The sequence below is a fragment of the Oncorhynchus mykiss genome, chromosome 1 (genome assembly GCF_057628025.1).
Source record: "Oncorhynchus mykiss isolate SJ-2025 chromosome 1, ASM5762802v1, whole genome shotgun sequence".
In the NCBI taxonomy this organism is placed as follows: Eukaryota; Metazoa; Chordata; class Actinopteri; order Salmoniformes; family Salmonidae; genus Oncorhynchus; species Oncorhynchus mykiss.
In genome coordinates this window covers 80,267,509-80,388,050 of record NC_143022.1, presented here as the reverse complement: position 1 = coordinate 80,388,050, position 120,542 = coordinate 80,267,509, and the positions used below count along the sequence as shown (strand labels likewise).

The window sequence follows — 120,542 nt, the reverse complement described above, 5'->3', positions numbered from 1 at the left end:
AACCATCTCCTTATTTTCAGCCATTTTTTTTACCGATTCAAGCTCACCCTCTGCCCCTCTCTCTTAGACCCTATGCCTCTCTTCTCCCCTCCATTCCTCCTCCCTACTCGAAGTATAACTCTTCTCATGATAATACTGCACTTCTCCTGACATACATCTTCTTCTTGCCTTGTCAAGGGACGCAATTTAACCAGCTGTCACAATCTCCGTTACAATCAACATGAACCCCTCGGGATGAAGCGCTTGGATCCCACCTGTAAAAAGCAGCTACTTTGTCTTGATGTTTTTCTTTATCAAAATCTACCACAACGCTTTTTCATTTCAAACAAGCGCGTTTTTTTCCCCACAGAGCTATCTCCACATGGTGACGCTATTTTAACACGCGTTTGGTTGAAACCCAGAGTAAGGTCACACCAAAGATATAACTAACCAGATAGTTAATCCGTGTCGTTTTCAATGGGAGCAAATTACGCATAGCACAGTAAGTTAGTTAGTAAGTTAGCGAAATCCTATTGGTGCGTTCTAGCATGTATTTGCATATTTCCGTCAGCGAACGACTTTCTCTTTGAAGTGCGCGTGTGCAGTAACTAAATTCGCCCTTGCACTCCTTGCAATTTAAAAAAAAAATGTCAAGGGATCACGTCTACAAAACGTAGTGTACATATTTTAGTTTTTCGAACAGAAACTGTATTGAAATCGGGCTTTTGTTCGATGAGAAAATCAGCAGCCACTCAGTCCAGTTCCATCTCGCTCACTGCCGGCTACTGGGCTTCATCTCCTCGCCATATTTGGTGGGGAGTGGAAATACCATACGGATGCTTCAGATTTATACATCCGGTAAAACATCTTGCTCCATGTTCAGTCTTTGGTCACACCACACCGAATGTTCGTAGGCTGATGCACTACAAACACTGCAGCTCCCGTCTCCTCCACACTGTCGCACACAGCCATGGCGGACAGTGCAAGCGAGAGCGACACCGACGGAGCAGGGAGTAGCTCGGTTACCCTGATGTCATCCTCAGCCTCAAATTCTAGCAAGCCGGGAGTAGTCATTTCACAGTTTCGATTAGAGGAGTTAACGAACAGACTAGCTTCACTACAACAAGAGAACAAAGTTCTTAAAATTGAGCTAGAGACGTTCAAACTCAAGTGCAAGGCGCTACAGGAGGAGAATAGGGACCTGCGTAAAGCCAGCGTCACCATTGTGAGTAACTTGTTTTTTTTTGTTGTTGATTAGCCTAGCTAGCTAACTGACATTAGCTACATTAAAAAAATGCATCTAGACATGTACGTTAAACGTACGAAATTGCAACTAGGTTAACAAACTAATGTTAACTAACTAGTAGCGAAATATAGGCAACGGACGTAGCTAGCCATGTTAAGAAGTTAGCATTAGTTAGCTTAGCGAGCTAGCGTAGCTAGATGGTTAACTAGCTAACCTAAATGTTAGCTAGCCCGTTATGTTTTGGTGTTGCTAGCTAGTTCGCCAATGCCAGGTTCATTTGCTAACACCAATTGATCCATTTGAACAGTTAGTGGTGACCAAGAAGTTGACGTTTGTATCAAACGTTAGTTAACCATTTATTTTTTATTCCCTGAATCCTCTGCTGAGGCTTGGCGTTTCCGTTGTTTTTGTGCTTAACTTTACAGCTAACCCTTGACACAACTGTTGAATTTATAATAAATTATGTCATACAGTAGCTACGTAGCCTAGTTCAACAACACCTACTCTGTCTGTCCAATGCATCGGTATGACTAGCATGGTTTTGATTTTCTTTCTCCTTGTTCCCCTGTTTTGCGACCCCCACCACCCCCTTTTCTGTCTCTTATTTCGTCGCTATGACTATTGACAGTAAAACAAAAAATAGCTCGTTCCTCACTCCTTCAGTTACTGCAATGGGCTACTGCTTGAGTCATTGGGGTGGGGGGGGGCGGACTGACTAACTGCTTCCTCTCCAGCTGACACAGACCTTCAATGCAGCAAACCTGCACCGTGTTATTCCTTGTTTTTGCACAGATGCTACTGCAGTCAATTAAAAGTCTTTAACAATAGGAATACCATATTTTAGCACAGACAGCTGTGAGCTCTGCCTAACAGTGTGGTAAAGGTTGACATTAGATTGGCAATGACAAATAACTTCATATGGTGCCATTGTTACCCATTCCAAAAATCTCTTAACACAATTAAGACATGTTTTATTCTGTGAGCCATCTTGCTGTGAATGCTGCACTCGTCTTTTCTGTAAATGTTACCTTTCTCTGTGACTGCAGCAAGCCAGGGCTGAGCAGGAGGAGGAGTTCATCAGCAACACCCTGTTCAAGAAGATCCAGGCCCTGCAGAAGGAGAAGGAGACCCTCGCTGTCAACTATGAGAAAGAGGAGGAATTTCTCACAAATGAACTGTCAAGAAAACTCATGCAAGTAAGTGACAGCTGAAAGAGAGCTGGCTCTGAGGCACGTATGCCAAGTATTTGTCGCAGAGTGAGAATGTAAGGATTTGTGTTTGGGGTGGAGCGCATTACAGCAGTAATGGTTCTTGCCTTAAGTATTTTATTAACCGACTTCATTGCGACTCTAAATTACTCTTGACTGACTCCTCCTATTCCTTGGTTAGGCTATTTGGTCTCTCTTGCAACTGACTCACATGTGGCCCTGTGGCAAATATGAGCTGTTGACCTTTTGTAGTACTGACTAATGGTTTGATGTGAGAAGAAGAATGAATCTCACTGGACCACTCATGTGTTTTACCAGACCCTTGTTAAAGGTCAAACAGTCTGGAGGCTATTGTTATTGGTCCTGTTCCCTAACATGAAACAGACCTACTTCTGCTCCTATTCTTTAGTGTCGACAGACGCTCCTTTGCCCCCCCCCCCCCCAAGTGTCGCTATAAAATGGTAGTTGTGGTAGTCATGTCTGTGGTAAGGAGCCACTTCTGTAAACATGGAGACATGTCTGACGTACTTTTTCTTGTAAAATGTATTCTAAGGCACCAGGCTAGAACAACGCTAATGTGAATTTGTACTGGAAACCCTGTTCCACCACACCCCAGGCTTCAACAGTAAATGGTTAATAGTATTAGTATTTTCAGTGGTATAGGCTACTACTACTATAAGGAGTGGGCCACCTATACCCTAGATGTCCTGTATCCACCTTCAGGCACAGGTCTCTGTGGGGCTGCCCATTTCTAAACTGTTGAGGCTTCATAAACCTAATTTATCTTCAAACAAAACTCTTAGCTCTTGTCAGTAAGATGGTATGCATAGCAGTTAAATACCAGAGCATCTTTAGGCTAATTTAAGAGAATGTTAACACTTGATGTGGCCTGAAGCTGTTGATCATCTCTGAGAATGTTGGCTGCACAACTCCAGTCTGTTGTGGTGTTTCTATAACCGTCTGTGCCCCGAGAACAGAGGAACGTGAGGTTAGACTGTCAAAATGAACTCTAGCATGCAACTAAAATTGCTCAACCCCCTCTTTCTCAATTGTCCTATGTTTTATTTTGATCTGATGATTAGTCAGTGCTAGGTATTTGTCACAATCGTCTAATTTTTAACAAGCTATGAGCCACACCCTTTTTATTGGTAGATGGCCAAATGTGGTTACTTTGGTTGTTTTTGGCAATATCTAGCTGCACTGCCGCCATTTCACAACACATTCTTCTCCAGATCTCAATCATTTTAGAGACAAGCAGCACCAACCTATTACCCTCTCTATAAAAAAGATCTATCAACATCTAACCACAGTGCTTTAATGCAAATCTTTTCATTAGTTTCTATTAGTCACATTGATTTCTGCTCCCACAGTTACAACATGAGAAGGCTGAGTTGGAACAGCACTTGGAGCAGGAGCAGGAGTTCCAGGTCAACAAACTGATGAAGAAGATAAAAAAAATGGAGAATGACACTATATCAAAGCAGCTCACCTTGGAGCAGGTACAGTGACATAATGACACTATGTGAAGTTACATTGACAGTGTCTGAATACCCATACTTGCATTCTAAATAGTCGGCTTGGGCGGTTTCCAGATTGTCATACCTTCATACCGGCCTTGTGCCAATACTGGCACTGAACACAAGGGGTGCTATTTTCAAACCCAACTGAGCCCTCGTAATCCAAAGGTTAGCAATGGTAACAAGTACATGTAAAATCCCATAGAGAATGCGAACTGAATGTTAACGGTCTCGTTGCAAACATTTTTGCAAACATATAGTCTCTGACCTAAACTATTGCAGGACAGACATCCCAGCTCAGAAAGTTATGCAAGTAACTCAAAATTGCTACAGTTTTCTGTACACACAAAACAAATATTAAACACGCAAATCAAGCAGAGCTTGATTTTGGAAGAAGCTAAATGTGAATATTTGTTGCTACTTTTTGAGTAAATACCTTTAATTAACTTGTGCAATACATTAGGAGATAAAGAACATCACGTTCTACATTTCACCCATCACATAATTTTTCATTTTGAAGTTTACCGGTAGTCCCGTCAGGTGTTTAGCAAGCACAAAACTACGAGACCCAGTCACTCACATGTGATCTAGTTACAGTATGGAATTCACAACTAAATGTTTGCCAGCTAGACGCCTTATCACTATTAAGTTAACTGTCTAAAATGTGCTAAATGGTGCATTTGGTTCGCTAATTTAGTAGGTAGCTAGCTAAGTTAACCTCTACAGGTTCGGTCGTCGTCTTATTTGTCATCCTGAGGGTCCCAGAGATAAAAATTTACCATAGTTTTGTTTGATAAAATCAATTTTTATACTCAAATGTAAGAACTGTTCTACAGCTTGAACCCCTGCTGTCTCTCTAACCCCTGCTGTCTTCTCTATATATGTTCTATATAGTTATGTACTTGAAAATGTATCCTTTCGGCACATTTGGGCAGACTTGATGCATCATTTTGAACAGTATGTGTTATTCTCCTACATTAATTTCACATTTCCACAAACTTCAGTGTTTCCTTTCAAATGGTATCAAGAATATGCATATCCTTGCTTCAGGTCCTGAGCTACATGTTTGGGTTTGACATTTTAGGTGAAAATTTAAGGGGGAAAAGGGTCAGATCTTTGAGAGAGAACTTCAAAGAAATGTAAATAGACCAATAATGTTGAAACTATGCTAAACAAAAATATAAACCCAACGTGCAACAATTTCACAAATTCCACAAAGTTACAGTTCAGATAAAGAAATCAGTCAGTTGAAATAAATGTATTTGTCCATAAGCTATTGATTTCACGTGGCTGGGCAGGGTCACAGCCAAGGGTAGGCCTTGGGAGCTGGGCCCACCCACTGGGGAGCCAGGCCAGGCAATCAGAATACGTTTTCCTCACAAAGGGGCTTTATTACAGACAGAAATACTCCTCAGTTTCATTAGCTGTCTGGGTGGCTGGTCTCAGATGATTCTGCAGGTGAAGAAGCCGGATGTGGCGGTCCTGTGCTGGCGTAGTTACACTTCCACAGTCTGCGGTTGTGGACATACTGCTAAATTCTCTAAAATAAAGTTAGTTGGCTTTTGGTAGAGAAATTAACATTAAGTTCTGGCAACAGCTCTGGTGGACATTCCTGCAGCCAGCATGCAAGTTGCACGCTCCCTCAGCTTGAGACATCTGTGGCCTTTTATTGTCCCCAGTACAAGGTGTACCTGTGTAATGATCATGCTGTTTAATCTGCTTCTTGATATGGCAAACCTGTCAGGTGGGTGGATTACCCTGGCAAAGGAAAAATGCTCACCAACAGAGTTGTAAACAACATTTGAGAGAGATCAAATGTTTGTGCCCATGGAACATTATCTCAGCTCATGAAATATGGGACCAACACTACTTGTTGCGTTTATATTTTTGTTCAGTATAGTAGATTCAGATTTTTTTTCGCTGTATTTAACAACAGTTGTTAATCAGATATGGTGACGCGCTGTACCAAAATGAACAAATGGTGTGAATCAACGTAATTGCACATTAGATGACATGTTCTCAGTATGGATGAGCTTAGTATGTTAATACTTTTTGCTTACTGCGTTCAATTTGACTTATCAGTACGTTCTAAATAGTATGTAGTACCATTAGTACACAGTGTACAGTTTTAGTAAGTGGTAGTCAAGACAGATTTCAGAGACAGCCATTGTCTTGGTGCAGCTGAGTCTCTCCTGAGGACATAATGTCGGCACTCCCACTTAAGGGCATGTGCATTATCATGATGTAGAATGTAGAATTTTGTGTGTGGTTGCGCATTTCTTTGTGGAAGGTAAGATGTTTTCAAGCTGAATATCTCTTTGCTGTGTTCCCTTTGTTTCCAGCTAAGGCGTGAGAAGATTGACCTCGAAAACACATTAGAGCAAGAACAAGAGGCTCTTGTCAATAGACTGTGGAAGCGCATGGACAAATTGGAGGCAGAGAAAAGGTAGACTTGTTCTGTAGCAACCATGTATTCTTTAGGAGTAGTATGTTTAGATCTAGAAAAACCTAGGTGCTGGAGTCTGGGAATGGTTGAAAGTAAACAAAATGAACCTTCACACTGTTGTATGCTCTCTATTGATTCTCTTTTATTAGGACTGTAGCAATAACCCATACAATGGTAAAAGGTTGACTTTTCCCTGTGTTGATTCATTGGAGCTCACTTGTCTTTGACAGAATCCTCCAGGAGAAGTTGGACCAGCCTGTGTCTGCTCCTCCCTCCCCCAGGGATGTTTCCATGGAGATTGACTCTCCGGAGAACATGATGCGGCATATCCGCTTCCTGAAGGACGAAGTGGAGAGGCTGAAGAAGAACCTCCGTACCACCGAGCTGCAACGTGAGTTTCAAAGGCCAATGGTCAACAGTGAATGTATCATGACGTGACCTGGTTACGTAGAACCCATAAAACTAGATGCAGTAGTCTTTGCCACAATTCAGAAAAATGTTGGTGCTCAAGGAGGCTTTCATATGGCTTTGCTGTAGATTTACTGTCAGTTATTTTAACTCATGTGTTTTGTTCAGATTCTGAGTGTTTAATAGTCACATGGACATGGTTGCAGGTGTGATTGCAGGGTACAGTAAAAATCTTAAGCGCCAACATGCAGGTCTAAGTTAAATAAAATTATGAAAATGGTCATAAAAAAACAACAATAGAAATAGCACTATATACATAACTGTAACCATGATGAATAAATATATATCCATTGGGATGGGGGCAGAGTAGACTTGAGGGGGTGGGGGGAATGACCGTGGGGGAGCAGCATGACCATTGAGGGGGTGTGGGGACCAAGTGAAATAAAACATTATTAACAACTGAACCGGTGATGAATGTCGTTGGGGTGGGGGCAGAGTAAAAGTCTGTTGGGTGGGGGGAACATGTCCATAAGGGGAGTAGCGGGTGGAGCAGCTACTGGTGACTATTCAGCAGCCTGATGGTAGAAACTATTGGCCAGTCTTCCAGTTTGACATGATGCTCCTGTACTGCCCGCGTCTTAGTGATGGAGTTGGCGGTGGAGTTGTTTTACCATGTGATCTTAGAACAACAGCGGTAGTGGGTCACGGTAGAGTGCTCCTCTTTACAGGTGCATGTTCAATTTGGGAACAATGGTAATATTATCACTCAAACAAATGTGGACACTCAGTTTCACCCTCAGACCGAACACACACTCGCATTTCCAACGGCAGGTTCCAAGTAGACCATAATCAAGCTCTTTTTCAATCCCCCAATATTATCTCTGCGCAGATCTGTAATTTCTTCTCAAATATCCTTAACTTTCTCAGTGAAACCTAACTCTGTTTTAGTAGTTGACCGGTCCAGTTCAGCCAGAGTCTCGGAAATCCTAGACCTAGGCCAACGGCATGGAACATTGTTTACATTGTGGGAGGCAACCTGTTTGCTTAGGACAGGGGTCAGCAACAGGCCAAAGCTGGCCAGCGAGTGATCTTGTCGCAATGTAATCAATGTATGAAATACAATCTATTTTTGGGCTTAGTTGTGGTAAAGTTTCCATGTACAGATTATTATAATTGTGTTCTGGCCCCCCGACCATTCGCTCTGACAAATATTGGCCCGTGGCTGAAACTATTTGCATACCCCTGGCTTAGGGCAGTGTTTTCCCAACTCCAGTCCATGTGTATCCTCAACAGTACACATTTTGTTTTAGCCCTAGGCAAGCACACCTGATTCAACTTGTCAACTAATCATCAGGCAGCAACAACATGTGTGCTGTTGGGGAACACTGGCCTAGGGAGACGAGTTCAGCAAAAGGATGCTCTGTTTAAATATTTGGCCACCAGAGGGAGCTGTCATATCAATCTATTCTGTCTAAAGCTCTTGGACCAAAATACTAACAAGCTGATGAAATCATGGACTTAAATACCAGAAACCTCTTTTATTAGAGACCAGACTTGACCTATTATATTTAGGTGCAATATCTGCTGTACTACAGCAATAACGAGCATAGACGAGCACTTTTGGAAAATACTGTTGCATCTTTGCTCTCTCACAAAAATACATTGTTGTGTAATGACTCGTTGTTGTGTAATGGTGTTGCATTGGTTTTTGATGAAACTTTATTTGTCCGTCCCCTCCCAGACACAGAGAAGCGGGCCCAGTACATTGAGGAGGAGCGGCACATGCGTGAGGAGAACATCCGTCTGCAGAGGAAGCTGCAGAGAGAGATGGAGCGCCGCGAAGCCCTGTGTAGACAGCTGTCTGAGAGCGAGTCCAGTCTGGAGATGGACGACGAGAGGTAGACATGAAACGAAAACCCACAACTCTCTGGTCCAGCTTCACCATCTCCAACCAATGTTTAGTCTTTGCTCCACTGTCAGCCATGCATAACCAACCATCCAATAAGCAACCCCACCCCACACTCTCACTTCCTTTCTGTTTCAGACAGCAAATCATTGCTCAGGGATTTGGGAGTGATATTTAGAGACAGAAGTGAATTGTCTAAACTATGGTCTTTTTACCCTTCAGGTACTTCAATGAGATGTCAGCACAAGGCCTGCGAGCACGGACAGTGTCCAGTCCCATCCCATACACTCCTTCCCCCAGCTCCAGCCGACCTATATCACCTGGTAGGGTATAGTTACAGGAAGTCCATGGCCCATGTCCAACACCTCATAACCACTAAACTCTGTTTTACGAGTATCTATTATGTCACTGGATGAAAAGAGAAAGGTCCACATACAAAAAGAGCACCTTTGTATATTGAATTGTAATATGACTAGATGTATTCCGTTAATGATTAAGTAACATTGTATCTAGCTGTGTCTCTGGAACGCTCTGTTACAGGTTGGGGGAAAGTTAATATCAATTGAAGGAGACATTAGTCTGTTTCGGTGACATCCTTTGCCAGCAGCAAGTTCCTTTGAGTGATCCTGCAACTAGGGCTGGGTGATATAGCCAAAATATCATGTCAAAATATTTTTAAATGTTTATGCTATTTTATGTTTCTGAATAATACAAGTTCTAAATATGTTTTATGATTAGTGCTTGACCCTAGAATGGAAACAAGTGATTTTAATTGCCTTTTTTTTTTTTCTTCTGATGGTTGTCTACTCAACCAAACTGGGACAACTGACAGTGAAGTAGTCCAATTTGTATAACTTTTCATTTAATTTAGCACTGTATCAAAACATTGTTGTAGATGGTATTGTAAACATCCATACCGGTATTCACAATATATCGCCCAGCCCTACCTGCAACACACAGGCTCCGTATTCATCACACCTAAGCAACTGGGGTTTATGTTATCAGATGGAGTTGAAGGAAATCATGTGTAGCTAAGGCTGTAACTTAACAAAATGTTGAAAAAGTCAAGGGGCCTGAATACTTTCCGAATGCCCTGTAAAACACATTGCAAACTCAATAACGTTTTCTCTCCTCCAGGTCTGTCGTACGGCAGTCACACAGTTGGGTTCACTCCCCCGGCCACCCTGTCCAGAGCTGCCATTGCTCACTTCAACGCCCCCGCCCTGCACGTCCATGGAAGTGCCTCCCACGCCGTAGCGGTAAGTCTGCTCCGCACCTATCAAGACCAGCAATGGACATCTGAACCAGTTTGGTTTAATTTACAGTGCACTTAATAGTGCTATTTAAGTGTCTTATGAGATGTTAATCGAACTCCTAACAGGCACAACACAGGGGCATTGCTAAAGCAGGAGCTAAATTATGATTATTTTTAAATGTAAGTGTTACTTATGGGCAGCGCAAGCAGAGGATGAGCCACTTTATCCTATTGTTCCCGGTTGTGAGCTGCTCGTTGACTTCTTGAAAATGGAACCAGATTGTAATTTTACGCTTATGCCTTAGGTTGGTAAGTTACGATAAAATTAAATTGTGTTCGCAGCATACGCCTGCCCATACCATAACCCCACAGTTTAGCAAACTGCTCGTCCACACAACGCCATAAAAGTGGTCTGCGGTTGTGAGCCCGGTTGGAAGTACCGCCAAATTCTCTGAAAGTATGGAGGTGGCTTATGGTAGAGAAATTAACATTATGTTCTCTGGCAACAGTTCTGGTGGACGTTCCTGTAGTCAGCATGCCAATTGCACACGCCCTCAATTTGAGGCATTGTGTTGTGTGACGAAACTACACATTTTAGAGTGGCCTTTTCTTGTCCCCAGCACAAGGTGCACCTGTGTAATGATCATGCTGTTTTAATCAGCTTCTTGAAATGACACACCTGTCAGGTGGATGGATTATATTGGTAAAGGAAAAATTGCTCACTAATCAGGATGTAAGCACATTTGTGCACAAAATGTAAGACACGCTTTTTGTGAGTATGGAACATTTCTACTATTTTATTTCAGCTCATGAAAAATGGGACCAACACTTTGCATGTTGCGTTTTTATATTTCTGTTCAGTGTAGTATATTTCAGTTCCATAGCCTATATGCCCATACCATTGGTAACAATCTTGTGGGACCTCCCTGCCTGTCTTTAAGTGTCCTTCCAGTGCCTGTGTTAAACTCAGCAGGTCCTCTCCCAGTGCTAGAAGGACCTGTGTGTGTCTGCTCTTCCATCTCTCTCATTACCACAGGCTTTAGGATGTTCCGTTCCCTCGCACTTCCCTTCCCTATGCAGGTCACTATGTCATTTGTTCCATTGCTGCACAGACAGACCTGGGAGCAGTCTAGAGCAATATGGATAATTCATTGCAAATGGACACTAAAATATACAAACGTTCTGAGTAGGAGACTGAGTAGAACATCTTGTGATTACATCAGTGACTTTCTGCTGCTGACTCCTCCCGGCTCAATGTCAACATTGTCTCTGTAGAGTGAAGCCATTCCCTGTGGTTATGGAGACAGGTTAACCAACGTTGTTTCCATGTGTCTGACTGGCTGCTGGAAGGAGACACAGGAGTTTACCCTCCTCTCATCAGGTACCAGGAACACCCTGAGGTTGAAACTGGTTTCAGCTCAGTCAGGGCTCAGAGAGATTACTCTGAACTGAAGATGTCTTTTCTCCAACTGAAATTAGTTTTCGGTTTCCTTGCGATCTCCCATAGGAAAAGGAACAAGCGCTCTTATTTTTTCCCTGGGTGTTTCCATGGTAACACTGAGTACTCATCCATGGAGCACTATGTCAGCGTGTGCCTCTGAAGTGTGTTAGTTTCTGGGTGGCAGCCGTCATTACGAAGACCCTAGAGCTCATTAGCACTAAGTGGTGGTGACTGGGAGCTTCAGGCCAGCCACCCGGACACTCATCAAAGCCAGTCTGTTCACCAGCTATTCGCCAGCACTTTGAATTTGTTTGACTCGCCAATGCTCACACACGAGGGTTACTGTTTACAGGAAAAGTATTTGATGGTGTTCGATTTCAAATACTGTAAATCTTCAATTAATAGCCCGGGAGTTTATTTGCTTTAAATCACTGAACACAACAGGCGCTTATTAGAGACTGGCTGCTATTTCCTTAACACACAGCTTTTGCTCATTTGCATAGTTAATTGTTTAATTCCAGCATTCACGTCTAGCATTTTAATAACACAGTGAAGGAAATTTTAAAAAATGTATCAGTTGATACACTGTCACGTTTCTTTTGTCTTAGTATGCGTTTTTATTTTTTTTATTAATTAGAAAACTTTCCCTTGACAGAATAATTATTAGATTGAGGGGTTGGGTTAAATGCGGAAGACACATTTCAGTTGAAGGCATTTAGTTGTACAACTGACTAAGTATCCCCCTTTCCCTTATTCTCTTGACTGTACATTTCAGCAATTTTTACTTTAGCCACTAAAGGGCGATCAACCCATTTCTGGGGGTCTGTACTCCTGAAGTTAACTCTTTTTGTCCTTATAAGTTAGCTAGCAATTCTCTAGCGGTTTCTTACTGGTGATTTTAAAAATAGATGTTTTTTGAGTCATTACTAAATTATTTAATGTAACAAATTAATCATTGAACCTCGTATACATGTCATGGTAATTCATGGTAACTTGTTGACAATTAATTTAGACCCATCGTATATTTTAAACAGGTTTTGATGTTTGATATGGGTTCCGTTGCCCAGCTTTTAAAAGGGATAGGCGGCTATTTTAAGTTTTTTGGTACAAGCTTTTGAGAAGGGGATATTTTGAAAGAGAATTGACTTAACTGAGAATGTTTCTCATCCATCTGTCTTCCCTCTTTTCTTCAAAACAGAGGCCCTCCCCGAGAAGAAGCAACAGCCCCGACAAGTTCAAACGTCCGACACCACCGCCCTCCCCTAATACACACTCAGGGGCGCAGCCTCTGCACCCACTCCCCCCGCCGGCCCAGCCGATGGTCCAGTCCATGTCCTCTCCGGCAGCTATGTCGCAGCATGCAGCGCATCCCCCCTCCCAGCCTTAAAATGTGTGCTATTTCATGCTACGCTACTTCGACAACCTGGGAGTTGAAACCCCACAGAGCAAGTTTCTATGAGCTGGCAGAAGACCTGAAGCAACACAGGACGTTCTATGAGGAATTGATTGACTTTAACAGCGCTTCTGGGATTTGTAGGCCCATATCTATTCACCTTGTCTTGTACATTTGTTTTTTGCTTAGAACTGTCCCCGATTGGAATTGTTATTGTGGCGCTGACAACCAACACGTATGGTAACAACGTCTGTAGTGGTGTTTGTGGGCAGGGTGTGTTGGATCCCTTCCATGTCTACATTACCGCAACATTTCAACTGCATTAATGTGCCCCCCCCCCCCTTGTTTAAAAGCAACTTGAGCAGTTGCATCCCAGTAAGAATCGCTTAAGTCAGATGTATTGTATCCCAGATGATCAGCGGGAGCTAGCGCAAATGTTTTTTTTGTTTTTTTTCCCCTGAAAGAATTTTAATGCCACACTGCTCGTCAAAAAAAAGAACTACAACAAGGAAGATGGACACTGGTACATAAACCACAGATAAATGTTGCCTATTTGAGGTGTTAAAATGTAGTCTGAGGTGTTACAATGTATGTAGTCATGTACTCGTTTCTGTCTCTCTCGCTCTCATGTAGTTCTAGAAGCTTCTATCATCTCTGTGGATATTCCTCGTCAGAAAACAACATAATGCTCTTTACACTAAGTATACTGCTATAACATTCTAAATGAATGGTACTGTTGAACTACATTTCTATGTATGATTAAAAGCTCTTGAAGATTTATTCTGATTTGATTGTTTGTTTTGCATAATATGTGGCATCTCTTGACTGTTCATGTTTTACTGGAGGTTGTTGTGTGAAAGTGTATACAGGTAACTGCCAAAATAATGGAAGCGCTTGAGTAAATTAGGAATACAAAGTATATTGAAAGAAGGTGCTTCCGCATAGGTTTGGTTTCCTGAATTTAATTAAGCAATTAACATCCTGTCATGTATAAAAATGCTGGGTAGGCCATCATTTTGACTACCGTGGCTATGCCCCCATAGGATGACAATGCCTCCACCCACAGGGCATGAGTGGTCACTAAATGGTTTGATGAGAATGAAAACTGTAAACTTTATGCCATGGCCGTCTCAGTCACCAGGTCTCAACCCAGTTGAACACTTATGGGAGATTATGGAGCGGCACTTGAGACAGTGTTTTCTACCACCATCAACAAAATGCCAAACAATGGGATTTATTTTGGAAGAATGGTGTCGCATCCCTCCAGTAGAGTTCCAGACCCATTGAAGCTGTTCTGCTCGTGGTTGTCCAATGCCCTATTAACACAAATTATCTTGATGTTTCCTTCTCACGCCTCCCTTTTGCTCACGATTGTATAAAGTTGACTAGATGTCCCTTGGATGGTGAACCATCCTTGATACACATGGGAAACTTGTGTGGAAAACCCAGCAGCTTTGCAGTTCTTGACACATACCGGTGCCCCTGGCACCTACTACCATACCCCTTTCAAAGGCACAAATATTTTGTCTTCCCCTTTCACCCTTTGAATGGCACACATACACAATCCATGTCTCCTTCCCTTCGTCTACACTGATTGAAGTGGATTTAAAAAGTATCATCCATAAGGGATCGTATCTTTCACCTGGTCAGTATACAGTGCCTTGCGAAAGTATTCGGCCCCCTTGAACTTTGCGACCTTTTGCCACATTTCAGGCTTCAAACATAAAGATATAAAACTGTATTTTTTTGTGAAGAATCAACAAGTGGGACACAATCATGAAGTGGAACAACATTTATTGGATATTTCAAACTTTTTTAACAAATCAAAAACTGAAAAATTGGGTGTGCAAAATTATTCAGCCCCTTTACTTTCAGTGCAGAACTTTAACTTCTCCAGAAGTTCAGTGAGGATCTCTGAATGATCCAATGTTGACCTAAATGACTAATGATGATAAATACAATCCACCTGTGTGTAATCAAGTCTCCGTATAAATGCACCTGCACTGTGATAGTCTCAGAGGTTCGTTAAAAGCGCAGAGAGCATCATGAAGAACAAGGAACACACCAGGCAGGTCCGAGATACTGTTGTGAAGAAGTTTAAAGCCGGATTTGGATACAAAAAGATTTCCCAAGCTTTAAACATCCCAAGGAGCACTGTGCAAGCGATAATATTGAAATGGAAGGAGTATCAGACCACTGCAAATCTACCAAGACCTGGCCGTCCCTCTAAACTTTCAGCTCATACAAGGAGATGACTGATCAGAGATGCAGCCAAGAGGCCCATGATCACTCTGGATGAAATGCAGAGATCTACAGCTGAGGTGGGAGACTCTGTCCATAGGACAACAATCAGTCGTATATTGCACAAATCTGGCCTTTATGGAAGAGTGGCAAGAAGAAAGCCATTTCTTAAAGATATCCATAAAAAGTGTTGTTTAAAGTTTGCCACAAGCCACCTGGGAGACACACCAAACATGTGGAAGAAGGTGCTCTGGTCAGATGAAACCAAAATTGAACTTTTTGGCAACAATGCAAAACGTTATGTTTGGCGTAAAAGCAACACAGCTGAACACACCATCCCCACTGTCAAGCATGGTGGTGGCAGCATCATGGTTTGGGCCTGCTTTTCTTCAGCTGGGACAGGGAAGATGGTTAAAATTGATGGGAAGATGGATGGAGCCAAATACAGGACCATTCTGGAAGAAAACCTGATGGAGTCTGCAAAAGACCTGAGACTGGGACGGAGATTTGTCTTCCAACAAGACAATGATCCAAAACATAAAGCAAAATCTACAATGGAATGGTTCAAAAATAAAAATTTCCAGGTGTTAGAATGGCCAAGTCAAAGTCCAGACCTGAATCCAATCGAGAATCTGTGGAAAGAACTGAAAACTGCTGTTCACAAATGCTCTCCATCCAACCTCACTGAGTTCGAGCTGTTTTGCAAGGAGGAATGGGGAAAAAAATTCAGTCTCTCGATGTGCAAAACTGATAGAGACATACCCCAAGCGACTTACAGCTGTAATCGCAGCAAAAGGTGGCGCTACAAAGTATTAACTTAAGGGGGCTGAATAATTTTGCACGGCCAATTTTTCAGTTTTTGATTTGTTAAAAAAGTTTGAAATATCCAATAAATGTCGTTCCACTTCATGATTGTGTCCCACTTGTTGTTGATTCTTCACAAAAAAATACAGTTTTATATCTTCATGTTTGAAGCCTGAAATGTGGCAAAAGGTCGCAAAGTTCAAGGGGGCCGAATACTTTCGCAAGGCACTGTATGTCATGGAGAGAGCAAGTGTAACTAATGTTTTCTACACGCAGTGCATATCCCTCATTCTGACAGATTTTAGATTTTAATACCAGCATTGAATACACAGAACTGGCTTATCTGAAGTATGCACTCTTCTGTAAAATGTATTTCAGTCCCTCTTGTTTTAGGCATAACCCTGAGCTGAACTTCTATTACATGAAATGAACCTCTGGCACTAATAAAGTAATTGACTGGAAATTATATTTCCAAAGGTGTGAATGTGCTGTCAGTGTTAATTTGAGGAGAATTATGTGTAATGTCCTGAATGTCTCAGCCTTTGAGTCCTGAAAACAGACCCTCACTTCCAACATTCAAGTGTTTTCTTGGTGGCACAGCAAAAGCAGAGGACAATGGGCAATTAAATCGTCAACTGGCTTCAGTCAAACGCTATCCCACTCTGGCGAGGAACTATGTTATTCCCAATACCAGAACCACTCAGACTGTTGAGTAATCCCCTCTACCTTTGAGCCGCTGTGTGTGTGATACTAGATAAATAGCCCAGCTTTCTCCTGTTACCCCTTAGCACCCTAAACTAGATGTTCATCTAGCTTCAAAAATATTTAATTTCAAGCAGCTCTCTCAATAGCTCGCCTCTCGCCCCCTGGCTATGCACCCACACCCAAACGTCAAGTCTGCCTGGTTTGGACTGGTTCAAGCCAGTGGGGAAAGCAGCTTTTCATGACTCCACTTTCCAGGGAGATTAAATATGATTGCAATAACCCCAAGGACTGGGCGGGAACTTGATCCTACAGATTTCGGCCTCAGGTCAGGTGGACAGGAGATGACTGATTCACATTCACACATTTGGACCAAAAAAAAACATTAAAACAATGTATGCGATAGCCATGTTGAAAGAGCTTTTTACATTTTTTTTTATTTTATTTATTTATTATTTTTTTTACATGTTATATGATAGACACCTCTGCGTGTAATTTTTTAATCATGCAAAGCTAAGTAACTCAAACTAATCCAAGCAGGAATCCAGATTGGACTCTGAAAGGAGCCATACTGTGAGAGCTTCATGCCCTTTAATCCGGGCTCTCGGAACCTGGTGGCAGAGCATACACTGGCGTTTATTCACCCTGCGGGGAATTTCTGTTTTTTCAACAACAGACCCGCTCACCATGATGGGTTTCATGGAACTGAACAGCTGGTTCCTGCTCTTGAGGTCTCCATTAGTGTGAATGTGGACAGATGCTGCTGCGAGAAAGGGATAACATTTAGCCTCTCTAAAGGTGTCAGTCTTGGTCATCTTCCCAGAGCTGCTGGGAAAAGTGTGTAAGTATGTTTTCCAACTAAAGTTATAAGAGGCCTACATTTGCTGAAGTGTCAATCACCACTCCCCCATGACCTTTGGAGGGTCATATCAGCAGCATAATGGAGATCTCCATAGCTGGTTTGGACTGGTTTTCAGACCAAACTAACATTGTTACCTCATGTCCAGAACATACTGTAATATCAAAATGACACAAATCAAGTCCTTAAATATACTACCAGTCAATTTCTGGTAACATTCCACTCCTTGTACTCTGTGTCATCTGCCAAACATGCATATGACACAGAGAACAAGGTGGGGAATATCTAAACCGACTGGTACCCAGGCTGCGTTTGTATGATATTGGTTGTGTAAGCGTCATTATTTCTCCATACAGTGCATTCAGAAATTATTCAGATCGCTTGACTTTTTCCACATTTTGTTACGTTACAGCCTTATTCTAAAATGTATTAAATTGTTTTTTCCCCCCCTCATTAACCTACACACAATACCACAAAGCAAAAAAATGGAAATATCACATTTACGTAAGTATTCAGACCCTTTACTCAGTACTATGTTGAAGCACCTTTGGCAGCGATAACAGCCTAGAGTCTTCTTGGGTATGACGCTACAAGCTTGGCACACCTGTATTTGGAGAGTTTCTCCCATTCTTCTCTGCAGATCCTCTCAAGCTCTGTCAGATTGGATGGGAAGCGTTGCTGCACAGCCATTTTCAGGTCTCTCCAGAGATGTTCGATTGGGTTCAAGTCCAGGCTCTGGCTGGGCCACTCAATGACATTCAGAGACTTGTCCCAAAGCCACTCCTGTGTTGTCTTGGCTGTGTGCTTAGGGTTGTTGTCCTGTTGGAAGGTGAACCTTCACCCCAGTCTGAGGTCCTGAGCACCCTGGAGCAGGTTTTCATCAAGGATCTCTCTGTACTTTGCTCCATTCATCTTTCTCTCGATCCTGACTAGTCTCCCAGTCCCTGCCTCTGAAAAACATCCCCACAGCATGATTCTGCCACCACCATGCTTCATGGCAGTGATGGTGCCAGGTTTCCTCCAGACGTGACGCTTGGCATTGAGGCCAAATAGTTCAATCTTGGTTTCATCAGACCAGAGAATCTTGTTTCTCATGATCTGAGAGTCGTTTAGGTGCCTTTTGGAAAACTCCAAGCAGGCTGTCGTGTGTCTTTTACTGAGGAGTGGCTTCTGTCTGGCCTGAATGGTGGAGTGCTGCTGAGATGGTTGTCCTTCTGGAAGGTTCTCCCAACTCCACAGAGGAACTCTGGAGCTCTGTCAGAGTGACCATCGGGTTCTTGGTCACCTCCCTAACCAGGACCTTCTCCCCCGATTGCTCAGTTTGCCCGGGCGGCCAGCTCTAGGAAGAGTCTTCGTGGCTACAAACTTCTTCCATTTAAGAGTGATGGAGTTCACTGTGTTCTTGGGGACCTTCAATGCTGCAGAAATGTTTTGGTACCCTTCCCCAGATCTGTGCCTCAACACAATTCTTTCTTGGAGCTCTAAGGGTAATTCCATTGACCTCATGGCTTGGTTTTTGCTCTGACATGCACTGTCAACTGTGGGACCTTATATAGACAGGTATGTGTCTTTCCAAATTATGTCCAAACAATTGAATTTACCACAGGTGGACTCCAATCAAGATGCAGAAACATCTCAAGGAGACATGAGCTCAATTTCGAGTCTCGTAGCAAAGGATCTGAATACTTATTTAAATAAGGTGTTTTTATTTATTTTTTAATACATTTGCAAAAAAAATCTAAAAACCTGTTTTTGCTTTGTCATTATGGGGTATTGTGTGTAGATTGATGAGGACATTTTTTTATTTAATTAATTTTAGAATAACGTTGTAACATAACAAAATGTGGAAAAAGTGAAGGGGTCTGAATACTTTCCGAATGCACTGCAGGCTAGTCAGAGATCAATATTGAGTGTAACATGATTTGATTTTATCATTGCTGAATATAAAATTAAAATAATAATAATGTATTTTAAAGCTTTATTGAACTTTCTTTAATATAGTTTATTAAGTCACCTGGTCAGAAGTAACATGTTATTGCAATGCCAGAGAAAAATGCAATTAACTGTATTCCACTCTCAGTACTTCCCCCTCTTTTCGAGGAGAAGGGGATTACGAATTCTATGTCGTCCCGTAAGAGCCCTCTGAGTTTGACTGTGGGAAACTGCATTCCTTTGGAACATTAGGTTCTACCGTGTAAAAAACCTGGGCCGGAACGTGTTCCTTAGGAACATTAGGTTCTATAGTGTAAAAAAACGTGCCTATATCTCCACTCTTCCCAAATCCCTCAAGAGTCGGGACTATAACCCAGAATGGAGCTGTATGCCTTCTACTGGCCTTCTCTGGTGTGGTACAATTGTTGCAATACTGTGCATTCAATTTGTGGTGAGCTGAGGAAAGAATTGACTCTTGAAGGACACAATTAAAAGTCCTTATCATCAATCAAATGTAACGTAGTTGCTGGAAACTAACTTTCTGCAAAACCAATGACAGATCTGGCTGATTTGTGATTATCCAACGTGTGCATAAGGAATAAATCACATTATTGGTTATGGGTGTAACTTGAGGCATTATCACTAAATTACCCTCATTATGTTGAACCAGGATTTTGCTGACTCAGTATAGCACTATTAGGTTTAATGTCTTGAAAACTTGCTTGAATATATTGTGTGTTGCTAATTGCCAACATTCCTTTCTAGACGCCCCTCAAGCATTTCAAGTTACCTGTGGGTCAATTTTGAAGTGCACTGCCTGTCAATCTAAGGCTGTGTTTACATAGCCACCCTAAGAACCCCAAACTGATTTTCTTTCTATATCTAATCTTTTTTTCTGGTTGTCCACAGTCCACACCCAGTTTTACTTGTTACCCATATCAGATTTGCACATTCACACTGATGTAGCTTCTGAAGTAGCACACAGATGCAATGCTCATTTCCTGTCACTGTTCCTTTAATTTTTGGGGTGGTTGTCATGGTAACATCAGGTCATATGCGAAGGAATATTGACTTAACTTGAAACAACATTAGAAGCTACATTTGTTTTTCATAAAAAATATATATTATTGTTAGCTATGACATGACGTAATAAAGGAATTTGAATACGTCGCAAATGAAAGATCCTTTGCCTTTATAAAATTCGCCAGATAATTTTCCATCAATGGATGTCGATTTAACTTGTTTGACTGCTATGATTAAGTAATAAGGCACGAGGGGCTAAGGGCTGTTCTTATGTACGACGCAACGCAGTGTGCCTGGATACAGCCATTAGCCATGATACATTGGCCATATAGCACAAACCCTAGAGGGGACTTATTGCTATTATAAACTGGTTACCACTTGTTTATTATCTTTGCATAGTCACTTTACCCCTACCTACATGTACAAATTACCTCGACTAACCTGTACCCCTGCACACTGACTCGGTACCGGTACCCCATGTATATAATGTCATTTTTGTTATTTTATTGTGCTACTTCATTATTTATTTTTTACTTTAGTTTATTTAGTAAATATTTTCATAACACTATTTTCTTAAAACTGCATTGCTGGTTAAGGGCTTGTAAGTAAGCATTTCCCGGTAAGGTCTTCACAGGTTGTGTTCAGCACACGTGACAAATAAAATTTGATTTGATTATCATGGGTTGCTAATATGACTAGGATAATGCCTTTGGCTGCTAGACAATGAAAGAAAACCAATAGAACAGGAGAACGCATATGAGTAAATCTTTATAAAAATAATTGCCTCCACGTTCATAAAGAAGCCTATAGCCAAATGTGAAATAATATTGAATAAAATCTCCAGGTGTCAAACAATTAAGGAATAGTAAAAATATATTAATGCTAATGATAGGTAGATGGAAAGGCTTTCCCCAAAACCTTCTTACTAAATGTTAAATAGCTACAAATCATATGCCTACCTGTCAGAATGATACCATGATTATTTGCTTTAATCCAGTGTCCATCTCCTTTGCCTACTCCATCTCATGTGCAACAGACACACATCTAACCAAATAACAGTGCAATGTACCTGCACACTTGAATTAAAGGGTAACTACACTTAAAAATCTCTTTGATTTTTCGCAGACCTCAAAAGTGGTCTCCTGATGTAGTTTGAGCATTGCCATGGACTTAGAACATATGATTTAGTTGTTTTTCTGTTAAAAAAGTGTGAATTTGAGAGCCCCCCCCCCAAAAAAAAAATTGGGGGGGGGGGAAATCTGAAACCTGTGAATTTCAAGCTCAGTTGACAGTCTCATTTATCTGTTTCAATAGTAGGCCTACTATTAGCCCACTTGCAGCTTGGGTTGGCCTGACAGTGAAAGACCAGTATGGGATTCATCATTTTAGGTCATTAAGAGTGTATGTCACTGTTTCTCATGGAATTTTTTACACAGGGCGCCCTTCCTTTGCAGGGTGGGCCATTCAAATTTTGGGGGCAAATTTGGAGTATACCTACTTCTCCAGTCACCACTACACCACTGGCAGCAGGTCACAGGGAAATAGTTTTGTATTTTTTAAGAACAATGCCATGGCAGTCACGGTGCAACTTAGAACTAAGCAGCTCAAAAACCAACACATTTTCACCCGGGACATCATTTTGTAAGTAGCCAAATTACAGGGAAACTAGAAAAATGGCCACCCTGGCTACGACCCTAAGTGACCAGGGGAATCCTAAGGTGGGCGGGGCATGTACGTTGCTAATGAGGGGATTTGATTATCTGGCCCGGGTTACCCCAGTGGGAGGAGTTTACATGGTTGAAAAGTGATTGCATTCGTTTTGGAACCGGGCTGGATCCCGGGCGTGAGCCAGGCTAGATTAAGCAGCCTAATGAGTAGGATTCTGCCCAAACAGTTTTGGATGGAGACTCTTTATCTGCCGTCCCAATGAAAACTAGTTTGAACATATATATTTTATGGGAAATAGATTTTGGATGATACACCATGCTGCCTTGTTGACAACATTAATTAACTCTTTTGCCCGTTCATGTCAAGGGCCATAGGCCGGTGCACTGCTCAGGTTAATAGAACTCCATCATTGTTAGGCTATTTTTGCCATCAAATAACCAGTTCTGACGGGACCATATGGAATATAACAATGTTCCCGGCAATTATTGCTCAGACTTCACATGCCAAGCATCACCGGCAAAATAACTCTTTACTAAACTCCAGAGGATCCCAGTACTTTTCGTTTAGATTAGAGTACTAGGGGGTAACTAGCCCCTACTAAGAACAATGTTTAATTGCTGTCACAAAAAAGCAACGTTTGGAAAAAAATTGGTATGTGGATGAATGTCATGCTTAGGCGAATAAACTAGAAAGGGAAATAAATGACTACAGTTTACACTTTTTTTTGTTATTGTTCATCCATCACTCCTAGCAGCTTATGGTAACTAGCTAGCTGGCTAGCATTTACTGCTAGTGAAGTTGCTAACTAGCAAGTTAGCATAAACTAGCGCTAACTGGACTAGTCATTTTAAATGACAGGTAGAAACACATTCATAACCATAAAGGGTTTATAACCATAAAGGGGCCCCAGGGGCCAGTTTTGCCCCCAACACACTCATCCAACATATTACTTACTACTTTTCTCGAAAATGATGTAAATTTCTCTCTAATCAAGTGCATTATTTATCTTTAGGCTTTCGTACTTGTATATTTAAAAAAAAATTATAGATCTAAATTCATTGGAAAATATGTTAAACTTTTTTTTTTATGGATAGTAAGAGAAGAGGCAGCCAGGGAAAGTATTTGGAAAATAATTTGGTGAAATCGTGTGGTCTTAATGTGAATTACATGTAAAGAGAAAAGAAACAGCTATTTTTCATTAAGATAACAAATAATTACTCAATTTAGTTATTACAAATTCAAAGACGGTGATTTTACAGTAGACTATTTGAAACGCACATTCAATCTGATTTGACTTTAAATACTTTGAAGTGCTATCTGATCATCAGGTAGGCCAATTACTAATTCTAAATTTTGGAATTGATTGGCAAGTCGAGTCTTTGTATGCAGTCGAAGAAAAGTTTACATGGTTCCCACCCCACCTATGGCCAGTTTTATCATGAATTGATAGGGCTTATCAGTTGTGTGTACTCTGTGGCAGTGGGGAGCAGTGCGCATTGTTCTTTATAGCTTCACACTGTCGCGCATGATGAAGAGGCAGCAGAGTTCCTCAACGTAGGTAGCGGGCGTATAAACCCCGACCAGCAAAAACAGCTTTAAACCGGTTTGTTCTCCGGCAAATAAACCGTATAAAACGGATACTATGCGCGTAGAGCTTCTGGCACCCGGGTCTGCTCACATCTCAGATATAGCCTTGCGGAAGCTCGGCATCTGCATGTGATGTCTGTTAATTAAAAAATATATATATTTAGATTCTATACAAATAGTTATTATAGGGAGACCATCCTTCATGGCAACTCCCTGTAGGCGAACGCGCACTTATCCTGCAGTTGCCTGTTGTTGTGCATGTGGCTGTTGTTGATGTTAAGGTAAGTCGCATGTATTTCCTCTTGTTAATAAAATAACAATAGGCTACTATATCACAACATTATAGCATAGCAGGCCTGTGGCTATATACAGCGTTATATATTTTGTTGGCTATGTGTAATGGGTGACGAATATCAGTGTAGTTCCTTTGTTGCAGATGCTGATAAAACCCATATTGTTTCATAAAGAAAAATAGGTAGCTACACTACATGTGTATATATGGACACCTGATCATCGAATGTCTCATTCCAAAATCATGGGCATTAAAATTGACTTTGTCCCCGCTTTGCTGTAATAACAGCCTCCACTCTTCTGGGAAGGCATTCCACTAAATGTTGGAAAATTGCTGTGAGGACTTGCTTCCATTCAGCCACAAGAGCATTAGAGGTCGGGCACTGATGTTGGGCGATTATGCCTGGCTGGCAGTCGGCATTCCAATTCATCCCAAAGGTGTTCGAGGGAGTTGAGGTCAGGGTCTGTGCAGTCAAGTTCTTCCACACTGATCTCAATAAACCATTTCTGTATGCATTATGTGTGCACCTCATTGTGCACGCGGGCATTGTCATGCTGAAACAGGAAAGGGCCTTCCCCAAACTTTGCCACAAAGTTGGAGGCACATAATTGTCTAGCATGTCATTGTATGCTGTCGGTTAAGATTTCCCTTCACTGGAACTAAGGGGCCTAGCCCGAACTATGAAAAACAGCCCCAGACCATTTTTCCTCCTCCACCAAACTTTACAGTTGGCACTATGCATTGGGGCTTGTGGTGTTCTCCAGGCATCCGCCAAAAGCCAGATTCGTCGGTCAGACAGATGGTGAGCTTTACACCACTCCTGCCGACACTTGGCATTGCACATGGTGATCTTTTCACATCCGTTACAGTTGCATCCAGAGGCTGTTTGGAACTTGGTAGTGAGTGTTGCAACCAAGGACAGACCATTTTTTTGCGTGCTATTCACTTCAGCACTAGGCTGTCCCGTTCTGTGAGCTTGTGTGGCCTACCACTTCGCGAATGAGTCATTGTTACTTCTAGACGTTTCCACTTCACCATAACAGCACTTACAGTTGACCGGGGCAGCTCTAGCAGGGTAGAAATTTGACGAACTGACTTGTTGGAAAGGTGGCATCCTATGATGGTGCCACGTTGAAAGTCACTGACCTCTTCAGTAAGGCCATTCTACTTCCAATGTTTGGTGATTGCATGGCTGTGTACTCAATTTTATACACCTGTAAGCAACAGGCGTGGCTGAAATAGCCAAATCAACTAATTTGAAGGGGTGTCCACATACATTTGTATATAGTCTATGTGTAGATGGCACGGTGTTCCTCAATATAATGGTGTTTAGGCTACCCGCAAATTGATAGATGCACAACTTTTGCTTTTAAAAACTAATAGGTAGAAGAGAGGATGCTGCAGTAGTGCTCATATGAATGGTGATTTTTATTTCTTATTCTTGTTAGCACTGGAAAGCGTGGGCCTCTAAAAGTTCAGTGTTTTGTGCCAGAACTGAGGGGAGATAGACAAAAGGCAGTTTCAAGTAGAAGGTAGGCAGTCCAGATGCCAAACTCCCCGCCTTCAAGGTGTGGTCTTTGTGATGGCACAACATGGTCAGAGCAGGATGAGAAGGTTGCACTCTGTTTTAAACAGATGACCTGCCTGGTAGACCAGACAAGAGCAGCATCAACATCAAGACGTGAGTGTTTATTTGGCATTTATCTACGACTTTAGAAAGTAGCTTAGGACATTTATCATTTGTCTCCAAACTTGCTTGTGATTTATTTTGTCTGTAGTCTCATGCATTTGGTAAATTGCAATGTTTCATTGCTCGTCCATTCCACCTGTGCTTTTAACACTTTTTTTTCCCCTTTTTCCCCCAGGAACCCTCCCTGTTGACAGCATGAGTCTTCAGAGCTCAAATAATGTGCTGGATGGAGGTTGGGGATGGGTCATTGTTGTGGCCTGCTTCGTGGCCCAGTTCCTGGCCTACGGCTCCCCTCAGTCCGTGGGCGTCCTGTACCCGGAGTGGCTCCACGCCTTCCAGGAGGGGAAAGGCATGACAGCCTGGGTTGGCTCCCTGGTCTCTGGAGTGGGACTCATAGCCAGTAAGTATTCTTCAAACACCTTTGTTTATTTATTTAGACACTGTATGGGTATAGGCTAATGCTCTCATCCAAAGACAGGGAATACCTTCAGAGCTCACTGTTCTGGGACTTTACCCATAATGCCACCATCGTTGTATGAGTTAGTTGATTTTTATTGCATTTTTTAATTTTTAATTGTAGCATGTATTCAACTCAGCATCAGAACATCTCTTCAAGCTTTCCATGTTGATTTTCTTGGCGTGGCTTTGAATTGATATGCTAAACATCATGTCAGTAGTTAGACCTGAATTGACTTATCAATGCACTTTACAGTTGCAGCTACATTGTCTTGAAATTAGTCTCACCTGGTATGCATGTCTGACATCTGTTGTATAATTAAAAAGCAACTGAAGGCAATAAACAACTCTCCTGGTAGTTAACTGACTATAAACACATACAACGATGGTAGCATTATAGGTAAAGTCACAGACCAGTTATCTTGCCAAGTAATCTTGTTTGGAGGTCAGAGACTGGGAAAATACATATTTTGCCTGGGACATATCAACAGATGTGAAAGTGCAGTGCTGACTTTGTCTGACTTGTCCTAAGTAGATGAAGGGAACCGTGCAATATGGATGCACTTTGTGGTGCTCTTAACACTAAGTTGTGCTTATTGATTTCATCATCTACAAGTCAGCACGGTCATACCTGCAGGAGGAGCACTTAGGGGAGAGGGAGGGAGAGATTCACTGATTCAAGTTGGTTTGATTTATTTTGTCAAAACAGGATCAGAGATGGGATATTATGGTCTTGGTTCACCGCCAGGCTAAGCCTCCCTTCATGTTGTCACTTTTTCAAAGAGGTCAGGTAAAAGTCATGACTATACTGATGGCTCCCAGTACACGTGTGGGGCTTGACAGCTGAGCTATGCAGCCTTAAACCATGGGCTGTTTTAATTGGTGGTGAAATGGAAAGGCGGGGGAGAGAGGGTTCAATAGGACACCCTCGTGTTTTCAGTGGTCTGACTAGGAATTCAATATGTCTCCGCACAACAAATAGTTTGACTCTGCTGAATGAAGTTGTCAATTTTAATGTGCATAGAACACAAGGACCTATACAAACAGTGCAGTGTATAGCTTTGGAAGCTAATCGGATTGGGCTGTATTTGACTTGGCATGATGCTAGGGAAACATAGCAGTCTTTAATAAATTGGCAGCAGATTATAACATCTTCCAAAGCTTGGCCCAGGTCCTCGCTTCTGTCCACTGAAGGATCGAATTTGTCCTAACCAGACCTCTATTTCCCTTGTTTGAAATACACAGCCAGACCTTTTTACTGTCCCCCCTAAAAGGTCCATCAATCAGGATAGAAGTGGTCCCATTTGCCATAAATAGATATATTTCTGTAACTCTGTGTGCTTTTAAATTTGTTATGCTGTGATGATGAATGAGCATCAAACGCTGTCCTTTTCCCTGACCCGTAACCTCTGCTCAGGTGTCTAATAACTAGCTAGTGCTGCATTTAGGCTTCAGAGGAAATGTGAGGAGAACAAGTGGAGTCACAAACCTAGCCAACCACACGCCTATGGCAGAGGCTAAAGAGCACAGATTAACACTCTGTCCTAAATAGGGAACCATAAAAAAGTGACAATTATAAGGTCAAAATAATATCAGGGCAGAAAAGGGGACCATGTCACAAGGTTAGTGTTGATACAGTACATCATGCTTTCCTGCCACATGTACAGTTTACCTTTACTGGGATCACTTTCCTTTTGGTTAGTTTATTATTGTTTAGGAACTTCATCTTGCTTACACCACATGGATCCTGAAAGCACCATATTATTTCCATCTTATGTCTTTGTTTGTGTCATCACATTTTTGCTCCTCCCTAAGTCTCTGAGCTTATTCAGCAACGTTCACTCAACTCTTCCACACACACACAATTAATTCACACTTCCTCTCTGTCCTGTGTTCTTCACCAGGTCCGGTCTGCAGTGCCTGTGTGGATAACTTTGGGGCGCGCCCTGTGACCATCTTCAGTGGGGTCATGGTGGCAGGGGGCCTGATGCTCAGTGCCTTCGCCCCTAATGTCCAGTTCCTCATCTTCTCTTACGGGATCATCGTCGGTAAGTGAGAACCTTATGGTGATCTTTTACTGCTGAAGCAGATCTGCGGTTTGTATGGCCCACTATTAGATATAGCTAGGTATTAGCTAGGTAGGCACTTGTTGTTCGCCTATTAAAATTGAACTTCAGTTCATGAAAAGAAATAGCTAGCCAGCTACTAAACCCTGTTGCCCAAAGCTAAAGTTATAAGCAGCCAGCTAGCTTCATGAGGCTCAACCAGACCGGGTTGGGTTGTGAAGCAAGCCACAATAAGAATTAGCCACAAGTGGTTTGCCTTCAAAATAAAAGTATGTCATCGACAGTGACTCAGATGAATACAAATAGAATAATTTTGAATAATTGAATAGATCATGCTAAACGAGGTTGGAATGTTATATAAAATCAACAAAAGACAATAATTTGTTAATTTGACAAAAATCTGTTGAAATCACAATGGATGTACTAGACTTTAGAATTGCATTGGGGGCATACTTATTTCATTTTACAGCCTTAACTATGGATTGTGGATCAATGACATGGGGTATCAGTCTACTCAGTGACACCCAGAGAACATTAGCGTCGTAGCTCTTATTGTGGGACTGAAACAACTGTGAATTGCGCCACATTTATTGTCAACCTATGTGTATTGAACACCATTCCAGAGGAAAAACAATTCTGCGTGGATGTTTTGGTGTATGATAACTCTATGGAGGACGTTGTGAAAAAATATCTTGGGTATTGAGTAGACTGATACCCCGTTTCATTGTTCCCCAATCCTTAGGTAAAGCTGTACAGTGCAATATGAATGTCAATACATACAATAGGCTGACTGGAGGTGATTTCACACATTCACAGTCCCGTGATAAGAGCTACAATGCTAATAATTACCTAAACTCTAAACAGTTGTGTTCTGTGGGTGTCACTGAGTAGACTGATACCCCATTTCATTGCTTCACATTCCAACCTTGTTTACCATGATCTAGTCTAAATATGGCATGATATTTTTATTTTGAAGGCAAATTCCACTATTGTGCCTAATCCTTATTGTGGCTAGCTTCACAACCCGGTCCAGTCAAGCCTCATGAAGCTAGCTGGCTGCTTATAACTTTAGCTTTGGGCAACAGGGTTTAGTAGCTGGCTAGCTATTTCTTTTCATGAACTGAAGTTCAATTTCAATAGGCAAACAACAAGTGGCTACCTAGCTAATAGTCACAAGGATTCCTAAATCATTGCTAAGAATAATGACAAATGACTGCAGTTTCTACTGTTCATTATTTTCAGGCTGGTTGTATTGGTGCTAGCTAGGTACCAAGCTAAAGCTAGCTAGCTACCCCAGAAGTTGCGGTCCAGCACAACATTCTACAGTAGAACTGTGTTATTTGACATGTCAAATAGTGTTATTTGACATGTATCTTTTTTGACACGCAAAGACCCAAACTGTGTTCCATAGGAGTGAACTGTTTTTAACTCACCATTACATATAAATATTACACAATAAGATGATAGATAAGACAACTTCCTCAAAGATAAGAATTGACACATAAAGAAGAATTAAGTTGGAGCTGTAAGTGAATAGGTTCATGCCTATGCTCAAGCACACATGCACTGAAGGTATGTGTAGAACAGAGGGGGCTGGTGGGGGAGGACGGGCTCATTGTAATGTCTGGAATGGCATACATGGAACTGAGTGGTTTCCATATGTTTGATTTGTTTGCTACTGTTCCATTAATCCCATTCCAGCCATTACAATGAGCCTGCCCTACTATTGTTCCTCCCACCAGCCTCCTCTGGTGTTGAATGAGGGTATATGTAGGATGTATTCAGAGATATAAAACAAGGCAGAGTCAGATTCCCAGATGCCTCTGGTGCACCCCAAATAGTTTGACGGACCCATTACAGCCCCTTATCTAACACCCAGTGACAACTGTTCCATGCTGATGGGATAGAGCCCAATAGACTGCCACTGTCAACAATGCCTGTGGCATTGACCTGAGAGCGAGGCCATGCATATTTGAAGAAAGGCGTCTATTTTCAGACCGTAAGGCTCAGTCCCCACCCCCCACCCTCATCATCCTTTGTGGATCAAATTACCAGAGTCTCTTGAGGTGATTTTACACTAGACAAAAATTCTTTGTGTTGTGAATAATATGTAACGACATTATCAGAGAGCAACAGATTTTCAACATGGTGAATTTATTACAGTACATGACCAAGATGGCCTTAGTCAGAGTTTTACATTTTAAGGTACACAGTTTACTGTGCAAGGCTTTGTTCAGAACATTAAATATATTCTTCATTGTGGTTAAGGTACTGTATCTAAATGCTCCTCTACAATGTGCTAATAAAATTACCTCTGCTGTTTTTGTTGTCCGCAGGTCTTGGCTGCGGTCTTGTCTATGCTGCCACATTGACCATCACCTGTCAGTACTTTGACAAGAGACGTGGCCTCGCCCTCGGCATAGTCACCACAGGTACCTCAGCCCCCCTCTGCGCTTACTGGGTTCACAGCAAGTCTCCATGCTCAGTTCTTTCTTGTTTCAGAAGATGGAAGTCTTGGAATGCCAAGGTAAACATTCTAGTCTAAAAACAGTGCAGCCTTGTGGTTAGGGAAGTGGACTGGTGACAAGGAGAACACTGGTAATACAATGCAGTTCTGGGGAATTCTGTTTTTGTCCCTTTGAGGAACACACATTCACATCTGAAGTGAAATTGCCTTAGGGAATATCCAGCAGTATCAATGGAGAACAGGGAGGGTAGCTTTAGTCAAAGATGTGCCACTAAGCAAAGCTTTTATTGAATTAATATAAATGTATTTCTAATGGATTATTCTGGAATGCCAACACTAAATCATTCCTTTCTTTCATTTAGGCACAAGTGTGGGAGGGTTCCTCTATGCCACAGCTCAGAATGAACTGATTCTTCTCTTTGATCTGGATGGCTGCCTGCTGATCATCGGGGCCTTGGCCCTCAACCTCATGGCCTGTGCCGGCTTCATGAGGCCTCTGAACATGCCTGCCTACTACCTCAAACAAAAGGCTGCTCTGGAGCGCACAGAGGAGCAGCTCTTTGAGAACCCGCCTGCTGACGACTTCAAGACTACACCAGGCACCGGCGAGAGAACCTTGACGGTCAAGGATCTCCTGATCATCATTGACGCCAAAGACATCACCATCACCACAACTAGCAAAAAAGGGGGCTTCATGGCAGGTTCAGCCATTGTGAAAATTATCAAGGAGAAGCGTCAGGCCTACTCAAAGTACATGCACTCCACAGCTGACTTCCTGCACGACAGAAACTTCATGGCCCTCTGCATCGCCATCTTCCTGTTTAGCCTGGGAGCCTTCCCTCCAGTCCTCTTCATGGAGGACGTGGCCATGAGTGAGGGCCTCATCGACGAGGTCAGCATCATCCCCCTGGTCTCCATTGTAGCAGTCACTGCCGGCATGGGCAAGCTGACCCTGGGCATACTAGCAGACGTGAGGTGGATCAACAGTCTGTTCCTGTACGCCTTCACCCTGCTGGGGACTGGGGCGGGCCTTCTCCTCATCCCTATCTCCAAGAGCTATGTAGGCCTGCAGATCCTCTCAGCTGTGGTGGGCTTCTTCTCTGGGAACTGGTCCCTAACATCATACATCACCACCAAGATCGTGGGGCTGGACAAACTGACCCAAGCCCATGGGATCCTCATGTTCTTCGGTGGATTCGGGATCGTGCTCGGGCCCCCTGTTGTTGGTAAGAAAGATCCCACTTCTGACACCTTTGGTCAACATCATTGCGGAGTGTGTGTGGTCCTGATTTAGTTTTTAGTTTAGAGATGGTACAGGTTCATATTCATGCTTTTACAGAGATTCACTCTGCCATATGTCAAAACATTTTACAGATTGTCATCTTAATGTGTGAGTGAGAATGTTGAACTCAAGATGTTTGCCTTTAGCTAGTCTTTAGCTGACTCATGCTTTGTCGAGATATTTTGTTTCTAATTCAATTTTCTTTTCTTTTTTTTCACTTTTTCCTGTTCAAGGGTGTTTTTTTGACTGGACCCAGTCCTATGACCTGGCCTTTTACTTCAGTGGAGGCTCTGTGCTCCTGGGTGGGGTCACACTCTTTCTCTGTGCTCTGCCCCGGTGGGACAAAAAGAAGGCTGATATCGACAGGTTCGACATTCAGTACACCAGCAACTGTGACAAAGTTGCCTCTGTAGCCTGAACACCAACTTTCACATCAACCTTGCTCTCCAGTGTTCCCAGGAATCTTTGCTGATAAATGTTATACCCTTCAAGAGGTTGTTGAGAAGTATTCCTAGTGCCAGATTTCACATACCTGAGAAGAGTATTGAAGAAGATTAGGCCTTTTCTATACATCTTTAGTGTTTTTAAGACTTCTTGCATTATACTACAGAATTTTGAAAGATCCCTATGTTGAACATTTTCATTACGGTCTCATTTTAAGAGGCCTATTCAACAAAATGTTTTTTAAACAAATGAATACAATAGATTATGTTTACTTAGAATGAATGCTGTTTTTTTACATTTCCGGATCTTCACTGGGCTCAAATGGAAAATACTTGTGTACTTTGCCTGTGAGAATTTACCAGGTATTTCCTCTAGGGAAAAATACAGGGTTTGGGGGAAAAAACAGGGGAATGTACTCTTTTTTTAAATTCTAGCCGAACAAACTGTTTGTTCCTATCTTACCAAAGCACCAGGATGGTGGATGCCTGTCAACATGTTATGCCTGATGAATACAAGCCTTGCTTTTAAAGGATAGATAGATCTTGATTTTAAATTCATTGGCATTGTGCTGTATTTTACTTGTACTGTCCAAACGTGTTTGTTTGAGTTCGGGAGGTACTGAACACCTCATTTTGTCTTGACCTGACTAAGAACTTGCTGAAGAATATGCTGTGCAGATACCAGAATCTGTACTGGAATAAAGCCCAGTTCCTCTAATGCATGCTGGTTCTGTGTGGCATGACCGGTTTCCTGCATTTTTTCAGCAGATTGGTTAAAATCTTGTTTTTCTGTCTTTGGTTTTTGTTTTTTAACAGCACTATATTTTGTAGTTATGATTTTATATTTTTAAAGAATTGAATGATTGTGATTCCTGCTTTGTTAGTCACTTGAACATCTGATTTTTGTATGTAAACTGTACCACAATATATAATAATATTGTTTTATTCTCAGTCAAGCGTCTTTGTAGAAGTATTTACAGGGTATAAAATACGAAATATCTGTGATCCAAAAAGGCTAGAAACAGTAGAGCTGTCACTTTTTTATATGATGTTGGACCACATTCTTATTATTTTTTTAATGTCAGTGTTACAGATTTATGTTTGCAATATTTCTCTTCTATTTTGTTATTTTCAACAAAAGTGCCAATAAAATGAAATTCAATATTGTGATTCTGGATTGGTTTTAAATGCTGTCTGACTAACATAAAATTGGATTCACTGAAGACCTCTCTTGACTTCAACACATGTGGTGAACATTTTGGCGAGGGAGCACTACTTGGAAAGTTTGACATAATTCAGTCATTTGGCAGTACACCATCCTCCCACTAAAAAACTTTGCATCATCTCAGTGGAACTGAAAAAATATATAAATGCAACAATTTTAAAGATTTTACTTAGTTCCAGTTCATATAAGGAAATCAGTCAATTGAAATAAATTCATTAGGCCCTAATCTACATGACTGGGAATACAGATATGCATCTGTTGGTCACATTCATACAAAAAAAAAAGGTAGGGGAGTGGATAAAAAAAACAGCCAGTATCTGGTGTGACCACCATTTGCCTCATGTGGCACAATATCTACTTCGCATAGAGTTGATCAGGCTGTTGATTGTGGAATGTTGTCCCACTCCTTTTCAATGGCTGTGCGAATTTGCTGGATATTGGCAGGAACTGGAGAGCTGTTGTACACTTCGATCCAGAGCATCCCAAACATGCTCAATGGGTGACATGTCTGTGAGTATGCAGGCCTCCCTTAAAACTTGAGACATCTGTGACATTGTGCTGTGACAACACTGCACATTTTAGAGTGGCCTTTAATTGTCACCAGCACAAGGTGAACCAGTGTAATGATCATGCTGTTTAATCAGCTTCTTCATATGCTACATTTGTCAGGTGAATTATCTTGGCAAAGGAAAAATGCTCACTAATCGGGATGTGAACAAATTTGTGCACAAAATGTAAGAGAAATAAGCTTTTTGTGTGTATGGACATTTTCTGGAATCTTTCCTTTCAGCTCATGAAACATGGGACCAACACTTTACATATTGCATTAATATTTTTTCTCATTGTATATTTGGCCACATGGTAGCAGAAAGAAAAAAACAGGTAGTATGCACATGCAGGCCGCCCATAATGCCACTACCATGTTACAGTTCTGAGGAAATTACCCGCATTCTGACTGGGGCGGGAAATTGAATGCACCCTATGCGGAATCTCCATAGTTACAATATTTGTCACATGACACAAACATGTAAACAGAGAATACTAGCCAAGGCCTACAGTAAAATATTTCTTATTTATTTTGCTGTCAGTGTAAAGCTAGGTATAGTTCTTCATATCTGTAAATATACACACGTGTGTGGGCGATGGATTTTTTTTTATTTGCCTCAAATATCAAACTTTCCCGATAGATGTCGGGAGGAAGAACATTACAATTAATAAAATCGACTTGAGATGGGAGCAAGCGCCTCGATATCTCTCTGTGTAAGTTTGAGTAATTTCTTATTTTACAAGTACTACAGTGCTATTCAGTATTGGATATTGCTTGTTAGTGAATAAAAGACAGGCAAGCGAAAACTGAATTGTCAGTGAATGCACCAGCCAAATTGGGAATTCTCAGTCAGCTAACGTATATCATCTGTTTTACAGGAAATACATTAAACGTTACGTAACGTCAGACAATTTTCCCATTTGAGCAGACACTTTGTTCCTCAATTTGTCTCTTAATTGTGGAAATCCTCACTAAAAGTCCTAATTGTGTAGGCTTAATATTAATTAAGGGCAAGTTAAGCAGTAACCCAGAGAGATTACACTTTAGCATGGTTTCAATGGCTTGAATAAAGGGTAAAACCATTTTTAATTCAATCACTTTTTGACAGCACCCCTTTTGTTTGAAATAAAACTTTCCATACACGTTTGCCTACGGAAAAAAAGTGGTCAGAAAGGGATTTTTTGGGCCTGAATGCCAAACATTCAGGAGATAAAGGTGCTCAAAGTTGAACCATTTTACATACAAACATACCATGAGACATCCATGTCTTCCTCGCTGGAAAAGATAAACAGTTGAGTTTGAAATAATGTAAAAGTTTACGAACAAGGTTGTCACACTATTTCATCATTTATTCAATTATTATAATTTTTAAATAAAAGTATGACTTTTTTTAACCATAAAGCTGCAATATGTCACTTTTGGGGCTACCCGATCAAATTCACATAGACATTTCAGTTCTAGATATGTCATTCTCGTTGAAGTCTAAGAAGCGTTTGATCTGTTTTATGTGCGCTGTTTGTATGCCGTTCTTACGTTTTGTTTTTGCATCTTCTACTTTTGGTTTTGTACAACAACTTCAAACAACTGAATATGCAATATTTTTGGTTATTGAAAATATATTTCTCAGCGGTTTAGATGGTACAATGATTATCTACACTATACTTGCTTGTTTTGTCACATGAAATAGGCAAACTATTATAATTTTTGCAACCAGGAAATGGCGGAGCGATTTCTGCATAGTGCATCTTTAACATCAATTATCTAAAAACGGGTTAACTTTCATATTCACATATGTTGTAACTTAGACCCTACTTTACATCATATGAGGTGTTCGTGTTGTGCCCGACATTGGTTGACACAACATGCTCTTGAATAAGGGTGGGTGTCATTTCAATCACAGAAATAAAATTCATAGAATGGACCTATCCCTTCAGACCCATACAATTTAACTGGTCCACCATTGGATCTCCAACCATCTTTGTGGTACCATTTGAAAGTAGACATTTTTATTTCATTCCCATTTTAGTAAATGTGTCAGCCAAAACTTGACACCCACCCTATATTCAAGAGCATGTTGTGTCTCAACGATTGCCTTGCACAAAACAAAAACCTCAGATGATGTAGAATAGAGTCTAAGCTACAACATATGTAAATATGAAAAAAAAACATCTGAGTTTATGCGTTTTCAAGTAATTAACATTTAAGGTAAACATTTTTATCTGAATTTGATTTATAATTTTTTTTATTCAAGAAATTATACAAATAGTTTGACAACCCTGTTTGTAAGATTTTAAATTATATAAATCTCAACCTTATATCTTTTCCAGTGAGGAAGACATGGATGTCTCATGGTATGGTAGGGGTTATGTCAAAAAGTGATTGAATTCAAATGGATTTACCCAAAATTAAAAATTAGGAGTTACAATTGTGGATAGGCCTGTGGGATACCTGACTCTTGTTGACGACTCTATCCAGTTGCCTCTTATCCTAAGCCTTAGGAAATAATGATAAGAAGGACAAAAATGCCTACAGCTTAAAGTTTTGGTGTCTTTTCTATGCAGAGCGACTCATCTGCTGTGAGAATTCGGAAGCACAATGCGAAGATCAGCCCTGAGCCGACTGTTCCAGGCCCTGACACCAGTCCTGTCTTTGGGGTAACCCTTGAGAGGCTGAGGGAAGATGGACAGCTTGTTTGTGGATTGCCCCACATGCTGCGACACATGGTGGATTGCCTGGACAGAAATGGTAAGGCATCGCGTGCGTGCGCACACACACACACACACACACGCACACGCACACACATTACTTTGTTCACAGTCCATCCCCTGCCCTTACTCCAGGTGTGCAGCAGAGGGGTCTGTTCCGTCTGTCTGGCTCTGTGGTAAGGACCAGGCAGCTGAGGCTGATGTGGGACAGGGGAGAGAGAATGGATCTGGTGGAGGAGGATGTCTCAAATGTGGCCTCCCTGCTCAAGCTCTTCTTCAGGGAGCTGCCCAGTCCCATCATACCAGAGCCTCAGCGCAAGGACCTGGTTCTCAGCCTCACAGGTATGGCGATTGACCCTTCGCTAGGGCCCGCCCCAGAATTTGGGGCAACCAATCGCAGCGATCCAATAGAGCTCGCCAGCTTGTAGTCCTAAAAAATTGATATGTAATTAGCATTTTCTACTTCTGGTTCTTTCAGCCATTCATATGGATGAATTGAATGGGCAAAGAATGGGGTTTTGGGATAAACACTGAAAATAAGGTTAACACAACCTTTTATACGTTTTGTTCTCTGAGATACGATCAAACAGTTAACGTAAACTTTATGAATTATGAAGCCTTTTTGTGCTCTATGTGCTTGTTTTGATTACATAAATGCTTCAAAATTCACAAAAAGTGATGTTAGCTGATAAAAATGATCTCATAAAACAAAACGTATGTTTACCACATACCTTATTTTCAGGATTTATCCAAAAACCCTCCAAAAACCACACCTCTATGGATAGTAACTGTTGTCGAGTCCGACATCTCGGACAAGCTCACTTTTTAAAAGCATGGAAGCAAATAGAGCCCCAGAGTGGGGGTGTCATAATACCCATAAAACCTAGCAGTCAAACAGGGAAATGGTTCCAATCGTTTTTTCCACCACTAATTAGCTGTAGCTGACATAAGTAGTGAGACCAGGACACACATGGGGAAAATCGCAGATTGTTAATATATCACAGTCTGACTTTTAGTCCCCACAAACATGCTTCCCACCGTTCTCTGCAAATTTTGCTTTATGATGTGGGTAAAAGATCTCAACAAAGTGCACCACTTGTTTACCTGCGGTTCAAACACTACTCTGAAAATAAGTAAATTGGTATTTCCAAAGATTAAGCCTAGATTTTCTACAGAATGATGCTATTGATGTTGGTGCTATCAAATCAAATCAAATTGTATTTGTCATATGTGCCGAATAGAAGACTGTAACGCTTACTTACAAGCCCTTAACCAACAATGCAGTTTAAAGAACATAAAAAATTAAAATGAAGGAAAAAGTAAGATAAGAAAAACAAATAATTAATAACAATAGCGGGGCTATATACAGGGAGTACCGGTACAGAGTCAGTGTGTCAATGTGCGGGGGCGCCGGTGTTGAGGTAATTGAGATAATTATGTACATGCAGGTAGGGTTGTTAAAGTGGCTATGCATAGATAATAACTAGAAGCTGTTTAGAAGCCTCTTGGACCTAGACTTGGCGCTCTGGTACCGCTTTCTGTGCGGTAGCAGAGAGAACAGTCTATGACTAGGGTGGCTGGAGTCTTTGATGATTTTTAGGGCCTTCCTCTGACACCGCCTGGTATAGAGGTCCTGGATGGCAGGAAGCTTAGGCCCGGTGATGTACTGGGCCATACGCACTACCCTCTGTAGTGCCTTGCGGTCAGAGGCCGAGCAGTTGCCATACCAGGCAGTTATGCAACCCGTCAGGATGCTCTCGATGGTGCAGCTGTAAAATCCTTTGAGGATCTGAGGACCCATGCCAAATCTTTTCAGTCTCCTGAGGGGGAATAGGTTTTGTCATGCCCTCTTCACAACTGTCTTGGTGTGCTTGGACCATGTTAGTTTGTTGTTGATGTGGACGCCAAGGAACTTGAAGCTCTCAACCTGCTCCACTACAGCCCCGTCGATGAGAAGGTATTGAATTTTTATATGAATTGTTGCTAATGTTCATGTCAAGATTTTATTTTATTTTCTCTAGAATGTAAGAATGAGGCAGAGTTGAACGCGGCTCTGAAAGAGAAACTCAGCAGCCTACCTGTCGACAACCACAGCATCCTGTCTTACCTCCTCCACTTCCTGTCAAGGGTGGCCTCTCACAGCCAATCAAATCACATGCCCGTGGAGAACCTGGCCACAGTCTTTGGACCCTGTATATTCCAGTGAGTCATTGCCAATAGCAACCCTATTCATCTCATCACAGATCACCCCAGAGACATTTTCAGGGCATAGAATTTAGGCAAACATTACAAGGGGGAAATGATCAGTCATAATTGCTAGTTGTCTTAATAAAAGAGACTAAAACATTATTCCACTGTATTCAATTGGTTAGTAACCTACACAACTGTAGTCCTAGTTCAGGTTAACATTAGTTTATAACAATTAAACATGACTTGCAGTTCCAATCCTCACAGATTAAATCAAAGTTTATTGTGCTTAAACAGTTTTGCAAATGTTTATTGCAGGTGCAGCAAAATGCTTATGGTTCTAGCGCCAACAATGCAACAATATCTAGCACTACAATTACAATACACACATAATCCAATAGTAAAAAAATAACAAGAAATTAAGACATATCAGAACAGTTGCACAATTAGGAGCTGGAAAGGGTGGAGGGGAGTTGACACAATTGAGGAAATGGGTGTGGAGTGGGGCAATAGAGCAGGACAAGCAGTGGCCGACAGAAGTTCTTGTACAGCTGTAGTTAACCAGTTTACAGAGCTCTGTAAATAATCTAATGGACAAAAATATTGGTCCCTGAGTGAATACTCTTTTAACAAAGATAACAGCAAAAAAAGTTTATTGTAGCTATGCGTTTGCTGCATCTTTCTAATGGCAATTTGTCCCACTCTTCAGCTGCAAACTGCTCAAATTCTTCAATGTTTGAGTGGTGCCTTCCACCAACTGCTGTTTTCAGATCTTTCCATAGGTTTGTGATGGTATTCAAGTCTGGACTCATCGCTGGCCACTCCAGAACAGTCCAGTGTTTATTCTTGTACCATTCTTGGGTACTTTTTATGTGTGTTTGGGTTGTTGTCCTGCTGAAAGACTAACAACCTTCAACAGAGACCCAGTTTTTGGACACTGAGTTGAAAACTGCACTCCAAAACACCTGCTACCGTAATTTTATGATGTCTTGCACATTCAAGGCCCCCAGTGCCAGACGGAGCAAAGCAACCCCACAGCATTATCAAACTTCCCCCATGTTTGATTGTTCGTTTCTTTGAATGCTTAATTTGGTCATTGGTAAACATCTGACAACCCCACTGCTGAGACACAAGAAGCCCTATTGAACTTTGCAAAAACCCACCTAAACAAGCATTAAATCCTAGGGAAATGTTCTGTGGACCAATTAAACAAAATTAGCTCTTTTTGGCAGTACAGATCAGTGATATGTTTACAGATTACCAAATTAAACATTCAATCAAAATAACACCCTCCCTACAATCAAACATAGGAGAGGTTCAATAACAGAGTGATGAGTCCAGATCCCATCAAAAAACTATGACGAAATCTGGAAACAGTAGTTGGTGGAAGGCACCACACAACATTGAAGAATTTAAGAAGAGTTGGCCAAACTGCCAGTAGAAAGGTGCAGCAGGCACATTTTTTTACATGTATTTTTTATCATTGCCAAAGGCTGTTTAACTAAGTATTAGCTCCAGGGTGGCAATAATTTTGTCATTGCCATTTGTTAGAATTTTCTTCATTAACATTGTAAACTTAAGCCCCTCCCACCCCCCCCCCGGAAAAAAAATAGGTTCTGCAATGTTGATAATCCAATAACAACGTGTTCAATTTCCAATTATTTTAGAAGAAACAGAATTGTTTAAGACAAGTGCAATGGTGCCAATATACAGTATTTGGCTGCAACTGTTATGGCCTTCAGCACCCCCTATCCCCCCACTCTCCTCTCACTCCTCTCCTTCCTCTGTCTGAGTACTGGAAATAAGAGTGAAGTGTCTGACCTGCAGAGTTTGTTGTACATTTTGGGATGCAAGAGAAAATGACAACAGATTGAAGTAGGGAGGGGATAGGAGGAGTATGAAGTCCTGGTCCTGATGTCCTGCGCTTTCAGCCCGCCAGGGCAAGACTGGTAAGAAAAGGCAGAAGAGAGAGAGAGGAGAAAGATAGAAAGAAAAGCAGCAGCAGCTGTCACAAGGGTATTCCCATTTAGCATCCCACCACTTCACCCCCCCATACTTTCACATTTTCCAGTCACACACTCAGGGTTTAAAAACCCTCTTGTCCCCCATACTTGGCACATGTGCTTGTACCTCATGTTCTTGGCTTACCTCCTCTTTAACTGTCACGCTGTAATCTGGCCCTTTCAAAAGGGCTGGTACCATCCCCTTTGCGCTCACACAACATGCGTCTCTTGTTGCTTATACATCTGTTATGTAACTGGCATGACATTATAGTCATGACGTGCACCTGCTTCGGTTCCGCACAAACAAACTCTATAAACCTGTTGTATTAGTTAATGTGGCAACTGTTGCTCATCGAATGATTGATTATACGTTTCTAATTACGTGATTAACTGAATCAAGCAATTATTAACTCATTAACCTGGGGCACCATGGGAAAACTATTTTTTATTGAGTTTCTATTTCCCAAATTAACTCAAAGAATATCAGAATATTGATTTTACAACAGCCGCTAATTAACCAGTTGCCTCTATCAGTCTCATAATCTGATCGTCGTATATAGCCCTTGAATCTGCACGGACCCGGGTCCCTCTAATGAATTCGTACCACACCAATCTTAATTGAATATTTATTTACTAAAAACTAAAATGATGATAAAAGATACACAGACAAAACACATTATAGGCTATTGATTAGAATTTAATATAACGGGCCAACACACTATGCCGCGTGGTACCCACAATGGGAATTTCAGAAGAGAGAGAAAAAGTACACAAGAGAAATATACATTTGAGTGAATTTGTCAGCTATGCTATTCTAACCCTAGCCTTGCCTCAAACTGCCGCCCTCATGGGTCAGAATATATAATGATGTAATTACGTGGGAGGTGATCTCCGGGGATTCTCTGGGTGGACCGTTCCGTTGTTCGATGACGCACTTCTCCTGCGCAACTCATTGCTCGTCCTCCCGGCATCCGTGTCCTTTGTGGCTTAGGAGTCTGTTACCTCACCCCTTTCTCTGGAAGGGGTCTTCTGAGGACAGACAGCTCTGTAGCTCAGAGCTCACAACATAGGAATGAAACCCTTTAGATACCACAATTCGATGGGAGATGGAGGCTAGGTGGTTCGACTTGAATTCACCCGCTTAGACACAGCTACTCATCCGTAGCTTGGGTAGAAAAGGATTTCTTTGTCCTCAAACTTGCGTTGCGTTCTGGGTTGTTTGACTTTTCAGACCCTGCTGCAGCTGGGGTCACGTAGTCTTCTCGTAAATTCTATACTCACAGGTTTTATACCCTTGGGTCAGAAGTGGGCGTAACCGCCTTTAGGGCAATTCTCTACCAAGTTAATGAGGCAAGGCTAGATTTGGTCCATTTCATTGAGGTGATGTGACCAAGTCTCACTTCTCATGAGAACGTCGTCCACGTAGATTATCGTCCCCCTAGAGGCTGCGTCTGGCATTGCCTTGTGCAGGAAGATGTTGAACTCTGAGGGGGAGTTCGCATACCCGAATGGGCAACAATTGAACGTGAAGAGCTTGTTCGAGAAAACCAACTTGTGTTGGTCACGAGGGTCGACTGTCATGGTCCAAAAACCATTAGCCACGTCGACGGTGGAGAAGTACTTGGCGTTTGCCACCTTTGGCAACTCTTGGTCTAGCTGTGTCATTGGCCAACGAGACAACGGAACCAGTTGGTTGAGTTCTCTATAGTCAACTGTAAGACGCCATTTACCCGTTGATTTTTAGAACGGGCCACACGGGAGCGCTGTACGTACTGTTACATTCCCTGATTATCCATTTAGCTAATAAGGAATCGATAATCTCTTGTACCGCTGCGTATGCTGCGAGCGGGATTTTGTATTGTCTAACAAACGTAGGAGTTGCTCCGGGTGGCATAGGAATACGCACCACATGGATACCCGTAACCCCACAATCCAGTGAGTCTGTTGACCAGATCTCACTGTGTTTGTTGAACAATTCTCTCAACTGATGGCGTTCAGTGTCATTGACAAGAGCATCAGCCTCCGACAGTAGTTGTATTACCTGTGCATGAAAACCAGGATATGGTTCGGTGACATTGTACAGGTCTTCATCGGGTGGTGATTGCATGTCACCTTTGGGAGAGTCATCGGTTGTTACCTCACAAGAGTGTACTTCGCATGCAGGAGGAGACGCGATATCATCCTCCGTGACAATGGAGTATATTAACAGGTTGCTGTCAGAATCGACATCTAGCTTGAACGTAGATGTGTCGTCGAGTGGCAATACGGGAGTTAGTGCGATTGCTTTTGACTGACAAGTAAACAGCGTGCCTCCCTCTCCATCTAGGTCAATGGAGGACGGAATAGCCCCAATCACGGGAACAACCAGTTCAAAATCATGGAAGGAGTAATCGATCAATGTTCCTAGCTGAGTGTGCCGAGAAATGGAAATATCCGCTTGAGTCAGATTTTGTACCAGGAGGTAAGTGGATCTAGCGGTTAGTTCCAACAGCGGGTTGCCATTGATAGTTAGCCCCAAGTCGAATAGTTGCGGAGAGGGTTGGAAGAACGCAGTGGTGCCTTCCATCTGGTATCCGGGCACCAGGTTCAGTCTTACAGAAACCTCTGTGGTTCTTGCCGGAATCAACATAGCGGACTCCGTTATCACCTTGCAAGCTTCAGGAATAGTCTGCCCGGATGCCATTCGCATTGGGTCGAAAGACAAGGCATGTTGGTTTGGCTGCGCCAAAGACCAAAGAACTTGGTGTATGGTATCGAGTTTCACACCCAATCTTACTAAAAATGTCCGCTCCCACATAGACTGTATGTGGGAGGTCCACGACAACCAGTAGGTAGTGAGATACTTCCTTGGTTCCAATGCGGATCGAATAGCGCACACACCCCTATTGCGGTGAGCGTCGTCTGGGGAGTCGTTCCCAGTGGAAATCTTAACGTTTTCGGCACAAGGGGATGGCAGTTAGCTGTTTTCGAAAGTTCGTTGAACATTTCCAAACTGATTGCGGATTTTTCTGACCAGGTTGCCAGTCTGGCATCCTCAACCATAGTACCGTTTAGGCACACGCCCCTATCAGAGGAGGGCGGTAAGTGTCGGCTGGTGAGTCACCCAAGCCACACAGGAAAACCTCATGTTCAGTTAAGTTCTGAGTTGAACTCACCTTGTCGTTTGCCACCAATGGCGGGCCCATGGAGAAGTTCACCGGTTTTGCGTCAGATGCTGACGTTGAACCCACGTCGTTGCACAATGTATGGCAGGTAGCCTTGGAAGAGTGCGGTGAAGTCAACGGAGATGGCATAGGTATTTGTGACCAGATTTGATTGGTTTTCCAATCCATTAGTGGTACCAAACGGTCAATCAAATTGATCCCAATCAGCATCTGTTCAATTTCGATGCTAGTCACTTACACGGGGTGGATCAGTGACACGCTTTCGAAGTTGAGTTTAAGTAGGAGACGTTTGGTTAGGGGCGAGGTAGCTTGAGTGAAACCTCGAAGATTTGTATCGCAATGTTCTCTTTTCAACCAACGTTTTACAGAGTCCACTGCCCTTTTTAGTTCATCCAGCAAGGTTTCAGATATGAGGGAAATTGTCAAACCCGAATCTATCAGAGCGTGACAGGTCAAACAGTCCTCCAGGACTGTTCTGAGGTATGGCCTGTTCGAGTTGGTTTTTCTCGTCATATCCCCAACAAAATGGAGTGGGTTGGGAGAACGGAGCGGGTTGTAATCTGTGTCGATTTTCAAGACAGATAAGTTACCTACGTGACCCAGTGGGTCCTCTATCGGAATGGGAGAGGAATCATCTGTTGCAAAGCTGCTCATCATGTGCATCTCCACATCCGTATCCAAGTCTGTAGACAAAACCTGCGGGCTTGTGTCTAGAGCGAGCGGTTTCGGGACAGGGATTTGAGTGGGGGCGAGGGTAATGGAAATGTTTGCGTCCTCTCGAATTTGATGAATTTCGGCGGACTTGGTTTCCAATGATTTTACGCCTAGTCATGCTGACTTATCCTTGTCATCCTTGTCAGATTTGCTTCTAGATCATTTCTGTTACCGTTTAGATCATTGAACACTTTGTTGCCCCTGTTATCCTTAGGTCCTGACCCTTTGTGAGAGTTAGGCGCAGGGGCATTTCGGCTAGGTTGATCTCTACGGGACCTGTTAGATTGGGGACGTTCCTCGTAGCTATTGTTACGGCGGTGGTTGTCGGGGTGGTGGTTACGTGGTAGCCACCCCCTTTGATTGTCATCTTTTACCCCACATGTCCAAATATGCAGCACCTTCTAATTCGAGTGATCGTTTACGCCTAACCTCGAAATTCGAGGGGTTCGGGCTCTTAGCCCAGCTTGCTTCAAAAGCGGTGCTTGCAAGTTCTCGGAGCGTAGAGATTGGCAACCCAACGTGAGCAGTAGGGCCCAAGTAGTTAATGAAGTTGGGAGACATGTTTGACAGGAACAGTTGTTTAAATGGCAATAGATCTTCCATTCCGGTTTCAGTGAGCATGCCAAAGTAAGCTGAACAAAGCCGGTGATAGTAGGCTTGTGGATGTTCATTTCGAGCTTGTCTGCTATTGTTATCCAACGAGCTATCGTGTTTGCGAGTCGCGGAACCACTGAATTCTATTTTCAAAACCGTGGCAAGCATAGTCGTTTTGCACGTGTTTCTCTTGTAGACGGATGAACCATGTCACGTGTCTGTTGGACGTTCGCTTCAAAAGGTAGAGCCTGTCTGCATTCGTAGCATTTGGGTAGCTATCCAAGGCGTCCTCCATGTCTGCTAAGAATGTCTCAGTGTCGTTTGGCTTTCCCGGAACGGGGTCAAAGAGGCGTACGTTTTTGACGATTTTGTCAAAGCGATCATCTGTCGCAATGTCTGCGTTTTTCTCGCTTATGGCATCGAAATCTAACATTTCCAGCCCCTTGGTATAGTTAGGATTTGCATCGTTGCTGAGGTCAGCGATCAATCTTTCCATGGGTGAAGGTCCACTGATTGGAGGGGAAATGGGTGGAAACCCATTTGATGGATTGCTCATTGTTATGATTATCAGTTATTTCAATTGACGTAATGTTTGGGTTTTTGAGTTGGAGGCTGCAAACACAATTTAACTCAGTTTGTAAACATCAATGAATCATCAAGACTGGGTCAGTAATGTGATTTGCTTATTACTGAACTTGCCAAGCAGATTTAATTGATTAAATCGATTTTAATGATAAATCTAACCTGTATAGGCTATTTGGGAATTTTTACTTTAATTCACCTGAAAGAGTTGCTATCTCTAAGTTAACATTGAAAAGTTGAACTATGTCTCATTGGTGTCTCATATGTCATCCATAGTGACAGGACAAAGGAATTTGTCTGTGGCCTGAGATTTACAAGGGGCGTGGGGGCAATAAAACCCCCCACGTCTTCAGACCCACAGATCTCTCCTCCTCTGTTGTGGTTGAGAGTGATAATCTGTAGGGTTGTGGTCTCCTGTAACCTGACCTGATCAAGACAGTCATGACACATCCCAATGTTTCACATTCTCTTTCCTCTGTTTACTCTAAAGTTGTGCCATACACTTGGGAGAGTGGGGTAAGTTTAGCATTTTTTTTTACATTCAGCATCACCACGTCAAGGGAAGTATAGTATTCTTATAACATAGACATCTGGATATATTTCAAGATGTTGAGGTAATCAGAATTCAAGTAAACATAAAGGTTTAGAAAACATAGCTTGTCTAAAAAAAGTGGTCTCTTGGAACAATTTACCCGGGTATGAGGTAAGTTGAGCATAGGGGCAGGATAAGTTGAGCCACCTTTGGGTAAGTGGGTGATGGTGTCCTGTGACAGTGGGTGATGGTGCTTGTAGGTTAATGTTTAATTAATGGAATGTGGTATCTTGCATGTGTGGTATCTTGTATCTCTTAAATGTTTGCCTACATTCAGATATAGATCTCTCTGTTCAATATCACTTACCCTTTCTTTCTTTCTTGACCAGTTGTCAGGGACAGGGATGTTGTTTTGATGTGCTAATTTGTCGGAAAGTTCTCTGCATTTGAGGGTACTAAGCCCATGAAACTGGTCCTTGAAATTGTTTAATGTTTAGCAAGCTCAGACTCCATGTCTTCAGATAAGACCTTGTGTTCCTCTGCTACTCTGTCATAGCCTCTCTTTCACACAGGTACATGTTGGTTTTCTTTTTGTCAATGTACACTGCGACCTTTTGCCACATTTCAGGCTTCAAACATAAAGATATAAAACTGTATTTTTTTGTGAAGAATCAACAACAAGTGGGACACAATCATGAAGTGGAACGACATTTATTGGATATTTCAAACTTTTTTAACAAATCAAAAACTGAAAAATTGGCCGTGCAAAATTATTCAGCCCCCTTAAGTTAATACTTTGTAGCGCCACCTTTTGCTGCGATTACAGCTGTAAGTCGCTTGGGGTATGTCTCTATCAGTTTTGCACATCGAGAGACTGACATTTTTTCCCATTCCTCCTTGCAAAACAGCTCGAGCTCAGTGAGGTTGGATGGAGAGCATTTGTGAACAGCAGTTTTCAGTTCTTTCCACAGATTCTCGATTGGATTCAGGTCTGGACTTTGACTTGGCCATTCTAACACCTGGAAATGTTTATTTTTGAACCATTCCATTGTAGATTTTGCTTTATGTTTTGGATCATTGTCTTGTTGGAAGACAAATCTCCGTCCCAGTCTCAGGTCTTTTGCAGACTCCATCAGGTTTTCTTCCAGAATGGTCCTGTATTTGGCTCCATCCATCTTCCCATCAATTTTAACCATCTTCCCTGTCCCTGCTGAATAAAAGCAGGCCCAAACCATGATGCTGCCACCACCATGTTTGACAGTGGGGATGGTGTGTTCAGGGTGATGAGCTGTGTTGCTTTTACGCCAAACATAGCGTTTTGCATTGTTGCCAAAAAGTTCAATTTTGGTTTCATCTGACCAGAGCACCTTCTTCCACATGTTTGGTGTGTCTCCCAGGTGGCTTGTGGCAAACTTTAAACAACACTTTTTATGGATATCTTTAAGAAATGGCTTTCTTCTTGCCACTCTTCCATAAAGGCCAGATTTGTGCTATATACGACTGATTGTTGTCCTATGGACAGAGTCTCCCACCTCAGCTGTAGATCTCTGCAGTTCATCCAGAGTGATCATGGGCCTCTTGGCTGCATCTCTGATCAGTCTTCTCCTTGTATGAGCTGAAAGTTTAGAGGGACGGCCAGGTCTTGGTAGATTTGCAGTGGTCTGATACTCCTTCCATTTCAATATTATCGCTTGCACAGTGCTCCTTGGGATGTTTAAAGCTTGGGAAATATTTTTGTATCCAAATCCGGCTTTAAACTTCTTCACAACAGTATCTCGGACCTGCCTGGTGTGTTCCTTGTTCTTCATGATGCTCTCTGCGCTTTTAACGGACCTCTGAAACTATCACAGTGCAGGTGCATTTATACGGAGACTTGATTACACACAGGTGGATTGTATTTATCATCATTAGACATTTAGGTCAACATTGGATCATTCAGAGATCCTCACTGAACTTCTGGAGAGAGTTTGCTGCACTGAAAGTAAAGGGGTGAATAATTTTGCACGCACAATTTTTCAGTTTTTGATTTGTTAAAAAAGTTTGAAATATCCAATAAATGTCGTTCCACTTCATGATTGTGTCCCACTTGTTGTTGATTCTTCACAAAAAAATACAGTTTTATATCTTTATGTTTGAAGCCTGAAATGTGGCAAAAGGTCGCAAAGTTCAAGGGGGCCGAATACTTTCGCACAGCACTGTACAATTATCTGTAAGGTCCCTCAGTTGAGCAATGAATTTCGAACACAGATTCAACCACAAAGACCAGGGAGGTTTTCCAATGCCTCGCGAAGAAGGGCACCTATTGGTAGATGGGTAAAAAATAAAAAAGCAGACATTTAAGGTCCCTTTGAGCATGGTGAAGTTATTAATTACACTTTGGATGGAGTATCAATACACCCAGTCACTGCAAAGATACAGGCGTCCTTCCTAACTCAGTTGCTGGAGAGGAAGGAAACTGCTTAAATATTTCACCATGAGGCCATTGGTGACTTTAAAAAAGTTACAGAGTTTATTGGCTGTCATAGGAGAAAACTGGGATGGATATACATCATTGTAATTACTACACAATACTAACCTAATTGACAGAGTGAAAAAAGGAAGCTAGAACAGAATAAAAATATTCTAAAACATGCACCTAAAGTAATACTGCAAAAAATGTGGCAAAGAAACTACATTTTTGTTCTGAGTGTTATGTTAGGGGGCAAATCCATTATAACACATTACTGAGTACCACTCTCCATTTTTTCAGGATAAAAAATAAACGTAATGGCAAAATCCTAGAGGAAAACCTGGTGCCGTCTGTTTGCCACCAGACACTGGGAGATTAATTCACCTTTCAGCAGGACAATAACCTAAAACACAAGGACAAATCTACACTGCAGTTGCTTACCAAGAAGACCCTGAATATTCCTGAGTGGCCGAGTTACTGTTTTGACTTAAATCTACTTGAAAATCTATGGCAAGACCTGACAAATTGTTGTCTAGCAATGATCAACAACCAATTTGACAAAGCTTGAATAATTTTTAAAATAATAATGTGAAATATTGTACAATCCAGGTGTGCAAAGCTCTTAGAGACTTACCCAGAAAGACTCACATCTGTAACCAATTCCAAAAGTGCTTCTACAAGGTATTACATTCTTATATAATGAGATATTTCTCTATTTAATTTTCTATACATTTGCTAAAAAAATCTAGAAACATGTTTTCCCTTTGTCATTATGGGTTTTTGTGTGTAGAAAAAAAAAAATTTAATCCATGTTGAATTCAGGTTGTAACACAACATGGAATAAGTCAAGGGGTATGAATACTTTCTGAAAGTACTGTTCTAGACACCCAAAGCACTTTAATAGTATGGGGAAGCTTACCTCATACAACAGCAATGTGTAGCACCCACTTGGGTTACGCATAGCAACCAATTTGCACTAGAACACTCACCACACCACACACGCTGGAGAGTTAGGAATTAGATTATGTCTCCATCACTGCCCTTGGGCATTTATCTTAAGACTAGAGGGAAGAGAGCTCCATACTGGCCATCTAACACCACTTTCCAGCAACATCTGTTCTCCCATCCAAGGACTGATCAGGACTGACCCTGCTTAGCTTCAGAGGCAAGCCAGCAGTGGAATGCAGGGTGTTATGCTGCTGGAATGTTCCTGCCCAGCATTCAAGTTCCTTCCTTCTGGAAAGGTTGGATGAGCTAATCATTTTCTCTGAAATGTAGGACAAGAGGAGACTGTTGAAAGGATTCGTTTTTTGGAGTTGAAAGCTCACGGTGAAAACTTTGGAACCGGGTCAAGTGTTCAGAAATCCTTGTAAAAAGATATTTGGCTTTACAAGATAATCCACATTGCTTTTAGAATGTCTTAGTCTGAACTGTGTTGATTTTAATTTTCCACTTAGTGTTACCCAACAAGTCCTCAACACTATTTTACGTTCCATGGCAAACTGCACTACATGTTGAATTTCACTAGGGGGAACCATTAAGTAGATTCACATGACGCTTACCTATGTGCTGTTTCCAGGTATAAAGTTTTCAGCAGGGCCGGCTCCAGGCATAAGCCACATAAGTGGAGGTGATAGCAGCAGATGAATGGCACAACAATAGGCCTTGGGATCTCATCACGGTGTCTCTGCATTAAAATTGCCATCGATAAAATGCAGTTGTGTTCGTTGTCCGTAGCTTATGCCTGCCTATTCCGTAACCCCAACGCCACAAAATTTGAGAGAAATGCTGTTTTTGTGCATATGGAACATTTCTGGGATCTTTCAGCTCATGAAACATGGGACCAACACTTTACATGTTGAGTTTATATTTTTGTTCTGTGTAGTAATCATGGCAGAATACCAGCCGGGCATGCAGGGGGCCCCATTGATTTTTTTAGTCACTCTCACTCAGATATCATTAACATGGCATACATCTTTGCAAATGTGTAGAATTACAGGGAATGAGCTTTAAAACTGCACACATTTCCCTCCACCACACTGCAAAATTGGTAGAATTGCAGAAACTTTGCTTTAAAGCTGCAACATTTTCTCTACTCCCCATGGTAAAATTAGTAGAATTGCAAGAAATGTACTTTAAAACATATTTTTTTAAATCTCCACTGTCAAGAGGGTGGCCAATCAAATGTTTTCCCTGTGAGGTGGGGGGGGGGGGGGGGGGGGCCCAACCAAATATGGCCGGCTCTTACTCTAGACATTGAATACATGCAGATTCAAATCTCATTTTACAGTAATGGTGTGAATTAAATAGTTGTAAATGGCATACAATTGCTGAGTCTTCATTTCCTCTGATAAGCACAGCATTTTACTGAACGTTTGGTCTCCATCTCTCTGTACAGTGTTCCATCAGGGCCTGGGATGCTGGAAGAGCAGAGTGTGTGTAATGCCCTGTTACTCCACCTCCTGAGACATCAATCTGTTGTCTTTATCTGTCCCCCGGACCTTCCACACCCACCTCCTAGCCAGGACACCCCATCACCACCCCCACCCCTCGCAGCCCTGTCCCATTTTGAGGTGAGACATGATAATGAATTTGTACTGTACATCTCTCCTTGGCGTCTGAGGATAGGCTTACAGAGGTTCATAATGTTTTCACTAAATTAACAATAGCCCTGACTCTGACCTTAAACCTTCAAATGCTGTTATCTTTAAGAAATTACAGGATATCCTGCTTCCCCTGACCCCTGTGAAGACAGGTGATGGGTTTCATTATGCATCATCCCACACCAGTGAACTCTTTACTTTGCAACAATAGATAATATCATACAGTATTATGGCATATTTCCACCTGAAACTTACCCCATTGTTTTACCATAAAGGCTCAACCTTTTGTGTTTCCACCTCCACGGCCCAGCTCCAGTGTCTCACAGGGTCATGGCCTCAGTGGACCTGCTCTGACTTAGGGCCAAGGCCAGGCCACTGGTACTTTTCAGCTGGCATTTACATAACAATGGCTAAGAAACTCACAAAGGGGTGGCAGGTAGCCCAGTGGTTAGAGTGTTGGACTAGTAACCGAAAGGTTACAAGATTGAATCCCTGAGCTGATAAGGTAAAAATCTGTCGTTCTACCCCTGAACGAGGCAGTTAACCCACTGTTCCTAGGCTGTCATTGAAAATAAAAATGTATTCCTAACTGACTTGCCTAGTTAAATAAAGGTAAAAAAGCAACTGTCTTGATAATGCAGAGGTTGTTTATTCTGCTCGCCCCAAGTCTTTAGTGTCACACTCCTGATGGAAACAAAACCATTAGAGCTGACATTAACATAAACACTGGTGTGGGGTAAGTATTGGTTGGAAATTCCCCATGTAAGTCACATGCCATTGGTGCTTATACAGAACAAACCAAACATCTCCAATAGTATGTTTACATAGTAATCAAGCATCGTATAGTGCTGTGTCATGTACGGTAAGAGGACATTTCAGGGAGTAATGTGTCATTATAGTCCCGGCTGCAGGAGAGACTGGGGGGTCTTACCAGCACCTCTCGGTCAGAGGAGAGTAACAGTGTGGGAAGGTTTGACGGAGACAGCACCACGTCAGAGACAGGAAGTCTTACTACCAACACACCCAGAAAGGCATGGACGCCATCTAACCTGAACAGGTACAGTCCCCTGCATAGTATCACCTGGACGTCTCTGAAAGAGCCCATATGAGAGCCATTCGAGAGTTGGAATAATATGAAAGTGTAGAGCAAGAACAAAAGTGGTTTTATATTGAGAATGTCTACACAAAGTAAACATACAGTGTACCCGGGATGTACAACATTCCTTTCTAAATGGCCATGCCAGGTATGTGCACTTATGCAGTAATATATGGAACAATCATGCCACATTCTCTGTTCATTGTTCTGGATAATTCAGTCACACATCTTTACAAGCTGTGTCACACCTCTTAGAACATATAATTTCTCTGCTTACATCATGTACTTGTCACTTGTCAGCTGAATGTAAAACATTGTTATTAGCAATAACTGTGAACAAGCATTTCTGAACTTTGACCTTACCTCAATGCACACTACGAAGCATTTATACATTTTTATAATCCTTTTATGAACTTTGGTAATTGGTATTGCAAAAGCTTCAGCTACTCTTCCTGGAGTCCACACAAAACATGAAACATGACATAATACAGAACATTAATAGACAAAAACAGCTCAAAGACAGAATTACATCAATAAAATAAAATAAATTAAAAGGCACATGTAGCCTACATATCAATACATACACACAAACTATCTAGGTCAAATAGGGGAGAGGCGTTGTGCCGCGAGGTGTTTCTTTATCTGTTTTTGAAACCAGGTTTTCTGTTCATTTGAGCATCTCTTTATTATGGACAGACCTCTCCCCGTCTTTACAACCATTGAATATATACATTTTTGACCATGACAGTTTACAATCAAGGTAATGCCAAGTCATTTATTATCCTCAATTTGTTCAACAGCCACACCATACATTACTAGAATCAGCTGAGGTCTAGAAGTGAAATCAAATCAAATCACAAATATTTGTCACATGCGCCGAATATAACAGGTGTAGACTATACCGTGAAATGCTTGCTTACGAGCCGTTCCCAACGATAGAGTAAAAAAATATATATATAAATAATAATACAAATAATAATTTATGATTCCATTTGAGGACTTCAGTTATGTACATTATATAATTTTATGATTGTTTTGATAACTTTATTAGTGCAGTGTCTGCAGAAACCGAGGCCACTCCTGTGCGTGCCTGTGGATGTTAGGCTTTGGTTCCCTGGATGTTGTCACCAAGCATGTTATGATGTCTGATCAGCACTCTGGCTTTGTGGCCACAAAAACTCAGGGAAACATTTGTATGGTGTCAGTTGATTTGCTCTGACATTGGTCACAGGAAGTGTTAGAAATCCCTCAACTGACACACCAGGGCTCTACACTGACCTTTTTTACAAGGAGCACGTGTGCGCCCAAGGGGAAAAATGTAGGCAAACACAAATATTTTAGGTAATAAAGCTAGAATCCTAATTTTTCTGGGTGCACGGGTGCTACTAAATTAAAATTCCAGGTCTCACAAATATATATTTAGGCACATATACGAATAAAATGGTCATATTGGGGGCCTCCTGAGTGGCGCCGTGGTCTAAGGCACTGCATCACAGTGCTAGGAGTGTCACTACGGACCTGGGTTCAAACCGGCTGTGATCTGGAGTCCCATAGGGCGGTGCACAATTGGCCTAGCATCGTCTGGGTTAGGGGAGGGTTTGGCTGGATGGGCTTTACTTGGCTGATCATGCTCTACTGATTCCTTATGGCAGGCCGGGCGCCTGCAGGCTGACCTCGGTCATCAGTTGAACAGTGTTTCCCCCTGCCTTCCGGGTTAAGTGGGTGGGTGTTAAGAAGTGCGGTTAGGCGGGTCATGTTTCGGAGGATGTATGATTCGACCTTCGCCTCCCGAGCCCGTTGGGGAGTTGCAGTGATGAGACAAGATTGAAAAAGGGGGTAAAATACAAAAAATGGTTGGACTATAGAGCCCTGACTTTGTGCAGTTCCAAAACTGTAAGTAGATCCACATACCATGCTGCACTACTGTATGGGACCCGGGTTGACATTTATTATCATGAGTCTTGTTCTGGAGGCAGAACTGAGCGGTTTCTTCTTAGATAGGCCAGCTGCAAAGGTTACAGTTGTGGCCAAAAGTTTTGAGAATGACACAAATATACATTTTCACAAAATCTGCTGCCTCAGTTTGTATGATGACAATTTGCATATACTCCAGAATGTTATGTAGAGTGATCTGATGAATTGCAATTAATTGCGAAGTCCCTCTTTGCCATACAAATGAACTGAATCCCCCAAAAACATTTCTATTGCATTTCAGCCCTGCCACAAAAGGACCAGCTGACATCATGTCAGTGATTCTCTCGTTAACACAGGTGTGAGTGTTGATGAGGACAAGGCTGGAGATCACTCTGCCATGCGTCATCACTCTGTCACGTGTCCTGTGTCGTGCCAACAGTAAAGCATCCTGAGGCCATTCATGTCACTCACTCACAATTTTGCCTAAGAACACAGCCATGAATAAATAATGGTACCAACACATCCTCCGAGAGCAACTTATCCCAACCATCCAGGAACAGTTTGGTGACGAACAATGCCTTTTTCCGGCATGATGGAGCACCTTTCCATAAGGCAAAAGTGATAACTAAGTGGGTCGGGGAACAAAACATCGATATTTTGGGTCCATGGCCAGCAAACTCCCCAGACCTTAATCCCATTGAGAACTTGTGGTCAATCCTCAAGAGGCGGGTGGACAAACAAAAACCCACAAATTCCAAGCATTGATTATGCAAGAATGGGCTGCCATCAGTCAGGATGTGGCCCAGAAGTTAATTGACAGCATGCCAAGGCGGATTGCAGAGGTCTTGAAAAAGAAGGGTCAATAAAAGCCTTTGACACTTATGAAATGCTTGTAATTATACTTCAGTATTCCATAGTAACATCTGACAAAAATATCTAAAGACACTGAAGCAGCAAACTTTGTGGAAATTAATATTTGTGTCATTCTCAAAACTTTTGGCCACGACTGTATATTGTCAACATTCATGAAAACAAACAACACATTCATTTGACATTTGTCCTGGTTAACCTGGTCTCTTCGAAAGACCTCTTCGCCACACAGGGGAGATGACAAGTAGCTGAAAACGTGTTCACACTTACAGGTGGAGGACACATGCAGAGCCATGGAGAAATAAATCAAATATATAGTCAATGAACCTTTCTCAATACATCCAGTGAGAAAGATAATGGACCTATTGGCATCTGTAGCAGACTGTAGTTTCGGAATTCCCCTCCTACATTAATAGGACAGCAAAAGGCGTAACGCTCGGGCTTCAATGACCTTCAGATTCTTTTAAACTTGTCTAATAAAAGTAGGAATTTTTATTCGGTGAGCGAGCGTTGCGCCTTTTCCTGTCCAAAGATGTCTACACATTTGTAAGTTGCACCTCTACTCACGTTGGTTGAGCACCTACTTCTTTCCTCCTACGTTAATAAAAATTGTCTCTGCCTCACTATTGGAAAGTGTAGAAAAGTGGAAAATGACTAATTAGTTCCTAAGAAAAATATACATAATACAGCCATCTGTTTCAACGTAAGGTTTCCTCACCGAACTGAAGAGGCCTTGCCCCTTAGCAAGTGGAAACATCTATTTTGGAGACTTGGATATGGGTGCGAAGTATTTTGGATGCAGTGAGAAAGGTTCATTGACTATATTTTTTATTTCTTTCCCCATGGCTCTGCATGTGACTCCTAGGTTATTATTAGCTATGAGCGATTTTGTGCATCTGTGTGAGAGTGGTGTAAGAGCTAGTAGGAAAGAGAGTGATACCTTGCTGTGTGTTTCTGCATGTATGAGAGAGAAACTGAGGTAGTCTTTCAGTTTCTCTCTCACACTCCCTCTCTCTCTCTCTCACCCCCCCCCCCCCCCTCTCTCTCTCTCTAACTCTCCTCTCGGCTTTCTCTCTCAATCCCCCTGTCTCGCTCTCTCTCACTTCTTCGCTCTCTCCCCTCTCTATCTTGCTCTCTCTCTCTCTCTCTCTCTCTCTCTCATTCACTCCCCACCCGTCTCTCTCTCTCACTCCAACTCTCTTGTTGACATACATTGTGAATGGATACAGAGAAGGACCACGGTTCAGTGCCCTCTCACTGAGGTCTTATAATGGTACGATCTGATGGAAGCTTTACTCTTCACATAGCTCCTTGTAATGCTCTATATTCCTGTTGTAAATCAAAGAAAGCTTTATTTAGACAACCGGTATGTACAATTCAATGTACTACACCAGCGAAGGTTCACTGATGGTTCACCTCTCAACTTGTGCCAATGTCTGAAAGTATTTACTGAAATCATGTTAGTCTCACAGTTCTGATTTGAAAAGTACTATTCATATATTTTATTTATTCCCAGTCATCAAGGATATTTGATATATTCCTTAAATCAAATCAAATGTATTTGTCACATTCTTCATAACTACAGGTGTAGAATAACAGTGAAATGCTCACTTACGGGTTATTCCCAACAATGCAGAGAGAGAAAAACAGAAATAATAGAAAAATAATAACACAAGGAATAAATACACAATGAGTAATGATAACCTGGCTATATGCAGGGGTACTAGGTAATTGAGGTACTGTACATAACAATCTAAGTAGTGAAACAATAAAAAAGCTATAATTTATACTGTAGATAAAACTATACTAAATATATTCACATCACCAAATAATTTATTAAAACACACTGTTTTGCAGTGAAGGTCTACAGTAGCCTCAACAACACTCTCTGGGGTAGCATGACAACTTCTGGAGGATGTCCTCCAACCTATCAGAGCTCTTGCAGCATGCATTTACATGTTATCCAACCAATCAAAGGATGAGAGAATGAATCTAGTACTGAAAGCATAGGCTACAGCTAACTAGCACTGCAGTGCATAAAATGTGGTGAGTAGTTGACTCAAAGAGAGAGCTGACATCTTCTCTGAGGAAGACGTCAGCTTGATGTTGAAATGTCAGTCACCTGTTTGCATTCTGTACAATGGATTACAGTGAGCATAAAGGAATCAATCTTTACCTTTTTTTGTTGAGTGCTCCAACTCCTTTTTACCTCAAATTAGTAATTTTGGAAAATGTTCTTGGCAAGCCATTCTCACAATAGTTGAACAGTTTTTAACAAATGAAAAAATACTGAAAAATGAGAGACAGAGAGAGATTGTGTTTAATTTTTTCACTTTTATGTAACGTTACTGAGGTTGTGGATGCAGCTAGCTAGTTGAGCCTACTCAAACACCCGGCTCGAAGAGAGAGGGATGCTATGTTAGCTAGCTAGGTCTGGATATCCAACACTGGAACTCTTCCAAGTCAAAGTAAGCTTTTGGTTTTATTAATTTGTTGCCACTGGGGCCTGCCAGTGTAACTGCTAAACTGCTTGCTGTACACTGTACCGCATGATTGTAGCGGGTTTACTAATGCATTACAATCTAGTAGCTATGTTAGCTAACATGGTGACAATGATGTAGGTTGTGTGTTGCGGTTAGCGGTTATGGTACGAAGGTTTGGCTTGGAAAGGTTTTTTAGCCTGGTCACAGCTGTTGTGTTGTGCACTGAAGTTCACAAGCAAAGGGAAATGGTGAGAGGAGAATAGCGCGTAGATGCGAGAAGGAATTGTACAACGAGCAAAGTGATCATGCTGTTTGTATGTGGCTGCTTTGAAAGTGAACTGTGTTTGTTACGACTTTTACTTCCTCTAGATAGTCAAGTTTGATCGTCTTCTCTTCACCCCTGATCATTCAGCTAATTCCATTGAAAAACTTTTCTTAGACGGAAGCAAACAGAACAAAAACGGGGATAAACAAACCTGAATTTGTCCAATAGACACTTTCATTTGCAACTTTTTGGACAAATGATTACACCCTAGATCAGCTAGATGCAGGCAAGAGTGTGCAAGGCGGTATTGAATGTGTCACTGTCTGTCACCTTGATTACTCAAGTTTTTCTCTCTGAAAGTATTCAGACCCCTTACAGCCTTATTCTAAAATAGATAAAATAAAACATTTTCCTCATCAATCTACACACAATACCCCATAATGACAAAGCAAAAAGAGGTTTTTAGATTGTTTTTGCAAAAAAACAACATAAATACCTTATTTACATAATTATTCAGAAACTTTGCTATGAAATTCAATTGATTGAACTATATAAGGTCCCACAGTTGACAGTGTATGTCAGAGCAAAAACCAAGCCACAAGGTCGAAGGAATTGTCTGTTGAGCTCCGAGATAGGATTGTGACGAGGCACAAATCTGGGGAAGGGTACCTAAACATTTCTGCAGCACTGAAGGTTCCCAAGAACCCAATGGTCACTCGGACAGAGCTCCAGAGTTCCTCTGTGGAGATGGGAGAACCTTCCAGAAAGAAAACCACCTCTGCAGCACTCCACCAATCAGGCCTTTTTGGTAGAGTGGCCAGACAGAAGCCACTCCTCTGTAAAAGGCACATGACAGCCCGCTTGGAGTTTACCAAAAAGCACCTTAAGTACTCTCAGACCATGAGAAACATGATTCTCTGGTCTGATGAAACCAAGGTTGAACTCTTTGGCCTGAATGCCAGGAAACCTGGAACCATCCCTACGGTGAAGCATGGTGGTGGCAGCATCATGCTTTGGGGATGTTTTTCAGTGGCTGTGAGACTAGTCAGGATCGAGGGAAAGATGAACTGAGCATTGTACAGAGAGATCCTTTGATGAAAACCTGCTCCAGAGCGCTCAGGACCTCAGACTGGGGCGAAGGTTCGCCTTCCAACAGGACAACAACCTTAAGCACACAGCATTTGCGGAGAGAACAGTCTATAACTTGGGTGGATGGAGTCATCAACCATTTTTAGGGCCTTCCTCTGACACCACTTGATATAGAGGTCCTGGATGGCAGAGAGCTTGGCCCCTAGTAATGTACTGGGCCGAATGCGCTACCCTCTGTAGCGCCTTGCAGTCGGATGCCAAGCAGTACCATACCAAGTGGTGATGCAGCCAGTAAAGATGGTCTCAATGGTGCAGCTGTAGAACTTTTTGAGATGCTGAGGGCCCATGCCAAATATTTTCAGCCTTCTGAGGGGGAAGAGGCATTGTTGTGCCTTCTTCACGACTGTGTTGGTGTGTGGACCATAATAATTCCTTAGTGATGGGCTCCCGAGTGCCGCAGCGGTGTAAGGCACTGCATCTCAATTGCTAGAGGCGACACTACAGACCTGGTTGGATTCCAGGCTGTATCACAACCGGCCGTGACCAGGAGTCCCATAGGGCGGCGCACAATTGGCCCAGTGTCATCCGGGTTAGGGGAGGGTTTGGCTGGGGTGCTTTACTTGGCTCATCCCACTCTAGCGACTCCTTGTGGTGGGCCGGGTGCCTGCAGGCTGACTTCAGTAGTTAGTTAAACAATGTTTCCTCCGACACATTGGTGCGGCTGTCTTCCATGTTAAGCGGGTTCGGTGTTAAGGAGCGCGGTTTGGCAGGACACATGACTCGACCTTCACTTTTCTCGAGCCCGTTGGGGGAGTTGCAGCGATGAGACAAGATTGTAATTGGATCGCAATTGGATATCACAGAATAAACATTTAAAATAATGAAGCACATTCATCCGCTTAACACGGGGTGTAGAGCCTAACTGGCTCTAAGCAACGCGTGAGTTTCAAGTTTGGGGAAGATCATTTTCACCATAAAAATGTGCCTTTATAATAAAAGCATTACATGCATAATTGCATTTGCGGTCACTTTTGATAATGGTGTTTTCCCGCTAATGAAACATTTGCGCTTAAAAAATTAATGTGGATAGTTCTTTGTTGCAGGAATGAAATTCCTCTGTTTCAATACCCAATTAAAATTAAACACTCTGTCAATTCATAAGGATTTGTATGACCCTTATTTTATAAAAATGGACAGAGCCCAGTCTTAAAGTCAAACAGCAGCTTTTATTCACGAGAGTACTGCTCCTTACACATTTTACCACAGGTTATAAACTGAAAATGACGTCAGCGTTTTCTAAATGTTCCGTCTCTTCTTGACACTGGTAGAAAGGCTCTATAGTTCTCAAGCCTTCCCACCCCGCCTAGAGCCAAGGTCAGCCAGTGTAGATAAGCATTCTAGCCAGTCTGGCGATATAGTTCATTCATTTCTACCAAGGAACAGACAGTCATTGTTCTAATTCTTGATTATATTTACACACATTATATTCAGTACTAGGATTAAAAAGAAAATAGTATTCTGATTAGTACATATACAGTAACATAATACTATTCTGATTAGTCAGTCCTGATTGAAATGTATACATAATTAGTCATTATTGATAAAAATTCCCTTAACATTCTTCCAATATCTTCAATATGCACCTCGGAATTGGATAAGGACTTGTAGCCTGTGAGAAAGACCCGATCATGTGATGAAGAGCCAAGTGAGTGAGAGGTGCTCCGGAGCTGGCAGCACTCAGGGAGAAGAGAACAACGGCATGGATTTTTTAGGGTGCATTACGGCCACACAAAGGGGATGCCGCCGAGACATTTGAGGCATTATCAATAGCTTGTCAAATTGTGAAAGAGAGACTGATGAAGTGTGTTCAACCTGCTCAAAAAACAAAGCAAAGCTCATGCCTTTCGAACTACTTTTTTCAAATCATCATTAGAGTCGCATCATGCAGCCTTATTAAAAATCAAAACATAAAGCCCAACGTTTGTAGAACAACTAAAGTTACATTAATAACTCTAAATTAAGCATATGGGAGTACCTATTTCTTTGTTAACCGCTCCAAACAGAATAGCTGCATGTGAGCACTCTCTCAAATCATTTGGAGAAAATATCCTTTCTATTTTATTCAGCCTTGTTGAATTGTATTCTTCAAACTATAAAATAATGCCACGTAATTCTAACCAAATCTCGTCTGCTAAATGAACTAGTGTAGCCCACAGCCATATGGCATAGCCAGATCAGGACCTAAAATAAGGACAACTTATTTTACTTACAGAGTATGCTATTCTGTTCTTCTGAAATAGATTACATTTTCTTATAATCCTGTTTCTTTAGACCTGTCTAAAATAAATTAGGGATTTATTGTGAAGTTGTAGGTTATATTACATGGATTTATTCAACTTTTTAAAATGTATATGTTACAAAGGTCTTCATCAGTGGCTTGTAGGCTATGTGTGGAAGCCAGGAGATGCTAAATGTGTATATGTTAATTAACGGTCAATTACCGTGAGACCAACAGTTATTTGCTTGCCAATCACCGGCTGACAAAATTTTGTGACCGCCACAGCCCTAAATAAGGTCAATTGAAGTTGTGTGTGTTTGGGAAATCATGTGTATCAGAGGGTAACTGGACCATACTAGAACTCCCAGTGTCAGCAGTGGCCTCAATCCTTTGCCAGATAGCCTAGAGGAGGAGTATGTAAATAGATTCAGCCGCGAGCCGATTTTTGTCAGAGTGGATGGTTGGAGGGCCGGAACATAATTATAATAATTTATACACTGAAAATTGACCACAACTAAGCACAAAAAGAGGTTGTGTTTGAAAATAACAATAATTGTATACCTTGATTACATTGAGACATGATCACGTCTATTTTTTTATTCACAGAAGTGCTTGGGAACAGATTTCCTAAATTACACATTTTTTGCTGAATTCCTGGTGATGTTAGTCTATTTGACCTAAAATCCCCCCCAAAAATCACTCGCAGGCCGCCTAATTGCAGACCCCTGACCTAGATGCTCACTTGACACATGGTAGGGTCAACACAAAGAGTTCACCCTCCTTGTGCGTGTGTGTGGTGTGTGTGTTGGTTTGTGTGTTTGGTGTGTGGTGGTATGTGGGCATGGTCGGTGTGGGTAGCTACCCATGCTCCCAGACCACTGCCACCAGCCACCCTCTCTGGGCTGGTTGGCGATCAGGTTGTCAAAGGACAATTTAAAGTCAGACAACACCGTCTGGAACTAGCAGGAATGACTCAGACAGAGCTGGTGTTTGTGCTTGTGTGTTTGTGTGTGTGTCTTACCTATTGGCAAAGGAGAGTCGGAAACAGTCAAGTTGATATCACCGAGGATTTTACAGATGCCTCTCATTACACTAGTGAGAGGGGCTTTGTAAATAGATAAGATATCATCATGAGATACTTTATATTAAGGGATGATATTTGTTATAGAGCTGTATCCTAGTCATTTGCATAATGATGTTGTGTCTAGATATGTGGATCTCTTTGGCTTTTCAGTATGTAGTCTGAATCATATCTATCAAAGATCTTTAGGAGAATCCCTCTACACAGACTCTATATTATTAAATCCCTTCTGTCCCTTGTTACATTGCATTGAGGGTAGTACTCAGCAGGGATTCTGACTGAGGGTCTGGGTAAGAGGCGTTGCTTTCTCTCTCTCTTTGACAGCCTCTGACCTACTTCCACCTGGGTTTCACAGCTTATAATGGTTTACCCTGAGCAGCATATCCAATTGCTAATTGCGCTCTGAGGCGAGTGGGCCATCCTTAGTGTGTGCGCATGCACGCTGTGTGTTTATGTGTGACTGGATTGAGGGGGCAGTATATCAGATGTACTCGGCTAGTTGGTTAGTTAGTTGGTTGGAATTGGTTGAGTGTCCTAAATATTCTCCTGTGTTTTCTGCTTCAGCATCCCAGGAAAAAGTAATTGAGCTACAGTGCTTTACGAGTAAAGACAGAATATTTACAGTGAATAAAACTTGTTTGGTTGCATGTTTAAAAATTGCAATGTTACACTGCGTTCCTAAAAATTTAATTGTTTGTGTAATTACTGTCCTATTTTTAGATTAGGCTAGATGACTGTTCTTGAAACATTTTGTAGAATGCTTTCAAGACATTCTAGTAGCATTTCTACAATGCATACAGTATCAGTCAAAAGTTTGGACACACCTACTCATTCAAGGGTTTTTCTTTATTTTTACTTTTTTTCTACATTGTAGAATAATAGTGAAGACATTCAAACTATGAAATAACACATATGGAATCATTTAGTAACCAAAAAAGTGTTAAACAAATTCAAATATATATTTTATATTCTTCAAAGTAGCCACCCTTTGCCTTGATGACAGCTTTTTTACACTTTTGGCATTCTCTCAACCAGCTTCATGAGGAATGCTTTTCCAACAGTCTTGAAGGAGTTCCCACATATGCTGAGCACTTGTTGGCTGCTTTTCCTTCAACCTGCGGTCCAACTCAGCACAAACCATCTCAATTGGGTTGAGGTCAGGTGATTGTGGAGGTCAGGTCATCTGATGCAGCACCAGCATTCTAGTTCTTGGTCATATAGCCCTTACACAGCCTGGAGGTGTGTTTTGGGTCATTGTCCTGTTGATAACAAATGATAGTCCCACTAAGTGCAAATCAGATGGGATGGCATATCGCTGCAGAATGCTGTGGTAACCATTCTGGTTAAGTGTGCCTTGAATTCTAAATAAATCACAGACAGTGTCACTGGCAAAGTACCCCCACACCTTTACACCATATCCTCCATGCTTCACGGTTTGAAGCACACACGCGGAGATCATCTGTTCACCTACTCTGCGTCTCACAAAGACACGGCGGTTGGGCCCAAAAATCTCACATTTGGACTCATCAGACCAAAGGACAGATTTCCACTGGTCTAATGTCCATTACTCATGTTTCTTGGCCCAAGCAGGTCTCTTCTTATTATTGGTGTCCTTTAGTAGTGGTTTCTTTGCAGCAATTCGACCATGAAGGCCTGATTCACACAGTCTCCTCTGAACAGTTGATGTTGAGATGTGTCTGTTACTTGAACTGTATGAAGCATGTATTTGGGCTACAATCTGAGGTGCAGTTAATTCTAATTAATTTATCCTCTGCAGCAGAGGTAACTCTGGGTCTTTCTTTCCTGGTGCGGTCCTTATGAGAGCCAGTTTCATCACAGGGCTTGATGGTTTTTGCGATTGCACTTGAAGAAACGTTCAAGTTCTTGAAATGCTCCGGATTGACTGATCTTCATGTCTTAAAGTAATGATGGACTGTTGTTTCTCTTTGCTTATTTTAGCTGTTTTTGCCATAATATGGACTTGGTCTTTTACCAAATAGGGCCATCTTCTGTACACCATCCCTACCTTGTCACAACACAACCAATTGGCTGAAACACAGGAAAGAAATTCCACTTTTAACAAGTCACACCTGTTCATTGAAATGCATTTCAGGTGACTACCTCATGAAGCTGGTTGAGAGAATGCCAAGAGTGTGCAAAGCTCTCATCAAGGCGAAGGCTGGCTACTTTGAAGAATCTAAAATATATATGAGTAGGTGTGTCACGTCCTGACCTTAGAGAGCCTTTTTATGTCTCTATTTTGGTTTGGTCAAGGTGTGACTTGGGTGGGCATTCTATGTTCTTTATTTCTTTGTTTCTGGCCGAGTGTGATTCCCAATCAGAGGCAGCTGTCTATCGTTGTCTCTGATTGGGTGTCATACTTAGGTAGCCCTTTCCCTCCTTCTGTGTGGGATCTTGTTCTTTTATTTGTGTGCAGATAGTTTGCACAACGAAGCTGGTCGGTCGTTGTATTCTTTTGTCTTTTCTAAAGTTGCACTTCGTTAATAAATTATGTGTAACTCAAAGAACGCTGTGCCTTGGTCTCATCCTTCCGACAACACCCGTTACAAGGTGTGTCCAAACTTTTGACTGGTACTGTATGTTTTGCTACTCAGTTGAGTTGAATGAGGTGAACTCAGTGTGAAGTTGCTGCTGCTAAATAAAATAAGTAGGCTAGACCGGGGTTGGTTGTCACACTTTTTATTTCTCAGCACCAGTATATCTTACCAGGCTTTTTTCAGTATTAATAGAAAGACCAAGGTATTGGTTTGAAATAGGGACATTTTTTTTATCCTCACATCTTATTCCAACATGGTGTTAGGGCTGGGCGATATGGCCAAAATATTATATCATGGTATTTAAAAAATTGGACGGCATGACGGTATTTTTAGTTTTTGAATGATAAAAGTTCGACATTTACTTAATGAGTAGTGAGTGATCCTAGGGTGGCAACACATAAACTCAGCAAAAAAAGAAACGTCCCTTGTTCAGGACCCTGTCTTTCAAAGATAATTCCTAAAAATCCATATAACTTCACAGATCTTCATTGTAAAGGGTTTAAACACTGTTTCCCATGCTTGTTCAATGAACCATAAACAATTTATGAACATGCACCTGTGGAACGGTTAAGACACTAACAGGCAATTAAGGTCACAGTTATGAAAACTTAGGACACTAAAGAGGCCTTTCTACTGACTCTGATAAACACCAATAGAAAGATGCCCAGGGTCCCTGCTCATCTGCGTGAGGAGGCATGAGGACTGCAGATGTGCCCAGGGCAATAAATTGCAATGTCCGTACTGTGATACGCCTAAGACAGCGCTACAGGGAGACAGGACGGACAGCTGATTGTCCTCGCAATGGCAGACCACGTGTAACAACATCTGCACAGGATCGGTACATCCGAACATCACACCTGCGGGACAGGAATAGGATGGTAACAACAACTGCCCGAGTTACACCAGGAACGCACAATCCCTTCATCAGTGCTCAGACTGTCCGCAATAGGCTGAGAGAGGCTGGACTGAGGGCTTGTAGGCCTGTTGTAAGGCAGGTCCTTACCAGGCATCACCGGCAACAATGTCACCTATGGGCACAAACCCACCGTCGCTGGACCTGACAGGACTGGCAAAAAGTGCTCTTCACTGACGAGTCACGGCTTTGTCTCACCAGGGGTGATGGTCGGATTCAAGTTTATCGTCGAAGGAATGAGTGTTACACCAAGGCCTGTACTCTGGAGCGGGATCGATTTGGAGATGGAGAGTCCGTCATGGTCTGGGGTGGTGTGTCACAGCATCATCGGACTGAGCTTGTTGTCATTGCAAGCAATCTCAATGCTGTGTGTTACTGGGAAGACATCCTCCTCCCTCATGTGGTACCCTTCCTGCAGGCTCATCCTGACATGATCCTCCAGCATGACAATGCCACCAGCCATACTGCTCATTCTGTGTGTGATTTCCTGCAAGACAGGAATGTCAGTATTCTGTCATGGCCAGCGAGCCCGGATCTCAATCCCATTGAGCACGTCTGGGACGTGTTGAATCGGAGGGTGAGGGCTAGGGCCATTCCCCCCAGAAATGTCCGGGAACTTGTAGGTGCCATGGTGGAAGAGAGGGGTAACATCTCACAGCAAGAACTGGTAAATCTGGTGCAGTCCATGAGGAGATGCACTGAAAGTACTTAATGCAGCTGGTGGCCACACCACACACACACCAGCTGTTACTTTTGATTTTGACCCCCCCTCTGTTCAGGGACACATTATTCAATTTCTGTTAGTCACATGTCTGTGGAACTTGTTCAGTTTATGTCTCAGTAGTTGAATCTTGTTATGTTCATAGAAATATTTACAAATGTTAAGTTTGCTGAAAATAAATGCAGTTGACAGTGAGAGGATGTTTCTTTTTTTGAGTTAACATTAACATTCTTAAACAAGTGATTTCAGTGAGTCTTTCTCCATTCTGATTGTTTTATACTGTTCAATTCAACTTCAACCAAAACAAATTTCAGCACTTTTATCATTTCTGCTTTTCCTGCACTCAATTGTAGTGGTGGAAAAAATACCCAGTTGTCATACTTGAGTAAAAGTAAAGATATGTTAATAGAAAATGACTAAAATAAAAGTGAAATACTACTTGAGTAAAAGTCTAAAAGTATTTGGTTTTAAATATACTTATGTATCGAAAGTAAAAGTATAAATGATTTCAAATTCCTTATATTAAGCAAACCAGATGGCACCCTTGTCTTGTTTTTATGTTATTTACGGTTGACCAGAAGCACACTCCCAACACTCAGACATAATTTACAAACAAAGTATTTGTGTTTAGTGAGTCCTCCAGTTCAGAGGCAGTAGATGACCAGGGATGTTCTCTTGGCAAGTGTGTGAATTGGACCATTTTCCTGTCCTGCTAAGCATTCAAAATGTAATGAGTACTTTTAGGTGTCAGGGAAAATGTATGGAGTAAAAAGTACAGTATTTTCTTTAGGAATGTAGTGAAGTAAAAGTTGTCAAAAATAGTAAATTACAGATACAAAAAAAATTAAGTATTACTTGAAATTATTTTTTACTTAAGTACTTTACACCATTGTTAAATTGAGATAATTTCCACACTGCCACGTAGGGCTGCAGGATATGGCCAAATAATCTAGGATACATTTTTAACCAAACGTTGCAATTACGATTTGACTTGCGAATTAGAGCAAAACTGTTGGAATCATGGAAATATAATGACTATTCAAATTATATAGTTCGAATATAATAGTGGACACTTTGAACACAGTGTTGTTTGAGATGACAACGAATTAAAATGCCAGGGAGGAGTTATTGTGACAGGGTGTGTTGATAGGTGTTTCCTTAGGGGACCCCAAAGGCTTTGGCTACATTGCATGTTTTCTCTTAGCTACTTCATGTAGCTAACATATTCTTGCTTTGCATATTCCTCTTTGATTTAGAAGATGCTGTTGCACAAACAACATGCTGATTTATATCTACACCATCACTGATATTATCAGGCTGTATTAGCTAGCTACGTTTGTTCTTACTCAGTACATTTATTAGCTAGCTAGCTAGCTTTTAGCATTAGCGGCTAACAATTAGCGTCTCACAAGATGTATGGTAACTTGCTAAGAAAAGACAAACTAGCTGTTTGCTGATGTAAGAAACACAAACTAATATAGAACACCAGTGGATATATATTAAGAAGCTAATTGAAAACAGCATTGTTGTCATCAACATTGTTGCATGTGCTGCATTGACCACGCAGACTGAACGCAAGTGTCTCGTGGTTGAGGATCATCAAGTGCGCTCCTTGAGTGAAAGGGAGCGTGGCTAGGTCTTTGTGGAAAGTGGCACAGAGACAAATCGCGGAGAGAGATGACTCAAGTAGCGAAGTAAACTATAACATTTGCCATTACACAAGACGTATCATATTTAACAAACCAAACATTCAAATACCGGTATAGAAGGTAAAGTAAAAACCCAAACCGGTCCCTGCATCAATACCGGTATATCATAAAATACGGTATACTGCCCAACCCTACATGGCGTTATAAGCCATCAAACACACTCGGTCCACTTGTGACAACCAGACCCATCGTGGGGTTGGTTGTCAGTGTTTGCTAGTAGCTTCTTCCTGTTGTAATAGGAAATTAACAATATAGTATACAGTCTTAGAAATAGCCTTTCTTTGATTTAACCATATTCCTAACAAAATTCAGCATTTTATGTCTTGATAATAACATGACATTTTGAGTAAATTTGTCTGTGTGGGTGTGTGACAGAAAAAGAGGAAATGATGGGAGCTTTTTATAGCAGAAGCACAAAGGACCTTGGGATTTGTTGTATCCTAGCAGTGGCAGTGTCCCTGAACAATATGGTTACAATGGGTTGGATTGTGACAAGCACGAACATAGCTCATTTGGTGTCAAATGAGCTAAGAGTCAAGACTATATATTTTATTTTATTTACTAAGGCATACTAAGGCATTTTTCAACCGTTTTCTATCTTAAAAATAGGAATAAGCAATGGCTTTTGATTTCAGGTCAAATGGATGGAAACAGATGGAAAAGGGGCCAGATTTTGCAGCTCTTTCAGAACATCAGCTATCTGGATTTGGGGGAGGCTTGTGCAAGTTGCTGTGGAGAGTGCAGAGCTGTTGAACGGGGTAGGGGTAGCCAGGTGGAAAGCATGGCCAGCTGTAGAAAAATGCTTATTGAAATTCTCAATTATCGTGGATTTATCAGTGGTGACAGTGTTTCCTAGCCTCAGTGCAGTGGGCAGCTGGAAGGAGGTGCTCTTCTCCATGGACTTTACAGTGTCCCAGAACTTTTTGGAGTTTGTGCTACAGGATGCAAATTTATGTTTGAAAAAGCTAGCCTTTGCTTTCCTAACTGCCTGTGTATATTGGTTCCTAACTTCCCTGAAAAGTTGCATATCTTGGGGGCTATTCGATGCTAATGCAGTACGCCACAGGAAGCTTTTGTGCTGGTCAAGGGCAGACAGGTCTGGAGTGAACCGAGGGATATATCTGTTCCTGGTTCAACATTTTTGGAATGGGGCATGCTTATTTAAGATGGTGAGAAAAGCACTTTTAAAGAATAGCCAAGCATCCTCTACTGACGGAACGAGGTCAATATCCTTCCAGGATACCCGGGCCAGGTCGATTAGAAAGGCTCGCTGAAGTGTTTTAGGGAGCGTTTGACAGTGATGAGGGGTGGTCGTTTGACCGCAGACCGATTACGGACGCAGGCTATGAGGCAGTGATTGCTGAGATCCTGGTTGAAGACAGCAAAGGTGTATTTAGAGTGCAGGTTGATCAGGATGATATCTATGAGGGTGCCCATGTTTACGGATTTGGGGTTGTACCTGGTAGATTCATTGATAATTTGTGTGAGATTGAGGGCATCTAGTTTAGATTGTAGGACGGCCGGGGTGTTAAGCATGTCCCAGTTTAGGTCACCTAACAGTACGAGCTCTGAAGATAGATGGGGGGCAATCAATTCACATATGGTGTCCAGGGCACAGCTGGGGGCTGAAGGGGGTCTATAACAAGCGGCAACGGTGAGAGACTTGTTTCTGGAAAGGTGGATTTTTAAGTAGAAGCTCAAATTGTTTGGGCACAGACATGGATAGTATGACAGAACTCTGCAGGCTATCTCTGCAGTAGATTGCAACTCCGCCCCCTTTTGGCAGTTCTATCTTGTCGGAAAATGTTAAAGTTAGGATGGAAATTTCAGGATTTTTGGTGGCTTTCCTAAGCCAGGATTCCGACACGGCTAGGACATCCGGGATGGCAGAATGTGCTCAAGCAGTGAATAAAACACTGACCTAGGAACTCATGGATACTCCCTAATAGCAATTATTTACAAAGATTATTATTATTATTCCTTTTTTAACTATGAAAACAGAAATTCTCCTCACCTCAATGTTTTTTCATGCTGATGTGAATTGACCAGGTGGATGAGTTATTTAAAAGAATTCACACATTTTAACCTTAAAATGAATTACAGAGCACCATTTAGATATAGAGTAATTAGCACTGTGACAACCAACCCCGATCTCCCCTAAGCCTTGTCCGAACCAGAATGGCCCATAGGGGCAGGAGCCTATCTCGTGTTTCTGTAGCGTGAGACGGCTTGGACACGATGCTAGTTGCTGCTACTAACTCTGTGCATAAGCGTTAGACCACTTTGTTTACGTTCTCAGACTACTGGCAACACATATCTACCTTGGGAGATCAGTTGTGTTTTGTTTAACTGAGAGCAGGGAGATGATGATGATTGGAGGTCTGAAAGGAGTAAAAAACGAAATGTGTTCTAACCCAGAAGTAGGAAGACAGTTCTTGATTTTGTGAAAGTCAATCTTTACAAAGGCTTTGGTGTATGCTTAATTTAGCCTAATTCAAGTGAATCTTCAGAATATTGTTGTCCATTCTTGAACTTGTTACTCAAATTTGCACAATGTATATTATTTTGGGCTATTATTGGAGGAAAAGGGGACAATAATAAGCATTATGTCCTCCAGCTAAACACAAATATCACTCGTACCTTTAACATTGCACTTGTATGATCCCCTCTGTGTAGTCCTGAGACTTTGGACATTGGCTCGCACCTCACCACCCACACACAGCACCTGATCCCAGACCTGTTGGAGGATGTTGTGGATGGAGAACCTGGCTGTGTTCTCACCTGCTCCACTTACCCTGGACCAGCTGGGGAGCCTAGCCAACATGAGGAGGAGAATCCTGGACCAGCTGGGGAGCCTAGCCAACAGGAGGAGGAGGATCCTGGACCAGCTGAGGAGCCTAGCCAACAGGGGGAGGAGGATCCTGGACCAGCTGAGGAGACTAGCCAACAGGAGGAGGAGGATCCTGGACCAACTGAGGAGCCTAACCAACAGGAGGAGGACGATCCTGGACCAGCTGGGGAGCCTAGCCAACAGGAGGAGGAGGATCCTGGACCAGCTGAGGAGCCTAGCCAACAGGAGGCGGAGAATCCTGGACCAGCTGTGGAACTTAGCCAACAGGAGGAGGAGAATCCTGGGCCACCTGGGGAGCTTAGCCAACAGGAGGAGGAGGATCTTGGACCAGCTGGGGAGCCTAACCAACAGGAGGAGGAGAATCCTGGGCCAGCTGGGGAGCTTAGCCAACAGGAGGAGGAGGATCTTGGACCAGCTGGGGAGCCTAACCAACAGGAGGAGGAGAATCCTGGACCAGCTGTGGAACTTAGCCAACAAGAGGAGAAGAATCTTGGACCAGCTGGGGAGCCTAGCCAACATGAGGAGGAGAATCCTGGATGTCTCAGGGGAAGGTGGGTCTCTGTGGTGCTGTGGCCCGTCCTTCATACCTCCTGAGCTTTCCCCTCTCTGTCCCAGAGTCCCCGGGGGGGGGTTGAAGATGATGTTTAATTAATGCTTCATTGTGATGTCCTTACTGAGAAGATCAAGGTGATCCACCTTATCCTGCCTGCTCAAGTCTCATTATGGTAAAAGTATTGAGGAATGCACTTCAGTTTGGATATTTCTTCCTGAGCAGGACAAGGTCACAACAGGAGGAAGACCCAGCTACCTCCTCCAGCATAAAGGAGGAAGAGGACGAAGAGAAGGAGAGGGGCACAACCCGTTTAGCCATCTGTGGACTCATGGACCACAGTAAAGAATACTATTACCAGGTGTGTATAGAGCTCCCTCTCTCTTCCCCTACTCTCTTTCTCTCTTTCAATCTCCCCCCACACACTCGCTCTCTCTTTCAATCTCTCTCACTCTCCCTCTCTCTCTCACACATCTCTTTCCTCAATAACAATGCAAAAGGCATGGCAAGCGGTACCAGAGTGCCAAGTCTAGGACAAAAAGGCTTCTCAACAGTTTTTACCCCCAAGCCAGAAGACCCCTGAACAGGTAATCAAATGGTTACCTTGACTATTTGCATTGTGTGCCCCCCCCCCCCCCCGAACCCCTCTTTTAATGCTGCTGCTACTCTCTGTTTATCATATATGCATAGTCACTTTAACTATACATTCATGTACATACTACCTCAATTGGGCCGACCAACCAGTGTCTGTATGTAGCCTCGCTACTGTATATAGCCTGTCTTTTTACTGTTGTTTTATTTCTTTACTTACCTATTGTTCACCTAATACCATTTTTGCACTATTGGTTAGAGCCTGTAAGTAAGCATTTCACTGTAAGGCCTACTACACCTGTTGTATTCGGCACACGTGACAAATGAACTTTGATTTGATTTGAAAACAAATGATTGGTGATTCACTCTCAGCTCAACACACTTTAAGTGTATACATGTATTTACCACTCTATATTATTCAGTGATAGACTAGATGTTAACATGGTCACACATCCAGAGCTATTTCTAAACCACAGTGTTATTATGACGTGCAACACGGCTCCCTATTAAGCAGTCTATAGAAAGAAATAACTAGCTAATGAGCAGAAGTGCACATTCGCTGAGATATGTTTGGTGAAATATGAATTTGTCAGAATAGGTAAATTGCAGCAATAATTTATGCCAATACTCTCAGAGTACATAATGGTATGGTGTGTTTCATTTAATGAGTCTGTGTGTACAGTCTATTGATAAAGACATTGTCCGTATTGGGTTTTAGGATCATGACCCCTCCAGCTCTGAGCGCGTCAGGTGTGTGGCAGTGAGCTGGCAGGCTCAGGACACCCAGAACCAAGACCAGCACAAAAACAGGTACAGTGGGGCAAAAAAGTATTTAGTCAGCCACCAATTGTGCAAGTTCTCCCACTTAAAAAGATGAGAGAGGCCTGTAATTTTCATCATAGGTACACTTCAACTATGACAGACAAAATGAGAAAAAAAAATCCAGAAAATCACATTGTAGGATTTTTAATGAATTTATTTGCAAATTATGGTGGAAAATAAGTATTTGGTCAATAACAAAAGTTTATCTCAATACTTTGTTATATACCCTTTGTTGGCAATGACAGAGGTCAAACGTTTTCTGTAAGTCTTCACAAGGTTTTCACACACTGTTGCTTGTATTTTGGCCCATTCCTCCATGCAGATCTCCTCTAGAGCAGTGATGTTTTGGGGCTGTTGCTGGGCAACACAGACTTTCAACTCCCTCCAAAGATTTTCTATGGGGTTGAGATCTAGAGACAGGACCTTGAAATGCTTCTTACGAAGCCACTCCTTCGTTGCACGGGCGGTGTGTTTGGGATCATTGTCATGCTGAAAGACCCAGCCACGTTTCATCTTCAATGCCCTTGCTGATGGAAGGAGGTTTTCACTCAAAATCTCACGATACATGGCCCCTATTCATTCTTTCCTTTACACGGATCAGTCGTCCTGGTCCCTTTGCAGAAAAACAGCCCCAAAGCATGGTGTTTCCACCCCCATGCTTCACAGTAGGTATGGTGTTCTTTGGATGCAACTCAGCATTCTATGTCCTCCAAACACGATGAGTTTAGTTTTTACCAAAAAGTTATATTTTGGTTTCATCTGACCATATGACATTCTCTCAATCTTCTTCTGGATCATCCAAATGCTCTCTAGCAAACTTCAGACGGGCCTGGACACATCTGGCACTGCAGGATTTGAGTCCCTGGCGGCATAGTGTGTTACTGATGGTAGGATTTGTTACTTTGGTCCCAGCTCTCTGCAGGTCATTCGCTAGGTCCCCCCGTGTGGTTCTGGGATTTTTGCTCACCGTTCTTGTGATCATTTTGACCCCACGAGGTGAGATCTTGCGTGGAGCCCCAGATCGAGGGAGATTATCAGTGGTCTTGTATGTCTTCCATTTCCTAATAATTGCTCCCACAGTTGATTTCTTCAAACCAAGCTATTGCAGATTCTGTCTTCCCAGCCTGGTGCAGGTCTACAATTTTGTTTCTGGTGTCCTTTGACAGCTCTTTGGTCTTGGCCATAGTGGAGTTTGGAGTGTGACTGTTTGAGGTTGTGGACAGGTGTCTTTTATACTGATGCCATTAATACAGGTAACGAGTGGAGAACAGAGGAGCCTCTTAAAGAAGAAGTTACAGGTCTGTGAGAGCCAGAAATCTTGCTTGTTTGTAGGTGACCAAATACTTATTTTCCACCATAATTTGCAAATAAATTAATAAAAATATCCTACAATGTGATTTTCTGTTGTTTTTTTCTCATTTTGTCTGTCATAGTTGAAGTGTACCTATGATGAAATTTACAGGCCTCTCTCATCTTTTTAAGTGGGAGAACTTGCACAATTGGTGGCTGACTAAATACTTTTTTGCCCCACTGTACAAGGCTTTTAGGGAAGATACACTTTTATTTGTGTCAACAGATATATTACTTTCATGGTAATATCAATCACATGCAAGGGCTGTACAGGAAGTAGGAGTAAGTTATTTTGGTAATGATTTAGGGAATAAGGCATGTGTTCTCTTCACTGCTGGCTGCTAGCATTGGTTTACTGGCTGATTCCCAGGCATCACCAAGCCTATCCCAACAGTCCCATCAAATCAAGACAAGTCTTTCTAATGATTGACTATAATGACTCATATGGTATAATATAATTATCGCAACAGACAATCAACTTTCAATGCTGGTGTGCTATGAAAGAAGCCTTGACCCGAACCACACAGATGATTAAGAACCATTTGAGGAAGGTCAGCAGCAACAGAGCGGTGGTATCTCTGCTTGCTAGAGGAGAGGGGAAAACTGTACTGATCCATCTACTGCTCTTCTGACCCAACCCAAATGTAGCATCTTTAATTCGGATTGGAACAATTTTTCGGCTGAAAACCTCTGCCGTGATGTAGTCCTGAAAGACACAAGAACCTTTTAGATATTCCTACAGTAGCAACATGAGCATGTTTGCGGACCCTTGAATGACGTGGGTATCAGTTTTGTTGGGTGAGATGAGGGCAGTGGAAGGTACTGAATGGCAGGTACTGGCAGGTACTGATCTTGGCTCCTGAAGAGTCCACAAAAACCCATGATCTTTACACCTGGACTGTCGAAATCGACACAGAGCTCAAGAAGTTGTACACTCTTTTTCCAGATTTACATCCACTGACATGCATAAGGGAAACCTGTATGATGTCATTGTAGGTACAGCGAACGTAGGACCAAGATTCCAAATAATGGACCTAGCAACGAACTAGCCTGATTGTCATCATTACAGCGCCACAGAAAAGGGATAATAAAACAATTCTACAAGACAATCGTAAATAATGTATTCAGTTTCTGAAGCATTATCCCTCATTCTTAATATATTCTTAGCCCACTTCACTAAATGGGTATTAACTGATGTTAAGAATATAAGGACATATAATAATGTATTTGACTTCTATAGCGCTTTTCATTACAAACAAAATCTCAAAGCGCTTCAAAAGCAATAACCAATAAAAACTTGTGACAAGGCTACAACAATTGTAGCTAGGTCAGACATAGTTGTGTAGAAACAGGAGTTCTAAATTTGGACTAGCCAGACAAATCTGTGGCAATGCCTTTTTCTCTGTATGTTGTTTTGAATTCAGCATTGGTGTCCTGCAGATCAGATTCTCTCCACTAGCTGAGCTCAGTGCTGCAGAAGTAGGTTAACAGAACACAGCAGTGCCTACAGTCATGACTCGGATATGATTCCAGTCCAAATAACGACAGTCATATCTAGTCACGTGGAACATACACTTACCCAGTACCCCGTTCAGGGTGGCAAAGCACTGCCTGTAATTTACTGCTGCTAAATGCAGCTAAATTCTTAATTGATTTAACTAATTGTTATTGTATGGAACTAGATTCTTCATTGATTTAACTTATGATAATTGTAGCCATCACCATTAATTGAAAAGCATTATATATTTTTTTATCACCCAGGGCTCTTAGGCTGCATTTACAAAGGCAGCCCAATTCTGATCTTTTTTCCACTAATTGTTCTTTTGACCAATCACATCAGATCTTTTCACAACAGATCTTTTTCAAAACAAAATAAATCCTAATTGGTTGCCTGTGTAAACGCATCCTTCGTCAAAACCGCTTATGATAGTCAGATATTATGATATCCCATTAAATATTATTTTAATATGCCCATTCTGACCTGTAACAAATGGAATCATATAACAGTTATATTTATTTACTGTGATAGCTATGCAGTTGATTTCTTTCAACGTAAAATGTTTAATTTTCAGCATGACCCGAATACAGATGGCCGATGGAATAAACCTGTCTGACTCTGAAAAGGTATCTATATCCTCTGAAAGTCAAGATAGTATTTCATTTATGACATGAGACACTATATCAAGCTACATCTTATAATTTATAATGAGAAGAGTGACAAATACAACGACAAAAACATGTTGATGTATGGGTGTTTTTGAACAGCTCAGAATATAATGGTTCACTTCAGTTCTCATATTAGATAATGAGTTAATTAAAGATATGTGTCTTTTTAATTCATACTACAGTATATCTTTTCTGAAGTGGAATACTTTTGCATTGGCTAAAGGCTAGTGTGTGTCCATACTGGTTAGTGTGTGTTATAGCGTTTATGCGTGTGTATGTGTGTGAGTAACAGCCCCCTCCCTCTCATCTTTCTCCTCTCTGACGCACACGGCGAGCGGGAGGTTCTAGAACATCACCAAATCATAATGTCAAACGAAACTAAATGAACCACTCTTTCCCCCACCCTAGCCCATATTTATGCATATAAAGACATTTTATCCTAGTACCGCTGCTCACACTGAGCTAACAACGTCAGCCTCTGCTCTCCAGTTAGAATGCTCAGCCTCACAACGTTACCACGGAGACGCCCCCCCACATCATATTCCCACACGCGTGGTTTTCCTGACGTTTCCCTGGCGCTATGAATAATCCATGTGGAGGAGAGCTGGAGCAGTAGAAGGATCACTGGGAAAGCAGACAGACCGGGAAAACACATGTATGGATTCTACTGAATCAGGGAATAGAGGAGTGATAAGGAGAACACACAGTGAAACTACGCCCGAAGGGATCTCACCGTTCTGAGGAACCGGAGAACGCTGTCGTACACACAGGGATCTAACAACTGGGATCACATGTGGACCCAGGTCTGATGAAGCCAAGGAGAGAGCTGAACTGAGACGAGCCCCATTACGTGACCGCTAACGTCACGTCTTACACTTTGATAACTGAGGTGTGGGGCACACGGACACAACACAGGATCGCTTCCCCTCAGGACAAGCCCAGCGCCAGCATCAGGCCTTCTCCAACCACCTTCTCTAACCTCTCCACCCACCCCAGACAGAGAGTCAGCACCATCCCCCAGAACCCTCATTCTGAAGACATGTTCTGTTTCTGTTTCCAGAGCCCCTCCCTCAAGCAGCAAGCTCTGGAGGCTGAGCTGTGCCCCTCGCCACCCGGAACCCCTCAGGAGGACCTGGATCACCCCCCTTGTACCAAGGACCACCAGAACCTAACCCCATCTCTCCACTCCCTCCCAAAACAGGAACAGGACATCATCAGTACTTCACTGATAGGTAGGAGAACAGCACCTCTCTCCATATTTTTATAAACCCTCATCTCCTTTTGAGCATATTTGTTATTTTTGCACTGTGTGATATCTTGTACACTATGATATATATATAGTGCTTGTTTCAGTGAATCAATCGCGTCTCTTCATCTGTCTTCGTTTGTCTTATGGTTAGTATCAGTCTTATGGTTAGTATTAGTCTTATGGATGATATCAGTTTTATGGTTAGTATCAGTCTTATGGATGATATCAGTGTTATGGTTAGTATCAGTCTTATGGATGATATCAGTGTTATGGTTAGTATCAGTCTTATGGATGATATCAGTGTTATGGTTAGTATCAGTCTTATGATTAGTATCAATCTTATGGATGATATCAGTCTTATGGATGATATCAGTCTTATGGTTAGTATCAGTCTTATGGATGATATCAATCTTATGGTTAGTATCAGTCTTATGGATGATATCAGTCTTATGGTTAGTATCAGTCTTATGGACGATATCAGTCTTATGAATAGTATCAGTCTTATGGATGATATAGGTCTTATGGTTAGTATCATTCTTATGGATGATATCAGCCTTATGGTTAGTATCATTTTTATGGATGATATCAGTCTTATGGTTAGTATCAGTCTTATGAATAGTATCAGTCTTATGGATGATATCAGTCTTATGGTTAGGATCGGTCTTATGGATGATATCAGTCTTATGGTTAGTGTCAGTCTTATGGATGATATCAGTCTTATGGTTAGTATCAGTCTCATGGTTAGTATTGGTCTTATGGATGATATCAGTCTTAAGGTTAGTATCAGTCTTATGGTTAGTATCAGTCTTATGGTTGGTATCAGTCTTATGGTTGGTATCAGTCTTATGGTTGGTATTAGTCTTATGGATGATATCCGTCTTATGGTTAGTATCAGTCTTATGGTTAGTATCAGTCTTATGGTTAGTATCAGTCTTATGGATGATATCAGTCTTATGGTTAGTATCAGTCTTATGGATGATATCAGTCTTGTGGTTAGTATCAGTCTCATGGTTAGTATCAGTCTTATGGATGATATCAGTCTTAAGGTTAGTATCAGTCTTATGGTTAGTATCAGTCTTATGGTTGGTATCAGTCTTATGGATGATATCCGTTTTATGGTTAGTATCAGTCTTATGGTGAGTATCAGTCTTATGGATGATATCAATCTTATGGTTAGTATCAGTCTTATGGATGATATCAGTCTTGTGGTTAGTATCAGTCTCATGGTTAGTATCATTTTTATGGATGATATCAGTCTTATGGTTAGTATCAGTCTTATGGATGATATCAGTCTTATGAATAGTATCAGTCTTATGGATGATATCAGTCTTATGGTTAGTATTGGTCTTATGGATGATATCAGTCTCATGGTTAGTATTGGTCTTATGGATGATATCAGTCTTAAGGTTAGTATCAGTCTTATGGTTGGTATCAGTCTTATGGTTGGTATTAGTCTTATGGATGATATCCGTCTTATGGTTAGTATCAGTCTTAAGGTTAGTATCAGTCTTATGGTTAGTATCAGTCTTATGGTTGGTATCAGTCTTATGGTTGGTATCAGTCTTATGGATGATATCCGTTTTATGGTTAGTATCAGTCTTATGGTGAGTATCAGTCTTATGGATGATATCAATCTTATGGTTAGTATCAGTCTTATGGATGATATCAGTCTTGTGGTTAGTATCAGTCTCATGGTTAGTATCAGTCTTATGGATGATATCAGTCTTATGGTTAGTATCAGTCTTATGGATGATATCAGTGTTATGGTTAGTATCAGTCTTATGGATGATATCAGTCTTAAGGTTAGTATCAGTCTTATGGTTAGTATCAGTCTTATGGTTGGTATCAGTCTTATGGATGATATCAGTCTTATGGTTAGTATCAGTCGTATGGTTAGTATAGTATCAGTCTTATGGATGATATAAGCTCTCTCAGTATTCGCTTTGGGTGGGTGTGTCTCATGCTTGCTAGTTGAGTCACGATGCACCAGGATACAGTTGGAGCATTGGCCCATATTCACAAAGAGTGAAGGAGTGCTCGTCTATGATCAGTTTTGTTTTTTAAATCAAGATGAATAGGGGGGGGGGGGGGGGTGGCTGATCCTAGATCAGCACTCCTACTCTGAGACGCTTTGTGTATACGGGCGGATATATTTTGAATATATTCTGGATATGAAGTAATATACACTGAGTATACCAAACATTAGGAACACCTTACTAATATAGAGTTGCAGCCCCCCTCTGCCCTCAGAACAACCTCAATTCATCAGGCCATGGACTCTACAAGGTGTCGAAAGCGTTACACAGGAATGCTGGACCATGTTTTTTATATTTTTAATTTATTTATTTACTTTTACACCTTTTTTCCCTCCAATTTCATGGTATCCAATTGTTAGTAGTTATTGTCTTGTCTCATCGCTGCAACTCCCATACGGACTCGGAAGAGGCGAAGCCATGCGTCCTCCGAAACACAACCCAACCAAGCCGCACTGCTTCTTAACACAGCGCGCATCCAACCCGGAAGCCAGCCGCACCAATGTGTCGGAGGAAACACCGTACACCTAGCGACCTGGTCAGCGTGCACTGTGCCTGGCCCGCCACAGGAGTCGCTAGTGCGCGATGAGACAAGGATATCCCTGCCTGCCAAACCCTCCCTAACACGGACGATGCTAGGCCAATTGTGCGGCGCGGCGCCCCATTGGCCTCCCGGTCGTGGCTGGCTGCGACAGAGCCTGGGCTCAAACCCAGAGTCTCTGGTGGCACAGCTAGCACTGCGATGCAGCGCCTTAGACCACTGCGCCACCCGGGAGGCACTTGCTGGACCATGTAGACTCCAATGCTTCCCACAGTTGTGTCAAGTTGGCTGGATGTCCTTTGGGTGGTGGACTATTCTTGATATACACAGAAAACTGTTGAGCGTGAAAAACCCAACAGCGTTGCAGTTCTTGACATGCTCAAACCGGTGCGCCTGGCACCTACTACCATGCCCCGTTCAAAGGCACTTAAATCTTTTGTCTTGCCCATTCACCCTCTGAATGGCACACATATACTATCCATGTTTCAATTGTCTTAAGGCTTAAGAATCCTTCCCTAGCCTGTCTCCTCCCCTTCTACACTGATTGAAATGGATTTAACAAGTGACATCAATAAGGGATCATATCTTTCACCTCGATTCACCTTGTCAGTCTATGTCATGGAAAGAGCAATTCCTAATGTTTTGTACACTCAGTGTATAATATAAAATATGCCATTTAGCAGACACTTTTATCCAATGTGACTTAGTCATGCGTGTATACATTTTACATATGGGTATTCCCAGGAATCAAAACCACTACCCTTGTGTTGTGAACACCATGCTCTACCAACTGAGCTACAAAGGACCAAAGTGAAGGACTGAAGTGAAGTCAGTTGTTTTTGACATAGACTGACCAGGTGAGTCCAGGTGAAAATTATGATCCCTTATTGATGTAAATTGTTAAATCCACTTCAATCAGTGTAGATGAGGGGGAGGAGACAGGTTCAAGAAGGATTTTTAAGCCTTGAGACATGGATTATGTATGTCTGCCATCCAGAGGGTGAATAGGACAGGTGCACAATTACATTGCTAGCTTTTATATCATTTCAAACCTGTTGGTCTTCATTTAATTGATGTACTTTGACCACTGTTGTCTCTTTCTCTCCTCCCTCTGCTCTCTGTCAGAAGCTAGTCCGGTCCAGAGGCCCTCCGTGTCTCTCTCTGAGGGCAGTAGCAGTGAGTGTCTGATGACCCCTAGTCCCAGTCCTCTCCTTCAGCGTCTTGCAGTGGGTGACTGTCCCGTACCGTCCCCCCGCAGCCACAACCTCAGCTTGGGCCATCGCTTCAACACGGACCCTGAAACGGCCCCCTCCCCACCCTGCTCACAACACATCAGGATGTATGAGACTGTGTCCAAGTGTTGTGTGTTTGTGTTCAGTTTGTGTGTGTGTGGTGGTGCTGGACGTGTTTGTACGGTATGTAATGGATAATGGTAATTTACCATTCTAGCTCTCCCTCCCTCCTCAGGGCTCACTACACAGTGAGGACTGAACCAGCAGAGGGCGCTAACAAGGCCCCATCGGTCACAACGCTCAACAGACACATCCAGAATGTGAGGAAGAGGATCAGACGCTTCGAGGAGCACTTTGAGCAAGAGAGACAGTACAGGGTGAGACAGTGAAACCGTGAAACATTATTTACAGCCCCATTATAGCCCAGAGCCCAACCTTTTAGTTTCTGAATGAATCCATGGTTTGACTGATGATGGTTTTAGTGAAGACTGTCTCATAAAGACAAAGGAATGTATTTTCTTCTGCTGAGTGAGAGAATCAAAGCCACAGACAGTCATATCTCCTCTCCCTCTATGCCAGTCCAGTTTAGACTGTTCAAATCACGCTCTCTTTCTATCTCTCTGTCTGTCTCAGCTGTCTGGGGCTGAGAAGCAGACTTAACTTCAGTTTACTTTCCTAAAGCGCAAAGTCAGCCCAATATCAGCTGCACAGAGCCTTTGGAAGATGAAATCCAGCATTTTTTGCGAAAATGTTGTAGATTTTCAAAAAGTTCAGCTACAAAGGTGCAGAATTATGGGGAATTACTCTCCTTTTATGCATATTTCACCAAGAAATGTCATACACATCAAATCAAATATTATTCCTGATAAAAAAAACATTAAAAAAAAGAAGCATATTGTTTGCGGAGACAATGTGAACACAATTACACAATTACACACATTTCTCTTCCGATGAAAACAATGCGCTATATTCTGTGAACACTTAACATTGCTTTTTTCCCCCACTGATGACATTTCAAGTTTTGTGAAAGGTGTTCTAAGATATGCCAATCAGGTACTAAGGCAAGACAATTATCAGACGTTCTGTAAATGTATTCAAGCATTTGATTATTGCTGTTCTGCTATAGATACGTTTCAACGCAGATCCAAAAGTTGCTTGTACACAAATGAGAAAAACTGTAGACCGATTCAAGGACAAGACTTCACCTACTGGATGTTTACAACCATTACACTTCTGTCTTTTCCAGGGCTGTACTTCTTCATCCAGTATAGCGCATATATTTAGTGTGGCTCCACCTAGTGTTTATGGACTGATAATAACGATAGGATATAGTTTGCCAGATACAGTGTATGTGTAATATATTCATGAGGTGTGTGTTGTTTTTCTGTGACAGCCAGCACACAATGATAGGACTGCCCATCCTGAGGTGTCTAGACTGATGCGGGACCTCACCAAGTCTCGAAAGCAGCTCAAAGGTGAGTCCTTGACGAGGTGCAATCAGATGTGTTTAGAAACCCCTGTGTGAATAGATGCTGAATGTAACACCAAGACACACCACTTGGTGGCTGTAGAATGTTGTTTATATATGTTATGTCATTTTGATGTTTTTTTTCTTTGTGGAGGAAGGACATGTATTCTGAATCTATATTGATATTTGTATGGCTGTTGTATATTATCAAATGGAAACCTGTGTAGAGCTGAAGCTGAAACAGTGTGCAGAGGGGCTCAGAGAGCAGCACAAAGGGGGAAACACAGGGACATGCAGGTCCACAAGTGAACCCAAGGGACCGATGGAACACTACCACAACAGTAACAACAAACCCTCACTGGAGGAGACCATTGATAGCCTGATGAAGAGACTGATGGAGAAACGAGAGGAGGAGGAACTGCCTGATAACATCAAGGTAAAACCCCACATAGTGGTAATACGATGGAAATGTGCGTATAGGCTGTGAAAGGACCTATTCTCTAACAAAGATTAGGCTACTCTTGATTAGCTCAAATCAAATGTTATTGGTCACATGGTTAGCAGATGTTATTGTGAGTGTAGCGAAATGCTTGTGCTTCTAGTTCCGACAGTGTAGCAATATCTAACAAGTAATATCTAACAATTCCACAACAACTACCTAATACACACAAATCTAAGTAAAGGAATGGAATAAGAATATAAAAATATGGATGAGCAATGACCGAGCAGGATAGGCAAGATGCAATAGATGGTATAGAATACAGTATATACATATGAGATGAGTAATGCAAGATACTGTATGTAAACATTATTAAAGTGGCATTATTAAAGTGACTAGTGATCCATTTATTAAAGTGGCCAATGATTTCAAGTCTGTATGTAGGCAGCAGCCTTTCTGTGTTAGTGATGGCTGTTTAACAGTCTGATGGCCTTGAGATAGAAGCCATTTTTCAGTCTCTCGGTCCCAGCTTTGATGCACCTGTACTGACCTCGCCTTCTGGATGGTAGCTAGGTGAATAGGCAGTGGCTCGGTTGGTTGTTGTCCTTGATGATCTTTTTGGCCTTCCTGTGCTGTAGGTGTCCTGGAGGGCAGGTAGTTTGCTGATACAGCTTGACAGGATGCTCTCAATTGTGCATCTGTAAAAGTTTGTGAGGGTTTGAGGTGACAAGCCACATTTATTCAGCCTCCTGAGGTTGAAGAGGCGCTGTTGCATGTTTAGTTTGTCTGGAAGCAAGACGTGTAGTTCGTAATTGTCTGTAGACCCTGCGACATACATCTCGTGTCTGAGCCGTTGCGACTCCACTTTGTCTCTAAACTGACATTTTGCCTGTTTGATTGCCTTGCAGAGGGAATAACTACACTGTTTGTATTCGGCCGTATTCCCAGTTACCTTTCCATGGTTAAATGCGGTGGTTCACGCTTTCAGTTTTGCACGAATGCCGCCATCTAGCCACGGTTTCTGGTTAGGGTAGGTTTTAATAGTCACAGTGGGTACAACATCTCCTATGCACTTCCTTATAAACTCACTCACCGAATCAGCGTATATAAATCAATATTATTCTCTGAGGCTACCCGGAACATGTCCCAGTCCCCGTAATCAATCTTGAAGCGTGGATTCCAATTGGTCAGACCAGCTTTGAATAGTCCTTACAAAGCATGTAGAGGTCTGTAATTTTTGTCATAGGTACACTTCAACTGTGAGAGACGGAATCTAAAACAAAAATCCAGAAAATCACATTATGATTTTTATGTAATTAATTAGCATTTTATTGCTTGACATAAGTATTTGATACATCAGAAAAGCAGAACTTAATATTTGGTACAGAAACCTTTGTTTGCAATTACAGAGATCATATGTTTCCTGTAGTTCTTGACCAGGTTTGCACACACTGCAGCAGGGATTTTGGCCCACTCCTCTATACAGACCTTCTCCAGATCCTTCAGGTTTCGGGGCTGTCGCTGGGCAATACGGACTTTCAGCTCCCTCCAAAGATTTTCTATTGGGTTCAGGTCTGGAGACTGGCTAGGCCACTCCAGGACCATGAGATGCTTCTTACGGAGCCACTCCTTAGTTGCCCTGGCTGTGTGTTTCGGGTCGTTGTCATGCTGGAAGACCCAGCCACGACCCATCTTCAATGCTCTTACTGAGGGAAGGTTGTTGGCCACATGAGTTCCTGTATGTTGTTACAATTACACCACGAGCCTTAGGCATGAAACATATACAGTGCCTTGCGAAAGTATTCGGCCCCCTTGAACTTTGCGACCTTTTGCCACATTTCAGGCTTCAAACAAAGATATAAAACTGTATTTTTTTGTGAAGAATCAACAACAAGCGGGACAATCATGAAGTGGAACAACATTTATTGGATATTTCAAACTTTTTTAACAAATCAAAAACTGAAAAATTGGGCGTGCAAAATGATTCAGCCCCCTTAAGTTAATACTTTGTAGCGCCACCTTTTGCTGCGATTACAGCTGTAAGTCGCTTGGGGTATGTCTCTATCAGTTTTGCACATCGAGAGACTGAATTTTTTTCCCATTCCTCCTTGCAAAACAGCTCGAGCTCAGTGAGGTTGGATGGAGAGCATTTGTGAACAGCAGTTTTCAGTTCTTTCCACAGATTCTCGATTGGATTCAGGTCTGGACTTTGACTTGGCCATTCTAACACCTGGATATGTTTATTTTTGAACCATTCCATTGTAGATTTTGCTTTATGTTTTGGATCATTGTCTTGTTGGAAGACAAATCTCCATCCCAGTCTCAGGTCTTTTGCAGACTCCATCAGGTTTTCTTCCAGAATGGTCCTGTATTTGGCTCCATCCATCTTCCCATCAATTTTAACCATCTTCCCTGTCCCTGCTGAATAAAAGCAGGCCCAAACCATGATGCTGCCACCACCATGTTTGACAGTGGGGATGGTGTGTACAGCTGTGTTGCTTTTACGCCAAACATAACGTTTTGCATTGTTGCCAAAAAGTTCAATTTTGGTTACATCTGACCAGAGCACCTTCTTCCACATGTTTGGTGTGTCTCCCAGGTGGCTTGTGGCAAACTTTAAACAACACTTTTTATGGATATCTTTAAGAAAGGGCTTTCTTCTTGCCACTCTTCCATAAAGGCCAGATTTGTGCAATATACGACTGATTGTTGTCCTATGGACAGAGTCTCCCACCTCAGCTGTAGATCTCTGCAGTTCATCCAGAGTGATCATGGGCCTCTTGGCTGCATCTCTGATCAGTCTTCTCCTTGTATGAGCTGAAAGTTTAGAGGGACGGCCAGGTCTTGGTAGATTTGCAGTGGTCTGATACTCCTTCCATTTCAATATTATCGCTTGCACAGTGCTCCTTGGGATGTTTAAAGCTTGGTAAATCTTTTTGTATCCAAATCCGGCTTTAAACTTCTTCACAACAGTATCTCGGACCTGCCTGGTGTGTTCCTTGTTCTTCATGATGCTCTCTGCGCTTTTAACGGACCTCTGAGACTATCACAGTGCAGGTGCATTTATACGGAGACTTGATTACACACAGGTGGATTGTATTTATCATCATTAGTCATTTAGGTCAACATTGGATCATTCAGAGATCCTCACTGAACTTCTGGAGAGTGTTTGCTGCACTGAAAGTAAAGGGGCTGAATAATTTTGCACGCCCAATTTTTCAGTTTTTGATTTGTTAAAAAAGTTTGAAATATCCAATAAATGTCGTTCCACTTCATGATTGTGTCCCACTTGTTGTTGATTCTTCACAAAAAAATACAGTTTTATATCTTTATGTTTGAAGCCTGAAATGTGGCATAAGGTCGCAAAGTTCAAGGGGGCCGAATACTTTCGCAAGGCACTGTACGCCCATCATTCAATCAAATCAAATTTTATTTGTCACATACACATGGTTAGCAGATGTTAATGCGAGTGTAGCGAAATGCTTGTGCTTCTAGTTCCGACAATGCAGTAATAACAAGTAATCTAACTAACAATTCCAAAACTACTGTCTTGTACACAGTGTAAGGGGATAAAGAATATGTACATAAGGATATATGAATGAGTGATGGTACAGAGCAGCATAGGCAAGATACAGTAGATGGTATCGGGTACAGTATGTACAAATGAGATGAGTATGTAAACAAAGTGGCATAATATAGTATAAAGTGGCTAGTGATACATGTATTACATAAGGACACCGTCGATGATATAGAGTACAGTATATACGTATGTATATGAGATGAATAATGTAGGGTAAGTAACATTTATATAAGGTAGCATTGTTTAAAGTGGCTAGTGATATATTTACATCATTTCCCATCAATTCCCATTATTAAAGTGGCTGGAGTTGAGTCAGTGTCAGTGTGTTGGCAGCAGCCACTCAGTGTTAGTGGTGGCTGTTTAACAGTCTGATGGCCTTGAGAGAGAAGCTGTTTTTCAGTCTCTCGGTCCCAGCTTTGATGCACCTGTACTGACCTCGCCTTCTGGATGATAGCGGGGTGAACAGGCAGTGGCTCGGGTGGTTGATGTCCTTGATGATCTTTATGGCCTTCCTGTGACATCGGGTGGTGTAGGTGTCCTGGAGGGCAGGTAGTTTGCCCCCGGTGATGCGTTGTGCAGACCTCACTACCCTCTGGAGAGCCTTACGGTTGAGGGCGGTGCAGTTGCCATACCAGGCGGTGATACAGCCCGCCAGGATGCTCTCGATTGTGCATCTGTAGAAGTTTGTGAGTGCTTTTGGTGACAAGCCGAATTTCTTCAGCCTCCTGAGGTTGAAGAGGCGCTGCTGCGCCTTCTTCACGATGCTGTCTGTGTGAGTGGACCAATTCAGTTTGTCTGTGATGTGTATGCCGAGGAACTTAAAACTTGCTACCCTCTCCACTACTGTTCCATCGATGTGGATAGGGGGGTGTTCTTCTTCTTCTTACCGGAGAGATGTTTATTTATGTCGGAGCGACGCAAAAATAATCCTGGTGGCTGTACCGACTCCGACAGCATATCCCGAGAGTCATGTTTCCGTGAAACAGAGTATGTTACAATCCCTGATGTCTCTCTGGAAAGCAACCCTTGCCTTAATTTCATCTACCTTGTTATCTCTGGATTGTAACATACTGGACATTAGCTAGTAATATACTTGGAAGCTGTGGGTGGTGTGCACGTTATTCTGTCAGTGTAATTGTGGTGTTGTGTATTAGTTTGGTTCTGGCCTGGTGTCTGACTGTATTACCACTGCTGTGTTCTTGCAGGAGATGACTCCAGCTCAGATGGCTGTGGAGAAGGTCACCCTGCAGAAGTGTCTGCTCTACTTTGAGAGCCTGTATGGGCGACCGGTAAGACTGCCCAGTGTTCCTTGTAAATGTCCTATTTTGTGTAGCTTCTCAATTACATTTTTTTTTTAACCATGTATGTGTGTGTTTTCAGAGCACCAGACAGGAGAAGACTCTGATGAAGCCTCTCTATGATCGCTACCGCCAGGTCAAACAGCAGCTCCTGTGTTCACCCACACCCATCCCTGTCATCACCACCATAGTGAGTCTGTCTCTCTCTCTCTCACACACACACACACACACACACACAGTAACTACAGTCTCTCAGCCTCTGTGCTCTGTTTCCCTATAGGAGGAAGAGGAGGGTTCTGATGAAGAGTGTGTGAAGGACAGCACCTGGCTACCTCATACAGCGCTGCATTGTGTGTCTTCAGATGAGTCACTGCGTCTGCCGCATAGTGAAGTGGCCAATATGCCCCTGGTGTCACCTCTGGAGGAGATCAAAGGTCTACAGCCGCCCAGTGTCACCACGGCAACACTGCACGAGGCATCAAGGTATTCTCTCCCAGGTGTAACTTCTCTCGCCAGTGCATAGGAGTTGATTTGGGATTGGGCAAGTGAAGTGTTGAGGCCTTGCTGTATGTATTCAGTCCTCTCCCTGACCACTTCTACTGTACTGTAGGTCAGAGTTACTGGAGCAGCTGAGGGTGACGCGAGCTGAGAAGAAGAGACTCCGTTCAGCTCTCCGAGTCTTTGAGGACCACTTCTACACACAGACCGGCCGGTAAGACTCGTTACACTTCACTGTTTGCTTTTCCTTTAATAAACTGGAACATTTGGTTTTCATAGTTCAACAACGCCTTGTGAAAAATAAAATAAAACATCCACCAGAAGAATTCAGCAGAATCACAACAGCGTGATGCACATTTACTGACGTTAATACGACACAAATAAGTACTTGGGAGAGAGACGAAGAGATAGAGACAACTGGTCTGAACTATACACATATTTTGTACATGTAGCGGTTATTGAAAGTAAAATAAAATGTTCCGATTACAATACTTACTGTACAAAGTTATCTGAATAAGGCAACACAGGGACTATACCAGTAATGAAAGCTGCAGCTTATCTGAAATGTTAAGTTAGTATTTTTCTCTTCCTCGTCTTTAAAGGGCTGCCCAGAAAGAGGACCATGGGCCCATGGCAGAGGAGTACTGCGAGTACAAGAACTTAAAAGCTAAACTCCGTTTGCTAGAAGTCCTGCTCAGTAAACGGGCTACTCCGAAGACTGTTTGAGCCTCCTTCACAGTGGGACTTTTATTTTGAAACAGTTTTTTTTGGCTCACTTTATTGGATAATATTTTTTTCAGAACAAATTTCAAAGTGAGATACCGGTACTCTGGTCATGTTTCATGCGATGCTTATATGGTGATGCACTTTAAACGACTTTGATGTTGACTGACTCTCACTTTGGTTAAGAGTGATGGCAAGATGATGCAAGAATTGCTGGGCCACATCCAGCTATTTTTAGTCCCTTGACAAATTATACTTTTTTCTGCAACTGATGTAGCGAGTGTAACACTTTCATTTTAAGGAAAAAAGAGAACAAATATATATCACGGTTGATGTTAGAAATGTTATTTTATGCTATTCTAAGCTATTTTATGGCACTTTATTGTTACTTGCATTTTGTTCTTGCCAAACTAATGTCGATATAACAGGTACGTAACGTGGTCTACTACGTTCAAATGCTGCTCTTTGAAAAGTGCAATCTTGGCAAGGGGGATATGTCATCCGAATACACAATCCGACAATCCTGTAGAATGTTTGTGCATGTCAATCCGTTTTTAGTCCCACATTGTACTATGATATGTAATAGTTCATAGTTGATATGATGAATTGTGGCAATTCAAGTTAAACATTACCTTGGAAAAAAAATAACTTGTGAATGTTGGCATAGTGCAAGTTACTCAAATCTGTGTTGTTTTCTCCTTTTTGTGTTTTTCATCCAAAAATGCAATTCTTTACTAGGATCAGAGCTCTTGACATTGTGCACTTCTGGTTTATATGTGTATATATCAGTAAAAAATAAATATTTTTTCACATTACTTTACTAAACACAGTTTATGGTTTCCTTATAACTAGAATAAATCAAACGTAACATTGCAGAAGGGTAGCTATGGTAGAGTGAGACGCCACCGCCACATAACATTGCAGAAGGGTAGCTATGGTAGAGGAACTGACAGACTCAGTTTTCAAAGTCATGCTGTACATACTGCATCATGCTCTTAATGGTTACCAAGTAGTTCAACTTGATCTCCGAGTTAATATGCTTTTAGTGGCTGTTGCATTAGTATTGTTATTCTACAGCAAGTTGTCCTTTTGTGTTACCTTTGGCATAAAGATGATGACACTGCAGCCCTAAATTAGTACCAGTCTCTGCCGATAGAGGAGGAGTAACTTAGATCTGTCGAATCTGAACCATTCTAACGCCTTCCAGGAGAGATGGGAAAACAGGAACACAACCATCTGTCTACCTGGACTGAAGTGAACAACAGAACATTTGAAGAGGTCAACGGGAGAAGGAGACGTTTGAAAAACAACAGAAGAGAAAATCAATGAGAAAAGCTGTGTGAATACATGCACGGAACAATGTTTGGTTAGAACATTTAAAGGGATCAGTCAGTGTTAGCTAGCGGTTTGGATGATGCTGACCAAGGCTTGTTAGGGTCAGTTTTGGCTAGCGGTTTGGATGATGCTGACCAAGGCTTGTTAGGATCCCACACTTCAGCTGTAGATCTTTCAGTTGGGGCTCCTCCCTCTTTTGCATGGTTTCTCTTCTGATGGGGAAGGCGGGAGGGATGAACAGAATGCCACACTTTTGGGAGGGTGGTTCCTATGAGGTTGAAAAGGAAAATGGATGATGTGTGTGTGCGTGTGTGTGTGTGTGTATATGGACTGGGAATTCTAGCACCCTACCCTGTTGTTAAATTTCTTTCACAGTCTGGGTCCCTCTCCTGCAATGTTCTTCTTTTGGGAGGGTGGTCCTTTGAGGATATAGGTTGGGGTTGCGTGTGTGTACGTCTGTGTAGCACAGGTGCAGTCCAGTCTCCCACTAGCGTCCCACGCTGATGTTGCAGGTCTTGCAGCTGGGGTCCTTCTTGGCGTTGACGGTAGACAGGCTCATGAGCTGGTGCCCGCTGATCTCTGCCACCGTGCCCAGCACCAGGTCCACGGGCTCTGTGTAGATCACCTCCAGGATCACATCCTGGGCGTGCCGGAAAACCAGTGCCCCGTCGCCCGCCTCCTCGTCCACCGTGCAAGTCAGGAAGTGGTTGTTGGTGATGTCGAGTGCTTGCAGCTTTGCCTTACAGAAGTCATCGCCGGGCGAGCCCTGTGGGGCCAGCACCAGGATGACGTAGTGGTAGGCCGTGTACATGCAGTAGAAGTCCCCGAAGTAGAGGTTAGTCTTGGGGTTGAACAGGGTCTCAGCCTGGATCTCAAAGCGTGTGCGGCCGTAGGGGGAGTCCTGGGGGGGCTTGCCTGTGTTGAACTCTGTGTTGCAGCTGAAGTAGAGGCCCTTCAGCTTCCCGCTGATAGGTGAGCCATGACTTCCACTGTTGTCCTTCACAGCTGGCAGCATGTGGTTCCCATGCACCTCCCTGGAGAGGAGACATGGACAACTTTCTGAGTAATCACTATACTATAGGTTATTACAATAAATGTATCATCGATACAACCAGGGATTTGGGTAGCAGCTGAATCCTACTGAAAGCTGGTCAATGTGTCTCTTGACAACACAAACAACCTATTCAGAAAGGATGCATTTCAGAAACAATGAGTAAAAAGACTGATCTAATCAATTTCATCTAGTTAATCTACTATAAAAATGATTTGCTCCTCAGTTTTCTCACTGGCAAACATACCTTTATTTTCCCCTAGACAGAACTCAGACTAAAAAAACTGACAGATAGATTGTATTCGGCAAGATCTCTGGATACCAACAAATGAATAGTAGAAACTTGAAAGCACCTTGTGAGGTTTAAATTGGCAGTCAGATATCCTATGATGCAAATCTGAGCTCCAAAGGCTGCAATTATTGGCGTAATTACATTGGTAACACTTTAAAGGTTGCCATTAGAACCATAATTGTCTCTTTGTCATGGTAACTATCTAATTATTAAGGTCCCATTCAGGTCATCATAGGAAAGGCCTCATTTTACTGTCCTTGGGTGTTTTCTCCACGAGATGAAGCCGTTTCTGTGTAGTTTTTCACCATTCTACACCACAGAGAAATGAAAATAAGAGAAGATAAAAACTAAAGAACAGAAAGTGCTCTCATCCCCCAAGAAGAAAAAAAATACATAATTGGTTAACACATCAGCAAACAACAAAAAATACACCAGACTTCTCTCCTCTCTGTCTCTCTCCTCTCTCACACTCTGTTCCTCTCTCTTTCCCACTTTTCCATCTTGCTTTCCAGTCAGGTGCTTGATACACACTCAGCTTCCTCTTTCATCAGAATATACTTTAAAAGGCTTTGTATCCAGCAATTAAAGCTGCTACGTTTTAAGACTTTGGTCCAACGCATGCAGTCATTGGGGAGGTCATTTGTTCCAGCAAACATATGCACAAATGGGAACCAAAACAATTCTGCCTAGCAAGCTGCTGTTATATAAAATAGTAATTCAGAGGTTTCCTGACCATGGTACACTTCTAGTTCCAAATGCAGAAAATCCTATTAGGGATGAAATATCCGGAATGGCTGTTTTACCCAAATATAATCTGCTAACCCAGATACTTAACTTTTTTTGTATGATGCAATGTAAGCAGAGTTTTTTTATGGATTGGAGGCAGTTTTTTGCAATAATACCTTTCTGTTGAACTTAGACTAACTCCCCCAATACAGAACTAGACTTACACATGAACAGCCTATACTATCTGAGTATATATTTTTTTAAAGCATTAAGCCATACCATCTGGACCACTGCCTTGGAGCTTTGAGAAAAGCCTATGACGATTTCAGTTACAAGGGAAGGAGGTACAGCAAAGGGTCTTGTATCTCTATATTACGTGATTTCCCCGTATTATACCGTTTTTACATACTGAATCATAACGTCAGAATAAAACTGTGCTGGCTGTTAGGGCAGCTGTGCAGACGTTCGTACGTACCTGGCCTGGTCAAAGTACTCTTTGTTTTGATTCCTGTAGAACACAGAGAAGCGCAGCATCCTGCCTGCGATGACCTCAGCCTTTTCCAGCAGCTGGGTTAGATGCACCGTGGAATAATCTGGAAACAGGGGTTAGGATTAGCCATTAATGAGAGAATACAGAATGTAAGCCTATATCAAATAAAGATAGAAGGTTTTAGGGATAGGCCATAAAATAAATGCTTTGTTTCCCCTGTCCCTCTTCTGCCCCCTGCCTTACCGGCGGTGGTGAAGTCGATGATCTCGCTCCACTCTGACACGGCGTAGTCTCCGTCACTCTGTTTGGAGGCAGTCTGGACGGCCACGGTGTACTCCGTACGCGGGCTGAGGAACCAGTGACCCCTCACCGTCATGGGCAGAGGCACTGCCTTCGCCACCAGTTTGGTGGGGACATCCTGGACAGGGACACCGGCAGACAGAGCTTAAACTCAACATACACAAAGTTTACAACTCTACATACAAAACACAAACTCTGAATAAACACATTATTCACCGTTCAGCTGCAAAAGCAACATAGTGGTAGTAGTAGTGGCCTCCTCACTATTGATACAGTATATTTTAATGCCACGCACAGACCAAAACACTAAATCAGCATAAATACAATGCTTAGTGTTAAAGGCCCAGTGCAGTCAAAAACATGAATTTTCTGTTTTATATATATTTCCACACTATTAGGTTGGAATAATACTGTGAAAATTATGATATTACCCTTTTACTGTAAGAGCTGTTTAAAAAGACCACCTGAAATGTCTGCCTGTTTTTGTGAGATAAAGTTTTGGCCTGTCTGGTGACATCACCAGGTGGTAAATTAGTTAATAGACGAATAAGAAAGAGTTCCAAACCTCTCTGCCAATAACAGCTAGTTTTCCCCTCCTCAGTCAGACCACGCCCAGACAGTCCCAGAACAATTCTTCTTTGAGAAATTGCTCTTTGCTATGAAGCTACTATTTTTGTTTATTTTTGACCATTTTAATTGAAAACAATCACAATAAGGTACATCATTGTTAGTGAGAAATTATTTGATATTGAGAAAAAAACGGCTGAATTTGACCTTTAAGCTGCATGAACGACATGTGGCGTTCCCCTTCCCCCATCTCCTCAATATTGATTTAATGTATGCCATGGAGCCTAGTACTTCCTGTCTCTATGCATTAGCAGGACATAGATTGGGCCCGCCCTGCAATATTACACCAGCCAGCCGTGACAACAGCAGTACATTAATGCACAACATTAGCCCTGCGTGCTGTAATGAAAATAAATGCATTCTATCTATGTATATTCACACAGAGAATGGGAAGAAAACCGCTTCCTTTGGAGGGGGGGGGGGGGGGGGGGATTTTATGTTCACTCCACCCAGAATGTGAATGGGAGACTGATGAAATAGATCTGCAAAAATGTTACATTAGATGCATTAGATTAAAGGCTGAAACAGCAGCCATATTTGTGCAATTAGTCTCTGCTAGCGCTGTGTGATATCATTCATGCTCAGGGCTTAATCTGTTAGAATACAAAAGGTTCCCTAGTGTTAGAGTGTGGGAGTGTCAGTTCTGCTTCTGAGCTCTGCTTCTGAGCTCTGGTAAAAGGTTATCTACCCTTTGTTTACATTTCGATTTGAGTAATTTAGCAGATGCTCTTATCCAGAGCGACTTAGTACATTCATCTTAAAATAGCAAGTACATTTTCCCACTTTAAAGGAGCTATCAGCAAAGTCAGAGATAACAAGCTGGAAAAAAGTAAAGTGTGATTGTTAGTTAAGCAAAAAAATTGTGTGGGGGGGGGGGGTGATGAATTATTTAAGATATACTCATTACGCCTGTTACACTACTTGTTTGGGGTATAAAGGTTACGATGTGGCTACATACTGGTTTGTGTTATAGCTCAAACTAAACAACTGGCCTTATCATGTAGAAATTATTTTATAGACAACTTCAGGCTCTAGGGAGTTTTTCTAGCCTCTGTGCTTCTGCATTGCTTGCTCTTTGGGGGTTTAGGCTGGGTATCTTAATAACTTTGTGCCCACTGCTGATGTGAAAAGGGCTTTATAAAATACATTTGATTGTATTATAAACTGCGTGTTCTTCCTTTGAAATAGCCTAGTTGTTGTTGTGTGCGTGTTAATAGTTTACCTTGTGTTTGAACTTGTTGGAGTTCTTGTTCTCTTTCTTGTTGAGGTCGATGAAGTAGTGAGTGATACGCTCCTTGACTCGGGGCTCCATGTCCCAGCAAATCTTGAAGGAGTCACATGTGATGTTGCTGATCTTGATGTTCTGAGGGACAGGAAGCTCCTCCATCTCTACGATGCCGCTGCCCTGTGATTTATTGCCTGTGGCACAGGGACAAAGGGATTGGTTGGGCTTTAATGCTTAAGGAGATGAGAAATGTCTCAATGATATTTTACAATTTAGAGAACTACTGACGTTTTTTTTTTTGAGACACCTAATACATAAGAGGGGGCCTACAAACCCCTACAGGGAACACTTCCACCACTCAGCTGCCTCTGTGCTCTGTGGAGCATTTACCAAAGAGCGGGAGCTCCACCATGTATCTGTTGTCATGGCAACGCTGCAATCCCCTCAGATTACAAGCACATACGGTATTAAATATTTCAAACGCTGATGATTATAGTGACTCAACCCAACACAGATGGATCTCTTAATAAAGCCTCGCTTTTCTCTTTCATGGAGGACATTTCTCTTTTGTCACACACAAAGAAAATGAAAGTAGATAGAAGATTGCTCTGATAAGCCTTTTGTTCAGGGTTTGTCAGACCATTTTCCTCTGTATCTAGTCCAATACTCCCTATTTTGAACAGGTGTGTGTAGCAAGGACAAATTCACCATTTCCTCACTAAATGCATGTTTAGACACCTTTTAGTGCTACAGAATGTCTACGTGTTAATGAAAATGTCATAACACATACACAAAGACGCACAGGAATACAAATAGCATACACCAAAAGTGAATAAGAGCTTTGTAACATGGCCATGAGAATCCACTACACACCAAAACACCTACTCAAGGCATGGCAACAATTTGTTTTCTGTGCAAACTCTGAATACAGGAACTAAATACAGGAGCAAGAATGTGGAATTCTGGGGTAATGCATCAAGTATCAATGGGAAAAGCAGCAGACCATGGAAACGCCTATCTCAGACCATGAGTTTTGAGGCAAAGTGATAATTGAGTAACTCCACAAATTGGTTCATATGGAGTTTTTAAAAACATATAAACCATATCATTCATACTGAGGTTATTAAACTAGGCATACAAAAATGGGTTTCTGTCAAGGGGCAGAACAGATCTTTTGCTCTGTGCTAAACAAACTTCTATAACCGCTAGGATATCTGCAAACACTGAACACTGGTTTGAGAAAATTAAGTGTTGGCCAACAGCAAAGCACAGAGTAAAACCCAACCAGATTTTGGATGGCTGTTTAGCACCCATCCCACACAGCCCAAGCCACTGTGCCAGAATGCTGATTTAGCTATTCAGCTGTTTACACTAATCCCACCTCATTAACCTACAAATAGAGGAATTACACGGACACTGGCATGGTACTACGACTGTGATAACGGTTGTCTCCCATAGCTATCTTAAGATGAATGCACTAACTGTAAGTCACTCTGAATAAGGGTTTCTGCTAAATGACTAAAATGTCAAATGTAATCCTGGCTAATGCTGTCAACGTTTGCCCACATAACAGCATTACAAACTGCTTTCGTTAGCCTATGGCGATCTAATCACACAGAATTAGGTCTAGGCCTACTATGACTAAACTGTGATAATGCTGTGCTAAATTACTCAAAATGTGTGGCAAATTATGTCCAACTAAAGGGACACACACAGCTCTGTAAAATATTATACCTTTATTTCTAAAGAAGCTGATACCAGTAGGTGCTGAGCAATATTGAATTATTGTACATTTACTAAACTAAATGGGTACCAACTAGTCAACCATTGAATTACGTAGGCTATATCCTCCTGACAGATAGGCCTAAATGCATGATCCTTTTGATGTGATCCATCTTCACAGTCTGTGGAGGTTCTTTACTTTGTCTGGCCCTCAGCAGCACCAGCTCCTTCTGCCTTCCTCTCCAAAAGCCCTCCTGTGGGGCTGCAGTCTGCTCAGCCCTGGACCTAGATTTACCACACCAAAGCTACTGGTAACTAACCGTTCTGTGACTACACTATACAGTCCAACAGAACGTCACTCATTATAAACAGCCTCTAGAAATGTAAACACAATTCAACCCATGTAGTCCCACTCGGCCTAGAATATCATAATCCCAGTCAATGTAAAGGTGAGTCCATTGGTTTAATTCAAATGAAAATGTACAGCTAGGTATAGGCCTGACGTTATACTTGGAACAATTTGCAGGATATGCCCATCCCCCAACATGGAAATGTGATAGATTTCGTATGAACATTTGTCCCCCAAGCTATGACAGTCAGCTAGCTAGCTAGAATGCAAGAACAATAATCTAATCTTCAATCCTATTTTTACCTGTTTCCACACAAACCAATGACGCAATGCAGGCGGCAGGCCAAGCCAAATTGGGCAGCTAGCTAGCTATCTGCTCCAGTCCGGATGTAAGGAAGTTAAGTAAACATACGAAGTAACTACCCAGCAGCATTTACACGTAGCTAGCTAGTTTGCAGGGTCCCACTAACGGACTATAAACTTGAATCGTTTTACCTATATATGTAAAAAGGTAACAAGGTCGAGCTTGTTAGCTAGCCATGTGCGATCAAACCAGTGCACGGGTAGGCCTACTAAAAATAGTTAAAGTAACACATGTGCTATTTACGTTTGTCAGAAGTGCAGTAATTTACCCCGCAGCTAGCAAGGTTGTGGCATGAAAAAAATTGAGCTAACAAAACAAATGACTAAAATCAAAGAAGGTAAAGACAGCGCTGGACCTCCAAAGTCGACTGTATGAGACTACTTTTTAAAGACATTGATACACAGTTCCAGCAGACTTTTAGGCTGGGTATCTGTAAAGCACGTTGTGACAACCACTGATGTAAAAAGGGCTTTATGAAATACATTTGGCTGATTGACTTTGGGGCAGCGAGGGAACAGCTGCTGCGATCTGTGGTTGAGGCACCTAATCCATAGCTAGCTAGCTAAAGTAGTTAATAAAATGTACATGTAGGTCTATATAAACATAAGTTGTGTGTATGTTTGTATTGTGATCAGCAGCATGCTCTGTCTATACATCAGGTAGAGGCATTACTCGTATAATTCCTATCTTCCCTGTGTCTCTTGCTCTGTCTGATCAGGGGCAGTATGTATTGCCTGTCGCCTCCTCATGCCACTGGCCACCAGTCACACTACTTGGCGCTGTTGGATGCCCAAGACCCTGCCGCTGTAGGTCATCAGCCTCCTGAAGAGAGAGGATAAATCATGGTGAGAGCACATCTGTCAAACAATACACAACAGTAATTTCTCATTTCCTGTTGCTTAGTATCTGAATTTTTATACATTTCAGGTTTGATTGAAAAAGTAAAAAAACAGCTACATCCATCCATAGAATGAAGGTGGAGCAACAGTGGTGGGTAGTGCTCTTCTTCCAATGGCAGAAAGGGAAAGGGGGATACCTAGTCAGTTGTACAACTGAATGCCTTCAACTGAAATGTGTCTTCCGCATTTAACCCAACAAAATCAGAGGAATAGAGCGGCAGGTGCAACCATCCCTTGGTTCTGCTGATCCCACCAAGTTCCACTACTGTGAAGAACTGTGTTCACTATTCATCTGAAAAAGTTTGCTCAATTACATGTTTGAATTGATGTTTAGATATAAAAAAAGGTAAGTGAATAAATATTTCTAAATCCCAAAACGTAACTTGTGGGGAGAACAAGTATGATACGCTGCCGATTTTCCTACTTACAAAGCATGTAGAGGTCTGTAATTTTTAATCATAGGTACACTTCAACTGTGAGAGACAGAATCTAAAACAAAAATCCAGAAAAATCACATTGTATGATTTAAGTAATTTGCATTTTATTGCATGACATAAGTATTTGATACATCAGAAAAGCAGAACTTAATATTTGGTACAGAAACATTTGTTTGCAATTAGAGATCATACGTTTCCTGTAGTTCTTGACCAGGTTTGCACACACTGCAGCAGGGATTTTGGCCCAATCCTCCATGCAGACCTTCTCCAGATCCTTCAGGTTTCGGGCTGTCGCTGGGCAATAGGGACTTTCAGCTCCCTCTAAAGATTTTCTAGGTCTGGAGACTGGCTGGGCCACTCCAGGACCTTGAGATGCTTCTTACGGAGCCACTCCTTACTTGCCCTGGCTGGATCATCCAGATGGTCATTGGCAAACTTCAGACGGGCCTGGACATGCACTGGCTTGAGCAGGGGGACCTTGTGCGCTGCAGGATTTTAATCCATGAAGGCGTAGTGTGTTACTAATGGTTTTCTTTGAGACTGTGGTCCCAGCTCTCTTCAGGTCATTAATCAGGTCCTGCCGTGTAGTTCTGGGCTGATCCCTCACCTTCCTCATGATCATTGATGCCCCACGAGGTAAGATCTTGCATGGCGCCCCAGACCGAGGGTGATTGACCGTCATCTTGAACTTCTTCCATTTTCTAATAATTGCACCAACAGTTGTTGCTTTCTCACCAAGCTGCTTGCCTAATGGCCTGTAGCCCAGCCTTGTGCAGGTCTACAATTGTATCGCTGATGTCCTTACACAGCTGTCTGGTCTAAGCCATTGTGTTGAGGTTGGCGTCTGTTTGATTGAGTGTGTGGACAGGTGTCTTTTATACAGGTAACGAGTTCAAACAGGTGCAGTTAATACAGGTAATGAGTGGAGAACATGAGGGCTTCTTAAAGAAAAACTAACAGGTCTGTGAGAGCCGGAATTCTTACTGGTTGGTATGTGATCAAATACTTATGTCATGCAATAAAATGCAAATTAATTACTTAAAAATCATACAATGTGATTTTCTGGATTTTTGTTTTAGATTCCGTTTCTCACAGTTGAAGTGTACTTATGATAAAAATTACAGACCTCTACATGCTTTGTAAGTGGCAAAATCGGCAGTGTATCAAATACTTGTTCTCCCCACTGTAGGTAACCACACCATGACTACAACTAAGTAACTAAGTCTTTGACCACACTACGCTGTTACTTTGGTGAGTAAAAACTCATCCTACCTACCCTTTAATGTTCTAATAAAACATAGTTGATCATTACCTAATGGATTCAACATTCATTATTTTGTTATCATTTTACTATACTGTATGAATGATAGAACTTGTCTTGTGTTGATGGAGCTGTCGTCCTGTTTGGCCCAGGCCTTGTGGTACTGTATCTGCGTCAGGCAGGACTGCTGTAGTTGAGAATTATAGGTGTTCTCCCAAGCTAACCTAGTGTGATGGTGATCCTAGCCTGAGGCCTAGAACTAGCTGGCTCCCATAATTAACATCAAGCAATGGTCACAGACAATTTGCGTTTAAGGCCTGTTCTGTTCGACAGGCTTGGAGGTCATTGGAATCAATATGCCTATTAGGTAATGGAGGCTGTGACGTAGCCTCTCAGATGGACAGGTTGCCTCCCACAATGTATTAATGTTCCAGCATACACCCTAGGTCTGGAATTTCCCAAACTAGCCCTGACTGCCAGACTAATGGTGAGCTCACATAGTGAGCATAATGATGTTCAGTGTTAGGTCATGAAAAAGGCATTTACCAATGCAGCATAACTCAGACAGCTCAATAGCTCATCAAACCCAAGAGAAAGGAAGCCGTGGAAAAGAGAATTATGCCTGGTGGGGAGACAAGGAGCGACATACTGTATACATTATTTCCATTTCTGAAATGGCATGCAATATATTGGTCCATCATTTCAGAGGATTATAAATGAGTCTTGTCATACTGAAGGCTCTAAGCCAGCCAGCTGTCTTGTCTGTGAAGACACAGCTCACAGTTATGTCACCAGCAGATTGCAAGCTTATTCACACAATCACACAGGTGCAGCAGGGTGTTTATCACTTTGCCACATTTTGAAATAGAAACATTGGCATGATGCAGGTCTCAATGAAATCTGCATTGCCGTCTTTATGCAGTAGCTTTCAGAATACAATCTGTCTGCTCTGTAAATAAGACAGAGGTTTGTAAATAAATACATGAACATTGGTAGAGCAGGTTGCATTTAATTCATTGAATCCATGGCTCACAATCTCATCAGTTCCATGGAAGGCCAGGAAGCATGGCCAAGAATCACAGTTTGCTGCAAATGTGTCCTTTACTTTAACCTTGTCAAATTAAACTAATTGAGTACTGCCCTTTAATTTGAGCGATATGGTGAAGTTAAGCAAAATCAACAACCAATACCAACCTACTTAACATACAGTGGGGAGAACAAGTATTCACCTACCAACCAGTAAGAATTCCGGCTCTCACAGACCTGTTAGTTTTCCTTTAAGAAGCCCTCCTGTTCTCCACTCATTACCTGTATTAACTGCACCTGTTTGAACTTGTTACCTGTATAAAAGACACCTGTCCACACACTCAATCAAACAGACTCCAACCTCTCCACAATGGCCAAGACCAGAGACGGTGTAAGGACATCAGGGATAAAATTGTAGACCTGCACAAGGCTGGGATGGACTACAGGACAATAGGCAAGCAGCTTGGTGAGAAGGCAACCACTGATGGCGCAATTATTAGAAAATGGAAGAAGTTCAAGATGACGGTCAATCACCCTCGGTCTGGGGCTCCATGCAAGATCTCACCTCGTGGGGCATCAATGATCATGAGGAAGGTGAGGGATCAGCCCAGAACTACACGGTAGGACCTGGTCAATGACCTGAAGAGAGCTGGGACCACAGTCTCAAAGAAAACCATTAGTAACACACTACGCCGTCATGGATTAAAATCCTGCAGCGCACACAAGGTCCCCCTGCTCAAGCCAGAGCATGTCCAGGCCTGTCGGAAGTTTGCCAATGACCATCTGGATGATCCAGAGGAGGAATGGGAGAAGGTCATGTGGTCTGATGAGACAACAATAGAGCCTTTTGGTCTGAACTCCAATCGCTGTGTTTGGAGGAATAAGAAGGATGAGTACAACCCCAAGAACACCATCCCAACCGTGAAGCATGGAGGTGGGAACATAATTCTTTGGGGATGCTTTTCTGCAAAGGGGACAGGACGACTGCATGGTATTGAGGGGAGGATGGATGGGGCCATGTATCGTGAGATCTTGTCCAACAACCTCCTTCCCTCAGTAAGAGCATTGAAGATGGGTCGTGGGAGGGTCTTCCAGCATGACAACGACCCGAAACACACAGCCAGGGCAACTAAGGAGTGGCTCCGTAAGAAGCATCTCAAGGTCCTGGAGTGGCCCAGCCAGTCTCCAGACCTGAACCCAATAGAAAATCTTTGGAGGGAGCTGAAAGTCCGTATTGCCCAGCGACAGCCCGAAACCTGAAGGATCTGGAGAAGGTCTGTATGGAGGAGTGGGCCAAAATACCTGCTGCAGTGTGTGCAAACCTGGTCAAGAACTACATGAAACGTATGATCTCTGTAATTGTAAACAAAGGTTTCTGTACCAAATATTAAGTTCTGCTTTTCTGATGTATCAAATACTTATGTCATGCAACAATTGCAAATTAATTACTTAAAAATCAGTGATTTTCTGGATTTTTGGTTTAGATTCCGTCTCTCACAGTTGAAGTGTACCTATGATAAAACATTACAGACCTCTACATGCTTTGTAAGTAGGAAACACTGCCGATTTTGCAGGTTATCAAATACTTGTTCTCCCCACTGATTATACATGGCTTGTCTTGTGATTTGGGCGAGGAGTTTTCCTGAGTGTCGACATGACCCATAGACTATAAATCACAGGAGGTTGGTGGCACCTTAATTGGGGAGGCTGGGCTCGTGGTAATGGCTGGTGCGGAATAGGTGGAATGGTAGTGTCATGGAAATTCACCACTAAGGACTCAAACTCAATGTAAATGAATCAATCTTTATTACCACGGCCGGAGATGTTCACAAACTTAATCCTAGCTTGATGAAAACTCTGACAAGGTCGTTCCCTCTCAGTCCTTTTATACTGCTACACAAACAAGTCATATAAGCATGATTTACATTATTCATTATTAATGTTGGTTCCTGCAAGTGACTGACGAGGCTTCATCTCTCGAAACTGTGGCCTTGAAACTGAGATACTCCTTTTGGTTCCCAGAACAGTGTTCTGGGCGTCCTGACAATTGGTCTGAGAATAATGTCACAGTAACCTACACAAACCAAGATAGAATGAGAGGAGATGCTGTGTACAATTCAATGCTATTTCTTCAGACAACAACACTTTCCCTCACAGTATCAAATACATCAAACACGTGGTTGCCATCTGTTTGAAGCTATTCCATTCGCTCCATTCCAGCCATTATTATGAGCCGTCTTCCCCTCAGCAGCATCCACTGCTATGAAGTCAAAGTCGAAGCATTATAGGTGGTTGGAAATCCGGAGGTAATGTCTAGACTCTAGACAGACCATTTATTTTTGGTTCATTCTCACGCTAAAAGACTCCAACACAACACTATAAACACGATTCAGTGCAAGACTTTCAAAATACACTGGCAAGATGGCACAGGCTCACAGTGAAAGCGATAACATCCTACTAGAAGCGAAACACAAAGTTCTGTTCATATGGCTCCATACAGATACTGTGTGTAACACATTACTCCAATCAAATCACAGGATAATTGAGCAACAAAGAAAACAATCAAATAGAAACAAAAACAGAACACAATGAGTAAGAATTTGGAGTGAATGACTAAATTAAAATTTGTAAAAAAAAGTTCAGCTCTAAATATACCCAGCTGTTCTAGCAAATTCATTAAATCCAAAAGGCCTCTTAGGGGAGGATGAAGAGGTGAGTCATTGTGTTTAATTTGCATAGAATTAGCATGTTTAACCAGAGTGAGAGGAAATTATGTTAAATCCCTCAACAGAATACTTTGGCGTAAAAATCGATATTTTATGGAACTGTTTACATAGCATTGTTGATATACGTCATTTATAATTTTTTATCAAGACCCTTTTACCTAAATAACCATTTCAATTCCAACATAATTTTGTCCCCCCAACTAGGTTACACAATCTGTTCACAGCAAAGGGTTAAATCCCCAGAGAGCTGGAAGTGCAGTGTCTGGTCTGGATGAGGTGGAGAGCAGCAGCAGTGTAATAAGCCCCGTTTACACCTAGTGCTAACATGCTTTCTTTGTCCTGATCTTGTGCACATTCTGATTGTGCCCACATTTTGATACAGGTGTAGATGATTAAAATACACATTGTGTACCTCCGGAGGTAGTCAGGGACCCATTGTATCTGGATATCAATCAAGTGTAAACAGATCTTGATAGTCAAACTATTTAAATTATCATTATACCGGCCTCTAAAATAATTGACAGGTAGCACCATTGACTTATGGCATCAATAAAATGCCATAAAATGAATGCATATTACATTAATATTATTCTGAAAGAATATCAGTCAAATAATTTGCATACAGGACGGCACCAGGAAATCTGGCCACAATGTCCACAGTGGACGGATAAGAGACACATTTTAACATTCACTAACTTTGTTCGGATTGAGCAGATCACGAAACCCAGATTTTAGTGCAATGTGTAAACAAGGCTACTGCCAGACACCGTCATGGAGCAACTGTCCACACAAAATATGTGCTCTCATGCCTGCTTACTCAGATGAGTTGTCAGAGTGCCAGGACAATAAATCATAACAAATCTTTATTATGATTTGTAAACACCACTGGTATGGTATCAAGAGTATGACTCCATTTCCCCTTTCAGTTCCTGGATTTCTCTCTTAAAGGTTTCTACATGGTTTCCACTGGCTTTTAGGGGATTTGAGTCTAAGCCTCTTGTTTAGTGTTGTTAGTATATTTTAGAAAAACAAATGGCATCAGGCCTGAGATAATGTTTGGTAATATTGGGCTCTTGGGGAGGGGTCTTATGGCTACTGTTCATTTAGTTGGTGCTGCTGAAAGACAGATGGTAGGCTCAAATCACACATACACGGCCAGTGTCTGACAGTGAGGCTAGCTATGATGGTGTCACAGCTGGAATGGGGGGATGGCGGTTGGGAGGTCTCTTAGAGAACAGACACAGCTACTTGGTTAAATTAATGTCACCCATCCATCATGGTAACTTACTGAATTGGTGACCACAGGACATAGACGGAATACATTTATATTGAGATTAGACCTGGTTGGCACACATTTGATTTAGTAGACAAGTGGGCCTGAATTTCTTATACAGCATTCAAAATGGATGTTTGGCTTTTTAACAGTATATAACGGCTCCTTCTGATGGTGATGTCAGTTCCAGTTATTTTATTTCTCTATGCAGTTCTCAGAGCTCCTCTTGAGACAGAGGGGAAAGGCTCAGTTACGTGTGCCTTCTCACATACACTACATTGCCAAAAGTATGTGGATGCCTGCTCGTTGAACATCTCATTACAAAATCATGGAGTTGGTCCCCCCCTCCCCCCTTTTCTGCTATAACAGCCTCCACTCATCTGGGAAGGCTTTCCATTAGATGTTGGAACATTGCTGCAGGGACTTGCTTCCATTCAGCCACAAGAGTTAGTGAGGTCGGGCACTGATGTTGGGTGATTAGGCCTGGCTCACAGTCTGCGTTCCAATTAATCCCAAAGGTGTTCGATGGGGTTGAGGTCAGGGCTCTGTGCAGGTCAGTCAAGTTCTTCCACAACGATCTCGACAAACCATTTCTGTATTGACCTCGCTTTGTGCACAGAGGCATTATCATGCTGAAACAGGAAAGGGCCTTCCCGAAACTGTTACCACAAAGTGGAAGCACAGAATCATCTAGAAAATCATTGTATGCTGTAGCGTTAAGATTTCCCTTCACTGGAGCCAAGGGGCCTAGCCCAAACCATGAAAAATAGCCCCAGACCATTATTCCTCCTCCACCAAACTTTACAGTTGGCACTATGCATTTGGGCAGGTAGAGTTCTCCTGGCATTTGCCAAACCCATATTCCCAAGTTTGACTGCCAGATAGTGAAGCTGGATTCATCACTCCAAAGAACGTGTTTCCACTGCTCCAGAGTCCAATGGCGGTGAGCTTTACACCACTCCAGCCGACGCTTGGCATTGAGCCTGATGATCTTAGGCTTGTGTGCGGCTGCTCGGCCATGGAAACCCATTTCATGAAGCTCCCGATGAACAGTTCTTGACATGACGTTGCCTCCAGAGGAAGTTTGGTACTCGTTAGCGAGTGTTGCAACCGAGGACAGAAGATTTTTACACGCTACGCGCTACAGCACCCTGCCGTCCCGTTCTGTGAGCTTGTGTGGCCTAACACTTCGCGGCTAAGCCGTTGTTGCTCCTAGACGTTTCCACTTCACCATAACAGCACTTACAGTTGCCAGAGGCAGCTCTAGCAGGGCAGAAATTTGATTAACTGACTTGTTGGAAAGGTGGCATCCTATGATGGTACTACGTTGAAGGCCACTGAGCTCTTCAGTAAGGCCATTCTACTGCCAATGTTTGTCTATGGAGATTGTATGGCTGTGTGCTCGATCTTATTCACCTGTCAGCAACGGGTGTGGCTGAAATAGCAGAATCCACTAACTTGAAGGGGTGTATATATATATATAGTGTGTATGTATGTATGTGTATATATATATATATATATTTGGGATTCCTCACGTTTGTGTTGACGATTAAATATTGATCATATGCTGGATAATTTGACAGCTTTGCAGCACTAAAATAAATATGAAATGTAATGTTTTATAAATACATTGGGGAACATTTCTAAGAGAACTGAATGTATTGTATTTGTAGACAGCAAACCGTGGGCACAGTTCCCTACATTTGAATAAGCCTAAGGAAATGACAGGAAAACACAACCTTGAAGATTTAAAATGATACTAACCCATCAAAACAACTTGCTTCAAGCTTTAGTCTGTCAAAGCAGAATAAACTACATGTGATGTTGAGGTATAAGACCTCAAAGCTGTCTGTGGTGTTAATGAGAATGCTTTTTCAGGAGATCATCCTGTCCTACACCTGATTTATTCTAAAACCATGGTTTAAACTGCTTTCATGTTTATATGGTCTGTCTAGTAGGTATGGTTTTATTGTTATCATGGCATTGGCCCTATTATCAATGATAATAGATATTCAAGATATTGAAATCTACATGGAAATAGGAGTGTTGAAAAACACAAACCCATGATGCTGATGTAGGCTATATCAAGCATCATCTAAGCCAGTGAAGAATTAGCCTGTCTTGGGAAAAGAGCTTCATACTAAAATGACAATGTTGTGTAACGGATGCAGACGCCTGATTATAACCCTGTCATTTCCCCTCAGGATCTGTAAAGTAATGACAGAGATTGTTGTGCTATTGTACTATAAACAATGGGCAGCTCAAGGACACTTAGCCACTATTTACCCAGTATTGCCTGACAAATAGGAGAGTGCTTGTTTGCTGCAGAGGGGCCCATACAAGTACAAAGAACAGAGCTGGCACCAACAACTACGTCCCCCAGAAAGTCCAGCGTTTACCATTACTAAAATTACAGCTTTTAAATCAGGCCAGAGTTGTATAAGAGGATATCAACTGCATCCCACTAAGCAGCAGATGAGATAATGAACCAGTCCAAAGGATGCTGGCAGGGTGTAACTGCCCTGCTTGTGTGGTCTTGTGAAGACCACCATTGACTACACAGGCCCTAGACAACACCCCCTATGTACAAATCAAAAGCTCAGTTTAAGATGCTCACTACCAACATCTTTCTAAAAACATATCTTTAGTATTTCTGTGACTAGGCCATACCTTACCTTGTCTTGTTATTATTGTCTTGTAATGCAATGAATGCATTGAGTATGTGTCATCTAGCATATTATGGAACAAATGGATCTGCCCATGTTCCTTCTCACTCTGTTGTAAAATGATCTAAGGAATTAGAGTGAAGGGTGTGGATGCTCCATCTCTGTCTGCACACTCCTTTCTATGGGTGCAGCCATCTTTGAGCCCAGTCTTCCAGTGATCATGACTTGCTATTTTTTCCATTCAAATCAGCCATGGTAGGATATAGGCCTACAGCTGGCTTCCATCTGCATGTATTTCTCCAAATGTTCTCAATGTTGCAAAAATAAAAATCCATCCTGGTAACATATAAGCCTAGTAGGCGTAGGTCCTAGGCTACATCATGCATTTGACATACAGTATTGAAATGTTCACATAAAATGGTCATATTAAGCTACAATTAATAGGCCTGGTATCGAAATGTGAACTTCAACAAAGCCTTTTAATGATCAGACCATAGTGTTTGAGCCATTGTAAAGCGATGCCTCTGTAGCATATGTAAATAGTTGTCTTCTCAACCAGCTGAATCATCAAATCATGTAGCTTTTCTTAGTCAGAGCCTGTTAAATAATGCAATTCAAAGCTATCCTTGTATTGGGCTTGTGGATGTGGTTTCTGAAATGAAAACAGCTCTAACTGTAGGCTACTTCAATATAGACTATATATTTGTAATTTTAAGCTTTGTTCAGAGCTGCTCCAGGCAAGAATATCCTTATCTTAGTATCTATCCATTGGAACCCGTGTAAAAGCGCTTTGCCGAATGCTGTCCACGTCCATGGTTCTGAAATGGTGAAACCCTACCGTTGCGCCAAATTGCTTTCCTAGCATTTTTCTGATATGACCATTTCGTTTCGTTGTGAAAACCTAAATGCATAAGCTCCATAGATAGGGTAGGTTATGTCAAGAAAAATCTGTGCATTGACGCCCTCGGCTATGCCGCTGATGCAGCAGCGCACCGGTCTCTATCCAATCCAGATAAACTGTAAATGTCCATATTGTTACATTTTCATCATAAAATAAGGGCCAAACAGAAGCGTTATGCACTTCTTGGACACCTATTCAGACATTGTGGCACTACTATAGGTGGCTATCATCTTTCATTATCTGATGTCAGGGAATCTTCTAATGCACACAGAATGAAATTTGTGGAAAGGGATGGGGGTGATCATTGGAATTACAACGCCTAAACTACATTTATTTTGCGCTTACCCTCTCGCTCGCATAACTGTATCGCATCCAAGCTGAGGTTCTTGATCATGCCCTCACACGGACTCATCGGGCTAGTTAGGTTGTGTCCCAAGTTTGGAACCTCCATTTCTGCAACAGAGCTGGGATGCCTCTCCTGGAATCGGTGGAATTTCGCTGATTTTTGCCGCAGGACTTGCCTTCCTTCACATTCGGTGAAGAAAGCGAGAGAGATAGTGACCGGTTCCCAGCCTCTTTGCTCTCTCGCAGCTTCACTCTTCGGGGGAGGGGGGCTAAAGGCGCGTCAGCAAATCGTCACGAGCGCATAGCACACTGCCGATTTGACGCTGCAACGTGATAGGAATAAATACTACGAAGATATGCCAATCCTTTTAATGTTTGGCTATATAATTGTTTTCCAATTAACAGGTTCCACGCGCGCGCTATTTTCAATGACAGCCACAAGTGTTTCGCCTATTCAGCCGCAGGACAGTGGAACATGAATAGCGGATTAGGGGTGAGGGAGCAATTTCTAAGGGCTTTTCTGTAACCAGATTACACCTTCCACCCCCTACGGTTTAAAACGCAATTTAAATCTCTATACACATTCTTTATGTTGCGCTCCGTTTCTGCTAACGTCAGCCAAACGATATATATATCCTTATTTGGAGCTCTCTCCGCGACTCGCGCTCTCCACAGGAGCGCAGGTGCAAGTGGCCCATGCGTTAATGAAGCGGTAACGACCCCTCACCTATCATGACAAGAAGAATAATGTATTTTAAACAGCCGTGGCCCATCTCTGCCACAATCCTTTAGCCACGGGCCCTTTCCTGAGTCTAACGTGACACAGGCGGGATTTACAGGCAAACAGATGGCGTCATTCTACATTTATGAAGACTACAAATTATAAATGTATTGATCCATGTAATTGCCTTGCGATGATTAATAATGACCTAACAGTGGTCACTCCCTCTCTCTGTGTGTGCGTGTGTGTGTGGCAGTATCTCTCCCCAGTCTATCAGTGGGCCACAGTGACAGCAACGCCCACTGAGCTGGCTATAATGACACGATCGCTCCAGGTCACAACGTCAAGTGCTGCTACTGATGGTGCTTTTAATACAACTGTGAACTCGGAAAAATAGGAGGTCAAATCATGATCATTATTTTCAGGTCGGAAAGTCGGAGCTCATGAAATGGCGCGTTCAAAACAACTTGGAACTCGAACTTGGAATTCCGAGTTGGGTGTCCGTTCAAAACGATTTTTCACAGTCGGAGTTAGTTTTTTTCGAGTTCCTAGGTGTCTTGAACGCACTGATCTCCGAGTTGCCAGTTGTTATGAACACGGCATGATAGTAGCCTTCAAAACATTAGGGTCAAGGACAGTGGTGAAGCAAAACAAAATATGCTATTAGCAATATTATTAAAATGTAACAATATGTTAATAGTTCATTCCAATAGAAAAACTGGAGGCCCTATGAATGATGATCGGCAGACATAGATGTTTTCTGTCGAGCAATCTCCATTCTGAAAGGATACTCTGCGCTTCACGCGACATTAGAGCGCGGTGACACTTTGCATTTCACGGTTGGCTTGAGCGTCATGGGGTATTTGGACAAAGATGTGTGGTATCTTTTCAGCAGGCCCGGGCTGCTCTGTCTTCGTCTGCGCCGATACTGATATGACTACTGAGTCACTCTGCTGAGAAGGCAGAGGAAGTAACTGCAGAGTATATGTAATTTATACACTTGGAAATAGGGAAGCCCTAAACCCCCCTACAGATACACGCAGGCATGCACACAAGGATGCGCGTGTGCTTGTAAACCCACACCGTGTGGAAACACAAAACAACGTCGCATGCCAATTCTTGCAGTAGATTCAATGTCAGCTGAGGATATATAACTGTTCATAATGTAGGTAACCATGTCTATTATCAATGTGTTTCTGAATTTTGGTCCAATACAGGGCATATGAACACTTCTGGAGAGCTTTAAAGGACAAATAGTTTGCCTGCATATTAATGTGCATTCATTTTGAGGAGGATTACTTAGTGGGGTTATGGGCAGGCGAATTAAACATCCATAAACCCATAATCACCATGGCAGTACAAATGCAGCACACTCTGATGAGATTCTAACTGTATACCGCACTCTGATTCAGTAAGGCCAGTCCTCCCTTTTTAGTAGCGAGATGAACTGGTTTAAAACCGACCAAGCGCTAGAATGAATCTGTTGGAGTGCATTTGATTTCCATAGGCGGGTCCGTTTTTTTCACGGGACCTCCTATGTGTCGCGCGCCTGCGCTTTCACCATTTTTTAAATGGGTGTATTTGTAAAGACCATAAGCAGCTCGTGAGTTTGACGTTTGGGGAAGCTTACAAGTGTCATGACGTTGGCCTGGGGGTAGGTTTATGACAGTCATAAATACCTCTTCCCCCCTTTTTCCTCTCTCTACCCTACTGATGTTACATTTACAAACAGCTTGGTTGACATATAGATTCTGGGAACATCAGAAGGTGGGGGGAAATGAACTATATTCTGGTAATCCGACCAATTGAACATATGCTGTGGTACTTAATGAATATGATGTCAGTTCGGTTGTCATCTGAGACATTCTCATCAATGATAAGATGACATAAACTCTACAGTGGAAAGTCTACACATCAGAGTTATCGGATTCACATGGAATTGTTGTTCAATTTAAATGTTTGAACATTAAATGATTCATGATGGCATGAAATGTGATTTTAGCTTCTAAAATGTGAGAATTGGGTTTTTATAAGGTTAGGGCTCTGCTCAATCAGTGGCCCGCCCCTGTGAAGGGTCATGGACTATAAAACTTTTCAAACACGCCCTCCTCTCCCTTGCTATATAAAGCCTTGACGACAATATAATCTCCTGTTCCGAGGATGTGAGGACGACGGTCCGATGTCAGAATGGTTCAGATAATAACTACAGAACGAAGCCAACATCAGCGTGAGCTTTGGTTGCGAATGGTATGAACTTTGAACTCTTATTCACTACAGAAGTGATACCTCCTAGCCGTTGAGTTAGCAACAGCAGCTGCAAACGCAGGTTAGGAAGGAACAGACAGAGTATCCCATCTATCACACAACGACGTTACTACAACGTATACAATTGACCACGAGAGACATTCTTCAAAGGACAAAGGACTCGGTTTGGCAACACGGCCTTCCATCTACCACCAACCTACCAAAGCGCAGCTCAGAGTAAATATTTATTGCATTTTCCTTTTCCAAATTGGCGGTAATTTAGAATGCATAAAATACTGTATTTACATAGTATCTATGTAAAGTAAATATGTAAATATGACAGTGTCACCCTTTGTTCCTCAGTCTTCCCGCTCTTTCACTCAAACCCAGCCCCTTTTCTTTTGTGTAACAAGCTGTCATATCTGTTCCTTCCGCTAGGGACGTTTTCATTTATGACGTGATTTGTAATCAAGTTATGATTAATTATGTGTATGTGTAATTCTGTGTGATTAGTTAGGTATTTAGTAAATAAATAATTAAACCCAATTTTGTATTGCTGATTCAACTTGTTAGCCAGGGTTCGTGAAGATAACCAAGAATTTACAACTTTCAGATGAGACTGAATTAAGGTGACGATTAATATTGACTGCTATTGATGTAAAATATTACTAGGTCTTTAAGAGTTTATTCGGAAGATAACAGCTCTATAAATATTATTTTGTGGTGCCCCGACTCTCTAGTTAATTACATTTACATGATTAGCTCAATCAGGTAATATTAATTACAGAGAAATTATTTTATAGAATAGCATGTCATATCACTTAATCCGGCATAGCCAAAGACACGACACAAGTTATCCTACCATTTATACCGATCTGTGTGCCATTTATGATTATTTTCATATGCAAATTTCCGTGGAACAGTTTCATTTCACTTTGTTTCTCAAAATCATTGTCACATGGTTAATCATAAAATCTGAAGTAAAATTATACAGTCTAAAATGTCAAATTAAACTATGACAAGGACACTAGCCTCTGCCATATGGACACATTGCTACGCTATGATCCATTAGCGGCTAAAGAAATTAGAGCTTAGAACTCATGGATAGCCTATAGGCCAATGCCGCAGAAGGCCTATAACTTCCATCATCAACTAAGTCAAATATACTGAACAAAAATATAAATGTGAAGAGTTGGTCCTATGTTTCATCAGCTGAAATAAAATATCCCAGAAATGTTCCATACTCACAAAAACCTTAGTTTTCAAATGTTGTGTACAAGTTTGTTTACATACCTGTAAGTGAGCATTTCTTTTTTGCCAAGATAATCCATCCACCTAACAAGTGTGGCATATGAAGAAGCCGATAATTACACAGGTTTACCTTGTGCTGGGGACAATAAAAGGCCACTCTAAAATGTGCAGTTTTGTCACACAACAGTTGCCACAGATGTCTCAAGTTTTGAGGGAGCCTGCAATTGGCATGCTGACTGTAGGAATGTCCACCAGAGCTGTTGTCAGAGAATGTAATGTTCATTTCTCAAACGTCATTTTAGAGAATTTGGCAGTATGTCCAACTGACCTCACAACCGCAGACCACGTGTAACCACATCAGCCCAGGACCTCCACATCCGGCTAATTCACCTGCGGGATTGTCTGAGACCAGCCACCCGGACAGCTGATGAAACTGAGGAGTTAAAAACTCATTCTGATTGACTGGGCCAGGCTCCCCAGTGGGTGGGCCTGGCTCCCAAGTGGGTGGACCTATGGCATTTTCAATTGACTGATTTCCTAATATTAAACTTCTACAGATGCACAATCGAGAGCATCCTGTCGGGCTGTATCACCGCCTGGTACGGCAACTGCTCCGCCCACAACCGTAAGGCTCTCCAGAGGGTAGTGAGGTCTGCACAACGCATCACCGGGGGCAAACTACCTGCCCTCCAGGACAACTACACCACCCGATGTCACAGGAAGGCCATAAAGATCATCAAGGACAACAACCACCCGAGCCACTGCCTGTTCACCCCGCTATCTTCCAGAAGGCGAGGTCAGTACAGGTGCATCAAAGCAGAGACCGAGAGACTGAAAAACAGCTTATATCTCAAGGCCATCAGACTTTTAAACAGCCACCACTAACATTGAGTGGCTGCTGCCAACACACTGACTCAACTCCAGCCACTTTAATAATGGGAATTGATGGAAATTGATGTAAAATATATCACTAGCCACTTTAAACAATGCTACTTAATATAATGTTTACATACCCTACATTATTCATCTCATATGTATATGTATATACTGTACTCTATATCATCTACTGCATCTTTATGTAATACATGTATCACTAGCCACTTTAAACTATGCCACTTTGTTTACATACCCTACATTACTCATCTCATATGTATATACTGTACTCGATACCATCTACTGCATATTGCCTATGCCGTTCTGTACCATCACTCATTCATATCCTTATGTACATATCCCTTTACACTTGTGTGTGTATAAGGTAGTAGATTTGGAATTGTTAGGTTAGATTACTCGTTGGTTATTACTGCATTGTCGGAACTAGAAGCACAAGCATTTGGCTACACTCGCATTAACATCTGCTAACCATGTGTATGTGACAAATACATTTGATTTGATAAGTGTAATAAAATCATTGAAATTGTTGCATGCTGCGTTTTATATGTTTGTTTCTAGGCCTAAAGCTGAGAGAAAATAACTGAAAATATCCTGATGAAAATTCTGCTTCTTTCTATCTGTCTTGACTTGAGCTGTTGCTGGTGGAGTTCAACATTGTATCAAATTATCACAGAAAGCTGCTCTATGACGTTTCCATTGGATGTAAGGGATCATCAGATCATGATATTTTGCTATTTCACACAGAGACTTGGTGATTATCACGGCCGGGAGTGTTGGAAAGATCTTTCAAATACTGAGAAGTTATCATTCATGTCATGTGAGGCAAAGAAGAAAATGGTGGTGTAGCCTACTTGGTGAGTTAAGACAATCAGAAATAAGACACTGACAAATGGGCACTTTCCTACATATGCATGCATTCTGGAGAGACGCACCACATCTTCACCACACACCCCTCTCCTTCTTCTTGATGCAGCCTTTGATATTATTCTCAAGACAAATATTTTAGACGCTTTTCACTAACAGCCACAACTAAATCAGCTAGACCAGTGATTCCCAAGCTTTTTATAGTCCTGTACCCCTTCAAACATTCAACCTCCAGCTGCGTACACCCTCTAGCACCAGGGTCAGCGCACTCTCAATTTGTTTTTGTTTTTGTTGCCATCATTGTAAGCCTGCCACACACACACTATACGATACATTTATTAAGCATATGAGTGAGTTTTTGTCACAACCCGGCTCGTGGGAAGTGACAAAGAGCTCTTATAGGACCAGGGCACAAATAATAATATAATAATCAATAATTTTGCTCTTTATTTAACCATCTTACAAAAAAAACATATTTGTTCATCAAAAATTGTGAATAACTCACCACAGGTTAATGAGAAGGATGTGTTTGAAAGGATGCACATAACTCTGCAATGTTGGGTTTTATTGGAGAGTGTCTCAGTCTTAAATAATTTTCCACCGACAGTCTGTGCCTGTATTTAGTTTTCATGCTAGTGAGGGCCGAGAATCCACTCTCACATAGGTATGTGGTTGCAAAGAGCATCTCTGTCTTAACAGCTTGATTTTCCAAGGCAGGACACTGAGCGCAGCCCTATCCAGAAATCTGTCAGTGGCTTCTGATTAAATTCAATTTTCACAGAACAACTTGTTCAAATTTCGATGAGAATCTCTTGTTCAGATATCGTAAGTGGACTGGAGGCAGGACATGAAAGGGATAAGAATCCAGTTGTTTGTGTCATCCGTGTCGGGAAAGTACCTGCGTAATTGCGCACCCAACTCACTCAGGTGCTTCGCTATATCACATTTGACATTGTCCGTAAGCTTGAGTTCATTTGCACACAAAAAAATCATACAATGATGGAAAGACCTGTGTGTTGTTCTTGTTAACGTGCTTATACACCTGCATTGCTTGCTGTTTGGGGTTTTAGGCTGGGTTCCTGTACAGCACTTTGTGACATCAGCTCATGTAAGAAGTGCTTTATTTATTATTATTATTTATTTACATTTGATTGATTAACACAGACAGAGAAGAGCTCCAACTTCTTAATCATAGCCTCAATTTTGTCCCGCACATTGAATATAGTTACGGTGAGTCCCTGTACTCCTAGATTCAGAGAGTCCCAGTAATCCTAAATTCAGAGAGTCTCTGTAACCCTAGATTCAGATCATTCAGGTGAGAAAAAACATCACCCAGATAGGCCAGTCTTGTGAGAACCTCGTCATTATGCAAGCGGTCAGACAAGTGAAAATTATGGTCAGTAAAGAAAACTATAAGCTCCTCTCTCGATTAAAAAAAAGTGCCAATACTTTGCCCCTTGATAACCAGGACACTTCTGTATGTTGTAAAAGCATTACATGGTCACTGCCCGTATCATTTGTCACAGGCCGGCTCATAGCCTGTGGCAAAAATGAGGGGACACGAAAAACAGGTATAGGCCAATCAAAAAGGTTCTTTATTATAAACCAAACTATTAACTTTAAACAAAGAAAAAGGAATGAGGTGTGAAAGTATCATAATGTAAGGTGTTTGTAAAGTGCAGGGATGCGTGAATCTGTGTGTGTGAATGACTGAGTGAAAACTATGCAAAACTACAAAGGAACAAACAAAACAGGATCATACCTGGAGGAGCAGAGAGAGAGAGACAAGAGTGATTAGTGAAACAGTTTAAATACTTTGAGCCCAGGTGACTCCAATCACTAACGACCCTCCTCTGCCTCCAGGAGGAACCGCCCCTGCACTGCAGAGGGGCCGTGAATGTTGAGTGTAGAAAGTAGTGCAGAAAATACACAAGAGTTCACGGGTCTTGCTTTAACAAAGTTAACCATTTTCACTGTAGTGTCCAAAAGTCTTTCAAGCTGTCAGGCATTCCCTTGGCAGCAAGAGCCTCTCGGTGGATGCAGCTGTGTACACGTTACCAATCCACTATGTCTCCCTGTCATGGCTTTTGCTTGGGCAATACTACTCTCAAGCCAAGCTATTAATTCAAATATAACCAAATACATACAGTGTGTGTTATGACATGTGTAAACTGGCACGTCATATCAACTGGAGTCCTACTACACTCGCCTCTTGAGTGTGGTTTAGACAAGTCGTTTCTGTGTGTTGGTCCAGTGTCAGGCCAGTATTTGTGAGACAATTGGTAATGACCCCATGTTGTTTAATTGCAGTGCTTTAATTAACAGAGAAAACAGATTAAGACAGCATCTGTTTCAGATTTGTCTGTTTACATAACAATTCCATGTAATTAACTAACAGTTAAGTCATCTACAGCCAAACAGCCATTATAGCCTCTACTAGCTAAGTTAACTAACATGATTCTCTCGCTCTCACACTCATCTGCTTCTAGAGAGGAGGGAGATGAGGATGAGTGATTCTGCAGCCCTCCCTGCAGCCCCCTTCCCATGCTAACCCCTAGGGGAAGTCATCCTACGTTAGCATCAGATCCTTACGGGGAGGGGATTCCGCTGAGCCTTCTACATTGATCTGTGGCCACACCAGTCCGTCCATCCCCTCTCCCTCCCCCTTTCTCCTCATTGCAGAGGCTCTTACTAAATGCATGCTTGCGTAACACAGCCCGTGTGTTTGTGTGTCATATCTTCATACTGTATTGACATATTGAAAAAGCTAAAATGATAAAAGATAGACAAAACACATTATAGGCTATTGATTAGAACTTAGTATAACGGGCCAACACACTATGGCGCGTGTTATCCACGATGGGGATTTCAATAGAGAGAGAAAAAAGAAAGTACACAAGAGAAACATACATTTGGGTGAATGTGTCAGCTATGCTATTCTAACCCTAGCCTTGCCCCAAACTGCCGCTCTTATGGGTCAGAATATAATGATGTAATTACGTGGGGATGATCTCTGAGGATTCTCTGTGTAGGCCTTCAGCTGTTCGATGACGCACTACTCCGGCGCACCTCTCTGAGAGTCCTCCTGATGTCAGTGTCCTTTTTGGCTTAGGAGGCTGTTCCCTCACCCTTTGCTCTGGAAGGGGTCTTCTGAGGACAGACAGCTCTGTAGCTCAGAGCTCACAGCATAGGAATGAAACCCTTTAGATACCACGATTCAATGGGAGATGGAGGCTACGTGGTTCGACTTGAATTCACCCGCTTAGACACAGCTACTCATCCGTAGCTTGGGTAGAAAATTATTTTTTTGTCCTCAAACTTGCGTTCTGGGTTCGTTGACTTTTTAGACCTTGCTGCAGCTTGGGTCACGTAGTCCTCCTGTAAATTCTATACTCACAGGTTTTATACCCTTGGGTCAGAAGTGGGCGTAACCGCCTTTAGGGCAGTTCTCAGGGCGTACTAAGTTAATGAGGCAAGGTCTAGATTTTATTCAAATCCAATTTTAGACAACTAACTTAACATTTCATCTTCCCCAAAACATTCTCTTTGATTTGGATATTTTCCATACAACGTACAATGTATAAACATCAAACATCTACTAGGAAAACTCTTCACATTACAATGTTTTCGTAATAACGTCATCTATTAACCTTTAATAACAAAACAAAAATGACATACATTTTCATATTCCATCTATCGTCATGACCACCATTGTGGCTGACGGAAACCATTGTTCCAAAGTCCCTTTATTTCATGTTTAATGTTCTGAGGCTGGTTCTCCATAGTAACAAGACAAAGGAATTTGTCTGTGGCCTGAGATTTACCAGGGGCGTGAGGGGTCATAAAACCAACCCACATATTCAGACCCTTAGATCTCTCCCCTTCTGTTGGGGTTGAGAGATAATCTGTAGGGTTGTGGTCTCCTGTAACCTGACCTGATCAGGACAGAGGGTATGAGTCATTCTCTACCTAGGATTGAATGTGGGAGTAAATTGAAATGACAGCATTTCAAACATGACTATGAATCATGAGGATGGTCTTGGTTTAAATTAAATGTAGACTAAATAAACGTGACCTTGTCTTAGACAAATGTTACCCAACTCCAGTCCACCAGTACCCCCCACTGCACACATTTTTGTTGTAGCCCTGGACAAACTCACCTGAGTCAACTCATTGAGGGCTTGATGATTAGTTGACAAGTTAAATCAGTTGTGCTTGTCCAGGGAAACACTGGCATAGACGCTGAAAGGGCGACTTTGTGATCCAGAGCTGATGAGGACAGAATCAAAGAGCACTGTTGCACAACATACAGTGATTTAACAGTGTTCAGAGCTCTGTGAAGCCAAGTGTGTTTGGGATCTTCTGACTAAACAATCTCATGGCCAAATCTGATTATCTGCTCTAAGAATTCTGGGAATTACATAAAAGGAAAAAGAGTACTGTAATTATAGTATCTAAATGCACTGCATAGCCTAGTATACAGATTACATTGTACTTGAAATGATCACCACCCAAATACCCATCTCCTTTCTGTCTTTCAGAGTAGTGGTCTGGTGTGGGTATGCTGCT

The 120,542-nt window shown here is 42.1% G+C and overlaps 4 protein-coding genes across 14 annotated transcripts; 3 read left to right on the top strand and 1 right to left on the bottom strand.

The window, feature by feature from the left end:
* Positions 1–410: 410 nt before the first annotated feature.
* Positions 411–13,579, top strand: LOC110529822 (coiled-coil domain-containing protein 6). The gene is made up of 9 exons (XM_021612382.3): positions 411–1,204; positions 2,272–2,421; positions 3,804–3,932; positions 6,293–6,396; positions 6,627–6,787; positions 8,546–8,702; positions 8,933–9,033; positions 9,848–9,969; positions 12,605–13,579. Exons 1-9 carry the CDS (start codon positions 950–952, stop codon positions 12,791–12,793), a joined length of 1,368 nt encoding a protein of 455 aa, XP_021468057.1. The 5' UTR covers positions 411–949; the 3' UTR covers positions 12,794–13,579.
* A 9,924-nt stretch (positions 13,580–23,503) lies between these two features.
* On the top strand, positions 23,504–33,481 carry LOC110529797 (monocarboxylate transporter 9). Of its 7 annotated transcripts, XM_021612362.3 has the most exons (8): positions 23,542–23,896; positions 25,356–25,439; positions 25,543–25,588; positions 25,773–25,997; positions 27,958–28,101; positions 30,456–30,551; positions 30,949–31,812; positions 32,102–33,481. In XM_021612362.3, exons 3-8 carry the CDS (start codon positions 25,543–25,545, stop codon positions 32,284–32,286), a joined length of 1,560 nt encoding a protein of 519 aa, XP_021468037.2. In that variant the 5' UTR covers positions 23,542–23,896; positions 25,356–25,439; the 3' UTR covers positions 32,287–33,481. The 7 variants fall into 7 exon arrangements, with proteins under 7 accessions (XP_021468045.2, XP_021468037.2, XP_021468030.2 ...); XM_021612355.3 differs by lacking the exon at positions 25,356–25,439; XM_090241515.1 differs by lacking the exon at positions 25,356–25,439 and having other exon boundaries at positions 30,456–30,646.
* A 1,055-nt stretch (positions 33,482–34,536) lies between these two features.
* LOC110529788 (protein FAM13C-like) lies at positions 34,537–90,809 on the top strand. 2 transcript variants are annotated; one of them, XM_021612324.3, is made up of 19 exons: positions 34,537–34,796; positions 36,645–36,828; positions 36,924–37,130; positions 38,810–38,990; positions 51,412–51,586; positions 52,516–52,673; positions 71,270–71,995; positions 72,220–72,355; positions 73,304–73,395; positions 76,830–76,881; positions 77,984–78,155; positions 81,872–82,085; positions 82,214–82,355; positions 83,372–83,453; positions 83,674–83,882; positions 88,671–88,754; positions 88,846–88,953; positions 89,044–89,246; positions 89,374–89,479. In XM_021612324.3, exons 1-19 carry the CDS (start codon positions 34,767–34,769, stop codon positions 89,477–89,479), a joined length of 3,261 nt encoding a protein of 1,086 aa, XP_021467999.2. In that variant the 5' UTR covers positions 34,537–34,766. The 2 variants fall into 2 exon arrangements, with proteins under 2 accessions (XP_021467999.2, XP_036845773.2); XM_036989878.2 differs by lacking the exons at positions 34,537–34,796; positions 36,645–36,828; positions 36,924–37,130; ... (5 more) ...; positions 73,304–73,395; positions 76,830–76,881 and adding an exon at positions 89,864–90,809 and having other exon boundaries at positions 77,785–78,155; positions 89,374–89,475.
* Positions 89,497–111,683, bottom strand: LOC110529780 (phytanoyl-CoA hydroxylase-interacting protein-like). 4 transcript variants are annotated; one of them, XR_005052920.2, is made up of 6 exons: positions 110,000–111,683; positions 96,028–96,224; positions 94,122–94,296; positions 93,864–93,981; positions 91,671–92,353; positions 89,497–91,587 (listed from the first exon to the last, which is right to left on the bottom strand). XR_005052920.2 is itself a non-coding variant. In XM_021612314.3 (5 exons), the coding sequence occupies exons 1-5, from the start codon at positions 110,103–110,105 to the stop codon at positions 91,807–91,809; spliced, it is 1,143 nt and encodes a 380-aa protein (XP_021467989.1). In that variant the 5' UTR covers positions 110,106–111,683; the 3' UTR covers positions 89,497–91,806. The 4 variants fall into 4 exon arrangements, 2 of the variants coding, with proteins under 2 accessions (XP_021467989.1, XP_090097617.1); XR_016497354.1 differs by having other exon boundaries at positions 96,028–99,287; positions 110,000–110,239; XM_021612314.3 differs by having other exon boundaries at positions 89,497–92,353.
* Between the last annotated feature and the right edge of the window lie 8,859 nt (positions 111,684–120,542).

Excerpts from the sequence above, each read along its gene's own strand:
- LOC110529822 (XM_021612382.3), top strand. The coding sequence starts at position 950 with ATGGCGGACAGTGCAAGCGAGAGCGACACCGACGGAGCAGGGAGTAGC. Across the intron at positions 2,422-3,803 it reads TGTCAAGAAAACTCATGCAA|TTACAACATGAGAAGGCTGA; the intron begins GTAAGTGACAGC and ends CTGCTCCCACAG. Across the intron at positions 6,397-6,626 it reads AAATTGGAGGCAGAGAAAAG|AATCCTCCAGGAGAAGTTGG; the intron begins GTAGACTTGTTC and ends TGTCTTTGACAG.
- LOC110529797 (XM_021612337.3), top strand. The coding sequence starts at position 25,453 with ATGCCAAACTCCCCGCCTTCAAGGTGTGGTCTTTGTGATGGCACAACA. Across the intron at positions 25,589-25,772 it reads AGCAGCATCAACATCAAGAC|GAACCCTCCCTGTTGACAGC; the intron begins GTGAGTGTTTAT and ends TTTTTCCCCCAG. Across the intron at positions 30,552-30,948 it reads CCTCGGCATAGTCACCACAG|GCACAAGTGTGGGAGGGTTC; the intron begins GTACCTCAGCCC and ends TCTTTCATTTAG.
- LOC110529788 (XM_021612324.3), top strand. The coding sequence starts at position 34,767 with ATGGGAGCAAGCGCCTCGATATCTCTCTGT. Across the intron at positions 72,356-73,303 it reads GTAAAGAATACTATTACCAG|GATCATGACCCCTCCAGCTC; the intron begins GTGTGTATAGAG and ends ATTGGGTTTTAG. Across the intron at positions 73,396-76,829 it reads CAAGACCAGCACAAAAACAG|CATGACCCGAATACAGATGG; the intron begins GTACAGTGGGGC and ends TTTAATTTTCAG.
- LOC110529780 (XM_021612314.3), bottom strand. The coding sequence starts at position 110,105 with ATGGAGGTTCCAAACTTGGGACACAACCTAACTAGCCCGATGAGTCCG. Across the intron at positions 93,982-94,121 it reads CATCGACTTCACCACCGCCG|ATTATTCCACGGTGCATCTA; the intron begins GTAAGGCAGGGG and ends CCCTGTTTCCAG. Across the intron at positions 92,354-93,863 it reads GAGTACTTTGACCAGGCCAG|GGAGGTGCATGGGAACCACA; the intron begins GTACGTACGAAC and ends TCTCCTCTCCAG.